The sequence below is a fragment of the Onychomys torridus genome, chromosome 3 (assembly GCF_903995425.1).
Source record: "Onychomys torridus chromosome 3, mOncTor1.1, whole genome shotgun sequence".
NCBI lineage: Eukaryota > Metazoa > Chordata > Mammalia > Rodentia > Cricetidae > Onychomys > Onychomys torridus.
This window is the reverse complement of record NC_050445.1, coordinates 39,655,821-39,779,661: the sequence shown is the minus strand read 5'-3', so window position 1 is coordinate 39,779,661 and position 123,841 is coordinate 39,655,821. Positions and strand designations below refer to the sequence as shown.

At 43.3% G+C, this 123,841-nt stretch overlaps 2 protein-coding genes across 2 annotated transcripts; one reads left to right on the top strand and one right to left on the bottom strand.

The window, feature by feature from the left end:
• The first annotated feature begins 9,522 nt into the window (after positions 1–9,522).
• On the top strand, positions 9,523–65,659 carry Klhdc10 (kelch domain containing 10). The gene is made up of 10 exons (XM_036180950.1): positions 9,523–9,812; positions 32,375–32,461; positions 46,508–46,729; positions 48,478–48,632; positions 53,495–53,643; positions 56,770–56,854; positions 57,573–57,639; positions 58,226–58,273; positions 59,942–60,081; positions 61,076–65,659. The coding sequence occupies exons 1-10, from the start codon at positions 9,638–9,640 to the stop codon at positions 61,283–61,285; spliced, it is 1,338 nt and encodes a 445-aa protein (XP_036036843.1). The 5' UTR covers positions 9,523–9,637; the 3' UTR covers positions 61,286–65,659.
• A 23,926-nt stretch (positions 65,660–89,585) lies between these two features.
• On the bottom strand, positions 89,586–123,435 carry Tmem209 (transmembrane protein 209). Its single transcript, XM_036181182.1, has 15 exons — positions 123,377–123,435; positions 122,421–122,557; positions 122,204–122,262; positions 120,030–120,161; positions 119,313–119,554; positions 116,412–116,613; positions 111,808–111,983; positions 110,809–110,880; positions 101,789–101,885; positions 100,398–100,523; positions 97,414–97,511; positions 95,630–95,744; positions 95,199–95,296; positions 93,207–93,280; positions 89,586–90,248 (listed from the first exon to the last, which is right to left on the bottom strand). The coding sequence occupies exons 1-15, from the start codon at positions 123,377–123,379 to the stop codon at positions 90,194–90,196; spliced, it is 1,686 nt and encodes a 561-aa protein (XP_036037075.1). The 5' UTR covers positions 123,380–123,435; the 3' UTR covers positions 89,586–90,193.
• Positions 123,436–123,841: the final 406 nt, after the last annotated feature.

Below are 123,841 nucleotides of genomic sequence, written 5' to 3'. Positions count from 1 at the left end.
CTGGCCTTGAATTCACAGAGATCTGCCTGCCTCTGCTTCCGGAGTGCTCGGTTTAAAGGGATGCACCACCACTGCCTGCCAAATTTTAAAATTATGATTAAGATTATGCTTGCTCCAAAGAAGGCCCACTGAGGACCTACTTCAGTTTCAGAGTCTCAAGAAAACTAGCTCTTTGATGCCTCTGCCACTTAGGAGGTAGAGGCCGGTGTATTAGAAACTCCAGGTCATGGGTTGGAGAGATGGTTCAGCTGTTAAGAGCACTGGCTACTCTTCCAGAGGATCCGGGTTTAACTCCTGACACCCGAATGGCAGCTCACAACTGTCTGTAACTCCAGTTCTAGGGGATCTGAACCTTCACACCAATGCACATAAAATAAATAAATTAAAACAAAACAAAACAAACAAACAAAAACAACCTCCAGGCCAGTCATATCTACAAAGTGCAGGGCCAGTCTAGGCTACATTTTGAAGGGAACGGGCTTGGAGAGAAGACTGAGCAGGCAGTTAAGAGCATTTGTTGTTCTGGTGGAGGACTTAGATTCCGTTCCCAGGGTCTATATGGTGGTTCATAACCATCCCTTCTCCAGTTCCTGGAGACCCAGGGCTTTCTTTCAATCTCCAAGGGCACATGGTGCACACACATACAGGCAGGCAAAACACTCAGACACATTAAATAAATAAACCTAAAAAAAAAGTTTCTTTCAAAGGGAAGATGGGGAGCTGGAGAGGTGGCTCAGTGGTTAAGAGCACTGTCTGCTTGTCTGCTCTTGTAGAGGACCTAGATTTGGTTCCTGGCACCCATGTTGGGAGGCACACAACCTGTAATTCCAGTACCAGGGAATCTGATGCCCGCTTTTGGCTTCCCTAGGCACCTGCATGACCATGGTGTACATACATATGCTCAGGTACACATATATACATACATACAACATAAACAAATCATTTTTTTTTTCAGAGCTGAGGACTGAACCCAGGGCCTTGTGCTTGCTAGGCAAGCGCTCTACCACTGAGCTAAATCCCCAACCCCAACAAATCATTAAGAACACTTTTTTTTATAGAGCAATAAATAGAGAGGTGGGAATGAATCCTAGTCTTAGTACTGAGGTAGATGAGGTTGCTGGGAAGAAATCTGCGCAAGATCTTCCAAACCCTTCAGCTGGAAGACTGATGTATAAGAACAGTGAGGAGCTGGGCGGTGGTGGTGAATACCTTTAATCCCAGCACTCGGGAGGCAGAGGCAGGTGGATCTCTGTGAGTCCAAGACCAGCCTAGTCTATGGAGCAAGATCCAGGAAAGGCACAAAGCTACACAGAGAAACCCTGTCTTGAAAAACCAACCAACCAACCAACCAACCAACCAACCAAACAAACAAACAAACAAAAACAGTGAGGACAGAGGCCAGTGGGATGAACTCTCTTTTTTTCAGCCCACTTCTGCGGGCTCCTGATCCAGTACTATTCTCAAACACTGGAACCTGAAACCTACGGATCAAGCACTTGGGAAGCAGAAGCAGGCAGATCTCTGCACCTGGTCTGGTTGGAGGCCACTTGGTTTACATAGTTCCAGGCCAGCCAGAACCCCATAATGAGGCCCTGCTTTCAAAAAAGGAGAAGACAAAGGAATTCTTACTCAAGAATTTGGTTATGTGCCCTGTGGGTCAAGAGCCAGAAATTTCAGCAAAACTGAAAATAGCTTTCAGAGATAATGCTTGCTTTCCTCAAACAAGAATATTTTCATTTGTTTGTTTTATTTTCTTTTGTTTTTGAGATAAGGTTTCTCTGTGTAACAGCCATGGCTGTCCTGGAACTCGCTTTGTAGACCAGGCTGGGCTCCAACTCACAGAGATCTACTTAACCTCAGCCTCTCAAGTGCTGGATTTAAAGGTATGTACTGCCACGCCTGGCTACAAGAATGCTTTAATAAGGGTTGGGGATTTAGCTCAGTGGTAGAGCACTTGCCTAGCAAGTGCAAGGCCCTGGGTTCTATCCTCAGCTGAAAAAAAAAAAAAGAATGCTTTAATAAGTCTGGCAGGTGGATCTCTGAGTTCTAGGCCAGCCTGGTCTACAGAGCAAGTTCAAGGACAGCCAGGGCTACATAGATAAACCCTCTATTGAAGACTTGAAAAATAAAAAAGGAAAGAAAGACAGAAAAAAGGAAAAGAATGTAAAGAATGTTTGAGTAAATAAACTACTTATATAGAGCTGGAATACCTGCTGCCTTGATGCATCAAATGTGTGAGCACTCTTCTCTCTTCCCTAAACATAAACAATGCAGCTCATAAACCCACCTTAGAGTGCCATTTATTGGGGCGGTGCTGTGGGAGGATCTCTGTGAGTTCGAGGCCAGTCTGGTGTACAGAGCTAGTTCCAGGACAGCCAGAGCTACACAGAGAAACCTTATCTCAAAAAACCAAAACCAAAAGAAAGAAAAAGAAAAAAAAATGCCATTTACAAAAGGAAATCCTTTAAGAGGAATAAGAAAACTGTATTTTTTACTTAATTTTAAATCTTTAATACTTAGCTTAATCTTTATTTTTTACCCCCTCCCCCATCTCTCTCTTTCCTTTTTTTCTTTCCAGACAAGGTTTCACGAAGTAGCCATGACTGTCCTGGAACTCCCTTTGTAGATCAAGTTGGCCTTGAACTCCTAGAGATCTACCTGCCTCAGCCTCCCAAGTGCTAGGATTAAATGCACCACCACTGCCTAGCTGAATCTTTTTTCAGTAACATATCTATTACTATTTTTCTTTTATGTGTGTGATGTATGTACATGTTATTGTATATATGTGTATGCACTCATGTGCATATGGCGATGTGTGTAGGCCAGAGTTTGATGTCTGCTGCTGTCTTCCTCAGTCACTCTCTACCTTATTTGTTTGAGGCAAGCTCTCTCACTTTACTGATTTGACCTCACCACAACACACACACACACACACACACACACACACACACACACACACACGAGAGAATGCATGCAGGTACATGTTTCTCAGTAAGAGAGGCCAATTCTGACAACTTGAGTTCAATTCCTGGAATGCACATGGCTCATATCTAGAAGTTTTGAGTGTGTATACAAATGTGTGTGAAGGCCAACCTTGGATATCTACCTTGGTTTTTTTGTTTAGCTTGCTTTTTTGAGACAAGGTTTTTCTGTGTAGCTCTGGATGTTCTGGAACTCACTCTGTAGCCCAGGCTGGCCTTGAACTCACAGAGACCCACCTGCCTCTGCCTTCTGAGTGCTGGGATTAAAGGCGTGCGCCACTGCTGACTGACTATGGCTAGTGGTTCAGAGTAGCACTTGCTTGTCTCACAGAAGCCCTGGGTTTGGCTCCGAGCACCCACATGAGGAGGTTTATAGCCCTTGTAACCCTAGTTCTAGGGAAATCTTAGGTCCTCTTCTTACCTCCATGGATACTATGCACATGGTACTGTGGTGGGTATTGTGTTCCCTGAAATATTGTGTGTTTCCCGAAATAAACTTGTCTGGGGTCAGAGAACAGGACGGCCACAATATTAAACATAAGAATAGGCAGTGGTAACACACGCCTTTAATCCTAGCATTCCAGAGACAGAAATACCTGTGGATCCCCGAGTTCAAGGCCACATTAGACACACACCTTTAATCCCAGGGAGTGACAGCAGAAAGTAGAAAGATATATAAGGTGTGAGGACCAGGAACTAAGTTAGTTAAGCATTTGGCTGGTTAAGCTTTTAGGCTTTGGAGCAGCACAGTTCAGCTGAGAGCCATTGGGATGAGGACTCAGAAGCCTGCAGTCTGAGGAAACAAGACCAGTTGAGGAACTGGCGAGGTGAGGAAACTGTGGCTTGTTCTGCTTCTCTGATCTTCCAGTATTTTATTAATAAGAACTTTTTATTTTATTAATTTTATTAATAAGCAGCCACCTGGCTGCTTAGTTATTTATAATTTTGATTTTAAAAACATTTTTTTCCTGGGCGGTGGTGGCGCACGCCTTTAATCCCAGCACTCAGGAGGCAGAGGCAGGCGGATCTCTGTGAGTTCCAGGCCAGCCTGGTCTACCAAGTGAGTTCCAGGCCAGCCTGGTCTACCAAGTGAGTTCCAGGAAAGGCGCAAAGCTACACAGAGAAACCCTGTCTCCAAAAACCAAAAAACCAAAACAAACAAACAAACAGACAAAAAACTAAGCAAACAAGTAAACAAATTCTAGGTCTGTATCTTAGACACAACTCAAGTTACTGGGCTTCTGGAAATCTAGTTTTGCGAAACACGATCCTTTTGTGCTCTAATAGTGATCAAATGCCCAACTGAGCATGAGAGAGGCTTTAAAGGCTCTGAGGGAGGGGGATGTAGCTCAGTAGGGATTGTGCTTGCCTAGCATACACCATCTAAATCGGGCATAAATGGCACTCGGGAAGTAGAGGCAGGAGGATAAGAAGTTCAAGATTGTCTATCCTTTGCTACATAGGACATCCTTTGCTCAAGGTTAGCCTGAGGTACGTAAAATTCTCTCTTAACAAACAAAGGTTTTATAGTTCATCCTATTCTCCACAGTAGAGCTGTCTATTTGACTATCTCCAGGGAAGATTTTTCTAGCTTTTCCTAGTTCTTGGGCAGGGTTTCCCACAAATCCCACTTTTAATCAAACGACTTTTTCTTTTTTTTTCCAGAGTGATTTTCAGTTCACGGCAAATTAAATAGAAAGCACAGAGAGTTCACAGCCATCCTGCCCCTGCTGTGTTGTCTCGCCATCCATCAACACACTGCGCCGCGTGCGGCTCGTTTGTTAAAATCGATGAACCAGTGTTGACATGTCATTATCAGCCAAAGTTCATAGTCTATCTACACTAGTGTAATCTAGAAGTGTTCCTTCAGGAACTATTTTTAAAAACCTTTCTACAAGAGGGAGAAAAATCAAATGTGCTTTTTAAAAACCAGAGCGAGAGTCCGATGAACTCTGAGACCCCATCACCCATCTGTAGTTAACGTCAATTCTTAGCAATCCTAATCTGAATTGTCATCTTTCTCCAGTGTCCTCCAGCCCACACTACTACATTCCTGCCCCACCCCATCTCTCATTGTTCTAAAACACATACTAAGTATTAACACCACAATGTTTTAAGTTTATTTATTTTTATGTGTATAGGTGTTCTGCCTGCATGCTTGTCTGTGTGCCTGGGGAGCCCAGATGAGGGTATTGGTTCCCCTGGAACTGGAATTACAAATGGTTGTGAACCACCATTGTGTTCTGAGAATTAAACCTGAGTCTTCTGAAAGAGCAGCCAGTACTCTTAACCATTGAGCCCGTTTTTTCTAGCTCTATCATAGGGGGTTAGCTATAAATATTTCCACCTTATTTTCTTTCTTAAAGTTTTTCGGTTTTTCGAGACAGGGTTTCTCTGTGTAGCTTTGCGCCTTTCCTGGAACTCACTTGGTAGCCCAGGCTGGCCTCGAACTCACAGAGATCCACCTGCCTCTGCCTCCCGAATGCTGGGATTAAAGGCATGCGCCACCAACACCCAGCCCAACATTTGTTTTTTTTTTTTAATGTATATGTGTCTGTGTTTGCATGTATGACTGTGTACCATGTTCTTGTCTGTTGGCCACAGAGGCCAGAAGAGGTGTTATATCTCCTGGAACTGGAGTTACAGAAGGTTGTGAGCCACCATGTGGGTGCTGTGAATGGAATAAAGTTCCTCTGGAAGAGTAGCCCATGCTCTTAACTGCTAAGCCATCTCTCCAGCTAACCTTGCTCCTTTGGAGATAGTATCTCACTATGTAGCTCTGGCTGGCCTGGAATTATGCAGACCAGACTAGTCTCCAATTCATAGAGATCCATCTGCCTCCACCTCTTCAGTGGCTGGAATTAAAGTTGTGTACCACCATGTCCAGCAACTTTTTAAAGGTTTATTTATCTTTATTTATGTGTACATGTATATGCTTGCATGAAGTTATGTTTACCACTTGTGTACAGTTATGAACTGCCTGATGTTGGTGCTGGGACTCAAGCCCAGGTCCTCTAGAAGAGCAATAAGCACTCTTAACTGCTGAACCAAAAATTTTTTTAATAACCACAAGTCCAGTTGGTGTTCCTTACATGGTATGGGTGTGGGTCCCCACACTGGAGCATGGGCAACTCAAGTAGCCACACCCTTAAAGAAAAATGACCGTTCCCCACCAGCCATCAGATGTCCCCAATTCCTCAGCCAGAAGTAGATCCTCAGGACCACTACCCACTCCTACACACACATTGTGGAATGTGATCAGCTTGATCTTGTGCAGGCAGCCAGAGCCGTCATTTGTTTCAAATGCAGTGAACAGTTTCCCAGCGTTTCTTCCCAGGTCCTACATCCTCTCTGCCTTTACCCACTGAGCAATTTACCTGCGCTCACCGGTTCTCATTGTTTGTTTGTGTTTTCCCTCCCCTTAAGCCTACTGCATAATCATGTTATGTTCTGAAGGCACATATATTGTCATGTGGTATTAGTGCTGGCTGGCATTTATGAGTGGAAGAATCTCTTGTTGCTGTTGTTGTTTTTCCGGAGCTGAGGACCGAACCCAGGGCCTTGGGCTTGCTAGGCAAGCGCTCTACCACTGAGCTAAATCCCCAACCCAGGATCTCTTAATTATTAAAGGTGGCAAAGTGGTGGTATTCTGTCATATCTTGCTTATATAGAATACTCCTATAAAAAGAAAATTCCCTTACAGTAGTATTGGGTTATTCAGTTGGCCCAATTCTTAAAAAAAAACAAAAAAAACCAAAAACCGTGTATGTATATGAGTGTTTTGTATGCATGTATTCTGTGCACCTTATGTGTGCATGGTGCTATGGAGGCCAGAAGAGGGAATTAGATTCTCTGGGACTGAAGTTATAGATTGTTGTAAGCTGCCATGTAGATACCGAAAATCAAATTCAAGTCCTCTGGAGGAGCAATCAGTGCTCTTAACTGCAGAGTTGTCTCTCCAGTGAGGTTGTACAATTCTTTAGAAAAATTAACATGGGGGCTAGAAAGATGGTTTATAGGGGGCTGGAGAAATGGCTCAGAGGTTAAGAGCACTGGTTGTGTTCTTCAGAGGTCTGAGTTCAGTTCCTGGCAACCACATGGGAGCTCACAATCATCTATAATGAGATCTGGTGCCCTCTTCTGGCAGTCAGGGATACATGCAGACAGAATATTGTATACATAATAAATACATAGATCTTAAAAAAGGAAAAATTGGGAGGCAGAGGCAGGCAGAACTCTGTGAGTTCGAGGCCAGCCTGGCTACAGAGTGAGATCCAGGAAAAGCACCAAAGCTACACAGAGAAACCCTGTCTGGAAAAACCACACACGCACGCGCGCGCGCGCGCACACACACACACACACACACATGCACACACACGCTCCCAGCTATTATTGCTCCAGGGCCATGCCTGTCTGTTCCCCACTATGATGATAAGGGGCTGACCCTCCAAGACTGTAAGCAAGCCCCCAATTAAATGCTTCCTTTAAAAAAAAAAGAAAGTAAGTAAAATGAATGCTCCTTAATTTTGTTTTTCATAGTTTAGAACCGCAGAGCTTGTTTTTTGGGGGTGGTTGAGGGAGCTTCATGTATCACAGACTGGCTTTAAACTCATCACACAGCTAAGGAACTTGAATTTATGAGCCTCCTGCTTTGACCAGTGGGATTACAGACAAACACTATCACACTGGAATTCTACTGTTCTGTTTTTTTGTTTTTTGTTTTTCTTTTTAATTTAATTAAACTTTATGTCGTGTTTGGGTGTTTGGCTTCCTGTCTGTTTGTGCATCACTTGCATGCCCAACACCTGAAGGAAATCATAAGAGAGTGTTTAGTCCTGGATTTGGAATTACAGATGGTTGTGAACTGCTATGTGGGTACTAGGAATCAAACCCATGTCCTCTGGAAAACCAGCCAGTGCTCTGCACTCATCCTTCTAGACCCTGTCCTGAGGGTTTTTTTTATTTTTATTTTTTATTTTTCATTTATTTATTTATTTATTTTTTAGGCAGGAGATAACGCAGCTAAGATTGGCCTTGAACTTGGTATATATCTGAGGTTGGACTTGAATGCCTGATCTTCCTGCCACCATCTCCTCAATGCTGGGATTACAAGGGTGCCACCATGCTGTTTTAGACAGTGTGGGGACTGCACCCAGAGCTTGGTATATGCTAGACAAGCACTTTAAGAGACTCAGCTACCTACCTAGCACCACAGGCTTCCTTTTTTCCCCCCACATGTCAAACATTTATAAACTGCTTCATAATGCATAATGGATATAAAATACTTCTTTTCCTACAGAAACTGGGTGTGGGGGATACAATAGCACAAGGCTCGTGGTGACATGAAATTCGCTCACTGGGATCAAAGGACACTTCTCATCCCTGCACTTTCTCCTCCCCCACTCCCAATCCTTAAAAAAAAAAAAAAATCCAACGTGTAAGGTTCTCCTATGTGAAACATCAAGGGGGCCAGCAGTCCATCAGAACAGATCTTAGAACCTTGAAAAGTTTTGTTTTCCCCTGAGAAATTTATATCCTTCTTCCTTATTTGGAAACAGCAGTCTGCATCTGCATTTTCTCATTTTGCACTGCGCCCCACCAAGTTCAAAGCCAAATTTTCTGTTTAATTTTGGAACAACGGGGATTTCTGATACATACATTTGATTTTAAAATCATATCCTCCGTTCTGTTTGTTGTCATTTACTTAATTTTACATGTCTTTCATTGTGTATATTGTAAAAGGATTGAGGTTGGTTTGTGTCTCCCACCCATGCCCCCACCCCCCTAGATAAAACATTTACATGGCCATCGGTCATCTGTAAGAGTATGTTTTGGTGGCACGGCACACACAAGCCGTGTGTTATTTAAAGATCTTCACTGATGTATGTATGTGAGGAGCCTGAAAGGTTTTCTCGTTGGAGTTTTCATTTGTGTTTCTATGATAACTCTTAGGATTGAACGGCTTTCGGTATTTGCTAACTAGGTTTAAAGCTGTTTGCTTGGGACGTGGCTCATACCGGAGAAGGGTCCTGCCAATGCCACTAAGAGACAAAACAAATGATGAAACCCAGGAATAACTCGTTTTTCAGATTTCATCTCTGACTCCGCCCCCCACCCCCCACGAGCCCTTTGTGTGTGCCAACAGTCCGCAGACGGGTTCTCAATCTGCAGAGCTGCAGACAGATGTACTGACAGCAAATACATGCGTTGTGTACATATGATATTTCTCAATTCAGTGCTAATGGGACAGAGTACTGGAGTACCGGGTAGCCGCCCTGACTGGGAGTCTCTGCAGGCGTAGCCTCCCCGCTCGGCTTTCGACTGGCTGGGCTGAGGACCCCCCGCATCCCGGAGAAGCGGGCTTGCTCGGGGAGGTTGATGCGCTCTATGAGCGGCTGCTTTTGCCTTTCCTTCCCCCGCCCTTTTTTAGCTATAGCTATGGTTACCACGTCTCTCCCCGCCTCCCTTCACCTGCCAAGAAAAAGACTGCTCATTGGTTCTCTGTCACCAAGGCGTCCAGCCATTGGTTGCTGGTGAGCCCGGCGCTCCCCCGGCTCCTGTCTCCCGGTCTCTTGAGGAGCCCGGGAAGGAGGCTCGGCTCGCGCGGCCGAGGCAGGGGCTTGCCGGGACCGGGCTGCGGCAATCGTTAGCGGGCCATGTCGGCTGCCCAGGGCTGGGATCGAAACCGCCGGCGGGGAGGAGGAGGAGGCGGAGGCGGAGGCCCGGCCGGCGGGGCCAGCGGGGGTAGCGGGGTCGGCGCGGCCGGCGGGGGTCGGGGCAGCGGCCAGCTCAACCGATTCGTGCAGCTCTCCGGACGGCCGCACCTGCCAGGTGAGTGGTGGGGCCGCTGCCGGCGAGAAGGTGGCGGCCGCCGGGCTCTGGCTGCTCCTCGGACACACAGCCGAGGACAGGGAGGCAGAGCACCGGGAAGGTGGCGTTGAGGTCAGGAGGGGGACCGGAGCACGCCCGAAGAAAAGTCTCGCTGTGTCGGTGATGAGAGTTGTGTTTTCCTCTCGAAGGAGAGGCCACTGTCTCTTTGACATTCCCAAATGTTTTGCTTGCCCGGTTCCTAATCTTTTCCTCTTCCGCACTTTGGTGTTGTGAAAGAAAGGCATGGGTGTTTAGCTGTGGAAAATTATTTGGAAAAAAGTACCAAATTAAGGAAAGGAATGATTTTGTTTAAAAAGAAAAAAAAAAGCCACTTAACTGTGTAAGAGTTAAGTGTTTTGAAACAGAATGAGCATGTGAAAGTGTGTGTGTGTGTGGATGTGAATGTTGGCTGGGGAGTAAATGGGAAAGAAAACCAAAAAGATTAAGGAAAATGGTTGAATCATTAATATTTGGGGATGTCCAGAGACAGAATGGATAATGGTGTCTATATTTTAAAAGAGGAAAATGAAGATCAAGAATATAAAGAAACAAATGATGCTGTGACCCTGGATCAAAACTGAAAATTGGAAAAAATATACCTATTGCTATAATTTCATGTTCTGGTCTTTGAGTTCACATGCCTAAAAAAAAAAAAAAAAAAAAAAAAAAAAAAAAAAAAAAAGCCCAAAGTCAAAATGACATGTGTGTAAACAGTTTTCAAAGAATACATTTATAAATGAATTTTCAGTTTGTTAAAAGAAAGGTACAGAATTAAACATGCACAGAATGCCAGTCATTATATTGGGCAATCTTGTTTTCTTACCGTGAAGAGAACTGTCAGGAATGATGTATTAGACCTTCGCCATGTTTTTTTGTGTATGTGTGACCAGTGTTAAGTTGATTGTATCAGTGATATATTTGTTTAGATCAGTTTTGAGAACCTGATGGTTTCTGAATTGTGTTTATTACTGTGACTTGTGTTCTTTTAGGTAGTGAAAAATCAGTTGATTAATTTGAAGATAACAAAGGGAATTTTACTTATTCAGTGAGACAATTACTAATATTTGTGATATGGTTTTAATGTGTGCCAGAAATTTTCACTAATCCATTTGTATGTGCCTCTAAAATAATATTGAGACATTTGTAAATAGCCAAATATACCATGAATTGGATTTGAAATGACAGTATCAGACTGGGTATCCTGGAATTACTAAATGCGTGGTTTTTAACATGAAAAAAGAAAAAAAGGAGACATCTTTTTTTGTTATCCCCAGTTAACAACAAAACCATAGATTTTTGTGTGTTGCTAGCCTAGAAGATAAATCCCTTGGCAAACACTATTCCCAGGTTGCCCTCTGCCACTGCAATCTTAAGTCTTTGGTCATGGATTAATTATTATACCATGAACTTCATGTGGGCATTCTCAGGGTCCTGTAACATGTTGGTGCAGTTCCTCACTGCTACCACATGAGGGCGGTGGAAGCCATGATTTCAAATAAGGGCCTGAAGTATGGCGCTATTTCTGCATTCCCTTAGCACACGAGGACAAGAACAGCCATTTGTCCAGAGGTGAAGATAAAACGTGCTTAAACTGTGAAAATTGGAGAAGTGGAGTCATCAGTCTTGGTTCTGCTTCCTTTCTTCCAAGCTGGCACTCAATTCCTCCTTCTCCACACACAGGCATTCTCCATTTTTCCCTCATTTTCAAGTTCGGAAAATTTAATATAATTTGAAATTCTTCCATACTAATCTTTTGTTCTCACAGGTATTACATATTAAATCTCTTAACTCTATTTTGAGATCATTTAAAAGGTTTTAAATGGTACGGAGGAATAGGAATGTGGAGGTCTGTTTCATGGCTGACTCTGTAGGCCTATCTCCTCCCTCCCCCCTCCCCCCCATTTGGTGTATTAATTTTCCATCTCTTTTGACCTCTGGTACTAGCTCCCACATACTGGAAGAACCTTTTTTTCTTCCCTTTTACATTTCTACATTGTTCCCAGTCCCTATGAAACAAAGCAGTACAACCTGGTGATCTTCCTAGAATTCTCCCACTGTCTTTCAGGGATAGCATCTTTTGAAAAATAAATAAACGAATAAATAAATAAATAAATAAATAAATAAAGAAAGAAAGAAAGAAAGAAAGAAAGAAAGAAAGAAAGAAAGAAAGACAAGGTCTCTCTATATAGCCCTGGCTGTTCTAGAGCTTCCTGTGTAGCCCAGGGTAGCCTTGGACTCACAGAGCTCCTCCAGCCTCTGCCTCCTAGTTCTGGGATTAAAGGCTTGTGCTACTATGCTGGCTTGGTGGGAGCATCTTTACTCATCTGCTTATGGGAACCTGAAATCAGGGTGACCTCCTTAAGCTCCCCACCAGCTTCGGTTGTAATTAGCTACCTAGTCTTGTTTATTTGCTCCTGCTGTACCCAGTTCTTGTGGTCACTTCCCTGCAGTTTACTGCGGTGGCTTCTGAGCAGCCTTCAGTCTGCTAGTACCTTCTTCCCTTCATATGGAAGTGCAGAGTCTTTCCTCATCTCTGCTTACAGCCCTTTTCTGGCTTTTCTTGTTTTTGTCCAGCGTGCTTCTGTCCATGCTGGCCTTGAACTGGCTATCCTCCTGCTTCAGCTTCTAGAGTAGTGGGATGCAGGCATGTGCACCCAGTCTTTCCTGCTATTTCATTGCTCTCACAGTAAGGTAGAATCTTGACCGTGTCCTAAAAGGCACCATATTGTCTGTTTCCTCCCCTTGGGTAGTCCTCCATTTTGTCATCTGCTCTCGCTTTCTCTCAGTGCAGGGAGCTACCGCGTTTGTTCTGCCCTGCAGGAGCCTCGTTTGCCCCCTTCTCTAATGTAACTTGTTGTGTTGACTCTGAATTGTCTTTTTCCCATAGGAGCCTTCACTTACCTTCCTGACATGGTCCGTTCGCCCGGTACCCTCTCCTAGTATTATTGGTTTCTCCTTAGGCACATGTAGCATTTGTGTGTGAATATTCTTGGGAAAGACATACCATGTCTCTGTGCATACACACACACACACACACACACACACACACACACACACACATATACATATACCACAATGTAATGTCTTAAAATTTTTTAACTAGGAGCTGTAGAGAGAGCTCAGAGGTTAAGATTATTGGCTGCTCTTTCAGAGATGCAGGATTCAATTCCCAGCATCCACATAGTGACTTATAACCAACCATTTATAACTCCAGTTCCAGGGCTTCTGATACCCTCTTTGGCCTCCACAGGCACGCATGTGGTACACAGACATACATGCAGGCAAAACACCTGTACACATAAAATTAAGGTATTTATTTTAAAATAAAAAATAAAAATTAATGCATTGGCATTATGTATAAGATACTAATGTGCAAAGATTTGATTATTGTAGTTCAATCCTCCATAGCCTCACTGGCTCCAGACAAACAGATAATATCGAGTTCTTAAAAGTATCTGCTAGTATATCAGACATAGTCTCAGTACAGTGTTTTGAAATTTTGAATATTGTCTTGCCTTTCTGCTATCTTTTTAAAATATCTTTTCTTTAAAAACAGAATCACTTATTGTATGCATGTGCACTCACTTATGAGCGTGTCACAATGTGCATATGGAAGTCAAAGGACTTTAAGGATTCAGTTTTCTCTGTCTACCTTGTGCGTCCTGGAACTAGAACTCAGGTTATCAGACTTGGCAGTAAGCTCTTTACCTCTAAGCCATCTTGCTGGCCCCTTTCTACTATTTTCCAAGATACAGCAGTGATGATGTATTTACCCCACAGGCCAAGACATTCACAGGTTTTTAGTCCTCAGTAATTAATAATCTTTATATACCTAGGGAAAAAGTAGGAAATGAGGCTGCTATTTTGTAGATTAAGCATTTAGAGATAGAACTCAGAGAGCAAGGAAATTGTGGAACAAAATACAAGTTAGTATTATGTTTTAAGATGTGAGTTTAATTAAGGGAATGTGTTATTAGGGAAAAACAGTTAAATATCGTTGCTAGCATAAAAACAGACAAAGGGAAAGAAATACTGAACAGTTGGTAATGCTGGGTGAAAAATAGTCCTGAAATCTTAATTTAAACGTCTTAAGTAAGGTGGGGCAGTGGTGGCACATACCATTAATCCCAACACTCAGGAGGCAGAGGCAGATGGATCTCTGAGTTCGAGGCCAGCCTGGGCTACAGAGTGAGTTCCAGGAAAGGCACAAAGCTACACAGAGAAACCCTGTCTCAAAAAACCAATAAATAAATAAATTAATTAAATTAAAAAAAAACCCAAAAAACAAAGTCTTAAATAAGAAATGTGACTGGATGGTGGCGCATGCCTTTAATCCCCAGGATTTGGGAGGCAGAGGCAGTCTGATCTCTGAGTTGTAGGCTAGCTCTCTGTGAAAGCAAGTTCCAGGACAGGCAATCCTACACAGAGAAACCCTGTCTCAAACAAACAAATAGAAATGTGTAAAATTTAAATGGTAGAAAGAGCATGTGATAGCCACACATGGTAGTACATGTCTGTGATCCCAGCCACAGGAAGAAGAGGCAGAAAGGCCAGGTCTCCTCCTCACAGAGAGTCATTTGACTTGGAGGCCATTTTGAGCAACATGAAACCTTGTCTCAAAAGCAAAAAAGCAAAACAAAACAACATATGGCAGAAAGCAAGTTTTCTTTCTATCTTTGACCCTGCCTATTGGCTTCTCTCTCTATTAACAAACAATGATACATTTTCTTGGGGTGTGTGCCATTTGCTTGGTCTGGGGGTGTTGTATGTTCAGATATGCTAGATGGGACTTGAAAGTGCAGTCTCCTCCTCCAGTGACACAGTGAATTGCCCTGTGTATGAGGGATTTTATACTTAGGATCTTTGTCTGGCAGGAAAATTTCTAGAAGCACTGTTTAAACCTCGATTAACTGTCAAATTGCCCTCCATACAGGTGGTGTCAGTTCATGGTCTGATGACAGAGTGCTGGTGACTGCTTGGTTCCTTGGTAACCTCCTATCTTTCTAAGTACTAGGGATGGGCCCAGGCTTTGTACGCAATTGGAAAGCATGCTACCCTGAAGCTATTCCCCTAGGCCAGAGATTGAGGTTTGTTTTGTTTTTGATATTGGGTCTCACTCTATAGCACTGGCTGACCTGGCAGGCTATCCTCAAACTCACAGAGATCTTCCTGCCTTCTGAGGGCTGGAATTAAAAACCTTGTACCACCACACCCAACAAGCACCTTTTATTTTATTTTATTTTTGAGACAGGATTTCTCTTGTGTTGTTTTGCAGTCTGTAGACCAGGTAGGTTGGCCTCGAACTCACAGAGATCTGCCTGGCTCTGTCTCCCAGGTACTGGGATTAAAGGCGTGCACTGCCCAGCGCCTCTTGATTTTTGAAAAAGGGTCTTACTATGTAGCCCAGACTGGCCTGGAATGTGTAGAAATTGTCTTGCTTCTGCCTCTCAAGTGCTGGGATTATAGGCATCTACCATTATGCCTGGCTAAACTTTTATTATTATTATTTTCAGCATGTATGGATGTTTTGCTTGCATGTATATCTATGCACTATGTGTGTTCTGGGTGCCCTCAGAGGTCAGAAGAAGGCATCAGATACCCTGGAACTAGTATTACATATGGGTGCTAGAAATTGAACCTGGGTCATCTGGAAGAACAATGGATGCTCTTAACTACTGAGCCATCTCTCTGAAGCCCTAAACAACTTTTTTTTTTTTTTTTTAAAGATTTATTTATTTATTATGTATACAGAAGAGGGCACCAGATCTCATTACAGATGGTTGTGAGCCACCATGTGGTTGCTGGGAATTGAACTCAGGACCTCTGGAAGAGCAGTCAGTGCTCTTAACCTCTGAGCCATCTCTCCAGCCCCTTAAACAACTTCTTAAATTGCCAATTTAATAGGAATATTTTCTTAAGCATCTTTTCAGCAAGTGAAAGAGCCATATTTGTTTCATTTCCTTATAGTCTTTGTTTATAGATTTTATTCAGTTTTCTATTGAAATATTTTATATTATTTATAGGAACTCATGTTCTGAGGAAACTTGTACTTACTATTCATTGACATATGTTGCAGATATTTTCCAAGGTTCTTTAATTTATCTTTGACCTTTTTTATAGATAGATTTTTCCAGCAGGAATTAAACTATGTTTATTAGTTTATTAGTCTTTTTGAGTAAAGCTTTTAAAAGAGTAATTAAAAAATTTTTAATTATGTGATGTATGTATGTGATGTGTGTGTGTGTGTGTGTGTGTGTGTGTGTGTGTGTGTTCTTGCATGAGTGCCAGTACCCTTGGAGTCTAAAGAAGGTCATTGGGTCCCCTGGAGTAGGAATTGCAGGCATTTGTGAGCTGCAGGACATGCATGCTGAGACCCAAACTTAAGTCCTTTGTAAGAGCCTTATTAGCTCTTAGCCAATAAGCCGTCTTTGAGCAACATCAGTATAATATTTCGTGTTTAAGAAAGATCATCCTGTACTAATACTATTTTAGCTAAAATTGAAATGGATAGTGTTGGGTTTTTTGGTTCTTTCATATTATTATTATTATTTTATTTATTTACTTTTTTTGGACTCAGGGTTTCCTCTGTGTACCCCTGGCTGTCCTGGAACTAGTTCTGTAGACCAGGCTGGCCTTGAACTCAGAGATCTGCCTTCCCCTGGCTCTGAGATTAAGGGCGTCCCCATCACAGCCTGGCTATTTGAGGAAGCACTGAGACAGACCTAGGAGTCTGCTTTTCCTCTGGGTGCCTGCCCACTACTGAGTGTCTTCACTAAGTAGTCCCACTTTTTCTTTTCTTTTCATTCATTTATTTATTTATTTATTTATTTATTTATTTATTTATTATTACAGAAGAGGGTGCCAGATCTCATTACAGATGGTTGTGAGCCACCATGTGGTTGCTGGGAATTGAACTCAGGACCTTTTGAAGAGCAGTCAGTGCTCTTAACCCTGAGCCATCTCTCCAGCCCCCCACTTTTTCTTTTGCATTTGAAATCTATCTATGGGGCTGGGGATTTCGATCAGTGGTAGAGTGCTTCCCTAGCAAGCACAAGGCCTTGGGTTCGATCCTCAGCTCCCCCCCCCCCCCAAAAAAAAAAAAGAAAAGAAAAAGAAATCTATCTGTGGAGTGCTTAGTATGGGATTACTGTTTGCGTTATTGATCAGTCCATTCAGTCCATTCTTGATTATACAGTATAATCAATACATTGCCCCTTGTTCTATTCCTGGTTATTTTTTCATAAAATATGGAATTAGCTAATTAGTGCTCCCCCCATTTTATTTTATTTTGTTTTCTTGTTGAGTCAGGGTTTCATGTATACTCAGTTGACTTTAAATTTACTACGAAGCCGAGGCTGGCTTTGAACTGATCTTTCTGTCTACCTCCTGAGTGCTAGAATTACAGATGTGCACTACTATGCCTGGCCTCCTCTCCCCCCTCCTCCATATGAGTGCCTTACTGTGTAGACTAAGGTGATCTTATTGCAAATTCTTAGGCTCAAGTGACCTTTTTGCTCAGCCTTTTGAGTCCTTGATATTGGGGTGGGCTGAAGAGCTGGCTTTTTATTTAAAAGTGTGCATTACTTTTGCAGAGGACTGGTGTTCAGTCCTCAGCACTCACATAGTGGTGCATAACTGCCTATAACTCCAGCTCCAGGGGATCTGGCAGAGGTGTGTGTCCTCACACACACATCACACATAAATCAAGCGAATCCTTAAAAAAGAAATATAAGGCTGGAGAGATGACTCAGCAGTTAAGAGCACCAGCTGCTCCTCCAGGGTCCTGGGTTCAGTTCCTAGCACACACATGTCAGCTCACAACTGTCTATAACTGTAGACCCTTGGGATCTGATGCCCTCTTCTGGTATGCAGATAAAACACTTATATACATAAAGTAAATACATTTTTAAAAAATACTTAAAATAGATAAAAAAGAAATGGCTATTATCTTTTTTCCCCCCACTAACAAGAGTTTTATTAAGATAGGAAAGAGAGAGACAGACGTGAACAGGCCTGCGGAAACACACATGTGAATCAAGACACAGAGAAGCCAGGGAATATGGCGCTGGTTTATACAGGCTGGGCTGTGCCTGTGCACAGACTCATGTGGCTAGCTATTATCTTTTGAGGGTACACCTTCACTTCTTTCTTTTCTTCACCCTCCTCTCCTCTTCTCTCTTCCCCTCCCCTCCCCTCTTCTTTTCTTTTCTTTTTCAAAGACAGAGTTTCTCTGTAACAGTCCTGGCTGTCCTGGATCTCGCTCTGTAGATCAGGCTGGCCTCAAACTCACAGAGATCCACCTGCCTCTCTGTCTCCTAAGTGCTGGGATTAAGGGCGTGCACCACCACTGCCTAGCCTCATTTCTTTCTTTTCTTTTCTTTTTTTTTTTTTTTGAGACAAGGTTTCTTTGCTATCCTGGAACTCACTCTGTAGCCCAGGCTGGCTTTGAACTGAGAGATCTGCCTGCCTGTGCCTCCCAAGTGCTGGGATTAAAGGGATGCTACATTCACTTCTTGATGTTCATATTTTTTACAACACTTCACCACTTTTCATATTTGCTTGTTTTTGTATGTGCGTGAGCACAAGTGTGCCATGTGTATGTATGCGCATGAGTATGCCTTAGCACAGCTGCTGAGGTCAGAAGACAACTTTCAGAGTCAGTACTTTCCTTCTAACATATGTACTTCAGGAGTGGAACTTAGATCATCAGTCTTCAAGTGCCTTTAGTCATCAAGCCATCTTGCTGGTCCTTTTATGTCTTTTTTTTTTTTTTTTAAGTTAGCTATAGCTACAGGAAAATACATGTCTTATTGGAGCCATTGCTTAACCCCTTTATTCCTTTAAAAAAATTTTTATTTATTTATGTATATATATTTTTTAAATGTACAAGTGGTCTGTCTGCATGTATGTCTGCAGGCCAGAAGAGGGCATCAGAACTCAATATAGATGGTCACGAGCCACCTTGTGGTTGCTGGAATTGAACTCAGAACTTCTGGAAGAACAGTCATCTTTCCAGCCCCTATTCCTTATTTTTAAAAGATATACTTATTGCATTTATGTGGTACACATACATACATGAAGACAAAACACCCATATACATAAAATAGATTTTTACTTATCTGAGTCTAGACTATTTTGCTTAACATGATCTCAGTTCTGTTGATTTTCTTGGCAATGACACAATTTTATTCTTTAGGGTTAAATAATATTCCAGTGTGTGTATGTGAGTGAGTGTGTAGGGGCATATGTATCTGGAGGACAATCTTGGTGTCATCCTCAAGAACACTGTCCACCCTCTTTGATTGAGTTTTTTGTTGACCTGGAGCTCAGTGAGGCTACACTGTTTTGCCATTGAGTCCCAAGGTAGTTTTGTCTTTGCCTCCCCAGCTCTAGGATTCCAAGCACACCACACACCTGACACTTTTACATGGATTCTGGATCGAATGCAGGTCCTATGCTTGCCTTGCAAACATTTACCAACTTAGCTGTCTCCTCAGCCCCTCCATTCCTGGTTTGCTTTTTGTTTGTTTTTACTTTTTTTTTTTTGAGACAGGGTCTTGATGTGTAGCTCTGGCTGCTCTGGAAATTGGTATGTAGACCAGGCTGGCCTCAAATTCATAGAGATACATCTGCCTCTGTCCCCTGAATGTTTTAAAGACATGCACTTGAAAGAGTTTTACTGTATAGGCCTGGCTAAGCTGAAATTCTCTGCATAGACCAAACTGGCATAAAGGCATGTACCAGCACATTCAGTCAGGTGTTTTGTCTTCCCTTTACCCACTCCAAGACAGGGTTTCTTGTGTAACCCTAGACCAGGTTAGCCTGGAACTCAGAGATCTGCCTGGGATTAAAGGCATGCACCACCTCCTTTCCCCCAGGCTTGGTCTTCACGATTATGGAGCAAGTGTTTTTTATCCACCCAGTCATCTCTCTGGCTCTGGCTTCACTCATTCAATCAATCATTCATTCATTGTGTGTGTGTAAGTATGTGTGTGAGGTGAGTTCTCTCTTTCCACTACTTGAATTCCAGATGTCAAACTCAACTTGTCAGGTTAGGCAGCAAACAAGCATCTTTACCAGCTGAGCCATCTCACCCCCACGTTTTCATCTTTTCTCATATTAATTACCAAACTGCCTGTTGATAGGTATTTAGGTTGCTTGTAGATTTTCACTGTTAAGCATAATGCTGCTGTGTGTATCTGTGCCCAGATGTCTGGATGTGCCTTTCCCTTAGGTAAATGCCTGCCTGGAGTACGATTGTTGAATTGTGTAGTAACTCAGTGAAATATGTTGAGGAACTGCCAGACAGTTTTCCAAAGCACCTGGACTTCTACATTCCCACCAACGCTGTGCACATCTTCCCGAACACTCGTTGTCTCCTTTTCTGACTCTGTAACAACTATTTTAATACGTGTGAAGGAGAATTTCATGCTCCTGGTTTTTAGACCAGGTCTTCATGTTATTTTGGCTTGTCTTAGACTCCTGGGCTCCAGCAGCCTCACTCAGTAGCTGGGCTATAGGTGTTGTACCTGCGGACCTTCGTGTGGTTTCTGGTCTGTTTTCCTTTGATACCCAACAATGCCAAGCACCTTTTGATGTGCTCAGTGACCATTGTCTCTGTTTCCTCTGTATAGAGCTATGCATCACATGCTTCATCCTGTTTTTAATTGGGTTGTCTTAAGAGTTCTTTATACATTCTAAATTTAAGTCCTTTGTTATTTATCTGATTTAACATTTATTTGTGCATTTCCTCCCATTTTGTGGTTTTCTTTTTCTTAGTTGTGTTATTTGAGGCACAGTGATTTTTTTTTTTTAATTTTGATAAAGTCTAACTAATTACCTTTTCTTTCCCTTTGTTGCAAGGCCCTGAGTTCGATCCTCAGCTCCAAAAAACAAAAAAACAAAAATTAAAAAAAAACAAACAAACTACAATTTTAAAAAGGTATAAAAATACAGAATGCACTCTTATCTGAGTATCATCAGAAGTGATTGTAGCATCCTTCCATAAGTGCTGTGATTCCGGCTCTTGCCTGTCTCTGCACAGCATGCTTTCCATACTCTGTGAAGGTGTTTACATCTTCTGTCTTCTCTTACAGTCACATTTATGAAGGCTTTGTCACCGCACTTGCCCATCACTTTCCCGAAACAGCTCTTGGTAAAATCATGCATGACTTACATGTACCAGATCAAGTGGATGTTTTCAACCTCGATCTGATGTAATCTGTCTTCATAATGAAGCATTATTTCCCTTTGCTTCTGTGTATTTGTTTGCTTGTCTTTGTGTTGGCCCCAGTGTTCTTGGTTAGCTCTGCACCACCACCACCACCACCCCCAAAAAATAGCACCCAAAACCTTTCTCTTTCCTTCTCTGGTCTTGAGATGTAACCCCAATGAACTGGAATTCACTATGTAGAACAGGTTAGCCTCAAACTTGTGCCATTTCTGCCTCTACTCATGAGTGGTAGAATTATAGGTCTATATCACTATGAGCACTTGCTTTTTGTTTGTGGTATTTTTTGTTTGTTCATTTGTTTTATTTTTTGTTGTCATTTTTTGGAGACAGGGCCTCTTTATGTAGCTCTGCCTGTCCTGAAACTCATTATGTAGACCAGGCTGGCTTTGAATTCATGGTATCTGCCTGGCTCTGCCTTGAAAGTGCTGAGGTTGAAAGTATGTGTTACTCTGCCTGCCTTAACTCTCTTGCTTGCTTTTTTTTTTTTTTTTTTTTTTAACCAAACTATTTTTGTTTGTTTGTTTTGAAACAGGATTTCATGCAGACTAGGCTGACCTCAAACTTATTATATAATTGAGAATGGCCTTGATCTGATTTTCTTGCCTTAACTCTGGAGTACTGGGACTATGATGTGGGTTTATATGGTACTAGCCAGACATTGAATCCAAGGACTTCAAGCTGCTAGGTAGGCGCTTTCCCAATTGAACAACAATCCAAGGGCACTAGCCGGGTACTTCCATAATAACATTTACTCATAACCCAATGAGTGAATAGGTAAATTGGGTACTACTTTTTGTCCCCCTTTTTATGGGGAAGAACACTGAGACACAGAGGGTAAGTAGACTTTGTAAGCTGGGAAGGTATAGAGTTAGACTTTGGGCCCAGACAGTGTGGTTCTAAAGTCCTCCATCTTGACCGCTCTCCTGTGCTCTGCAGCTTGTTCCTCCCAGTTCATCCCATCACTAGTACAATTGAGGTTTTTACTGCCTTCCACTGCAGTATAGAAATAGATATAGTTAATCTCAGTCTTCTTTCCTAATCTACTCCATGTATCAAAGCAGGATTAATCTTTCTAAAGCACAACTATATCTGTATTGCTTCCTAGATCATAATTCTTTGTTGGCTTCCTGCCACATTTAGAATCCATCCTGGACTTATGCTGTCTAGGATGTGATCATTGAACGAAAGCCTGGGTAGTGAAATGAGAAGTATGATGACTGATAAGAAAATGAGATGATAAAATATTGGAGTTGAATGATGTCTTTTCTTTGAGTTGTTTCCCTTTTTATCCATAGTAGCTTCTTGCCATATGGTTTCCTCACCATCAACTCCATTAGTTTGAATCAGATGTATAATTGATGAAATGCTAACTATACATATGTTGGTGTTACATGAAACAAATTCCTTTAAAAATGTGCACACAAACCTCATTCATGTAGGACTATGGAGTTTCTACTGTGCACATTGGATTTGATAATTTCAAAAGAAGTAAAATATATTTAGTTTTAAATACAGATACATATTTAAACTATTCAGGAAAATAATTTCTTAAAGCTATATTAAAAAATTTAGGGGGCTGGAGAGATGGCTCAGAGGTTAAGAGCACTGGCTGCTCTTCCAGAGGTCCTGAGTTCAATTCCCAGCACCCACATGGTGGTTCACAACCATCTGTAATGAGATCTGGTATCCTCTTCTGCCCTGCAGAGATATGTGCAGACAGAACACTGTATATGTAATAAATAAATAAATCTTTAAAAAAAAAAATTGGGGGATTTGAGCTGGGTGGTAGTGGCACATGCCTTTAATCCCAGCACTCTGGAGGCAGAGGCAGGCGGATCTCTGTGAGTTCAAGGCCAGCCTGTGCTACCAAGTGAGTTCCAGGAAAGGTGCAAAGCTACCCAGAGAAACCCAGTCTGGGAAAACCAAAAAAAAAAAATTTTTTTTTAGGGATTTGAGACAGCGATGGGTGACACATGCCTTTAATCCCAGCACTCAGGAGGTATAGATAAGTGGATCTCTGTGAGTTCAAGGTTAGCCTGGTCTACATAGAGAGGTCTACATCAGCTAGAGAGGTATATAGTGAGAACTCGTCAGGAAAAAAAAAAAAAAACCAAATAGGGGCCTAAATTATTATTTTAAGTGAAACTTATCTGCTATTATAGAAAAAACACTTGCATGTACATGAAATGCTATGAAGTATTTTCTTTTAACATTCTGCTTCCTGAGAAAAGAATAGGCTTACTTTCCTGAGATGGCCTCCAACTTTGTAGTCTAGGCTGATCTGTAACTTATGATCCTCCTGCCTCAGCATCCTTTGTAACTTGGATTGGGGTTGAGCACACTGTGCTATTCTCAAAAATAGGTATTCCTGAGTGTAGCTCCTCATACAGAAGTAATACTAGATATCATGCCTACTTTGGCCATATTCATAGTTCATCCTTTTTTTTTTTTTTTTTTTTTGAGACAGAATCTCATGTAGTTCATGCTGATTTTGAATTCACTGTGTAGCTGAGAATGACTTTGAATTTCTGATTATCCTTCCTGGTTGTCTTAGTAAGTTTTCTATTGCTGTCAAAGCCTACCCTAGTGATACACCTCTAACAAGGCCATACCTTCTAATCCTTCCCAAACATTCCCACCCACTGGGGACCAAACACTCAAATATGTGTGCTTTGGGGGCCATTCTCATTCAAACCAATACCTGGAGGTTTGCTTTTGTTTTTGTTTTTTCCCTAGGTCTCTTGACAGTCCTGGCTGGCTGTCCTGGAGCTCCCACACAGATCACGCTGGCCTTGAACTCACAGAGATACTCTTGCCTCTGTCTCCCTAGTGCTGGAATTAAGGGTATACACTACCATGCCTGGCCACACCTTGTTTTTGAGACAAAACTCCTTATATAGCTCAAACTGGCCTCTGACTCCTGGTAGTCCCCTTGCCTCACTTCCCTGAGTACTGTGATCATGAAGTCGGCACTCGTAGGCCTGGCTAAAACTACCTTTGGGGAGTGGGTTGGAGTTGATACTGGGATTGAACCTAGGGCCTCATGCATGCTCACCAAGTAGTGTGCTACCACTGAGCTATGTCCCCAGTCATATCCAACACATTTAAATAGTTTTTTTGTTGTTGTTTTTAAGACAAGGTCATACCCTGTAGCCTGGGGTGTCCTGAAACTCACCTCGTAGCACAGTCTCAGCTTCTCAAATCCTGGGGTTTTAGATATTGGGTGCTAGCTATACTTGGTCTCTCCTTATTAAATTTTTTTTTTTTTTTTTTTTTTAGCTGAGGATCGAACCCAGGGCCTTTCACTTGCTAGGCAAACGCTCTACCACTGAGCTAAATCCCCAACCCCCCTTATTAAATATTTTTAAAATTACATTTTAATGACGTGTGTGTGTGTGTGTGTGTGTGTGTGTGTGTGTGTGTATGTATACACTCCACAGTGCATGTATGGAGCTCAGAGGACTCTTCAAGAGCCCTCTCCTTCCACCATGTTGGTCCTAGAGATCAAATTGTCAGCCTTTATCCACTGAGCCATCTCTCCAGTCCATCCTTTTGTTTTTTGAGATAGGACCTCACTATGTGGCCCTGGTTGACCCTCTCTGTAGAGAGGCTTGCCTAAAATTCATTGGGATCTACTTGCTTCTGCCTCCAGGGAGTGCTGGGATTAAAGGCATGCACCACCACCACCTAGCTAAGAAATTATTTTTATTTTATATATATGAGTGTTTATCTGCCTGCATGTCTATGCACCATGTGTATGCAGTGCCACAGAGGCCAGAATGGGGTGATGGACCCCTTGGAGCTAGAGTTACAGGTGGAGCTGGAGTTAGAGCCACTATGTGGGTGCTGGGGATTGAACCCAGGTCCTCTGCAAGAGCAGCCAGTGCTCTAACTGCTGAGCTGCCCTTCCAGCCTGAGTTTAATTTCCAGCCTTACTGAGGGAAGGCTGGCTCTCTGCTTTGCTGTTTCTGGTTTTCTAGTCTAATGTCTTGGTAACTGTTGAAATGGGTGGGTATAAGGATCTTTAAATATTTGTAATTCTTTTGAGAACTGTATGATTTTGAAGTGTCAGAGACTGCCCAGTATGCGTGTTATATGAAGTATTTAAAGTTAGTTCTTCCTATAAAAATATTAAACTGGGCCCAAAGGGTGGAGTTTTTTTTTTTTTTAAATAAAGATTTATGTGTTTTTTATATGTATGTTTTGCTTTTTTATATGTATGTATGTATGTGCACCACTTGGTGCTGGAGGAGGCCGGAAGAGGGCCTCAGATTCCCTAGAACTGGAGATAAAACAGGACCCAGGTCTTCTGGAAGAGCAGCAAGTGATCTTAATCACTGAGCCATGTCTCCAGCCCTGGGTAGAGTTTTTATGTTGAAGTCTTGGCAGACATTCATAAACATTAAGAATATGATGATAGTATTTTAAGCCAGAGTATTCCCAGGAATTTTATGTTTATTAGATTCAGATGTAATATTTCAATCTAAGAGATTTATGAATTATAATACTTTTTGATTAATGTATGTAAATTTTAGCTTATTTCCCAAGGATAGTCTAGCTAAGAATTAGTCATTTATGTAAATGAGTGACTTCAGTGTCACATCTGTCTGTGCCCTTCCTTTCTTCCTCCCAAAGAAAAAAACTCACCTAATGAGCTGACTTTTTTCAGAAAAGGGACACTTGAATAACAAAACCAATGACAAAGACCAGCTCAAATTAGAAGCTGTTCTTCAGAATGCTGTGATTACTTCATGTTTATAGAAGAAAGTTCTGTGGTAGCCTGCCTTGTTTTATGAAAACTAAGAGGAGTGTTGGAGGAATAAGAAAATCAAGAAAACCACTGCAGGATGGCAAGAGAAAGGGTGTCAGTCAGAAAGGACCCCAGCCTGTTGAGAACGAACAGGAGTACCAAGAACGGGAAGGCGGGAACTAGCCATCTCTGCCCACTTACCATTTGTTCTTCTCCTAGTCCCAAAAGCAGAGGTGGTTTATAATGAACACATATGAAGATACAGTGCTTAGTATAAATGTAGAGGATCTGGTTAAACTTGGAAGAGACAGCCTGTCTGATGGCTCAGGGCACAGGGTTGCTTTGCGCACTCCCCTCCTTGAGATCTGTTTGCTGTTGGTATTATGGGAGTGCAGTAGAGGAGAAGTCAGTGGCTCTTTACAGCCTAGCTACAAAGTTTATAGGGCAGCATCAGAGCGCATGTGCAGGCTAGCAACGCGTGTTTGCTTCTTTGTTTTCAACAAGGTCTTGTGTAGCCTAGGTGGGCCTTAAACTCATAATGTATTGGGGACTGTCTTTCAACTCTCATCTCACAGTTATTCTTTTTTTGTTGTTTTTGTTTTTTGAGACAGGGTTTCTCTGGGTAGCCCTGGATATCCTGGATCTCACTCTGTAGACCAGGCTCACCTTGAACTCACAGAGATTCCCCCTGCCTCTGCCTCCCAGTGCTGGGATTAAAGGCGTGCGTCACCACTACCTGGCTGATCAAAGACTCTTTACTGGCTATTATATTTTACAAATACACTGGAGAACCATGCAGTTGTGTCTGCACTGGAAGAAACCCTGGGCCACAAGTCTGCACACCCTCGTGACTGAGCTGTGATGGCGGAACCTTTCATCATTAATGGAGATGTAATTGCCTTGTTTAATAGTAAACATCTATTTAGCCTTGTAGAAACTGCCATGTTCCTATAGAATGGCTATGTAGCACTTATGTTTCTTTTTTTCTGTGTGTGTGTGTGTGTGTGACACAATTTCACTGTGTAGCTGTGGCTGTCCTGGAACTCACTATGTAGACCATGCTGGCCTCAAATGCATAGAGATCCTTCTGCCTCTGCCCCAACTGCTGGGATTGAAGGTTTGCATTACCACACCTGCAGTGTTTAAATGACCTAGTTTCTATGCATGTTCACCGGTATTCAGTGCTATCACTTTTTAAATTGTCTCTGTTCTAATAGATGTATAATACAGTTTCGTTTTGTTTTGTTTTTTTTTTTTTTTTGAGACAGGGTTTCTCTCTTTAGACCTAGCTGTCCTGGATCTCGCTCTGTAGACTGGGCTGGCTTTGAACTCAGAGATTCCCCTGCCTCTGTCTTCCAAGTGCTAGATTAAAGGCATGTGCCACTACCACCACCCAGGGATACATAGTTCATAAAAATACATTTTTTAAAGATTTATTTATTTTTATGTGTATGCTTATTTACCTGGTGTGTTCATGTTGCTATGATGAAACTCTCTGACTAAAAGCAACTTGGGAGGAAAGGGTTTGTTTTACATTTCCACAGTGCAGTCCCTCATTGAATGCAGTCAGTGCAGGAACTCAAACAGAAGGAACCTGGAGGCAGGAGCTGATGGAGAGCTTGCTCAGTCTGCTTTCTCGTTTGATTTTTTTTGTCTTTTTTTGTTTGTTTTGGTTTGGTTTTTTGTTTGTTTGTTTTGAGATAGGGTCCTGGAACTCACTTGGTGGACCAGGCTAGCCTCAAACTCACTGAGATCTGCTGGCCTCTGCCTCCTGAGTGCTGGGATTAGAGGTGCGTCACACCCACACCCCAACAAACCCATACAGTGGACCATGAGCCACATCAATAACTAAGAAAATATAGGCATGTACCATCACACCCACTCTGAGTTCTCACAGGAAATCATTTATTTATGAGTGTTCTTCCGTATGCCAGTACCTGCTACTTTGAATGCTATACTATTGTAGTAAGTTTGGGAGTAGAAAGTGTTAGTCTTAGTGGGCGGTGGTGGTGCACGCCTTTAATCCCAGCACTTGGAAGACAGAAGCAGGTGAATCTCTGTGAGTTCGAGGCCAGGCTGGTCTACAAAGCAAGTTATAGGACAGTCAGGGCTGTTACATAGAGAAACCCTGTCTCAAAAACAGAAAAAAGAAAATGTTAGTCTAGTTTCTTTTTCAGATTGTAGTGGTGTTCTGGGTTCCTTCCATTTCCATATGAAGCTTAAGAGTCATTTGTTCATTTCTGTAAACAACCACAAAAAACAGTGCTTCAAATTTTGCTGACTTCTCTTCAGTATCTTAACTTTTTAAATCCTTCTGGCTTTTTTCATGTTTGAGTCTTGGTTTTATGCTGGTTCATCCTGCTTTGACAGTCATTGCTAGCCTTCCTGTGACCTTCCCTCAGTGTACTGTGCAGATCCCCCATTGATTGTGGTAGGGATGAGAGAGTACTGAGTGATGTATCTGATACCTACCATCCTCTAGTGCATCTGCCTCTTACCTGCCAGAATGCTGCTGTCCACACAAGGCTCTTCTTCTCTGATCCAACTGCTCATTTTGTTCCTATCTGGGAATAAATGCCTCTTCTTAAAAGAGAGAACTAGATGGGAGGGGTTGATCCTTAATTTCACTTCTGTGAATCACCAACCAGCTATGTGCTTAGCTTTAGAGACTATGTCAGCTCTTTCTGCTGTTGCCCTCTGTGGCCTCAGTTCACCTGTTTACACCAGTAAATCCACCACTCATCCACTCCTTGCCTTGGCTCTATGGGACTGAGTTCTTAGTCTGTTCCATCAGCTTTGCCTTTTTTAGTTATTTTTTTCATCTCTCACTGCTTCCTCATAATTTTAGTCTACCAGGGCATTTATTTTTGTTTTCTTCCTATTGTAGATTTTGTTTGTTTCTTTGTTTTGTTTTTCAAGACCCCTGTCTCCATGTAATCCTGGCTGTCCTGGAAATTGCTCTGTAGACCAGGCGGCCTCGAACTCATAGAGATCCGCCTGCCTCTGCCTTCCTAGTGCTGGGATTAAAGGTTCACGCGCGCGCGTGTGCGTGTGCCACCATGTCTAGCTTCTATTGTAGGTTTATAAAAAGATGATATTATTTATGATTTGGGGAGATGAGTTAGCTTGTGTCTTTCTAAGCCTTTGTTTTTAGTCAGTATCTATGGTGAAGTAAATTTTGTAGAAAAAAGAATTTAAGCTAGCAGGTAAAATATTGATTAAATCATTGGGGACATTATGTTTTTCTTTGTGAAGATTCCTTTTAAAATAAGCACTAATGGAGATCCGTAGTTTGTTTAATTTTCACCACAAGCAGCTTAATGTTTGTGTGAAATTTAACAAATAGATGTTTAGGTCAGGAATAAATTTATATGAATTTTTAAAGGTGCGTGTTTCGGGGTTGGGGATTTAGCTCAGTGGTAGAGCGCTTGCCTAGCAAGCACAAGGCCCTGGGTTCGGTCCTCAGCTCTGAAAAAAAAAGACAACAAAAAAAGGTGCATGTTTCTTTAACAATACTAAAGTGCATGTGCACGCTGCTGCTATGTTGTTATGGTTATGCTACTGTGCCTTTCCTTCCCTTCCCTTCTTTATTCTTTATTCCCCCACCCCTGCTTTGGGTGAATATGAGCACATGGGTCCTGAATCAGCACCCACTATGATTGAATAACTTCCATGGAGTCAGCAGTAGCTTCTTCTGAGACAGAAATAATATATTGTTTGCTGTGAGAGAAACATGCCAAAGACGTTTAACAGAAGTTCTAATAAAACAAAATGAGGTGGGGCTTAGGATCAAGCCCAGGGTCTTGTGCAAGCTGGTCAAATGTGCCCTATACTGAGCTACACACTCAGTCCTTCAAAACATCTCTGGTTACAGCTTTGAGTCACTAATTTTTAGTGTTATTTCAATATTCTAAAGTAGTTTTACATTTCACATGGCAGCCAGGTGTGGAGGAGCACACCTTTAATCCAAGTAAGGAAGAGGCAAGTGGATCTCTGTGAGTTCAAGGCCAGCCTGGTCTACATAGTGAGTTCCAGGCCAGCTAAGGCTACACAGTGAGACCCTGTTTCAAAAAACCAAAAAGAATTTTCACGTAACTATGTTATTTTATATAAATAATATGCCATATAATTTTTGGCTAACATAGGAGGAGTAATTATTCCAGCCTCCATCATAACTACACTGTTAACAGTTTGGTGTGTTTCTTTCCAATATTTTTTAAATTATATTTTCAAAAATTAAAGTAATATGGTATTTTTTTTCAAGTCCAAAAGTAATGTGTACTCAATGAGAAAGCATGGAAAATAAAGCAAAAATCATTCATAAAATCTTCCCAAAGATAATCACAATTAAATTTTGTTATATATCTTTTTTATATTTTCCATGAACATATACTTTTTAAAACAAATTATATACTATAATACTACTTTATAAATGGATTATTTGCAATATATTGTGAATGTTTGTTAATGGTAATATTTATATAAACTTTTAAGTGGTATATAGCGTATGAACATATTTAAGTATGTTTAACCAACATACTTAACCATCTCCCTATCGTTGGACATTGAAAGTGTTTCTAATTTTTTTACCATTATAAATATTATCATAGTTAATATCTTTGTCCATACATCTTTCCTAGAAGTGGAATAGCTGGGTCAAAGGGTATGTACACTTTATGCTTTTGATACATGAAAATGTCAAATTTAAGCTAACCACTTGTTATATTCTGTCTTGTATTGCTATTCAATTGTTTTGTGTGTCTGTCTTGTCTTTCCAATTGGAACACAAGTGAGCGTAAGGAAGTTTCTTCTATGTGTTCGTACCCTTTGGCAGTGTGGCTTCCTGTGTTGGGCTCATGAGTCATCAATCTATATCAGATTGATTCAAAGCAGTGGTTTTCCAGGGTTTTGGATGTCATAGTTTGTATATTTAAAAATATGTATGTGTGTATATATATATTTTTTAGAGTAAATTTGGGTTTGCAAATTTTCTATTTTTCTAGGCAAAGACATTTAGAAATAAAACCAAATAAAATTTTCTATCACTATTCTCTTAGGAAATAAAGAAAATTTAACAATAAAAAAGGATAGAACTCTGAAGAGAACATTTTAGCTTTTTGTCCATATTTTTATCATTTTATATTAGGCTGGGAATTTTCACCTTAACTTAGAAGTGAGCTAGAGGCTAACATTTGGGAACCACAGACTTAGAAGATTTCAGAGCATTAAAAACAGAAACCCTGTTGCAGGAGTATAATCCCCATGTCTCTCTCCACAGTATTGTGAAGTTCCTGCTGCTGCACTGAACAGGATTTGTGTTTCTCCATGTCAGTGTTTGAATGAACAAGCTAGAGCTGCTGATGAGCATCTGAGTATATTTCCAATCACTTAAAACAATGCCCATTTTCTTTCTAGGGAATTGGAGCCAGGGTAGGTGTTGTGTAGTGGGAAGAAGGGATGTTTAGGCCAGCTCCTTTCCGTCCATAGGCAGTTCTCCTTGTTTCCTCACCAACATGGCCACTATGATAAGATCTGTGAGTGGTTTATAGCTCTTGTTGTTACACTTGCTTCACTGTAATGTGATTATTTGTTTATACACATCCTTTGCTTACCTGCGCATGAGTTCTTCCAGGTAGGATAAGTCATATCCTTCTTTTGCAGCTCTAGGTCCTAACACAGGGATCCAGGCATAGCAGGTGCCTAATAAAATGAGTGCTGAGCCAGTTCTGGATTGTTGAGGGAATTAATTATGTGATATAATGTATATGGAAGAGCTTCATAAACTTTATGTGCTATGCAAACAATGGTAATTTTTGTTTTTGACAAGAGCTATTCTAATGGGGAGTCTCAAAACGTTGGGAAGGGAGAAAATTGCTCCTTTGAACAGTTCTGTAAGTGCATTACATTTTTCTTCTATTTTGTAAGAAAACGAATTTTAATTGGGGTTAGTATGGAACTAATTTGCTTCCTAGGAAGGCATATGTACTCCTCTTACCTATGCTACACGGAGGTGCCCAGGTAGCAAATGTTTGTTTGACTTGGTTGTCTTCTAATTTCAATTTTAATAAGACCAGTGGCTTTCTTATTATTAAAAGCCAGTGTCCATTGCTTCATAACTGGTACAGAAGGGTACCACCCCTTGAGCAGAGGAGCCTGTGTTGTTTGTGCCTGATGCTTCTGGGTAGAGCTCCTTTTGGCTTCATTGGCTTTAAAAGACTGTTCTTTCTAATCGCTTCTAATTCCTGGTAAATTTTTGCCACAAGATGGCATTGGTGATTATTTGAGTGTACATGTTATTGACACAGCTCAAAAAAGGTGCCCATGATTGTATTGTTTGGGGGGTAAGAATTAAAGACTTTCATCACTGCTTATGTATTACTTCATTTTAACTTCCAAAGTTAAATGATACTTTATATCACTTTCCTTCTGTATTCAAGTATTGTTTTGTTTCCTGTTTTTCTGTCTTTATAATACAGTAACTATGTATTATTTGCCATGTGTTGTATGTGTCTGACTTACTGCTGATAATTGTGGTGACAGGTAAGAAGAAAATACGATGGGACCCAGTTAGGAGACGCTTCATTCAGTCCTGTCCCATCATAAGGATCCCTAACAGGTTCTTGAGAGGTGGGTGATCACTAGCAAGAGGTCTGTGCTTCCTGTGGGTTGAAGGGAATTTTGAATGGATTTTCTAAATTCAAAACTGTTTTCTTTAAGTTGTCTGACAGCCAACATTGAAGTAAAAGAGTATAGGCCTCAGTTTTAAATTTATGTTTTATATTGACCACTGTTGGAAATGTAATGACAAATTTGGGGGAAGTTAGACTCTCTTAATGTATGGTAGCATAGATTACCTCACCAGTACCACTGGCAGTTGATATAACCTTCAAGTTAGGATGGGATTCTAAGGAGGAAATAAAAGATGGTGTGATGGTCTAAACTAAAAAGCCTTTATATTAAATACCATAAATCAAAAGCCATGGAAAGCATTTGTAATGGGTCATTAATATGAATACAAAGAACTCCTAGAAACTAGTCATCTATACCTACTAGAAAAATAAGTAACTGCATAGGAATAGTCAACACATAAAGAAATGCCAGTTGGCGAGCGCAAAATGGCTCAGGGTAAAAGTGCTTGCTGTCAAGCCTGGTGACCTGTGCTGGTCTCTGGAACCACATGGTAGAGACAAAGAAGTGACTCCCATAAGTTACCCTCTGACTTCCACATGTGCTGTGGTACAAGCACATGCATGCACACATAACACGTACAGCTTATAAAATAAATAACACATAAATGTAATAAAATGTTGAAAAATAAATGCCAGTAAATATAACCCTCACTTAGTTCACTACTGTGAAATAAATATAATGATTAAAGTAATATAACATTTTACTTATTAGGTGTGAAGACTAAAATAAAACTACCCATATTGGCAAGGATGGTGCAAAGAAAGCTTAAATACTGGGCTTTTTTGCAGACATTTTGGACCTAAGTGGCAAAATGTATGGAATTTAAAACTGCTGGTGCTTTTGGCTGGGCAGCCCTTCCTTTTGGAAAGGCCACGTTGTTTCTGCTTAAGCACTTTTCTGTCGCTGTAGACTGCTGAGTGAAAAGTGCTCAGAGAGGATTGAGAACCCTAGCTCATTTCTGTCTTAGCTATAGCAAATTATTAGGCAGGCATGCTTGATGTTGCATTTTCGATCTTATTAAATTACCTACAAGTCATTTCGTCTAATTTTAACTGGAGAGATTCAATTAAAAACCTAAGCTTCAATACACCTTTAAGGCAGACAGATCAGTGAGTTCCAAGCCAGTTTGGGCTCCATAGCAAATTTCAGACCAGCCAGGGTTTCACAGAGAGATCCTTTCTCAAAAAACAAACAACAACAAAAAGTTACTTTAGGAGAAATTCTACAGCTGCTATAGATGTTTCTCTATCTAGTGTCTAACCCTGGAATATGAAAAGACTAAAACCAGGCCTGAATGAATCAAGATAAGAAATTCAGTGATAGTGAGCCACCTTTCACGATCCCAAAAGAAAGATAATTAGGCGATAGAGTTTCATGAAAACAAACAAACAAACAAACAAAAAACCCGATTGTGTGAGGCTGTAGAGGTGGCTCAGAGGATAAGAGAGCCCTTGTGCTCTTGCAGAAGACCCCATCAGTTGCTAGCACCTTCCTGGCGGCTCCAAGTTTATACTAGTTCCAGAGATCCCATGCTCTCCTTTGGCTTCTGCCAGCATTAGGTGTGCATGTGGTGCACATACTTGCAGGCAGACACTCAAACACATTTTAAGGAAATCTTTAAAAATTGTGTAAAATCCTATAAAAATATAAAATGACAAAAGAAACAGTTAAAAACAAAAACAACAACAACAACAAACTTGGTTATATCAGCATGGTAGGTTTTTTTGTTTTTGCATAGTCTCTATTTAAAAAAATTTTGATCATGGGAAAAATACTGCACAGGTAAGTTTTATACCATTGGATGTTTGTAAGTCCCAAATTCAAAATGGCTGAGAAAGTTGGTGATAGATAATTCTGAAAAGAGTGAAGAGGGAGCAGGCTTAGCACTGAGGGTATAAAGATCACCACAAACCTCTTTTGAAGCAGTGGCCTTGTGTGTCTTCTCACCTTTGACCAGTTTGAGTGTTGGATGCTGTTGGCCACCTGCATTTTCTCTTCCTTTGGGTCACAACACTGTATGATCCTAGGTGTTTTCTTCTTCCTCTTTGTCCATTTTGTTCCCTTCTCTAGTTTTTTATTTCCACCCTCCAAAGGTGGGAATTTGGTGTTCTGTCATTTCTCCATGACCTCTGATTGTCCCATCAGCTTTCTTAGGTTTAACTCTGTTCATCATTCATTCCTTCATTTGGTATTTCTTCCTATGAAGCACTTAACTGTACTTGCTAGATTGATGATGCAGATCTTAGAAAACCAGGTAAACAGACAATTGCAGAGTAATTGGGATGAAACTATTTGTGATATTGTGTCCTGATAAGGTGGTATGGCATGGGGCACACCAAAGAGGTTTCTCATCAGCAAATGGAGAAGAGGATGACAGAATAATGTCATTTGATGTTTTAGAAAAGTTGCTTAAATCTGAATGGGTAGATCTGCAGACCACAGGTGCAGATATGGTGTTTATGCAGACCCAGGCATAGTGCTTTCAAAGATTTAGAGCAAGTTTAGCATAGTGCAGCCAGAAGCTGGAAAGGGCCAGAGAGGAGGAGCCCCACTAAAGGAGAATTTTCAGGATCAGACTTGGTTTTGTAGCTAGTAAAGAGATAACATTCCAGTTACCAAGGTGAGGAAAGCTGCAGCCTGAAATAAAGGTGGCTGTAAGTAGGAATTGGGGGTGGTTAGATAATTTGAACTATGCTTATGCTAAATTAGATGAGGCTGGGTCACTAATTGAAAAATAGAAGGGAAAACAAGCAGGGGCTTCCTGGGGCTGGAGAGATGATGATGCCTCAGTGCTTAAGAATGCTCACTGGCTGCTCTTGAAGAAGAAACAAACCCTGGCGGCGGTGACACACACCTTTAATCCCAGCACTCGGGAGGCAGAGCCAGGCGGATCTCTGTGAGTTCGAGGCCAGCCTGGGCTACAGAGTTCCAGGAAAGGCGCAAAGCTACACAGAGAAACCCTGTCTCGGGAAAAAAAAGAAAGAAACAAACCCTCTTTTGGCCTCTTTGGACACCAGGCACACACCCAGAACACATGCATACTGAAGGCAAAATACTGGTACACATAGAATAAAAATAAATAAATCTTTTTTTCAAAATGGCTTCCAAATTTCCTGTGTGACTTGTACTGTTCTTCTTTAGGTATGGCATAGATGGTCTTAGGACAAATTTTAGGAATAGGTGATACACTCCCATTAATCTGCAAACCAGTAGTTGTTTATCCCTTCACTAAGAAGTATTTCCAGAAAAACTTCTATTCTTTCTTGATTTTTTTTTTTTTTTTTTTTTTTTTTGAGCTGGGGATCGAACCCAGGGCCTTGTGCTTGCTAGGTGAGCACTCTACCACTGAGCTAAATCCCCAACCCCGATTTTTTTGGTTGTTTTTGAGGCAGAGTTTATCTGTATAGCACTGGCTGTCCTGGAACTAGCTTTGTAGACCAGGCTGACCTCGAACTCACGTTGATATGCCTACCTCTGCTGGGATTAAAAAGACATGGATCACCACCACCCGGCTAAACCTCTGATTCTTTAACACTAAATTTAACAGTTATTTCCTGGGAAACTTGGGAGGCCTGTCCCCTCTCTGTTCTGATGTCACCTGTCACCTTTCATGCACTACCTATATCAGCACTGATCACATGGAATTCTGTTCACGTGTATGTGCCTCCCTGAGCGCAGGCTGTAAGCTCTGCAAGAACAGGACAGTAGGGCAGCTGCTCTGACTACTTCATCTCCGTTTGGTAGCACAGTTTATGTGAGAGGGTGTATTGAGTTAGAGCTAATTATAAAACTGTTGTCAGGAAAGAGCATGGGTATAGATTTTAGTATGTTCTTAGTTGTAGTGGTAAGGTAATGAATTGTTGAGAACATGAACACACTTGTTCAGTGTTCATTAAGTGTTTTCTTAAAAAACAACCTTATTTATACTTCAGAAATAACCTTTCAAAATAGTTTTCAAGCCCTTTTGGAAACCCTTTACCTTGATTGAAAACTGTTTCATATGTCTGTTTTCTGTAACTAGATCCTACATCATCTCAAAAGAGATTTCTGCCAATTAGCAGTGTGCTGTGGTAAAAACAGTTCTGATATATTAAAACACTGGGTTTCCACCATGAAGTAGTAAACTGAAAACATCCACTTAGTGTCCTCAGTTCTCCAATACCATTGAAAAGGAAAAAAAAATTGATAAATGATAATGTTACATCATAAGTGTTTTGAAAACAAAAGAAAAAGGAAGTTTGGAGCCAGATTACCTGCATCTGAATCCAGGCTCTGCCATTTGCCAACTTTATGACTTTGGGCAAGTGCTGGCTTATTTTTTTTTCTTTCTTTGCCTAGTTTTCTTATTTGTAAAGCTAGAATGGTGATAATATTACCTATTTACAGAGAGAATGTTTGAAAAGTTTTTAATTACATTTAGGAACATTTAGATAATGTTAGCTGCTAGTTTTTTGTTTTGTTTTTTGTTTTTGTTTTTGTTTTTTTTCTCCAGAGCTGAAGACTGAACCCATGGCCTTGCGCTTGCTAGGCAAGCACTCTACCACTGAGCTAAATCCCCAACCCCGCTAGTTTTTATTGTTGTAATAATGCCAGGAATTTTGAAGAATTGCAGGGTAATTAAAGACAAGCAGATGATAGGGGATGGAGCCTAATGGTAGAGCACTTACCTATGTGAATTCAGTTCTCAGTGCTACAGAGCTAACTGAAAACTCAGCCTGGTACCACCCGCCTGTATCCTAGCACGTGGAAGGTAGAGGCAGGAGGTTCAGGTTGTCGTCAGTTATATAGTAAGTTCTAGAATAGCCTTGGCTACATAAGGCTGCCTTAAAAAAAATGGTACATCAGCCGGCGGTGGTGGTGCACGCCTTTAATTCCAGCACTCGGGAGGCAGAGCCAGGTGGATCTCTGTGAGTTCGAGGCCAGCCTGGGCTACATAGCAAGATTTAGGCCAGCCTGGGCTACATAGCGAGATTTAGGACAGCCTCTAAAGCTACACAGAGAAACCCTGTCTCAAAAAAACCAAAAAAAAAAGGGGGGGGGGGTACATCGAATGAGAAACACTGAATATAATGTAGTTCAAAAGCAGGGTTTTTTTTTCTGTTTGTTGTTGTTTTTTTGTTTTGTTTTTTGTTTTTGGAGACAAGGTTTCTCTGTGTAGCTTCATGCCTTTCCTGGAACTTGCTTTGGAGACCAGGCTGGCCTTGAACTCACAGAGATCTGCCTCTGCCTCCCGAGTGCTGGGATTAAAGGCATGCAACAGCAGGTATTCTTGATACATGATAGAGACTTTATTTATTTTAGTTAGTTTTTTGTTTTTTGTTTTTGAGACAAGGTCTCACGGTGTAGTCCTAGCTGACCAATATACTATCTTGACCAGGTTGGCTTTGAAGTCACAGAGATCTGCCGATCCTCTGCCTCTTGAGTGCTTGGATTAAAGATGTGCATCCCCATAACTGGCCTCATGGTCTTTTGTTATTGTTGTTGTTGTTTTTAAAGACTCAGCCTCAATATAAATATAAATAAATATTATATATACATATGTGTGTATGTGTATATGTACACACACACACACACACACACACACACACACACACACACACATATATCCTTGCTGGTCTGGAACTCACTCTGTAGACCAGGCTAGCCTTGACTAGTGCTGGAATTAAAGGTGTGCACCACCATGCCTGGTTTGCTTTTTTTTTTTTTAACTAGTATTTTTTATTTTTATTTTATATTTAAGACAGGGTTCTCACTAAGTGGCTCTGGCCACTGAAACTTGCTGGCATCAACTCATAAAGATTGCTAGATTGAAAATTTGTACAGTTATGCCTGGTCTTGAGGAAACACTCCAGAACATCAGGAAGCTCTTATCACAGGTGTACTCTCACAGAGTGATGCTGAGTTGTTTACTCAGCAGGACTCAAGACTGACCCCAAGTTTCTTTTTTTGTTTTTCTTTTTGGTTTTTCGAGACAGGGTTTCTCTGTGTAGCTTTGCGCCTTTCCTGGAACTCACTTGGTAGCCCAAGCTGGCCTCGAACTCACAGAGATCCGCCTTGCTCTGCCTCCCAAGTGCTGGGATTACAGGCGTGCACCACCACCGCCCGGTGGACCCCAAGTTTCTAACATGCATCACAGACTGCTAAAGATGATTGCATTCAGTGTTCTCGGGAAATTTTTTTGTAGATAAATTCTGTTTGGTGTGTGTGGCGGGGAGCAGTCAAAATAAATAAGAGATCTGAAATTTTATGCTATCCACTCATTTTGGGAAAATTAGTTGTAGAGGTACTTCTGATAATGTGAAAAATCCAAAACGAGGAAGATTTGAATATATGAAGTTGTATGTGGAGACTCTAGTAAACTTAGCTGTGAAGCTAAGTCTAATTGCAGAGATTTCTAATAGTATACAGGAATTGTGTACTATGTGTGTTTACATATGAATTACACTCTAACATTGAGTAAGCTGGAAGTAGTGCTAAAGGTCTCACAGTTTTTGGTTTTAAAGTAGACAAGTCTTATTGGGGGACTAGGAAGACGGCTTAGTGAATAAAGTGCTTGCTGTGGGCTCCTGAGGACCAGTCTGCAGTCCTCAAATTCTAGGAAATGCCAGGGGGCATAGTACCTGCCTATAGTTCCAGCCCTGGGGAGGCTGAGACAGGGTTCCCAGGAGCAAGCTGGCTAGCTAGACTAGCTGTATCAGAGCTAAATTGAGAGACCTTAGCTGGCGGCAGCGGCAGCGGTGCACGCCTTTAATCCCAGCACTCGGGAGGCAGAGCCAGGTGATCTCTGTGAGTTCGAGGCCAGCCTGGTCTACAGAGTAAATTTCAGGACCGGCTCCAAAGCTACAGAGAGAAACAGACCTTTCCTCTGTCAACAGCATGAGGAGTGATGAAGACTCCAGGTCAGCCTTGGGCCTCCATGCACATGCCTGTGCTCACATAGACATGTACACATACCAGATGCATACACACCACACACATATACACAAGCAAAAAGAACTCTTATTAAAATATAAAGTTTTAATATTGAAATATGTTGGTGAAAAGTGAGCATCTTTATTGCAAGCTTATACAGTGAATTTATATAAATCAGTTTTTTAAAAAGACATTTCAGTTGGGTGATGGTAGCACATGCCTTAATTCTAGCACCCGGGAGGCAGAGGCAGGTAGATCTCTGTGAGTGTGAGGCCATTCTGGTCTACATAATGAGTTTCAGGACAGCAAGGACAGGGAAACCCTGTCACAAAAAAACAAACAAAAGACATCTCACTAGAAGAATATATAAAAGTCTGGAATAGGCATTTACTGAAAGGAAAATTCCAAATGGCCAATTAACATAAAAAATGCTCAACTTGGTTGGGCATGGTTGTCCATGCCTTTAATCTCAGCACTCTGGGAAGCAGAGGCAGGAGGATCTCTCTGTGAGTTCAAGGCCAGCTTATCTACATAGTGAGTTCCAGGACTGCAAGAGCTATATAGAGAAACCCTGTCTTTAGAAACAAAAAACAAAAGAAAAGTGCTCAACTTCCTAAGCAGTGAGAGAAATGTGTGTTCTAGCATGAGGTGGGTTTGTAGACTAAAAGGAATTATCTAAATGACAGTCATGACTGCCGAGAATTGGTATGCATGTGGGGATTCATACGCTGCTGGTGACTGTGAAAACTGTTCGAACCCTTTTGAAAATGTGGCCTTATCTAATAAAGATTTCCTTTAAGACTCAGAAACTCCATTCTGTATTTATAGCCAACAGCAGTATGGTCCCCTGTGCAGCAGAAAACATGTATGGAAATGTTAATATCAACATTATGAGCCACAGATTAAAATTATCTAAGTGTCTATTCACAGAACTAGACTGAATAAGCAATTTGTACTGTATACTCATACAAAGTAATGCTGCTTAACAATGGGAATGAGCAGACTGTACACCATCTTCAACAGTATAACACAAAGGAAGCCACAGAACAATTGGAAATAAGGACCTAAAAGAATGTACTGTAGCATTTTGTTATATACTTTCAATATTATCTAGGGATGCATACCTAGGTATGATAGTATATAATAAAAGCATATAATAAAGCTATAAAGAGAGTGCTAGTTTTATGATTAACAGAAAAATTAACGGGGTTGGAGAGATGACTTAGAGGTTAAAAGCATTTGCTGCTCTCAGGTGTTGATTCCCAGCACCCATGTGGCAGTTCACAACCATCTATACCTCCAATTCCTTCTGACCTCCAAGGGCACCAGGTATGGACATAACATCTATGCACACATACACATCAAATAAATCTAAAAGGAAAATTAGTTCTAGAAGTGAAGGTGTGAGTTGGAGGGTCCTGTGGTCAAGTAGAGAAAGCTGCCAGGCAGTGGAGGCGTACGCCTGTAATCCCAGCACTGGTGAGGCAGAGGCAGGTGGATCTCTGAGTTCAAGGCCAGCCTGGTCAACAGAGCTAGTCCAGGACAGGCTCCAAAGCTACAGAGAAACCCTGTCTCAAAAAATCAAAAAAAGAAAAGAAAAGAATGCTTCTGGGAGTTGGCAGTATTTACATTTACAGGTTCAAAGAAAAAGTATGACTCCCCCCCCCCCCCCATATAAAAATGTAACAAAAATTCATTTTGTTAAAATTACTCACACTTCGCACTGTGGCCTTATATGTATACTTTCTGTATGTAACATTTAGTGCAAATTTTATTTTAAAAGCATACCCTTTTCTGATAGGGAACAACCTTTTTTGAGACGGTTTCTTTGTATAACAGCTCTGGCTGTCTTGTAACACTCAGTAGACCAGGCTGACCTTGAACTCACAGAGATCTGCCTGCTTCTACCTCCTGAGTGCTGGGATTACCACCACTGCTCTGCTAGGGACAAAATTCTTAACATCTAGAGATTATTTTATTGGCAGACCATTAATAAGAAACCAAGAGGAAATGTCATATTTAGTGGTAAAATCTGACTGGCATCTTCATTGAATTCAATTTAAAAAGACTGTTCAGTATCATCTCTGCTATTGTCTATTCAATTTCAGCTAAAAACTTGAGTAGGATAAACAAAAACAAAAATTATTTGCTGGGGGACTGGAGAGATGGCTCAGCACTTGATAAAGACCCTATTTGGGTTCCCAGCACCACATGACAGCTCCCAACTGTCTGTAACTCTAGTTCCAGAGGATCCGATTCCCTTTTCTGACCTCCTTAGGCACTAGGCATGCACATTGTATGTATGCTTACATTCAGGCACTCGTACACATAGAAAATCTTAAAAAAAAAAAAAAAAATGTTTTGCTGGGCTGCACTCTTGTGAGGCAGAGGGAGAAGGTCAATAGTTCCAGACTTTTCTGGATGTGGTGGTGCATGCCTTTAATCCTTGCACTGAAGAGGCATAGACAGATAGGTTTCTATGAGTTCAAGGCCAGCTTGGTCTACATAGGGAATTTCAGGCCAGCCAATGCCATATAGTGAGATCCTCTCTCAACAAACAAAGTTCAAGGCTGGCCTAGACTATATACCCAGACCCTGTCTCAATAAAAGAAGTAAGAAAGACAACAGTGTTGGGAAGGGTGTGTAGCTCAGTTGGTAGCATACTTGCCTGTCATGAATGAAGTCCTGAGTTTCATCCCCACCACTGCAAACATTAGGCACGGTGACCCATACCTGCAGTTCCAGTATTCTGGAAGTAGAGGTAGAAGGATCAGGAGCTCAAATCATCCTTGGTTATGGAGAGAACTTGAGGTAATCCTGGGCTACCTAAGGCCCTTGTCTCAAAGAAAGAACAAAATACACACGTTCATACACATATTTAGGAGTATAAATTGGTCCAGTTCAGCTATTGGAGAAACAGTATGGCTCTACAATAGTTTTATCTGTAAACATTTCAAACGTGTGTTCCTTTGACCCAAAAGCTCTGTTTCCAGATATAGTCATACATTTTTATATGACTATGTAAAAGAAACTTTATGCCAATATTATTTGTAATAATGAGAGCATTGGGAATGACCTAATCATCTGTTGTATAATCTCAGACAGCTAGTTGGTTTCTGTTAAAATTCAAACCCATTTCCCTAGTCACTATCTTCCTGTTTATCCTGAGTTAGAGTAAACGCTTGACCCAGGAGAGCCAGGTCCATGGTCTCGCAGCTACATGTCTCTATTGATTGTTAGAACACCTCAGCATGTAGGTTTGTTTTCAATTTTTCACTTCTACATTTGCCTTTTTATTAAAAGTTTTTACATTTTATGTGTATTTTATGTGTGCGTACATGAGAGAGAGAGAGAGTGTGTGTGTGTGTTCAGAGGACAGCTTTCAGGAGTTAGTTCTCTCCTGCCATGTACATTCCAGGAGCTGGATGCTGGTCTTCAGGCCTAGGAGCCTTACTGCTGAGCTCACTGTGAACCCCTGTTCCCATGTTTTCTAGTGAGAATTCTGGACCAGGTAAACCCAAACCTGGGGTGATTTTATTAGCTAGAAACTTGAGAAGATTCAGGGACTTTAGACTAAAACCCAATCTCATTTTGTCAAGATCAAGGAGCCTGTGCTGTATGCCATAGGATGAAAACTCATGCTTGGTTCCTGTGGCATTGCCTTGATAAATTGCTGTGATTTATTAAAAAATGCAATGGGTTCTGATATGTGAGTGAAATCTGTGGAAGGAGTGAGTACTCAGTGCAGCTGCAAAGGTTCCTTGGCAGGATGGTTAGCATTTGTCAAGCACTGTTCAGTTGCTCTTGACCCAGTCATTTCATTTGAACAGACCCCGAGAGCAACAGAAGTGAGCTGTAGATTAGCCCTGCACTGTCTGATAGACATGTGAGCTGTAAACTTATTACAAGGCATGGTGTTAATATTTTTTTTTCCAGACAGGGTTTCTCTGTGTAGCTTTGCGCCTTTCCTGGAACTCACTCTGTAGAGCAGGCTGGCCTCGAAACTCACAGAGATCCGCCTGGCTCTGCCTCCCGAGTGCTAGGATTACAGGTGTGCGCCACCACCGCTTGGTGTTAATATTTTTATTTAATCCATGTCATCTTAACACATCATGAACATAGAACTGGTAATTTGACATTCTTTTAGGGATGCTAAATCTTTGAACACAAATCCCAATTTTGCCCAGCCACATTTCCAGTATGGCCAGGAGCAACTGTGCCATGCAGGGCAGAGCTAGACTGTAAGCCCCACAGATGGTGTCACTGGCCCACACCTGTCACCATAACAGTTCACAGCTGTTGCCCAGTAATATTTGGGCTGAGAGTGAATGAATGGATACATTTTATGTCAAATCATCTTTTCATTTTGCCTCAGTATTTGATCCACATGAATTCTGTTCATCACAAGGATAGTTTGTGGTAACCTTGGAACATGTTCTCTGCTGTGTGTCCACTGAGAGGAAGTCCTAGAATGTTACTGTATTCTTTTCACATTTGCCCAAATGTGAAAACCTCAAAGTTATCTAATGGCTCCTGGAAATGAAAAAATATAACATTCTAGAGATTCTTAGTTCCTGTCTATTGAGCGTAGCAACTGTTTTAAGTTTGTCTTGCTAATTCCTAGATGTCTTTATAACTCTCAAAGATCATTCTACAGTTTAACACCTGTCCCTAGATCACACTCTCCCCACTCTTCCCCTCTCCCTTTGCTGTTGGGGATTGAAGCCAGGGCCTCACACATTCTAAGCACCTGCTCTGCTGTTGAGCTCCATGCCATGTATATTGGGAAAACCAAGTCAGAGTACACAGAGATGGACATTGTTTGATCCTGTCACTGGTTACTTTGGCTGAAAGTTAAACTAAGGGAAACTTTAGGATATATTGTATTTTTCCAGCAGTGCCAGGTGTTGTGGGTGATGCAGCCCAAGTGTACATGCTGTTTGCCTTTGAGGAATGTTTACTGTTTGCATTAGAAAGACAAACAGATTAGCCGGGTGGTGGAGGTGGGGTGGTGGTGGTGGTGGCACACGCCTTTAATCCCAGCACTCAGGAGGCAGAGGCAGGTGGACCTCTGTGAATTCGAGGCCAGCCTGGTCTACAGAGTGAGTTCCAGGAAAGGCGCAAAGCTACACAGGGAAACCCTGTCTGGAAAACCAAAAACAAAGAAGAAGGACAGATGAAATGAGTAGAGAAAAGTCAGTTCTAACTAGTTCATTCTCAATGTTGTGCAGTGTTTTCTGTGAGCCTTTAAGTTAGAGGAAGTGAATGCACATACATTTCTCTTCCCTCCAATAGCTCACTATAGCGACACACATAAGCCAGTGAACATGTAAAAACAACAGATCTGGGGACAGGGATACTATCCCCAGCACAGATGAGATTCAGTGAAGGCCAGTGGCTTGCCCAAGGTACTGGTTGAAAGAACCTGGATTCAACCTAGATGTCATGGGATCCCGTGCTCAGTCTTGCACATACACTCTCTGTGTTTCCAGTGTGCCAGAAGGAAACAATTTTTCACTTACATTAAATCACAGCTCATTTGTAAATTTGCCAGCTAGTTGTAGTTGTCTGGTATTACACTCATATTTAGTTTACAAAGTTACACTGCTTCCATCTGATGACTGTTCGGGTCTGCCCTAACGTTTGAGCAGGAGGCTGCTGAACCAGAAGAGCCCTAAAAGGGCTGCCCAGAGTAGACTTGGGAGCATTTCTACACTGGAGACTTGAAGGGCAGGTGGGTTAGGCCAAGGTCAAAGGAAGGACTCTTAAGCCTGCTCAGCAGTGAGGCTGACTTGGCCCTAGTGAGTAAATAGAGGGAGTAGTTTAGCATCAGAGGTCTCTGAGATGTTTGACCTAGGCCATTAAAGGAACCATCAGTGATTTGTACACAGAATTGACATGGACCAGAGGAACTAAGAGATTCATTGTTTTCTTTTTTGGTTGCTCTAGTTCTATGCATAGTTTTTCAAGTCATGTTCTAAAGTGTACCCTAGAAAGTGGGATTTTTGCTTAAAAGGACATGAAAGGCCTTATTAGGTTGGTAATAGGTACTTATTAGTAAAACATTTATTGAGTGTCTAGCAGTGTCCTAAGTATTAATGAACATTATACTAGTATCAGCACATGAAAATAGAGATGTTTTTAGGGTTATAGCAAATATAGTATCATCTTAGTCCATATTGTATTTTATCTTGTTTTTCTCTATTCAAGGGTTTATGTAGACTGGTATAAGAAGTTGTAAGAATAATAGAAATATAAATAATGGGCTTTTTTCACCTTTAAAATGATCTCAAAATAATTTGAATGAAGTAATATACATGTGTATAATTTAATCACTTACTTAGTGTATGCTGGGGTTAAGCCAAGGGCCTGGAGTGTGCTAGGCGAGGACTCTGTTCACTTGACTGTGTCACTAGTCTTCTTTCCCTTTTTAATTTTGAGACAGGCCATCCTTGAATTGCCTAGGTCTTGAACTTATGCTCTGAGCCCAGGCAGCCTTTGAAATTGTGGTTCTCCTGACTCAGCCCCCTGAGTAGCTTAGATTACAGGCTTGTGCCACAAGGCCTGGCTCGTTAATGTAACTGGAACTTTAGAAAGATTCTGTGTCTGTAGCTTAGTGGTGGAGTGCTTGCCAACCATGCACAAGGCAGGTTTCATTTCTGTATCATAAAGAAAAATATCTTCCCATTCTAGAACTTGCCTCCTTCCTGTTTGCCAAGCTTTGCTTTTGTCTGTGGCCCTGGGTCCTATCCAGGGTCTTTACTAGGCCTCTCTTCCTTTTCTTGAATTCCACATTGTCAGCCATTTCCTTGAGTTTACCATGCTGTGTCACCTCTCCTGGAAAAACTCTCTCCTAGTCTTTGAAATTTAGAAATCATGAAATAAAAATGGAGACTAGCTTCTTAAAATCTGAAGTAGTCTGTGTGAGTGTATAAAATAACCTAAGTAAATGACATTTGTTGTGCTAGGAATCCTTGCTGACTCCCTTTAAGATTCAAATGGTTGTTACTAATTATGTTTGTGCTCTTTATCTGTGGGCCACTTTTGGATAACCGTCCTCTTCTTCCTTAGGCCACAGACCTCCCCCAGCCCGTAGTGGACATCGCTGTGTGGCAGATAATACCAATCTCTATGTGTTTGGAGGGTATAACCCAGACTATGATGAATCAGGAGGGCCAGATAATGAAGACTATCCTCTCTTCAGGGAGCTTTGGAGGTATCATTTTGCAACAGGCACCTGGCACCAGATGGGGACAGATGGCTACATGCCCCGGGAATTGGCATCTATGTCACGTAAGTACCAGGAGTTCTGAAAAATTTGACTTTGTGAACCAACTGAAATATCAGGTTCAGTGTTCCTTGTTCCTTGTTAATAGTTTATACTCTTGTAACATGATTAAATGTTGTCACTATGATGATAACATAGTGTGGTGACTTGGAATCCCTGAGTTCCTGGGTTTGAATCTAACTGTATAATATTGGATTGCCAGTTCAGTTTAAAGTATTTTATATATATATACATACATATATATAAATGTAATCAAAATGAAAAACTGGAGTTGTAACTATGGTAATTAATAGCTATTAAGGGAAGGACTTCACTTCCTTACAGCATCACTGTAAGTTTCTACAGTGATTGCCATTGTATAAATGAAGAACTCAAGGTTCCATAGAGGAACCTTGACAATATTCCCTGACAATAATAGCTAGGAGTGCATGCTCTGAAGCCAGACTGCCTGGGATTGAATCCCAGCTCTTTTTAGGAAACCCTCAGCAAGTTATTTAAATTGTTTTTACCAGGTATGGTGGTGCATGCCTGTAATCCTAGCACTTGAGAGACTGAGAAAGACCTTTGCAATGAGTTCAAGGCTAGCCAGGGCTACATAGCAAGACCTTATTTCCTGAAAACAAACAGAGAAATTAAAACACAAACATTTGCTCTGTTTCAGTTTATCATCTCTAAAAATGGAGATTGGGCTCATTGCTTAGTGGTAGAGTGTACCAAGCCCTGGATGCAAACTTAGCACAGAAAGGGAGGCAGAGGAGAGAGAGGAAAATAATAATGAAAGAGAGAAGAAAATAACATTTACAGTTCCTACCTCATAGAGTTGTTGTGGAAATTAAGTTAGGGAGGTTAACTAGTTTTCCTGAAGTCACACTAGAATTAAATCCAACTCTTGACACAGCACTACAGTATAGACTGTTGACCTCTTTGGGGCCGACTGTTGACCACTGCAGGGTCAGACTGTTGACCCTAACTGCTATGGGGCAGACTGTTGACCTCTAACCACCATGGGGTAGACCACTACGGGGTAGACTGTTGACCACTAACCGCTATGGCTAACCACTATGGGGGCAGACTGTTGACTGCTAACTGCTATGGGGGCAGACTGTTGACTGCTATGGTACTGTTAACCACTATGGTGTATGAGTTAACAAATTGTGGGCTAGGTTGGGGAGCTACTGAAATGAGAGAGGCAGATGAAGAAGGGAAGAAAGAAAAAGAGAGGATTGTGTAAATTGTGGCAAACAGAAAAGATAAAGATAGAATACCAAACTTGTCTGCAGGATATTGATGTTTCTTTTGATCTGGTAGAGTATTAAACTGGCAGAAACCATAGTTTAAAATATAACGATCATTCCTCCGACTGAGGTTCCTTTGATTCTCCCATCTGAGTCCTACAGGTTGTTTTCCAAGGCAAAGATGATAAATCGTTTTCCTCTGGCTTGCTGTGTTTTTGAGCTGTCTTGAACAGCAATGGTATTATGTAGTTTGTGGACTTGACATTGCTATGCACAGTTTTATTTAATGAATTCTATAAGTGCATTTGGCTGTGTATCATACATGTAACAGTGAACCATGTGAGATAATTGATATAGTACAAATTAAGCCATTTTCTGAAGAATCCTATAGTTCAATGAGTGGTCTTAATAATATCATTAAAGTAGACATGTTTGAGCTTTTCACATGGTCTGGGTTCATGGTCAGCATACTGCAGGAAGCAATTGCATAAGTGGAATGTATGCTTCTTCCTCCCCAGTTGTGCTGCATGGAAACAACCTGCTAGTGTTTGGAGGTACAGGCATCCCATTTGGTGAGAGCAACGGCAATGACGTCCATGTCTGTAACGTGAAGTACAAGAGATGGGCTTTACTCAGCTGTCGGGGGAAGAGACCCAGTCGTATATATGGACAGGTACTAATCTGTGGCTAATGAATGGTGAATGTGCTTATTTCATATTTTTCTAGTCTAGCAGTGTCAGAATACAGTGCTACCATTATTTTAATAGAGATTCAAAGTAAATTCATATATCTTACCACTCTCCTCTCTTGTTTTCACCATTCTTTGTTGGGGGAGAGGGGGAATTTTTTGTGTGCAGGCTAGGGGACAGCCTCAAGTATTGTTCTTAGGAGCTGTGTCCACCTTTTGTGTCTCCTTTGAGACAGTCTCTCTCTGAGATCTGGGGCTTGCTGATGAGGCCTCCCCAGTATTGCTTTTATAAGTGGCTATGACCACTCCTGTTTTGTTTTGTCTGTTGTTTTACATGGGTGTAGGAATTGAACTCTGGTCCTTGTGCTTGCACACCAGCATTTTACCCACCAAGACATCTTCCCAGTGCCACTTTTTGCTTCTGATCCAGTTTTAAGGTTAAGAGCTAGATCTACGTAGAAATTACTTTGCACAACCCCTAGTTCGTGGTCTGAGTCTGCTCTGATGACGGGCATCTAGGAAGAACTTTATTTCCTAAGAAGTGTAGCTCATCAAGAGACTCTACAAGCCGGGCGGTGGTGGCGCATGCCTTTAATTCCAGCACTTGGGAGGCAGAGAAACCCTGTCTCAAAAGACCGAGAGAGAGAGAGAGAGAGAGAGAGAGAGAGAGAGAGAGAGAGAGAGACAGACAGAGACTCTACACAAAGCTGAACTAAAGCATGTAGAGACTGTTCGTAGGTCAGTTTAACCTTTGGTCTTGGTTTTTTTGTTTGTTTGGTTTGGTTTGGTTTGGTTTGGTTTTTCAAGACAGGGTTTCTCTGTGTAGTAGCCCTGGCTGTCCTAGAATTCACTCTATAGACCATACTGGCCTTGAACTCAGAGATCACCTGCCTCTGCCTCCTGAGTGCTGGGACAAAAGGTGTGTGCTACTACCACTTGGCTTAATCTTTGGTTTGTAAAGTTATATCTGAAAGATTGTGGGCTACGCACCCTAGCCAGACTTTTGAGACCAGTGGTTGAACTTGGAATAACCACCATTTGGCATCGGGCTCAGCTGTCTTGCACACAGGAGTGATTAAACACTTCTGAGTTCTAACTATGAAAAGGTTCTTTCTAGACAACTCTCTCTCACTGCAGAGGCTACTCAGGCTCTAAGAATTAGCTGTGGCAGTGACTGAAGCGGAGTCTGATGGAAGTGTCAGCTCTGAGCTCCACATTTCTAGGTCAGTGCTAGCTTCGTTCCCATCTGTTGCTGCTGCTTGGGAGTGTGAGAGGCGGCTTTCAGGGGAAATGCTCCTGTCCACTGGCCCTACATTTCTGACTCTTAAGACAGTCACTGAACAGATACCTTTCTGGGTAGAACTAGCAAAGCTTTACTTTGTAAAGTCAAACAAAGGTAAAACAGCCCCCAGGTTCTAGAAAAAGATTTAGCCGGGTTGGGGATTTAGCTCAATGGTAGAGCGCTTGCCTAGCAAGCACAAGGCCCTGGGTTCGATCCTCAGCTAAAAAGAAAAAAAAAAAAAAAAAAGATTTAGTCATTCATTCATGAACAAGGTTTCACATGTTGCACAGACTGGCCTCAACCTCATGAATAGTTGGGATTATAGGCGAATGTCAGATACCTGGCTTTAGGGTCTGATTTTTTTGTTTTGTTTTTGTTTTTGTTTTTTGAGACAGGGTTTCTCTGTGTAGCTTTGCACCTTTCCTGGAACTCGCTTTGGAGACCAGGCTGGCCTCGAACTCACAGAGATCCACCTGGCTCTGCCTCCCGAGTGCTGGGATTAAAGGCGTGCGCCACTACCACCCGGCCTGATTTATTTTCAACCTTTCAGAATTTTTGTTTGTTATTACTAGTATGTGTGCATGTACACAGGCAACACAGCTCAAAGGTACAGGTCAGAGAACAACTTTTGTGGTTGGTTGTCTCCCTTGTTGTGGGTTCTGGGGATGAACTCAAAGTTAGGCTCACATGGCTGGCGCTTTTACCCACTGGCTCATCTTGTCAGCCCTTTAGCTTGTAATTTTTGAGATTCTTAGTAGGGTTTTTGGTTTTGGGGTTTTTTGTTTTGTTTTGTTTCTGAGGTCTCACTGTTGGTTAAATTGGGGCAGCAAGTGGCTGGCCACCACCCGTGGTGGCCATGCTGGCAGAGGAGCGTGCCCATGGAAGAATCACGAGCCATGGTTACCTTTCTAGAGCTTTATTGGGAGAGAAAGGGAGAGAGGGGGAGAGAGAGACAGAGAGACAGAGAGACCGCGCAGAGAGAAGAGAGCAGAAAGAGAAAAAGGGAGAAGGGTTTAGAGCTTTAGCAGAAAGCTTGGAGATAAAGTAACTCTTATTTGCCCGTTAGCTGGCAGAAGTTCCTGCGACTCTGTTATGTAGCCAGATTTACCAGTACCCGCCCCTATCCGCCAATGTAGGTGGTAAATGTATCTGTCCCTTTGTCCCATGGCTATAGCTGAGAGAAAAATAAAAAATTAAAATAACAAACTGGGATCAGATTCCAATCTCGGGCGACCCAAAAGAATGGATAGAGATCTAAGAATCAGCTCAAGTTCGCCATCCTCTTCATCAAGGTATGGGAAGGGCTGCAGCTGCGATGCCGTTGGTTCACCTGGTAGACCCCAGATGACATTTTTCTCCTCATCAGGAGCAAAAATGTGCCTCCCGTTGCCAGCACAGCCCAAGGACAACCCCCGGGGTGTCCGTCGAAAAGGATATAGCTCAGACTACAGCTGTGAGAACAGCACTCACTGAAGAATCATGGCGGTAGTTGTATAGAGGTCCAGTGGAAGTGAGGGATGCACCTGGCAGCAGTCAGCAGGTCCTCGGTTGGTGTTTATACACGTCACGACACCAAATGTTGGTTAAATTGGCGCTGCTGGTGGCTGGCCACTGCCCGTGGCAGCCATGCCAGCAGAGGAGCATGCCCGTGGAAGAATCATGAGCCATGGTTACCTTTCTATAGCTTTACTGGGAGAGAAAGGGAGAGAGGGGGAGAGGAGGAGGGGGGGAGAGAGGGGGGTGAAGGGAGAGAGACAGAGAGCTCTCTTCCTTCCTGCGAGGAGGGAAGAGAGCAGAAAGAGAAAAAGGAACGCACAGAGGGCCCACCCGCTTTTTAAGCTGGGACACTGTCGCAGGCTGATGACATAATTAAGGACAGAACCCTTACACTTACTTCATAGCTCAGGTTGGCCAGGAACTCACTATGGAGCCTTTAACCTAGCCTCACACTCTTTCCTGATCTTATTGCCTCAGCCTCATGAGTACTAGAATTATAAGCAAGCCCCATCATAGCTGAGTCAAAGTCTGATACTTTATTTTATTTTTAGATTTTTGTTTGTGTGTATGTATGTTTTGCCAGCATGTGTGTGTGTGCTGTGTCTATGCTTAGTGCTCATGAAGGTCAGAAGAAGGTGTTGGGTCTCCTGGAACTGGAATTATGGGATGGTTATGAACTACCACGTAGGTACTGGGAACTGAACTCAAGTGCTCTTAACTCCTGAGCCATTGATCAGCTCTGATATTTTATTTTTATATTATGTGATGTGAGTGCACAGATGCCTAGGGAGCTGAAGGTACAGGTGGTTGTGAGCTACTCAACATGAGTGCAGGGAAATGATTCCAGTTCTCTGGGAGAGAAGAGAGCTGCTGAGCCATGTCTCTACACCAAGATTCTCATTCCCTCCCTCCCTCTCTCTCTCTCTCTCTCTCTCTCTCTCTCTCTCTCTCTCTCTCGTCATTTGCCTCAGCAGAATGCCAAATGCCATTTATTGAAGGAGGGAGGAGGCCTTAAATACAGGCTTACAGCACAATGGGAGAACCCCGGAGGGCAGAAGTTTGCTACTGATGTTTTAACAATGTTGTATCTAAGCTGTTAACACCCTATATGCAGGATACACAAACAAGGAACTTCCCTTAAGCATTTAGGAGGGTGGAAACCAGCAGGGAATTAGCATAGGGAGGACATCAACGTCAAGGTCAGCAAGCAAGGCAACAGCTACCCAAAACGGGGGCCAGGGACCTACAGGTCCCCACCTTTTACTAAAAAATGAGCTTCTGACTTAGGTTGCGTGGGACGTCAGCAGGTCACCTTACCCATCATGGAGACACCTGCCCAGGCCACACAGGTGCTCTGTCTTAGGTTGGTGAGCGCCGCCCCCCCAGGCATTACCGTCTCTGAATATTCATTATCATACAGGCTCAACCATGTGTGAGCTGTAGAGTTAACTGCTGCCAAAGATCTCAAATTGGTGCTGAGCTTGCAATCTGTGTGTTCGACACAGAAAAGACCAATAGAAGTCCTAACCTACCCATAGCCAGTAGGCTAGAGGCAACTGAGCCATTCCCTTCCTTAACGAGCCTTATTGCAAATTGGAGTCCTTGTAAGATGGTAAGATTCTCATATTTTAAAGGGTTAAAAAAAGAGAAACCGGCAGTGTTGGCACATGCCTTTAATCTCAGCACTCGGGAGGCAGAGGCAGGGATCAGACTCCGCTTTTCATAAGACTGGGTTCTTTTAGAGGAGAATGGTATTTAGAAGTTAATATTTGGCAGGGTGGTGGTGGCGCATGCCTTTAATCCCAGCGCTTGGGAGGCAGAGGCAGGCGGATCTCTGTGAGTTTGAGGTCAGCCTGGTCTACAGAGTGAGTTCCAAAACAGCCAGGGCTCCACAGAAACGCGCGCGCGCGCGCACACACACACACACACACAAAACCAGAATAAAACAAGACAAAACAAAACAAAAAGAAGAGAATTTGATAGAACATGATTTGGGGGCATTGCTAAGTTTATGTTCTGTAATAAAGTGTTAAGGATTAAGGAGTCATTCTTATTCACCTTTCTACAGGCCATGGCCCTCATCAATGGTTCCCTTTATGTCTTTGGGGGAACAACTGGCTACATCTACAGCACAGACCTGCACAAGTTAGATCTCAACACCATGGTGTGGACACAACTCAAACCAAACAACCTGTCCTGTGACCTGCCTGAGGAGCGGTAAGGTGCTGGGGCTGAGCACTGCGGTCTTTCTTGCTGACATTTGAGCTCTTCCAGAACCTTGGCACCAGGAAGAGAAAACTCCCTTGATAAAGTAGTTAACTGGCATGTGGGTCCAGATCAGTGCTAAAGAAAGGGCTGTTGGTGAAAATACAGTGTTTTCCTCTAAGTGTAAAATTTTTAAAATATTATTTCTTTGTATGTTTTAGCTTTTAGTAGCAAGAAGCTTGTAGTTTTGAAAGGAACCAATGGTAGCAGTTGCCAATAAAAGTCATAATGAAGGTCAGTGAGTGTTGACTGGAAGGAGGGACAGACAGGAAGATAGATGATGGATGGAGAGTACCTGGGATAATGTTCATCTCACTGTCTCTAAAACATCCCAACATCCTATTGCTTTCTGGTTTTTGTTTTTTGTAGGCCAGGCTGGCCTCGAACTCACAGAGATCCCCCTGCCTCTGCCTCCCGAGTGCTGGGATTGCAGGCGTGCGCCACCACCGCCCAGCCTCTCCTGTTACCTTCTGCTAATGGCCTTAGATCTTTCACCTTTCTTTCCATAGGAATAGTTACCTCTTAGAGTTAAACTTAATGGCAAACTTAGTGTTATTTTCCTGAGTTTAAAAACAAAGTAAATATTTTTTAATTTCCTCTCTTCAGATTAATTGGGTGTCTTTTGTTGCCTTTAAGCAAAATGTCTGTGTTTGCTGTACTCCATTGTCCTTGCAGTAGGATGTTGATGGGCTGGCTATTGAGTTCCTGGGAGGAAATGGGAGGTGGCTGTTAATACAGTTATTTGGATATAATTTATGCTGAGAGCACTAGGGGCTTTCAGGGAAAAAAGACTTCACATAGTAGCCTTCTTTAAGTTATTTTATGGACAAACACATTGTTCCCACTAGAAGACTTAAGGCAGGAAGATTAAGAATTCCAATTCTGCCGGGCAGTGGTGGCACTCTGAGTTCAAGGCCAGCCTGGACTACAGAGGTAGTCCAGGACAGGCTCCAAAGCTACAGAGAAACCCTGTCTTGAAAAACCAAAAAAAAAAAAGAATTCCAATTCTAAGGGGCTGAAAGAATGGCTCAGTGGTTAAGATGGCTGCTCTTCCAAAGGCCTTGAGTTCAATTCCCAGCACCTGTATGGTGGCTCACAACTAGTCCCATGGGATTCTGCAGTTGTTTGTTTGTTTGTTTGTTTGTTTGGTATGTGGAGCTGAGGATCAAACCCAGGCCCTTGCGCTTGCTAGGCAAGCGCTCTACCACCGAGCTAAATCCCCAACCCTTTAGTTGTTTTTTAAAACTCTTACTCTTTTGGCACTTTTGGGGGGGCCTATCACCCAGCACCCAAATTCTTTTTTTTTTTTTTCCCTTTTGGTTTTTCGAGACAAGGCTTCTCTGTGTAGCTTTGTGCCTTTCCTGGAACTTACTCTGTAGACCAGGCTGACCTCGAACTCACAGAGATCCACCTGCCTCTGCCTCCCAAGTGCTGGGATTAAAGGCATGCGCCAGCACCGCCTGGCCTATGTTTCTTGATTATCCTAAATAATTTATAAATACTAGCTTTCAAAAACTAGAAGTTTGCCTTACATTTTTAAATGAACTGCATAAGTACAATACCTTAAACAAGAGTAGAAACATACATACAGTGTGACGAAAATAACTTCAAATTTGTATCAATATACTATATTCCCCTAAATGATAACAAACATTGGCAACCCACCAAATAACCAACAGCCACTTACACCATTTCTTGGGAATGTGGGCATTGTCTTCTCTAGACTGCTTCCTGTGTCTGTGGGTGAAGACATCTTTAGGGGTCCCTGAGAAAATTGAGATAATGATCAAGTCCTGGGAAGACCATCAGTAACCTTTGTTGATAGATATTACCTGTCAAGGTTCAGGAGGTCTCCCTTGATCAAACCTGATCCATATTAACCTGGAGTGAATCAACATCCTCTTGTTTCCTGTGGAAACAAAAGCAAAACCTCTTCTCCAAAGCATTTTTAACTTAATTTTACAAATATATTTTTACTTTTGTTTTAAAGTTAAGGCATTTCTCAAATATCTAGGCTGTGTATGTCATCAGTCCCTCTGTCAGTCCCATGTCTCTCAGCAGCTGTTCTTCGCTTGTCAGCAATCAAAAATTTAAAATCAACACAATAACACCCAACATCCAGACTCCCTCTGTGTTTCCCTTCTCTCCATGGCTTATTCTTTTTTATATTACTTCTCTCTTTAAAGACTTTATTTTTAAACTATTCATTTTTTTCTATGACTGTACCCTTTTTCTTTTCTTAAGCCTACACACATTGTCAAACACACTATAGTCTGTTTAGAGTTTTTCCCATCTGTATCTCTTGTACTGTGTGTCTTTTATCCTGTAAGGCCAGTGAAAGAATGGACGTTCCAAAGAGAGAGAAAGCAGGCAAAGAGAGATCAAGCTTCCTTCTTCCAGGTCTTTTATATAGACTGCCAACAGAAGGTGTGGCCCGGATTAAAGGTGGATCTTCCCACTTCAAATGCTTTAATTAACAAAAAAAAATCCCTTGCGGAGAGGTGGTGGCACACGCCTTTAATCCCAGTACTGGGGAGGCAGACGCAGGCAGATCTCTGAGTTCGAGGCCAGCCTAGTCTATGAAGAGAGTTCCAAGACAAGCTCCAAAGCTACACAGAGAAATCCTGTCTCAAAAACAAACAAACAAAAAACAAAAAACAAAAAAAAAAAAGAAAGAAAATACAAATCAGCAAATTGAAGAAACGAAAAATAAAACTAAACTTAGAGGTAGCTGAGGTTGCCATCTAAGATGGGAACACCCTTGCATTCCTGTGTGTTTGTACACTGAAAGTTTTAAAACTGGCTGCAGGCTATTTAACATGGAGCTCATTTCCTTTCCAGTTAATGGTATGAACAGAACTTTGGAATGGATTAGCTGTCCTTTCTTTCATATTGATTGTGTGCATATTCATTTTATGCATGTTCTATAGTTCATTTGACTAGTTCACTACTAGTTAACACTTGGGTCATTTCTAACAATTTATCGTCATAAATAATGGCAGTATTTAGCTAATAAAACTTCACAGCTAAACCTTAGGGAGGTCATTTTCACCCAGTTATATTTTTCGATATTTTCAGGTACAGACATGAAATTGCTCATGATGGGCAGAGGATTTACATCTTGGGAGGAGGGACTTCCTGGACAGCCTATTCCTTAAACAAGGTACTTTTTTTTCTTTAAAGAAGTGGGAGACAATAGACAGAGGACTATATCTTTCTAATTAAGATGATTCTGTTAGTATTTCAATTGTTGAGCAGCTTCCTCAACACTTGTTTTTTGATCAGAGTTCTCTATGACAGAAGGTTGAACTCAGTGCTCCCGATGCGCTTTGCAGCTGATAGTCACATTCATCACATGCTGAAAAGTCTGTGTGAACATTGTGGTGGATGAGGACAGTAACTACAGAATGTATAGTAATTAGAGTTGAGTCAGTCTTCACAGAATGTCACATCCCTCTGTTGGTGCAGTGCATTAAGAAGGACAGACAGGCTTAGGGCTGTACATCCCTGACTCCAGAGAGCCCAGTTCCTTAGGCCTTTTAGTCCTCTATCCCCATGGTATTTAGAACATAGCAGTTCGAAATCCCAGAGGAGATCTAGGTCAGGTGACAGAGCCCCTGGCCTGTCTTGGACCTTTAAGGAGTTTGCTGACTTGTCCCGTTCTCTTACCAATGCTGCTTTTCCCTGTCACAAGAATGTCTCACGCTCACTGTGGAGATGTCAAAGGGGCAGGGTAGCATACTTCTCTCCTCATTCTAGCCTTTTCTTTTCACTTTGTCTAAAACTGCTCCAAAAATGTTCACTGTCAAAATCTGCTTTTACAGAAACTAAGATTACAGCTATTTACTTGTACATATATGCTTTTTTTTTTTCCTTCTAAGATCCATGCATACAACCTTGAAACAAATGTATGGGAGGAGATCGCAACAAAACCTCATGAAAAAATAGGTAAATTAAAAGTATTGATTCATGTCTTTAGCAAATGTATTTTATACTTGTTCTTGGTGGGGGTAAGGGTAATTTTCTTAAGTGATATGGTACATAAAATGACGTTAGTAGTTACTTTATTCTTCAACTCAGTTGTTATTCTCTCTCAGCTACTGAGCAGAGAGATTTTAATAGAGATCCCTGAGTTATGTGGTCCAAGTGAAAGAACACATGAGAAATAAGAAATGGGCCTTAAGGACTAGAGAGGTGCTTAGTGGTCAAGAGCTCGTGCTGCTCTTTCGGAGGACCTGAGTCCAGTTCCCAACATCAGGAATGTACCACCTCCTGTAACTCTAGCTTGAGGTGCTGTGAGTTCCCCGGGGGGGGGGTGGGGTGGGGTGTCTTTGAGGCATACACATGTGTTATACACACATACTCACACAAGAATGAAAAAGAGAAAAGACGGTGGGAACTTCAAATCTGCCCATCTGAGGCGCTGTCACCCACCCTTCTTCCTCTGTTTCCCCGACACTCCATCCGGAAGGACTGGGATAACTAGCTGTTGTTTTCTTGAATAATGCAGTTCCTGTATTTATGTGTTTGACAGGCTTTCCTGCAGCCCGAAGATGTCACAGCTGTGTTCAAATAAAAAATGGTATGGAGTCCGACTAAAATTTTGATTCATTTCTGTAATCTTACCTGCTGAGAATGACTGATTTCCTGATTAGCTCCTCTAAGGGGTGCATAATTTTGTAATTTAAACTTAAAGGGAACACTAGGCAATTTTCAGAATGTAAACTAGTTTTGTGTCTGGGCTCTCTCTGTTAAAAGAACTCTGAAGTTAATGGTAAATAAGCTTTTATTGGATCTTCCAGCATGATTTATGGTTCTAGCCCTGTGAGTACTTGCACAGATAGACCTCAGTGCACATTGTACTAAAATTGTAATAACTTCTCCAGAATACTATAGCATAAAGTTTATTCTGTTCTCTATCTGATGTCAGAACTCTGAGTTCATCCCTTGGTTCTCCTGTAGCAAAGGCCTTGTATGATTTCAGAAAGTAGCAGCACTTGAAGCCTGCTAACAACTCTTCTTTGGCTAATATTTCTGGCTTTTGATTTACAGGACATTTTATAGTTTGACATACCTCCTTGAGCACCCCTTACTCCCCTCCCCCCCACCTCTGGGAAGGGGTATATGCAGGAACTTGATAGCCTGTATCCTTTTAGCATCCCACTTCAGATTTAAGTAGTATTTATCTGCCATTTTATGTATACACAGGGACTTTTTAAAAATTATGCTTCTGTTTTTTGGATAAGATTTATAGGTTGTGACACTGTTCTGCTTTGCCTCTGAGAATGGAGCTATTCTTTAAAGTTTTTCTTGAGTCCCAGCCAAAAAAAAGTTCCTGGTATATTTTATAGTTTAATTAAGTATTGGCTTAAAGTTGGCCCAGACTTGAATTAGCCATTTATTCATTTGCTTCCTGGGAGCCATGCATCATTCAGTTGGAACCTCTGGGCCTTTAAAAGGTCACATGGTCTTTGCTAGGAGTTGATCAATAGTTAAAACTAACCCCCCCAGAGCTATACAGATCAAATGAGCTTTGGCTATATTTATTTACTTACTATTTATTTATTTGTTTGCTTGTTTATAGTGGTTTTTCTGAGACAGGGTTTCTCTGTGTAACAGCCCTGGCTGTCCTGGAACTCGCTCTGTAGACCAGGCTGTCCTGGAACTCACAGAGATCCACCTGCCTCTGCCTCCCCAGTGCTGGGATTAAAGGCGTGTGCCACTGCATCCAGCTCACTTTGTGTGTGTGTGTGTGTGTGTGTGTGTGTGTGTGTGTGTGTGTGTGTGTAAGGACCTATTTTGTGGTCCAGATTGCATATGATATTTTGTGGTCCATTCAAAAGAAGAGCTGGAAAACCTGGTTTGTAGCTGTGTTTGATTCGTGTTTTCTTGTCTAGTGGGAGTTTAAGCTTCTCGTGGAAATGGAGAAGCGGTGGCTAGCCTGCTCCTTCCAGGGCGTCTCTCTTGGGCTGCATAGCCAACCTCCTTCAGAGCATGAGCTTCCCCAGACCCAGTTTCTTTATTTCCAGCTTCTGTTCATTCACTTTCAGTGCCTGGAACCTAGAAATGTTTAAATTTGAGAACCTGACATGAAGCCTCCCTAGAGGCTGGCATCCTTAGTCCCAGTGAAACGTCCTAGTTCTGTTGAGGAATGGCCCACCTGTCAGCTAACCATATGTTCTCCCAGAAGACATGCTGTAGCTGTAGCTCATTGCCTTTGTGTGCTATTGGCTTTCTCCTTTCTTGGCAGATGTTTTCATTTGTGGGGGCTATAATGGAGAAGTGATCCTGGGAGACATCTGGAAGCTGAATCTGCAGACTTTTCAGTGGGTGAAGCTCCCTGCTACCATGCCAGAGCCTGTTTACTTTCACTGTGCAGCTGTTACCCCCGTGAGTTTGTTTTTATATCCTTCTTACATAGTGGATGGTAAGGAGTGCTAGCAAGGTGGAAAGATGCTGATATTGACCAACTGTGGGCTAAGACAAGGAGAGGAAAACACTACTATATCCAAGTGTAGGAGAGCACTACAAATGTCAAGGAAATTCAGTGTGTAGTTATTTTAGGTCCTGACAGTCAATTCTAAGGTGTTTCTTAAGAGGGCAGAATAATGTTATCCTTTAGTACCATATTATTAAAGATACTGTTTTTCATCTTTGTATCACCAACATTTGATATTTTGGATACTCAATATACTCTAAACTTAATTGTTAATAAAAAGTTGTTTGTAGTTTAAGTTAAAACACACACACACACACACACACACACACACACACACACACACACACACAAAACCAGGCAGTAGTGTTGGCACATGCCTTTAATCCCAGCACTCAGGAGGCAGAGGCAGGCAGATAGACCTCCGAGTTCAAGGTTAGCCTGGTCTACAGAACAGGTTCCAGGACAGCCAGGGCTACACAGAGAAACCCTATCTCAAAAAAGGAACAAAACCAAAACACAATATAAGCAAATTAAAAAAGAAAACAAAACTATAGAACTGGACCTGGTAATTCTACCATGCAGGAAGCAGATCAGTTGAGCTTAAGAATTTGATTCCAGCTAAGCAATGTATGAAACAAAACAAAAATCCCACCAAAATCCTATTTTTTTCTTTACTAACCCACTCATTATATAAGCACTCTCGGTTTCTGCATAGGCTCAGATGAGTTGAGAAATTCTGTGTCTGTGGAGCTGGGTGTTGAACCCGGGCTTGGTGGTTATACAAGTGTTGCACCTGATTGCAAGTCCAGCCTGAGGGATTGTTTTGTTTCATCTCACCTTGATCCCATCTACGCTGCTCCCTTTCCTTTGCTGAAAAGTCTCTGCCTTGGTAGCTATTGCTCTTCCATTTGAATTTGTCTTCTTTTAACTGCCATTTGTTCATAGGCTGGTTGCATGTACATTCACGGAGGAGTGGTGAACATCCACGAAAACAAACGGACTGGGTCATTGTTTAAGATCTGGCTGGTGGTACCTAGCTTGCTGGAACTGGCATGGGAGAAGCTGCTCGCGGCCTTCCCCAACCTAGCAAACCTCTCCCGAACACAGCTTCTGCACCTTGGACTAACACAGGACCTCATCGAACGCTTGAAATGAGGATTCTGGACTGTTCATTGATACTGGAAATGTTAATTTAAAGAGACTCCTTTATTTATGGGCAGTGTAGAGTGTGCTACAAAGAGAATCGGTTACCCTGATCAAGGCCTTATTCAGAAAATACATCAGATGCCTTTTTCGTGAATGGGTTTAAGTTTATGGACATCTCACTCTCTCCTGTGCTATTTTCTTTGCTTCCCTCCCTCCTGCCCCAGTCTGCACCCCATATATGCTTTCCCTCTTTCCTGATGGAGCTGAGGGAGTGTCTGAAAGTACTTTAATGATGTTAGGAATCACGAGAGATAAATTGTTTTTGTTGTTGTTGTTGTTTTTCTATTTGTTATTTTAAAGAAATTCTAAACATATTGACCATGTCAGCTAATACCACCTATAAAGCATTGTCATCAACAAACACCAAATTTAAAAAGCCAGCAACAAGTGGTCTGGGAGATAGATCAGGAAGACTGACCTGGGTAATCTTGCAGGCTGTTCTTAAATTTGGATGTTGAGTTAGTGTTTCTGAGCTGTGTCTGAGTGGCTGGGCTCAGATAGCAGTGGTTGACTTGGTGCAAAGATACCTAACCTTGACAAAGGAGAGAGTTCAGCAACGTTTGATTAGTGAGCCCCTCAACCTGTTGATGCCCCGTGGTTAGCATTGGCCTGCTGAGACTTAGCGTTGTGTGTCAGCGTCACATTGTTGGTGTCTTTCAAATTAAATGTATGGCGTCAAGTTCTTTCTAGGCATTGTGAACTTCCCCTGCGCTTATTAATGGCTTTAACTATGTCTTTAACCTCTCCATGGGGAACTGTAGATTCTAAGTGCGTGGTGTAAATGTCAAAGGACAGTAGAGTAGAGCATAGCACCTGCACCCTTCAGACTTTTAGCTTAGCTTCTGCTTGGGGCGATGGCCTTTGACTATCAGAGCAGCCGTTTCCTTTTTAATCTCTGGACCACGTTCTTGCATTTTCTCAAGCAGTTGGTTCCAGATTCCCTCCTGAGCTTCTTACCCCCTTTGCTGTCTGCTTCTGTGTACACGGTGCTGTAATTGCCTAGTAATTAGATAAAATGTCCTAGGGAAGAGGCACAGCTTATCCTCCTCAAGAAGAAGCAAGTGTCAGGAGGAAGGAGTGAGACAGGATCATTCGCCTTTTTTGTGAGAGGTTTTAGTTCTGGTCTGTTTTGTTTGGAAGAAAAGTGACCTAAGTTTTCACTGTTTTGTCTTCAGACTGCTAGAAGAGTTGAGGGAGTTGCTTGTGTAAGCCTGTGGGTATCCATAGGTGTGGTCAGAGTACTGGAGGCCTGCAGGAGGGCGAGCCAGACCCTCCTGCAGGCCCGTTATGGAGGAGACATGTGCAGGAGATTTGGAACACTATTTTTCCTTTAAGTGCCTCTTTTTCACCTAGCTTTAACATTGTTCTTTTTCTTTTTGCCCAGAAGAGATCTCTTCAGTTTGTGTGGATTTAAAGTCCCCTTTGAGTTACAGTTGAAAAGTTCCTGCCCAGTATGCAGTCCTCGGGAGGTCTTTTGACCTCTCCTCACAGCAGGCCCTTCTGCTCCATCTGTGTGGGCTCAGTGGAGCCTTTGCTCGCACCCAGGGAAGCACTTAACTGTGAGTTTGGGTCATTCCTGAGGAGTGAGGAGATGGAGCTGCTCTTCTGGGGTCCCATCCCCCAAATCTCGCCATTTCCTGTTGGTGTGGCTTTGACTTCTTACCATCAGAGGAGCCCTCTCCAGAGTAAGTCAGCCTGAGCCACTTTGTGAGTTCAAAACTTTGTGACTCCAGGCCAGGTCTACATCCCAAACTAATAAGCCATGTTTTCCAGGGTGACAGATGGATTTTTGTCATTGGTTTATATAGGGACCAAAGACTGTTCAGCCTCTGTGCTTTGACTGCCATGGTCCTTGGAATACAAGAAGGCCTCTGGTTTCTGTTACACCAAAAAGTTGTAAAGAGAGGACTGAGTCAAGCCACACTTGCTGGCATCCTTTTTAAGCCTTTTGAAGGCACTCTTCTTTGAGGTAGATGTTGGAGGCCTGGAATCAATGACCATATGTGTCTTTGAAGTCCACGTTTGGTCTGAGAGTCTTTGAATAGAACACTAGTGACATGGTGCAGGAGCAGCTGCGAAATCTCCTGTGCACGTGCTCTGGGTGCCAATGACTGCAGGTGAGGACTAGGAAGGTGACTGGTTCCCTGGGGTCGCCAGCACTTGGACCCCTGGAGCGGGAAAGGTGATGGCGCCTGCTGCTCCTCTGCCTCTTTAAGGTAGGCCCTGCCATCTTCCTGTGCCCTGGAAATGGAAGTGCAATATGTAGACACGTGTGCTCTGGACGGATTATGTAGAAGCAATGACTGCAGAGCAGCTTCACTGCCGTTCGTACTGTCTTGTCAAAGTATGCCAAGGATTTTCAGTGTGATCGTAAGCCAACGTTTGGTAAAGCTGGATTTTTTTTTTCAAGTCCATGTTTTCCTATTCTAGTTCATAAAAAATTGCTGTTCCTTAGTGTGTTAGAGTTGAGATTTTTTTTCCCCATTCCTGTTTGTACTATCTTCTATTTGCACGTCTTGCCCAGGAATGAGGAAGTCCAGTTGAAAGTGTTGTCCAAGTGGAGAATAAAAACCTAATATTAATACAGTTCTCCTACATGTACACTAATTTATCTGGGAATGTAATACCTTATTAAATGATGCTTCCATCACTATAAGGTATTTTCCACTTCACAGAAAAACTGCAAACCAGTATATAATAGACTGAAGCTCTACCTGCTTTTCAGGGCAAACCAAACCCTTTTCTCTGGCAGGGATCTTCTTTCAGGGCCTACTGACTTGATCGAAAAGCTTGCTTTATAGCATTCGTGTCCAGCACAGAGCTAGATTTAAAAACTATATATATAAAGTGAAAATATTAACATTTCTAGATTAAAAGTAAGAGACAGTGACCTTTGGTTCTCCACCGTAGCACAATGAAAACACAGACAGTTGAAATCCACAGATAATCAGTGTTTCAACTTTTCTGTTAAATGATTTCTTTACTTACCTTCCCTTTCTAGTCCTCTCCCACAAACATCTCCTTTCAAGGGATTAGTGGTTAGTGAAGAAGAGAAGCTCAGAGAGGGCCTGGAGGCCGCCAGCAGGCCAATGCGGAGGTGTTGGCCGCTGCTGAGAAGCTGCAGGGTCGCTGAGCTGAGGTGGTGCCCTGAGCACCTCTGCTGCTGCTGCTGCTGAGTTCTCTGCTGCCCCTGGCCAGAGAACTCTTAGTTCCTGCGGGGAGAAAAGGCCACGGTGTCTCGCAGAAACGGGAAACCCCATTATCTGAACACATTTCTTTGGCTTTTGACAAAGCTTGCTCTTCTGATTCTTCCTTTGGAGTCACCTTCTCTAGTCTGATAGGCTGGTGTGCGGGAAGGACGCACTGTCCTCGTGGACTGTGTTGGTTTGGTCACCTCTAAAACCAGGTTGGTGTTCTGTGGTCTTAGTGACACTTACACTCTGATGGAGCACAAAAAGCCACTTTCCTTTTGTTCTTCCTTGTGTTCTGGTGTTGGGCTTCAGGGTGAATGAGGGTTTATTGTTATAGCCATGCATTTCAGTGACTGGTTAGCATAGGTGTAAATTCCATTGGTCCCCAGGTACCTTAGAACTCTGGAAGCATAGGCAGGGCCTGAAGTGGGCTCGGTGGGGTTCTGGAACCTCCATGCGCAGTCTCCCTTCTGAGTCTGTGAGATTTGGAAGAAAACAAATCTCCCCCTGTCTAGTGTCCTCAACAGAAGTTCTGAGTTGTGCTTCAAAGGTAGTGCCATCTTCTTGGTGTTCTTCCCGGGTTGTTAATTTTTTTAACTTTTGAGAAGTTTTCTGAAGGCCCCGCTTAGTCTGCACAGGGTGAGTCAGAGGCAGTTTTCAGAGACAAGGCCACTTTCACTAGCTAGTAGTAATTGCTGTTGTACTGGTTCCACGTCGGGAATAGAAGGAGGCAGCAGAGAGCACACTGACTGGAGGAGTCTGTAGGGAGAGTGCAGGCATCTCCCTGAAGAGACTGGAGGACAGGCTAGAAAGGAAGGAAGGCCTCTCTTTGGAGCTGCTCTGAGGCTGGGCCAGGCTTGGCTCATCCGTCCTGCAGGTTGCGCGGCTGTACACAGTGCTTGCCTTACTTTAAAGCTATTGCCACAGTCCTGTTAAATAGTGTGGATGTCCTTTTGCAGTCTGGTGTGCATGCCATGTGATCAGGACAGCTTTTCCACCTCCCCCGGTTTCCTACAAGCAAGTAAATCTACCCTGAAATGTCCAGTCTGTACTTACGTACCTTGTCAGTGTTCGCTGTTGGTTTTCTAAAACAATCTGATCAATAAATCTCTAAACATACTTGGTCCAAGTCGCCATGATTGTCTGCAGTAATTTGTGCACATCTGTGAGTTCCCCTTTTGACCTGTATCGCAGACCTACCCCTCACTATTCACTCTCAGTTCCCACCAGGGTCAGCTTTGCTCTGTCATACCTGTGCGCCCTCCCTACCACCCCACCCTGTGATGTCTTCTGTCTGCTCACTTTCCAGAACACTTTCCTGGACACACAGTAACTCTCAGGAGAACTTTGCAAGGGACAGCCGTGGGGCAGGCTCCCTCACCGCGCCATTCCATATACCACGCACCACTGCTGAGCAGGTTTGTGGTGTGGAGGCTTCCCCGAAGGTTGGAGGAGATACAGGAGGTCTTGACGGGAGTGTGAACCTATGAACAGTCATAGGACTTCACAATCCAAAGAATAGGCCGGAGCTGAGGCAGAGCCCTGTTCTGGGGTCCTCTGGGGATGAGACCACAATTCTTACCCTGCTTTACCCTCTGACCTTTCTCTAGCAACACGTCTCAACTTCGTTAAATCCAGAGTAGACAAGGACACTCCATCCACATTGGGTTACTTCAGGGCCTGCCTCCTAGCAGTGGACACACTCATTCTATTCCCACTGGCTTTCTCTAAGGACAGATTTCTTGGCTGTTACAATGTAAATCTACAAAGAGGAGAAAGGGTTTGTGCTCATTCATACACCATACAGACAGTATAGTCATACATACACCATGCATACATACATACATGCATACATACATACACCATACAGACAGTCCTATGCGGGTCAGCCTTCCTTCCTCCGACTTATTCTCCTCCTAAAATGTGCTCCCCTAGATCTACCAAGAATAAGAAGTGGGTCCCTTTAACTCCATACTTTCGATCTGCCAGAGCTTTGAAACAGACTCCTGATTTAAAAAAAGAAAAAGAGGCATGGTAGTACACATTCCAGCACTCCAGCAAGCTGATCTCTATGAGTTTGAGGCCAGTCTGGTCTACATAGTGAGTTCCAGGACAGCTAGGATGACATAAAGATCCTGTCTCAAACAACACAAAACAAAAAGACCAGTCCCCCAGAGCTGGAGTTCCAGGCGGTTGTGAGCCACCTGGCATGGGTATTGGGAACCGAACTCCTCAAGACTGCCAAGCCACCCTTCAGTCCCTGAAAGAGATTTTTGTTTGCATTTGACTGGGTTTCTAAGCAAGGCTTCTAGCCCCATTTTTGGCTAGGGGGAGGGGCTGCAGTATCTCAGTTGGTCTGCATGATTTTGTTTTTCTGGTTACATTTATAAAGTCCTAGTTTGTCAGAAACAGTGGCAGAGCCCCTGGTGCTGCCTCAGTCCCTTGCGGCTCATCTGTGGCACTGCGGTCTCCATACTGCCCTCATTGTGTGTGACCCATAGAGCCCTCCGCAGTGAAGGACGTGGTCTGTCTGCACTGTCCACTGGGGTGACAGCTACGAGCCACGCGTGGCTCCTGAGCACTCCAGCACTGCCTACTGGGGCAGAGAAACTGAATTTCAAACTTGACTTACAGGCATTTAGATCTAAGTAGTCACACATGGCTCCAACCACAGATTGGCAGTTTTAGAAAGAGATGAGGGGTTGAGATGGGGCTCTCTGCCCCTGCCTCTGTCAGTAACATGCTTCATCTATGGAACTCACTTTTTCTCAGGCCTTGCTTTACTCATCAGTCAGAGGAAATGGAGTAAGTGATTCCCAAGGTCCCTTATAGGTAAGACACCCTGTGAATAGGATGCTGGCCAAAGGCTGTACAACTTTACAACTGGCCTAAGGTGGCCACTACTCCTTGATCTGATATTCCAGTTGTCGGTCCCCTTGTGTTTGGGGTCAACTCTGTAGCCTAGGTGAGTGCCACATTTGTGGCTGGCTCACTTGTGTGCTACAGGTTTGGCTGTATATGGGGTAGGAAGTCCAGAGCCAGCTGCAAAGCTAACCTGACCTTTAAGCACTGGTTTCTGAAGCATGCAGGGCTGGCCAGATGACTCAGCAGGGAAGAGCTCTGTAGCACAGGTGGCCACCTAAGTTTGAACTATGAAGCACACATAAAGGTAGACGGAGAGACGCCCCTCTGAGTGCTATCTTCTAGTCATCAAAAAATGATACATATTTATTAAATGAGGTCTAAACCCCCAAATTCAGTTCTGGTGGATATTCTAACTTCAGTTCTGATTCAGCTGGTTTAAGAGGTTTGGGGACCCTGTTGTACAGCTGTGCCCTGTCTCTCTTGTTCTATTATAACTGTCCGGCAAAGAACTGTAGAGCCAAGGCCAGAAGGAATGAACATTGCTTGTCTTTGCCTGGTTACCCTGACGTTAGGCTGACAGTCTGATACAGGCTTGTCTCTTCCCTCTCTTGAGAACCACTGAAATAATAGTAAAATGCATTATTGTCATTTCCCCTAAAGTGGGGTTAATATTATCTCTGAGACCACTGTGAGGCTTAAATGCCTGTGTAAAGTGCTTAGCCTGGTGCCTAATGATAATATTGTGTAGTTGTTAGTCACTGCTGCACTCTGGAGTGGGGTGGGGGTAGGGGTGTCTCAAACCAAGACCGTCATTTAGGTGACATTTTAATTAGAGATGAAAAGAATAGTACCTAAAACAAATAACAATAAATAAGCCATCACAGCCTAAACTGCTTAGCACTGTGGCCCTGAGACTAGAGAACCCTGAGGCTGGGGGTACCACAAGGTTATAGGGACATGCCTAGCCCAGGGCATGTGACCCCTGGGCTGGGTCCTCATCATCACCCTCTCCTTCAAACAAACATCTTGTTTTACTGGATATTGTGAATGGATCTTTTCTTGGCTAAGTCTGTAGTTTGAGTGACTCCAAGGGTGTGGCTGGTAAGTCCTCACTCGTTCAGATACAGCCTGGTGTTTAGAACCTTTTAATTTTAAGAACCAGACTAGGGAAAAAAACAAAACAAAACAAAAACCAAAAAACAATCTGGTGTGTAAGTGTGTGTGGTTTTAGTGTCTTTCCCAAAGCTTATTCCTCACTACCAATCTCAAGCAAGAACATTACTGTACCACATTTTTTTCTCCTTAGCCAGATGAAAGCAAGTGGAGGGCCTTACATGGTGAAGAGGAGATCCAGCAGATTTACCATCCTAGGCTCTGACACCCTAGCCTCAGATACAGAAGTGAGACTTCTCAGCTCACGAAGCTGCCAGGCAGGAAGGCCTGCTCAGCACAGCTCTAGGGTTAGTGAGAAGGACAGAGACACTTGGGCCACTTACTGTTTTGGTACCCTACATCAAGCCAGGATCTTTACAGCAATTGCATGTGTGAAATAAAGCAGGCATCAGGGTATGTCACCTTAGAAGGGACAGGCAAATCACTTTATCTTGCTTGAATCTTTTTTTTTTTTTTTAAGCTGAGGATAGGCAAGTGCTCTACCATTGAGTTAAATCCCCAACCCTTGCTTGAATCTTCTAAGCAAAGCTGCAGGAGTCTAGAGCTGAGAAGGCTCTGGTGTTTACTGCAAATATCCAAAATTTCTCACATCCCCTTGTAAGAGAGCAAATCTATTTATGGCCAGGTGGCTGAGGCTCTTATTTACTACAAGAATTCCATCCTCCAACAAGCAAACTCAGATTCAGGATTAAGGTGTCAGCAACTGTGCCTTGCCCACCCTGTGCTGCCCGACACTCAGACAGAACCCTTAGGAACAGTGAACACGGGGCTGCGCACAGCTGCCAGCACATCACGGGCCCAAGACTTCAAGGGCGACTTCCTTTCCCTCCTTGGTGGCAGAGCCATATTTGGCTGTCAGTCCAGCATTTCTCTGCACACTTTCTGCATAGCTAATTGGTGTGGAAAGGGCGTGCAGTGAGTACGCACTTTTCATTCCAGCATTGGAGAGGTCCAGGCAGGTGGATCTCTGAGTTTGAGGCCAGCCTGGTCTACATAGTGAGTTCTAGGCCAGCCAGGGCTTATTCAAACCAAACCAAACCAGAAACCAACCAACCAAAAACTTCATATTGGAACATAAGCTTGGGCTTAGCCACATTTCACAGCATAGGCCAAGGTCAACCAAAGTGGTTGCCAAAGGGAGTTACCGGCTCTCCTAAAGCCAGACCTTTCCTGCCCCCAGGGCAGAAGAGCTTAAAGGAAGGGACCCTTCCCCAGATGGGCGTGGCTCCGCAGAGCCGCAGTGCAGCAGGCTGAAGCCTGGGGCAGGGCCAGGTAGCCGTGCTAGAGGCGGACACCATGTCCCCCAGGTGGCACCGCCAGTCGCCTGTCCCGGCAAAGCTCCCAGTGTCCACACTGCGGGGGAGCCAGGTCAGGGTTTTCCGAAGGGAAGATGGCCTCGCGTTTCACGGAGAAGCCGCCCAGGGTGGTTTCTCTGCCGCCCCCTGGCGGGCAGCGAGGCGGGCAGTTCAGGGCCAGGTCGTGGCCACCAGGGCTTGCAGCGACCCGTGCCCACGCTAACTGTGCATCTAGTGTCCACGCCACCAGCTGGGATGCCACGGGGGCACGGCCTTGTATTCAGGCAGATTGCACCGGAGGCAGGGGTTCTATCCAGCAAACGAGTCAGAGGAGAGTAACCAGGTACCTCAGTACCTGTCCTCAGAGTAGGTTGGTAGGAATCTCAGAGGAGCGTCGTCGAGAGCTAGTTTTCCAGGGCCAGCACCCACCTTCTGGTGCCTTCTGGAAGGGGAAGAAGCCTGCGACAGAAGCCAGCAAAATGCAGGAAGTGAGGGAGAGGCGAGGCCGTGCTCGGGGAGCTCCGATAGATAATCGGGGTTCTCGCTCTAAGGCAGTTAGTGGGGAATTTTAAGTTCGAGGCCCGCCAAGGACCCTGCTTGGTGCACAGGGTGAGGCCTCTTCGGCCAGGGCACTCAGAGTACGCAGAGCAAGGGCTGGGTTTCAGCTCCCATCTCTTTATCATGGGGTAGACACTTGCAATGACAACCTGAGGACCATGGCAGCCACGCCGGGCCAGCACCTCCAGGGACACAGGGAGGTCCCCGTGGAACTCGGACGGGTACCATGGGTCCAGGGCCTTCTCCACTAAAGCTCTGCGGACGAGGCTCCCCTCCCCCACAGCTCTCGTGTAGCACTCACTGCTGTACTGCAGAGGGGCCCAGGCTGCAGGGGAGAGCCACTCCAAACCGGAACGATCTGGTTTAAGGCAAGCTGATTCTCCCTCCCGCTCCCAACCCCCCTCCCCGCTCCCACTCCCTCCCTCCCTCCCTCCCCTCCCACTCTCCCTTCTTCAGCGACAGGCTGCTTTCTGCCGCAGTCCCCTGACCAAGGTAAACAGGAGGGAGGAAAGAAAAAGCCCTGTTTCCATGGCAACCTGCAGGGGCGGTCGATATGGCTCTCTCTCGGAAGACTTTAGGGGAGAAAAGAGGCCCCACTGGAAAAGCAACAGGGAAGAAGGATCCTAGCTGTGTGCATAATGGGGTCGTTCTGGAAGGTGATGTGGGCCTGGAGCAGGGCCGGTCAGGAGCCTGACACCCTCCCTCAGTGAAGTGGCAGGTGGGGAAGGGACCTGGAGACCCAGTTGCACCCCAGGGGCTGGATTCACACCAGAAATGCCACCATCAACTCAGGAAGTATCAAACAGGTACCAGGAGCTGTCAGGGCCTGCCTAGACCCTCATACCTCACTGGCCAATTCCAGAAAACCTTCCGTGGCAGCTCAGCCACAGGGTGAGACCCAGACCCGAAGACTGGTTCTGTCTGAAAGAGGCCCCACCCAGTTCCTTCTCCCGAGAGGAAGGCTCCAGCATGGTTTCTTCTCCAGACTGGCCCAGCTCCTCAGTGTGGCATCACTGAGGACCGAACATCTCCAGCATGGGATTAATGGGAGTGGGTGTCACCCCCTCCTGAAGGACAAGGACTGTCCTGTCACTCTCCAGAGGACGATTGAAGTCCTCACTGCCCAAATAATTACCACACATTGAAACGTCTCCGAGGAGCAAGCTGAGAGGATCAGAAGCCCCCAGGCTTCAGGGTGCCTGGTCAGCTTCCTCAGAATACGCCTTCCATGGGGGTGAGCAGAGGGGAGCAGCTTTTCTTGTCTGAGTGGCTGGGCTAGGAAAAAGGCGGAAACAGGAGTTGTGGGCTGGGCATCTCTCACCCCAGAGAGGCAGTAGTGGAGATGCCCGTGGAGTCCATGTGAGGGGCTGTCGTTTCCTCAGGCCACACAGGAATCCTGGCAGTGGGGCTTCCAAGCCTTGGAAAGTCCAGCCCTGGGCCTCTTCACTGACCATGAGCCCCCGAGGAAGCATGTGATCCGCCAAGATGGCACCTTTCAGACTAGAACAAGGCAACAGACCAACATGTTTTCCTTGCCTAACACTCAGAAAGACCCCATCTCAGCTCTTCTCTTGGCTTGCGGATTCCAGAGCTACCTGAACTTAGTGCCTCCCACTGTGGCCCTTCAGTCCGGCTCCAGCGGCCTCCCCGCTGCTCCTTGTTAGGGCCTGGCCCTGCTCACTACATCTGTAGTCTCGTGGCTCTGCCCTCCATCTCCTGTTCTCTGTTCAAATCTCATCTCAGTGAGGCAGAGCCAAAGCTAGGGTGCTGCTGGGAGACTCCAGGCCTTTGTCCTGACCCCTTGATCCCCAGTTCTATAGCCTTCCTTCCTCTGGGCTGTCCGCTTCCCATCTCCCTTCCTGTTTGTATTGCTTACTGCCTAACTACTGGTTCCACTGTCTCGAGGACTGACATGCTCTGCCTTGTGCTTCCGCTTTCTGTGTCCTCACAGCCTGGAAGACAGTAGACAGTCAATAAACGCTTTGAGATGGCTGCATGGTGGGGGCCCAGGTTCGGAAGGTGGTGTCTTCCATCTCTTGGGCAGCCTGCAGTCTCTCGAGGCCTCCAGCGAGCTGCAGAGCCGTGTGACACACACCCAGTACGGTTCACAGACGGATTCCAGGTGTCACTGCTAAATAGGAAAGAGGCAAAGGCTTTCACAGTAAAAGGGAACACGGACTGTTCCTTTATAGGCTGGGTCACCACATCCAGGCTGTAGGGGTCCTGGGCAACATCTGAAGCACGATTAGACTGCTTCCAGTCTACGTGAGGTCCAGGGTCCGGCCCATTGGCTATAGAGAGGAGACATCTACCCAAGCACATACTCCCTGCCTCTGGGGGCCCCTGGGGGCCTCCTGTGCAGGGTCAGGGCAGTCATTCTGTCCTCTCAGCTTTGAGCTCAGGTAGTGCACCGCCAAGTGCGACCCGGCCAGCCCTGAGCACTGGGAGATGATGGGTGGGGTCAAGAGGAGAAGGCCTCCACCCGGAAGAGCAACATTCTCTCAGACAGGGAGCCTTGGCAGTTGTGGCAGGGGCTCTGTATACCCCTCTGCTTCTTGAGGCTACTAACAGCCTTGGCCGCATGTGACCACGGTGGCAAGTTCCAGCAATTTCCTCAGCCCCCCCCCCCCCCCAACACACACACACTTGCAGTGTGAGTCACCTTCAATTTCCTGCCTGCCTCTTCCCCGATCGACCTGATAAATCCAGGTCGGCTTTTATTGCCTTTGGCAAAACACCGCCATTAAGATTTACAGAGCCGAAAGCCATACAATGTAATCTTCAGAGTAATTTACACAGTGCGTTTCAAAAGATGAAAAGTTAGCATTTCAGAGGTAATTTCATAAAAAGGATTATCAGATTAATCACTGTGTCAATTTAATAGTGGTGTCTAAAATAATTAATTAGCTTGCTTGAAGTCAGCAATGCAAAAATCCCTCCAGAAGGGATACAAATGGCCATGTCCGATGCAAGTATGTTGGGGCAATAGATCTGCAGAGAATTCTTGCTCAAATTACCTCAGAAGAGTGTCTGGTATGGGCGCGCTGGCTTAGAGATAAGAAAATGAAGTGTGGTCCAGTGGCACATGCTTATCATCCAGAACTTGGGAGGTGGAAACAGGAGAAATAGAGGTTACAAGGCAGCTTGGACTTCACGGTGAGTTCAAGGCTAACCTGGGCTACACAGTGAGACGGTTTCCAACAAACACACACACACAAACTGAAAGCAGGTAGAATGAATTCCAAGCCTTCGGATATGACTGCTGGATGCTTGTCCTCACCCACAGAGCAACAGCTGATCTGCCATGTGTTCAATTGCCTTGTGACACCTGGAAAATGTGTCCAAGCAAGCCACATCTGACTGCTGACAGGTCGCGGTGATGGAAGACCCAGGTGTGAATTGCAGCCCGCTCGTGAAATTACCTGTGAGTGTTCCAAGATGGAATGGAGTCTGCAGCAGCTGGGCTAGTCATACACATTGTCCTTATGGTGCCCTCACCAACACAGCTGTGACACATCTGCACGTGTCATGGCAATGCTATATATGTTCTTAGTATTATTATAGGCCGAATAGTGCCATCCCCATCTTCCCTGACACCCACCACCAAAACAAAAGAAGATTCAAGTCCTAACCTGGAACACCACTGAATGTGACCAGCCCTGGGCACCAGGCACCTTGACCTCTAGCTGACCTCAAGAGGAGTCCTTCAGGGAAAATGCTCTCCTCTCCTATCTCTTTTCACACCTCAGATAGGCCTACCCAGCCAGAGTAGCTTGCAGTGAGCTCTCCCTGGGGGAAACGACAGCCAGTTCCTTCAGAAAGGGCGCACTCAGCCAACAGCAGGGTACACTTACCCAGCCTGAGGAGCCTGAGGAGGCAGCCAGGTGGGGGCAGTCAGTCAAGGAGCTCAAAGCCGCAGAGAACCCTTTGGTGGGGAGGCTGAGTTCAGACTTCCTCCACAGCCTCCTGAGGAGGAGGAGTTCAAGCCATTACCTCACAGGATTTCTGAGAGCAGAGCTGAGCGTGCTGAGTCCTCCCTGCTCCCATTTCTTCGCTTTTTCCTAAGGACGTGTGTGTGTGTGTGTGTGTGTGTGTGTGTGTGTGTGTGTGTGTGTGTGTTTGTGTGTGTTTATATATACATGTCTATCTACCGAGTAGGGCAGGGCCTCACCCATCATCCCACATGTGGGAGCTGCCTGTCCCCAGCAGAGCTGCTCTCCCAGGTCTAGGCACTTGGACTCCCTTTCCATGACTCTTAGAAAAGATCTCTATGTACCACCAAAGCTCTCCCCGTGCCCCACAGGGTGGTACCCGCTGGGCAGGTTGCCCCTTCTCCATTTCCCTTCACGGGCTGAGGTTTGGAGTCTTCCTCTGGAGAGCAAGGTGGATCCTGGGAAGAGTTAGTGCTGAGTCATATGGGATAAGAAGACAAGCTTCCTGTCTCCCAGTGTGCTTCCTGCTTCTGGACTTCCACACGTGTGTGTGTGGGGGGGGGGGGTGCTGCTGAGGGGCCTTCTTGAAGAGGCAATGCTGGACTTTTGGACCCAGGACAGGACAAGAGGGGAGCTGGACCAGGGGTAGAACGCAGGAGGCAGTCATTGTTATTGCTCCTCCTTGTTTCTGAGACAGAATTTTGCCTAAGGCAGCCTTGACCGCCTGATCTTCCTCCCAGCCTCCCCGGTACTGGGATGACAGACATGTACTACCATGCCTGGCATCCAGTGATATTTTACATATAATTTGTTTTAGGGTTTAATTTTTAATTTTTATGCCCATGGGAAGTAATTTTTGGTAACTTTCAATCCCAAAGTGGGTTGTGGTTCACTCTTCCCTTGGCAGGCCTAGGTGATGCCATCCATTTCCTGTCTACTCTGGCAAGGCTATGGAGGAAATAGCTGGTGACTTCCTCTTGGTGTTGTTACTGAATTCTTCAGAAGTTTACTGATTAAAGTCTGTACATTTCAAGAGGCCAACTGCAGCCAAACAGTATGTCCCCTTCCTTTCTGTGGAACTGATACGGAATGTATGGCCTCTTGCATGCTAGGCAAATACTGTAACACTGAGCCACACCCCTAGTCCCAGGATGGCTCTTCTGGATGTCATTCATTCATTAGTTAATTGTGTTGGGGATAAACTCCAGGGCCAGGCCTATGCTGAACAAATACTCTTCTACTGAGCTCCAGCACCAAGCCAGACTTCCTTTTAGTGAGGTCAGGATTGGGAGAGGACTAGATGATGAGGCTGTCTGCTTGGTGCTAAGATTTGTGGCTGAGATGGCTTGTCCAGCCACGAGTTACTTTGGTCCTCCTACAGAGCACAGAGAGTGTTCTTGGTCCCTAGACAGAAGATTCTGGTGATAGTTTCTGTAAGACTGTGTAGCTCAAGGGTAAGAGGAGGTTAAGAGCCATGAAGACAGACACTTGGTACTGGGCAAACCATCTTGGAGGATTCCTCCCTGATGTAGGGAGCTGTCAGCCTACTTCTTATTAAAACCTGAAAGGTGAGCCAGGCAGTGGTGGTGCACGCCTTTAATCCCAGCACTCGGGAGGCAGAGGCAGGTGGATCTCTGTGAGTTTGAGGCCAGCCTGGGCTACAGAGATAGTCCAGGACAGGCTCCAAAATGACACAGAGACACCCTGTCTCAAAAAAAAAAAACAAAAAACAAAAAAAAAACCCCTGAAAGTCCCTCCCATCCCCCCAAAGTTGCCCAGGGCCTATTTGGCTTTGAAGATTTGTGGTTCCTTCCAAACTCCTGCTGCATAGGACTACAGATGACATGCAGCACCAAGGTCTTTTCTTACAGAATGTGGTACCTTCACTTCTGTTGGGCTGGAAGAAGCGGGGGTCGGGGAGGGCTGCTACTGAGCCTAAGTAAGATGTTTGGGTTCACTAGTGCCGTATGGACGTCTTGAAGATGTCTGGATGGGTGTTCTACCCACCGCAGCCAGCTGCAGCTGACCAGCTACACTCTCTTCTGCTCTGGTCTGTCAGGAGGTACCTAGTGCCAACTTCTTGGTTATTGAGCAAAGGCATTTGGTGCCAGGCTGGTCACCCCCTTTCATGGGTGATGCCAAGCTGTCAGCTGCAGGAGTGTGGGCCACGGACGAGAGACCCCACCCTAACTCCATCAATGCCCGCTAGGCTCTAGGAGTTTCTCCAGGGCCTCTGTGATGTTACCATTTTCTTTCAGCCAGTGGTTTAGCACAGGCCGCACATACAGAACCCCACATTAGGGGCGGGGGATGTGGCTCAGTGGGTACAGTGTGTACTTAGCCTGCATGAGGTCCTGGTTTTGACCCCTGGCACCAGAACAAACACACAACTAAAGAATCACACGGGACACTGGGGAGCAAAGGAAAGAAAAGCAGCAGCCAAACGTCTGCTCTTGTGGATACTGTTAAGGTGGTTGGAAAGAGATCTGCCCACAAACCAGCCAAGAATAAAGAAACACAGTGAAGGATTTATGCACAAGACCACAGGCTTCGAAGGGCACACAACAGTGGGGCTAGTCTGAAGGAACAGTAAAGATTCAAGAGGGTTAGCATGTGAGGATGACAGTGACCGAGGAGATGCTGCCGAGGAGGTGGGCCCCACCCCTGCAAAATGTATTCCAGCAAACAGAAACCCCACAGGCGGGTGCTGGGATCTCGGAACTCCGCTGGCTGTGGCCAGGTAGCTTAGGCCTGAGCGTGCTGAGGAATTACCTGGGGATCTTGTGATAAATGTTGCAGGGGAGGTCCTCACACTAGAGCTGCTCCATTAACCTCTCTGGGTGAGCACAAACCGGCAGGACCATAAGGTCTACAGCCGACGCTGCTGTAAGTGGAGTTGCCATGTGCCCTTGAGAATGGTAACCAGAGCTCCCAACCCATCTAAGGCACCAGCCACAGGGGCAGCACCCTCAACATCAGATGCCACACTAAACCCCCATCGTGACACATGTACCACAACTCCTAAACCCACCCACCTCCACAAACCACATGTAACATACCACACCCTTTACATACTACACATATACCACATACCCCACAAACCACACACACCTCATACCACCCTTTACAGACTCCTTATATTACTTTCCCAGGCACCCACCCACAGCCACACACACACTATCCACCCAAAGCCCCCCCCCCAATATGGAAACACATTTACCACATACAGCCCCACACCACACATGCGAATTCACTACACCCACACACCCCAAATGCACCAGGACCCATTTAGCCTTGGCCTGGGCTGAATCTGATAGGGATTCAGAATCTGGGACTTGAGATAGCCATGTTTGCCATCCATTCAGTGAGTTATTGAGCAGGCAAGGGGGCGTGTTTGGGCTCCCCGCATGTCATGGCCATTAGAGGCAGAGTGCGTCATTGCCTCGCTTGGGCCCTGGCTGTGCAGAAGAGCAGAGACCCCGGCTCTTTGGTCACCAACAGGGCTGTTGCCGGCCCCCCTACCTCGGTGCTGAGATTTATTGATCTCATTTTCAGATGGAGAAAATGGCTACAGGGAACCAAAGCGGTGAGCCAGAGGTGAAGCAGTCGAAGCCCCGGGCAGCTTACATGTTCAGTAAATCCGCTGACTGGATCACAGGCCAGGATGGACACGGAAATGTGGGTGGCCATGTTCCTCCTCCAACGCTGGTTAGGCAGCAGGGCAGAGGCCTGAGCACTGCAGTGGTTTTTCCCTTTGCTGGGGCCAGCCAGGATGGAGGTCCTCCCACCCCCATTTCCTGAGTTCCTGACTCCTCCACTCCCCACACAGCTGCTCTGGTAGGAGAGGAGTCTGGCCCCTTGGAGCTGCGTGTGTAGCCCCAAAGGTTACATCTAGACTGTGAGACCCAAAGGGCAGCCCAGGGATTAGGAAGATGGCTCAGTCAGCAAGGTGCATACAAGAACCTCAGTTGATTCCCAGGACCCACATAAAAACAAACAACCGGGTGTGGTGGACGTGCTTGTGACAGAGACAGACAGGCAGATCCCTGAGGTTCACTGGCCCACCAACCGAGCCTACATGCAGAGTTCCAGGGCAGTGAGAGGCCCTGTCTCCCTCTCACAACGATAGAAAAGCCTCTATACTGTCTCCCTGTCCACCCCACTTCTCTCAGGGCTCCCCGGAGCTCTGCAGAATGTCTACTCAGGTTCCTCGTGGGGGAGGGAGACCCAAGTGCCAGCCCTGTCACCGGTCGAGGGGTCACCGAGAGCCTCCTGGGCCATCTCACTCTGACTCCTGAGACCACTGGTTGCTTAATTACGTTTCTTCTGTCTGTAACTCCCCACATCATGAAAAACTAGTGGCCATCAGTCGGGGACGGCCACATTGCTGTGGTCACAGCCTCCTTCTAGGCACCCTGGCCAGAGCCTCTCCAGAACGGTTGAATGCCTCAGTGCCGGTCAGGAAGGAGCACCTTTCCACTTCAAGGTTAGGGGCTGCCCAGTGTCTGTCTTGCTCCAAGCTCCATAGGGTGGTCGTTCGATCTGGCTTCGTCCTCCTCAGGGGCCCCCAGCAAAGGTAGTGCTGGGGGGGAGCCAGGCCCTGTCAACTTCTGCTTTTCTCACAGCTCCAAGGTCTTCGGAAAGCAGAAGTCTCAACGTGTGGGGTGAAAAGTGGGAAGCAGCAGGGCAGGAGTGTGGAGGGCACCAGGGAGAAGTAGAGCTCGCTAAGTTGGAAGCCATGGGAGCAAGCTGTACCCAGAGGCAGAAATAGGCAGTTCTGGACCCAAGCCAGGAGCAGGTGGCCATGAGAAGCCAGGCTCCTAGCCCATCCTCAAGAGGCCCTGCAGGAGCTCTGGCCCCCTGCCCTCTGCCAGCTGTGCAGCCTGGCATGGAGTTGTACCCAGGAGGGCCTGCTGTGCATGCAGCTGCCCAAGGGACTGGATGCATGATTCTCCCACTTGCTAATCATTCCCGTCCTCTGCCTGGCTTCTCGCACAGCCTGCCTGCCCCTGGAGAAAGCGTGCCCATCTGACACCTCCCCCGTGTCCTCAGTGCTCCTGAAACATTGGTCTGCCCTTGTGGCTGCAACCCCCATGCCCAGCCTGCGCAACCCCCATGCCCAGCCTGTCATCTGACGCTCTTGTCTTTCCCAGGGTATAGTCTGCCCTGTTTCATCCAGTTCCTTTAGGGTGAGTCTTGTACCCAGCAAGCAGGCTGTGTTAAACCAAGAAACCTTCAAGTGGCATTTCCAGCCATCTCAGTATACAGGACAGGATGCCTAGCCTGTAAACATCTTTGGGAGTGACTCTCAGAGTGTAGTGGAGAGCACCTACCTTCTCGGGGCACTGAGTCCTTCTCGGGGCACTGAGTCCTTCCCATGACTCCTCTCAAGGGAGACAAGGAAGGATAGCCCCTTGTCTCTGACAAGAAGCTAAAACAATCTAACCCAAGCTGGCAATGGGAGGCTCTGGGAGTATCCGATAAGGTCTGTGATGGGGTACCATGGCTCCAGCCAGGTGGGAGGGAAGAGAAGGAAGCCACCTTGGCTGGTTCCTGGCAGATAGGCCTCGGATGCCAGTGCCCAGCTCCATACCCTCTGGGCTTCTGCAGAATGAGACAGTTAATCAGCTTGATCTTCAAACACTTCTAAGCTTTCAGAACCATGACAAGGAGAAAATTCTCATCAAAAAGCTGAAATGAGAAAAGCCAATACTACTTGTGTGTGTTCCTTCATAAATATGAACAGAGCCTGGCTTAGGACACAGAATTTGGCTTCACAGGCCTGCAACTTGGGCAGGCTTATGGGACCCTGCCCTTCGGAAGAGCTGGTATTGGTTTAATGCTCCACTGTAACGTCTTGAAACTCAACAAGGAGCCCCCCCCCTTTTTTTTGGAGCCCACTTTTAGAACTTTGCTCCAAGACCTGTAAATTACACAGCTGATGTGGCCCAGAATACTTAGACTATTGGTCAATAGGAAACATTATGGACATATGTGCAATGGTTTCACTTTAAAACTGAACTCTGGATGACAGAATCGTTGGTCATTTCCTCATTTCCAGTGCCTGAAGAAAGAAGAGAGTGAGCTTGTTAACAAAGTGTTTGGTGAGAATGGCATCTTTTAGATGGGGTGACCAATCCTACATCATTCAGCAGTCACCAAACCTGGAAATCAGGCACTGTCAAATCTCTGTGTACACATTCAGACATATCCCTTAGTGACAGACTGCTATGCCATCTTATATCCATCCTTCCATAATGCTAGGGCTAGTAGCTGGCTATGGCATAACCATGAGAAACTGAAACATTTCCCAGACTCCCTTGCAGCTAGATGTGTCCATATGATGAAGTACTGGTCAACAGGATGTTTGTGGAGGTAATTGCACGATCTAGACTTTAAGAAACAGCTGATGTGTTCTTTTCTTGTTTTGTTTTGAAACAAGGTTTCTCTGTGTAGCTCTGGCTGTCCTAGAACTAGCTCTGTATACCAGGCCAGGCTGGCCTCAAACTCAACAGTTTCACTGACCTCAAACTCAAGATATTCACCTACTTCTGTCTCCTAAGTGCTGGGATTAAAGGCATGTGCCATCATCACCCAGTGTGCTCCTTTTCTTTGGGGTTGTAGTTTATTCTTATATATCTGATTACCAAGTATGTGCAGGTCCCATGGAAGCCAGAAGACAGCATTGGATCTCCTGGAATTGGAGGTACAGAAGGTTGTAAGCTATCATGTGGGTGCTGGGAACTAAATCTAGACCCTCTACAAGAACAAGTGCTTGTTCATCTTCCTGAATGTTATAGAGGGGATCAGTAGGATGTAGCTGCTGTTAGGTCTGATTCCTCCAACAGAAGGGGAAGGCCAGCACGCCAGTGTATGGGGGAGGAACATGAGGAAGCAGGTGAGGGCACACTGAGTGCTAGGGTTGCTATTGCAGGATGGCAAGGGATGGTATTGTATTCGGTACATTTTGTTGCTGACAAGAGAGGAGAGAGAGGTTTGTTCTGGCTTACAGTTTGATATGATATGATCTCTCATGGGAGGAAGGAATGGCTGTGGGAATGAGGCCACTGCTTGCTCCCATTTCAGCAGACCAGGAAACAGAAATGGGGCAGAGAGCATGGAAGAGCTATAAACCTCAGCCTACACTAAGTCCTGTCTCCTCAAGTTTTCTGTAGCCTTCCAAAACAGTGCTATCATCTGGATACCAACTGGTTACATACATAGGGTGCTGCCCTTTATGTCCAAACCTTAGCAGTTATGGAGACATTTGGACAGGTCTTACTATAGACAGGAAAGCGTACCTCTGGCTGCCACTCCAGCTCCAAGGTACCTGACACTCCCTTCTGGCCTTTGTGGATACCTGCATTCACATATGCACATACCCACCCACAGAAATGTGCACATGTACATTATTTTATTTAATTGATTTTTTTTGTCTCTTTATAGCTCATAAAATATTACAGAAAAGTTTGTGTTTCAATAAAAGGACTATCATTTTAGCAACTCTGCCACTAAGGAGTTTTTGTGAATAAATTTTAAGAGTGAATATTGTCTTCAAATTCCTTTTTCTTTTTACAAAAACAGAGCTATTAAAAATTATGGACAAATTTTAATTAAAAACTGTTAAAGCATTCTCTATTTAATTTTTACTTTATAATAGATTACAAGAAGATGCTTATGAAACAAATATAACATTTGTTTTAGTACATGTTTTTAAAAGATAGACTAATATGTATATAAACAACTATATAATAAAGAGTTTCCAAATATATCCCAGTACTCAGGAGGCAGAGGCAGGTAGATCTCTGAGTTCAAAGCCAGCCTGGCCTACAGAGTGAGATCTAGGACAGCCAGGACTACACAGAGAAGCCCTGTCTCGAGCAACAAAACAAAACAAAACCCTAAAATTCTGTTAAATAAAATAAAGTAATATGCCTTTGAAAAGCACTTTAAAAATGAACACCGGCAGTCTACAATATTCCCACCTGGACAAGTGAGTTTAAACTTATATTCTCTCCTATTAATTGTGTCTTAGAGTTTCCATTGCTGGGAAGAGGCACCATGACCACAGCAACTCTTTTTTGTTTGTTTGCTTGTTTTGTTTTTTCTTTTTTGAGACAGGGTTTCTCTGTGTAGCTTTGCACCTTTCCTGGAACTCGCTCTGTAGACCAGGCTGGCCTCGAACTCACAGAGATCCTCCTGCCTCTGCCTCCCGAGTGCTGGGATTAAAGGTGTGCACCACCACCGCCCAGCAACGGCAACTCTTATAAAGGAAAACATTTCATGGAGGGGCTTATAGTTCAGAGGTTCAGTCCATTATCATCATGATGGGGAACATGGCAGCGTGCAGGCAGACACGGTGCTGGAGAAGGAGCTGAGAGTCCTACATCTCGATGGCAACAGGAAATGGTTTGAGGGTCACACTGAGCAAGGCTTGAGCAAGAGACCTCAAAGCCCGCCCCCATAGTGGCACACTTCCTCCAACAAGGCCACACCCACACCAACAAGACCACACCTTCTAAGAGTGCCACTCCCTATGAGCATAAGGGGGCCAATTACATTCAAACTACTGTACCATGCATAGTTTTACATAATTAGTGACTTCTATCCTGCACTTCAGCTTCCTACAGTCTTTTCAAAGTTGTAGGAGTACTAACCGGTCATTCTATACTTATTAGCACATCACAGCATCTCTAGTAGCTTACTGACTCTTACTGAGTTTTTGTTAAAGGTTACACTACTTGAGGCTAAGAAAGTATCTTCAGTCTTGTTTATATCCTTAGCACTTAGCACACATTACTTTTAATATTTATTGGGTGGATGAATAGTGAATAAATGCATACCATGGCTGGGACTGGAGGCACAGGTCTAAAAACCCAGCTACTTGAGAGGGTGAGGCAGAATAATGAGTTCAAGGTCAGGCTGTGTCAATTTAGCAAGGCTCTCAAATGTTAAATGGGTGTGGCAGGGCACTGCTACTGTGGCTTGGTGATAGGCTCTTGTCTAGCATGTGCAAGCCCGAGTTGGATTCCCAGTACTACGAAAATAATTCAAGAGTAAATAACACAATAAACCCACACAACGAATACTTTTAGATGCAACTATTTCTTTCTGTTGATTATATTCTTAGAACAAATTTCCCTGCTATCAGTGAATCATGTTTGGCATTGCATATTACAGCAGATTGTATTTTCCAAAGATGGCCACACAGATGTCCATGTGCAAATGTCTTTGGTGAGTAAAATCTATCATCTAGGTTATCTACATGTAATGTGGGACATTCCTCGACCAGGTGGCAGAGGGCTGTGCCTCTCCCCCATGAAGCGCTTTGTACCTGCCTTGGCAGAAACAGCAGAAGAAATGCTGGAACTTCCCTGGGCCTTCAGAGCTCCTATCTCCTTTGTCTTCTCCTTTTCTCAAGGCAGCTATCTTTGGATTTCAGCCACCACACTATGAGGAAGAACAGGTGGTATATGGAGGCTGGGTGTGGGCATTCTGCTAATGTCCTTCCTATGACAGCCCTCGGAGTCAGCTGGTACTGACTACCAGACCCCAAGAGCAGTCTTAATGATGATGTGGATACTGTGGAGCAGAGAGGACCTGTCCCCCCTGCATCCCTGATGCTGGGAGAAGTACCGAACAGTCAAGTGTTCGGCTGGAACACACGCGCAGGTCCACTTCTGTACTAGCTGCACGGCCTCCAGCTATAGAGGAGCATGGCAAATCCCTCTCAAGCTCACCTTCTCAGGGACACGTATCTCTCCAGATCTCACTTTATACCTCCACCCTTTGAGGAGGAATCATTTATTTTTGCTCCCAGTTCTTGGCAGAGTCTCTCTAGCTGGCACCAGGTAGGTGTGTGTGTGTGTGTGTGTGTGTCTGTGTGTGTGTGTGTGTGTGTGTGTGTGTGTGTGTGTGTGTATTTGTTGAAAGTATCACCAGAGTGTGCATTTGTAAGATTATGGCCAGGTCACACTGGACTTAGTTTCTCCATCAAAGAAAGCATCTCAGAAAGCTGGCCTCTGGCATCCACATGTGCACCACAGTGTGTGCATGTGTGCACACACACACCACAGATAAATCAGTTAAAAAATGTCAGTGGGGGAGGAGGGGTCTACAGATGTCTCTTTCATGACCTTCCTAGGTCAGATCCTCTAGTCTCATTCAGAGCACATGATCATGGTACCCTGGGACTGGATGAGAGCATCCTCATCTTCACTGCATCTTCGCCAACCTGGCACTGACTGAGATGGCATGAGATGCTGAGACTACGGACACAGAGCTCCAGATGGCCTCCTCTTCACAGCCAGCTGCAGACCTTTTACTACTGAGTCCATTTTCCTATCATCCAGTGAAGTGGTGGTGGGGTCATAGGGATGCAGAGTAGAGCCCTCCAGCCTGTCCCACAGATCTGGATGCAGCCATTGCTAGCTCCTCACTTCTCTTCTCTGCTGCCCTGCCCACTGTGGGGTCCTCTGGTCTTCAGCACAGAAGGTGTATTCATAGCACAAGAAATTCCGTGAGCTCTGTTTATATAGGTCAGTTATTAACTCAGCAAATATGTACCGAGCACCTCACACGTATTTGCTCTAAGACTTCCAAGGAACTCAGTCTTGGGGAGGCTTGTTTTCCTCCACTTGTTCAGGGAGTGCCCGCCAGGAGGGTCATGAGATACCTGTAGACCCGTACACTGACAATCTTTAAAAATTACACTTATTCGTGTGCATGTGTGTGGGTTCATACACTATTATGCACATGTGGCGGTCACAGGACAACTTGCAGGAGTCAGTTCTCTCCTTCTACCATGTTGGGCCCGGGGACCGAACTCAGTTTGTCAGGCTTGGTGGCAACACCTTTACCCACTGAGCCATCTCACTGTCCCCTCTCTGACTTTAAAAAGTTCCGGCAGTGGGTGAGTGGGGAAGGGAAACAGATGTGTGAGGAAGCAGCAATGTCCTCAGACCCAGCAAGCTGTTCAAGTGAATAAGAGCTGTTCTGGTTACACCGAAACATCTGGTGCCAGCGCCCAGCGAAGGCCCATGTTAGGATGTGGCTTTCCTCCTGGTTTGATCCAAGCCACACAGCAGCGTAGATACTGACCACTCCTTAAGGTCTTTCCCTCCAGGAACTCGTAAGACGGCATCCAAAGAAGGGTTCATTGAAGAAGCTGTGCAGAGGGCTGACCTGAATGCAGACCGTTATGTGCTGAGCTGATGTAAAGAACGGTCATGAGGGAAGGCACACAAGGCCTTCTCAGACCACCAGGTTTGGGGCCCACGGCTTCAGTGCAAGACTTCTACCGGTCTCTCTACAGGTAGCATGGGGTGGTCTGGGTGATACCCTCCTGTAAGATGCACACGGCCTTTCTTTGCAGCTGGAGGGCCATAAATTAGTGCCAAGGCCATCAGAGCTGTTTTTGAACCATTTATTTGAGAAAGACTTGTGCCTGGTTGCTGCCCCCACCGGAGCAGACTGCCCCCTTCTAACTTTGCCCTGTGGGACACAGCTTATGAAAGCAGTCTGATTCAGTTTAGAAGTGGAACAGGGGAAGGGAAGGGCTGTTTCTGTAGTGCACCACCAAAAGCTCAGCCTGCACGGCCAGGGCTGGGTGTGGAAGGAGGGCAGCTGAGGCGGGATGGAAACTGCCAGGGCCAGAAGATGGATATCCAGTGACTGAAAACAAGGAAGTTGTTGTCCGACGCCAGGAGAGCTGGTGTTAGGCCGACTTTGGTCCTCTCAAACTCTCCAGGCCCGTTCTTTCCTGAAAGCACGGTCAGCATCTTTATCTTCACGGTCAGAAATGCCACGTGAAGCCAGAGGTATGGTGACATACACCTGTCTGTAACCCCAGCGGATCTCTGAGTTCCAGGCCAGCCTGGTGTACTAAATGAGATCCAGGACAGCCAGGACTACACAGAGAAACCCTGTCTTGAAAAACAAAAAAATAAACAAAAACCATTGCTTTGCTCCAACAGTATTAGTTTATTCTGGCAAGTGGCTCTTTTAAGCCAGATTTGGAATACTTACTTCGGTTTTGGAGTCAGGACTTAACTTATTTATTGAGAGAAGGTCTTTCTATGTAGAACAAGCTGGTTTCAATATAACTCACCATGTGGGCTGGGAGGAAGTATCTTTGGGGTCAATGCTATCCCTGGTGGTGCACTTGGGCCAGCTCCATCTTGCAGGGACCTTTTCTTCCTGACTCTGTGGGATCCATCACAGGCCCTCACTCATTCAGGGTAGAAAAAAATGGAATTACTGCTATCTGCTGAGATGCCACTCAGGCCTGATATGTAACCATCCGACAGCCTTGGTGGGAAGCTCACTCAGTGACCGGGACAGTGTCACTGGGGTCCTGGTTGTGCTTTCCTACCCTTGGTGGTCAGACAAGATATCCTTCCCAGAAGCCTGCTAATGCTCAAAGACTTTGACATAGTCCAGAGTAGGCTAGCCAGCCTCTGCTGGGTCCTCTCTGCCCCATCTTATCTGGGACGAAGTGCTACTGTGGCTACATCCCAGGTTGCTGAGGAAGACCTGCAGAGCACATGGAATTGGTCCTGGGGTATCACTAAACAATTTACTTTCTCGGCAGTGCTGTGTGGCAGCTTCAGGTCTGGGAATACTTCCGCACTAGGAAAGGCAGTGTGCCTGACTGGCCCACCGTTTGTTCCCTGAGGGTACCTCGAGTCAAACAGGTATCCCCCAAGAGCAGTACCCCAGCTCAAACTAGTCACCCACAGTCCTTGAGTGGCGACAAGCCGCTCAGCCATTTCCAAATCTGTTAGTAGGCATGCTGACTGCCAAAGGACATGGGTCTCATTTTTTGGAGGAAAATGCCGGCTGGCTGGCATGGTTAGGACCAGGTCCAAACAGCACGTTTAATAATAGTGAGTTTCATGAAGGGGGGGGCTGTGTAACAGGAGCATTCCCAAACAGTGTAGGGGATGGTAGAAACAGCAAACAGAATGACACAGAAGCAAGCAGGAAGCAGCCTACACTGGCTAGAGCAAAGATGTGGGTACAGAAGGCCCAGCTGGGGCCAGATTGTGGAGGGCTTTAAATGTCAGGCTGAGGGATTCATCAAGGGAATGAAACGATCAAACAGGTGTTTCAGGAAGATAAATCGGAAGAGAATGTGCAGGATGAATTGGAAAATCTGGAGGCATGGCGGCAATTAGAAAGCTATGAGATTAATGAGGCCGTTACAGCAGTCCTGTGTGAGTTAATCAGGTGTAAATGAAAGAAGCGGTGGCAGAAATGGACAGGGCCGGCTGCAGGCCCCGCTGCAAGAGAATGGAAGAGGTCTGCTGCCTGACCTGACTGGGATGCAGGGAGCTCAAGGAGTCAAAGCTGACACCGAGCTTAAGCATGGACAACTGGTAGTGCAATGGGCAGAGGAAGCAAGGTTAAGAGACCTCACTGGTTTTAGTAGATATGAATGGAGCTCCAGATGCAGAGCCCACAGGATACCCAGATGCAGATGTCTGGCAGGCTCCTGAATGTGTACTAACGGAGCTCAGGAGAGATGTAGTCCATGTCAATGAATCTGGGAATCAGGCTGAGAAGCAGTGAGTGAGTCAGCACAGAGACTCCACAGTGGAAGAAACAATGGCTGCCCTCTGGAGAAGTGCCCCGAAGGAGGTTTTCTACTGCAAAGCCAAGCTGAGAAAGGGCTACTCTGCTGACACCTCACCGACATTCAAATACCAGCTGGAAGAATATATTAGTTTGAAAAACCAAGTAATGTAGCACTTTTGTCTCAGTGGGAACTAGATTATAAATGCCTTTAGTATGCCCTAAAACAAATTTGGCTTAAGTAAAGGCTGGTATTGATAAAGAAAAAGATGACTGTCACAGTGAGTGTCATCCAGCTTCATGGATTTGAGTCAAGCAATGAAAAGGCACACATGACAGGCGTCCTAGGGTGACATTTGATTTGCAGCATTAGTAGACACTGACTCACATTAATACAAGAAATCGCTATGTTGGAGGCTCAGTGGTACAATGCTAGATGTACTCTGGGTTCAATTCCTAGTATTAAAAACAAAAACCCAAAACAGAACAAAAAATGATGCTGTATTTGCAGCACGTTTTCTGTATAAGAAATTCAAACTATTTCATCAGTGCAGATTATTATTATTTTATTATTGTTTTACCTTTATGCAAGATTATTACTATGTGGCCTAATTTGGTCTTAAAATAATGATCCTCCCACCTCATCCTCATGAGCAGCTGAGGTTCATGGCCTATCTATCTCACCATGTCTTTACCAGCTGTTTAAATAAAGGGTATTATGAAGTACAGCTCAATCAAACACTTGGAAAGGGGTTGCTATAAGAACTCTACAACAACCCACACTAAGTAGGCAGACAACTTCTCTTTTTACACAGTCAAAGATTTTTACATAGATTTACTACAGTGTATTTTTTGATGGTTACAATAACATACAAGGTTGGTGGTGTTTTATGCACTATTAAAATTCTCTGGAGCTTTTAGTCTAGTCTACTGAGTTGTATCCTTTATAGTACAGCTGATTCCATGGTACCTTCAATATCTCTCAAAATCACAGATTTAAATTGTAATATGTCCTTATGTTTAGTGAGTTAAGTGATATTTTCTTTCATGGGGTGTTAACATTTATGGAGTGCAGCTAGGTGACAGCTCCTTTCTCTCTGTCTGTCTCTCTCTCTCTCTCTAAGTTTGAAGACATTTTTAGATATAAGGGAGAAGGCTGCAGAGGGAAGAGTCCAGGCTGAACATGGCCAGCAGACTACACCAGACCACTAGAGAAGAGGGGAGGGAGGGCAAGAGAGGAGACGCCGATGGAGAGGCAGCCTTGGGCCAAGAGGCCAAGAGCAATGGCATCACCTTTTAAGCTCAGGTCAACCCTCAGACTTTAGAAAAAAAATCCAAACTACACAAAATGGGATGCACCCGTCACCTGTTTAAACACAGGTGATGGAAGCCATCTTTAAAGACGCGTGTGACCACTAATTACTTCATCTATATAGGCAGAAAAGGTGGAGAGGCAATCCTCTAGAGTCCACCTAAAAACCAGAAATGGGAAGGCCATTGCTGGGATCTTCAAGAAGGGGGTCTTAGAATGGACCAGGTTCAGGCCCCAGCACACAGACGCACACACACACAGATGCCTGCATACGTGCGTGCCCTTCTTGCTCCAGCGGACAAGAAAGAAGTACTAATCGAAGTAGTAACAGTTTTCTTGACATCCTTAGACATTTAACTAAAACCCAAAAGTTTAATTTTATCAGCTAAATTTAATGCAAGTGTGACCTTTCAAGATGCCAATATTACCAAATCTCTTTTAATATTAAAAAAACCAATGGGGGCTGGGGAGATGGCTCAGCAGGATTAATTACTACATCACTGAGAAATTAATTTCATTTCAGCTTTAGGCTGACTTGTAGAACACCGGGGAAATCTAGAGACACAACAAAGAAAACTAGCAAGGTTCACTGTGAGTACTTACACTCCTACACAGGAAGTACAGTTGGTGATGCTGACGGCTCAAGTGTTGGGTCTCACTGGGGTTACAATGGAGAGGCGTCCTGGCTCTCACTGAGTGAGTCAAGGGGACTGCACTAGTTCACACCCCGGGGCTGCAGTTTTAGAGTCATCCAATGGAATCAGCGTTTCGTGGGGTAGAAGACACAGGCGTTGCTATGTCAGAAGAAGCTTCCTAATAGCTCGTTCTTGTTACATCTAACAAGTCTGCAAACACACATCCTATTTCAGAAGAGGCGCTTCCTTGGAGATGCTCAGTTTCAACTTCTTCCAGGCCAATTAAAGCCAAAATCCAAATGTTTGGGATTAAATGATGAACTACTCTCCAAAAATCCACAAAATATTCACACCAGAGAGCCCAAGATTAACTCTCCTACAAAGAAAGAACAAACAGTTTTAGCAGAATTGCTCCCCTGAATACCAAGGTCTGAGTCTAATGAAGTCAACAACAGCAGGGACATCTCTCTAACTGGTGACAGCGGAAGGGACTCAGCGGAGCCATCATAGCCCAGCAGGTGAGGGCAAGTAACGGTGATGCCCCCAGTAACTGTGTTTGAAAGCTAGGTTTGGAGAAAAGAGGTTACAGGGTGCTGAAAAGTAATTTTTTAGCCGGGTGGTGGTGGCGGCAGCGGCGGCGCATGCCTTTAATCCCAGCACTTGGGAGGCAGAGGCAGGCGGATCTCTGTGAGTTCGAGACCAGCCTGGGCTACAGAGGCTGTTCTAGGACAGCCAGGGCTACACAGAGAAACCCTGTCTCAAATAGTAACAATAAAAAGATACCATGACTAAGGCAGCTTACAAAAGAAAGCATTTCAGAGGATTAAGAGTCCATGGTCATCGTGGCAGGGAGCATGGCTGCAGGCAGCCTCAAAGCCAACCCTCAGTGACACACCTCCTTCAACAAGGCCGCATCTCCTAATCCTTCCCAAATAGTTCTACCAACTGGCAACCAAGTATTCAAACATATGAGCCATGGGGACTATTCTGCAAGTCTGCATATGTGCATTAATCATAATCTTAACCTATGCCATACAACAGAAAGACAAATATATGCCAGAGTAGAGTAACTGTATTGAGTATAAGGGGAGAAAAGGGCTACAAAATACAAACCACCCACCAGGCGGTGGTGGCACAAGGCTTTAATCCCAGCACCGGGAGGCAGAGACAGGTGGATCTCTGTGAGTTCTAGGCCAGTCTGGTCTACAGAGAGAGATCCAGGATAGGCGCCAAAACTACACAGAGAAACCCTGTCTCAAACAAACAAAACTCCAGCCTTTCATAAACACTAAGTAAAATTAACAATTTTTCTTTTGTATTTAAACTTTAATTTTTTTCTGTGTCTGAGTGTTGTGTCTGCATGTGTGTATGTGTACAGTATGCATACCTAGTGCCTGTGGAGGCCAGAATAGGGTGTCAGAGCCCCTAGAACTAGAGTTAAACAATTGTGAGCCACCATGGAAGTGCTGGGAATTTAACCAGGGACCTCTGTAAGGGCACCCAGAGCTCTTAACCACTGAACCATCCCCAGTTTCAACAATGATTTCTGTATATTAACAATAACACTTGTTGCAAATTTCATATTCCAGTCTATATATGCATACATATATTTATAAGGAAACCTTACTAGAAATTTTAGAAAAAAATATATACTTAGTGATACTGACAAAAGCCTAAGACATGTCATAAAATTAAAAGTCAGCTCAAACAGCGTAAGTTTGGGTGTAACTCATTTTTTTTTGTCTTTTTTTTTTTTTTTTTTTTGTCTTGTAATTCATTTTTAAACAAGTGGAAGATACAAGCTTATTTTCAACATTTTCAAATTAGTCTGGATATTGAAACCCTGACACTGGGTACCTTGTTAGAGAGGAATGGAGAGGCTGAGCTGAAAGTTATTTCATTTTCTGGTGTGCATTGTTATGTCATTTAAGTATTTCTATATTGAGCATGCATTATTTTTGCAATTGAAAAATAATGAAAAACCTTCTTGGTTTAGATGCTTTACACAATGATTTTTCTATTGAATCTTTCTTATATTAAAATATATGATGCAAGAAGTGAATAAAGGGCTGGTGAGATGGCTCAGTGGGTAAAGGTAGCTGCTGCCAAGCCTGATGACCTGAACTCAATCCCTGGGACTCATGTGAGGGTGACCTGACTCCTGCAAGTTGCCCTCTGACCTCCACACATGTACCTTGGGGTCTATGCTCTCCTCCCACCAAACAAACAGAGAAACGTTAAAAAGCAGAAGGGGATAAATGTTTGTTTAGAGTTTCTGCTCACGTCTGATTTAATCTTTTACATGTCATAAATACATTTGGGACAGAGCTTTGCTTGCAATAAGGCAGTGCATTCCATAAGAGGTAAGCATGATGCCATGTGCACACTGCCTCCACATTCCTAGCAGGTTCCTACACAACCACTACACAGCAGTGCTGAGGATGTGAACAGCACGGAACTCATGCAAGCAGATAACTGCTTCTTTTAAAAGTCTGATACTCATTTACCTTCTAGGGTGTCTCAGCTCAGACAAGTCATGCTCTCAGCAGTATTTAGTGGCACACGTGCCCATGGCTGTGGTGCTGGCAGCACATTCTGGAACATATCTAATTTCTAAATTATGAACAGCACATTTAAACACAACCTTTTTCACAGAGGCATGCCCACCAGAGTGGAACCAGCCACAGATGTCCTCTGAACCAAGCATTTCCCTTGACATTTCATTAATTTTAGGTCCTTGTTATGACAGCTGGACCCCAGAAGCTAAGTTTTTAGACTCCCAAATCATATATTACCAGATTTCCTCAGCCTTGGGAGTGGTCCACTTATTTCAAACAGTATTTGAAATACTAAAGCACTGAGTCATCAACATGACAGTACAGTAATTTTGAATTTGTAAATAATGTGAGCTCATTACTGAATTCATAAACAACTTCAACAGACCATTTTTCATCCCAATTAGCAATATTTTGGAGTGGGCACAGAGTAGGTCCTCTGGAAGTATACAGATTTTTGCAGAATGCTTTGTGTCTAAAATGGAATAGCTTGGAAAGCAGATTCCAAGTTTCTGCTTTTATATCTTCAAGTGGCAAGAGTCTGATTTTTTATCTGTTTCAAAGATGTTCCCAAGGGGACACAACAATAAAGCCAACCGGATGGTGTCCTCCTGACTTTACCAACAGGAAACGGAAGTTCAGAAGCCTTAGCGGACTAGACACTGATGGAGAATTCTGTCCACAAATTTTCTGGTGTATGTGCTACCTCCTTCAGAATCTTAACACAGAAAGAAACTCTAACTAAATTAAGTACTTAACTTTAAATCATAAATACCTACCCAAGCATTCCTGACTCTTTGGTCTTTATGATGTACAGGAACATCAACAATGTATGAAACATGTTATTTCTGCCCTAGAATCAAGACAAAAACAGTAAGATTTAAACTAAAAAGATTCAGTCATGTAGGCAAATGCAGATCTTACAGTTTATATCTACCGGTTCAGAATTTTCCATAATTCAGTTTTATTCATTCACTACACAACACTACTGTGGTGAGACAGAAAGGATCCAGAACACAGAGCTGACTATGGAGTAGGAAAGGCCTGGCAGTGCAGGCAGAATGACAGATAGGTGATAGGGAGGGTCATGGGGAGCAGGATGCCAGAGGAACACAGAGAAGCCTCCAACCTTGACTGCAGAGGCAGAAAATGGCTTCTGAAATGCAAAATTGTAAAACAAACTTGAAATATGAACAGAAAGTTGACAGACTGGATGGGGTGGGTGGGTGTCTCACACATGCAGAACAATGCGGTGAAGCATGGAAGGAAGAAAGCATTTCTGATGTTGACACACACGACACATAAAACATGTTCCATCCTCCAAGTGAACACAGTAACAAGAGAGGTAGGATTCACATAGCTCTAAGTCATACTTCAGAATACACTACAGTATGCTTTTAGCACATAAAGAACTAAATGATTTTCCTGCTAAGGAACAGCTAGGCAATGTTTTGCTGGCTCTGAAATCCAACTTTTTTTTTTTTTTCCGAGACATGTTTTCTCTGTGTATCCCTGGCTGTCCTGGATCTCACTCTGTAGAACAGGCTAGCCTTGAACTCACAGGGATCAGCCTGCCTCTAACTCCCAAGTGCTGGGATTAAAGGCATGCGCCACCACTGCCCAGCTGAAATCCAACTATTATATGTAAGTGTTGGGCTACAAAATCGCTCTGTTGCTAGATCAAATTCTCCTTGACTTTGGGTGTTTGCTCAGGAATCTGAGGACACATGGATTTACAAAAACAAGGGGTTGGCATGGGCAGTGACAGCAATCTCAAAGGCTCACAATACGTATGCACTTACAACAAGAAAATTAATAAACCAGGAAGACGTGAAGTTACTATGTCTGCTAGGGTCTGCTGGAGAACTCACTGTGTGATTACTACCAACAGCTGGGTATGGAGGAGCCTGCCTGAAACTCTAGTCATCGGGAAACTGAAGCAGGCAGGGCTGAGCATCAGAAGCCAGCCTGGGCTACATATTGAGATCCTTCCCCCTATCCAAACTACAAATCAACAAAAAAGAAATTGCAGTCAATGTAAAATTTCGCAGTAAAAATGCTGATTAAAAAAAAAAAAAATTAGAAAGGTCTGAGGTCAACTTGGTCTACAAAGTGAGTTCCAGGACAGACAGGACTGTTACACAGAGAAACAGCCTTGAAAAAGCACATAACAAACAAACAAAAAACACCCAGCCTCCCCAAACACAAAACAACACCAGAAAGAGTTGAGAAAATGGTGTGCATCTCTAATCCCAGCACCCAGGAGGCAAAAGCAGGAGGATCTCTGTGAATTTGAGGCCAGCCTGGGTTATAGAGTGCATTCTAGGACAATCAGAGCTAGTGAGACACTGTTTCATACAAAACACAAAACAGAAGAGAAAGCCCCAAATGAAGCATTCAGAAGCTAACCTGACAAAATGCCGATAGCGGCAGCTTCTTAATGAGTGGTTTTCCTTACACTCCCAAATTAAAAACTGGTGTACTCACAGTACACAGAACACAGAACCAACCATGTGTTGTCTCACACACATAGGCACAGCACTTGAGAAGCTGGTGTTAAGATTACTCAAAACTTTAGGCCAGCATGGGTTACAAAGTGAGACCCTGCCTCAAAAATAAACAGGTTCAATTTTTAAAATGTTATTAAAATGCCATTGTGACAGTCCCTCCTAGCAGCAAGTTCTTTAGGGTTAGGGACGCAGTTCCATGGTAGGATGCCTGCCCAGTATACAGGAGTCCTGAGTTCAATCCCTAGAAATGAAAAGAAATACCTTGGGAAGATTGTAAACATGGCGCTGATAGATTAGCTCATAATGTGGAGGGTTGACTGCACTCTGGTAAATACAAAACACATTTTCATTCGTGACATCTGTAAAGAAAATATGGCATGTTAAAAAACTAAACCATGGCCAGCAGCGGTGCTGCACGCCTTTAATCCCAGCACTCAGGAGGCAGAAGCAGGCAGATCACTGTGAGTTCGAGGCCAGCCTGGTCCACAAGGCGAGATCCAGGACAGCCAGGACTACACAGAGAAAGCCTGTCTCAAAAAACCAAAACCAAAAAACAATAACCCCAAACAACAATAACAAAACAACCCCTCCCCCGCAAAACCCAAACCAACCAATCAAAACAAAAACCCCAACATAAAACATAAAGGAATTTCAGGTGAAAACCTCACCGAGTTCTTTTTTGGAGGTCGTACCTGGTTTATTTGGTGTCTGAACGAAGTGTTGAGAAGTGAATGTTTTCCCATCGGGGTACTTAGGGTGTGGAGGTAGTCTAGAGTCAAGGTAGGTGCAAAACACATGCATGATGATCTGAGGAAAAACAGTGTGCAAGGTTAGAGTGGCAATCTAGCCCAGATCCATGGCTTTGAAAACACCTGTCCAGATAAAAATAACTTTTTCTTTGCTTTTTCGAGACAGGGTTTCTCTGTGTAGCTCTGGCTGTCCTAGACTCAATCTGTAGACCAGGCTGGCCTCAAACTCACAGAGATCCGACTGTCTCTGCCTCCCAAGTGCTAGGATTAAAGGAGTGTGCCACTGCTGCCCGGCTAAAAATTACTTTTTATAAAGAAAATAAATTTACTTAAATCACAAAAGAATTTAGTGTGTTGATAAGTAAGACTAAGCTTATAGTTTACACAATCCACTCCAGGGCTGGTACATAGCCCAGTGGGTAGAGCACCTACCCTGGCTGAGATCTTTAGCACCCCTCTAGAAAATTTCACACAAAATTGAAAAAATATATTTGCCATCATATCAACTTAATCTTTTAATGGGAAGTTTTCCCTTCCAAATTTTAAAAGGAAAGGATTAAAAGCTCCAACGTGGGGGGTGGGTGTGGCATATGGAGGGGAGCAATTTAAACACCAAACTTACTTCATCTTCTTCTTTTTTTGGCGGGGTGGGGGTGGGGGGGTGGGGTGGGGGGTGGGGGTGGGGGGGGTAAGGGGGGTGGGTTTCAAGACAGGGTTTCTCTGTATAGCTTTGCACCTTTCCTGGAACTCGCTTTGGAGACCAGGCTGGCCTTGAACTCTGCCTCCCAAGTGCTGGGATTAAGGGCGTTCACCGCAGCTGCCACCACCACCACCACCACCACCAGCCCATTTTTGTTTTTTTTCTAGCAATTCAAGAAAAGCAGAACATTCCTCCTCCCTCTTTGAATTTCTCCCTCACCCTTGTATGCATGCAAGAATGTATGTATGTGTGTGTGTGTGTGTGTGTGTGTGTGTGTGTGTGTGTATTTCAAGACTGTACCCGAGTCTCAAACACACTAGGCAAATGTTCTGTTACAGATCTATACACTTAACCCTTTTTTATTTTGATACAAGGTCTCATTAAGTTATTCAGGTTGGCCTTGATCTCACTCTGTAGCAGCTTAAGCAGGCCTGGAAGAGAACTTGCCATCTTTCTGCTTCAGCTTTTTAAGTAGTAGGGATAATAGGCCTACACTTGACCTGACTCCTTATTTTAAGTAGAGAATTTGTAATCATGCAGTTGCCAGCAAACCAAGGAAATCTGCATACATTCAATTCTCAATTTGAATATCAACATCAAAAATTAATTTTCATGTAAATAGTTAATTAAAAAAAACCCACAATTTTGAAAAATATAAACTTTAAAGCCCTTTGATTTGCTAAATAATGATGGTAGCAATCTTTCTAATAATCCCACATAAGAAAGAATGTGTCATAATATCCTTTGCTACATAACACAGAAAAACAAATTCTTTCCCATCATCACTTTATCAATAGTTAATGATGATACATCATAATGATAAGTGCTTAAATGTCACAAAAGTAAAAAAAGAGCAGAACACGTCAACTGCACACATGTTCCTCAGCCATCTTTAGAGACTTGAACTTTACAGTGGCTGGGCAAGAGGCTGAAAGTACTCTCGGCCATGACTATCCTTAGTTCCTGAATCCTGTCTAAGACTGTAGGGAAATAACCCATGTAAACAGGACAATAAAGAAAGCCGTACAGCAGCGTCGGTGGGCAGGTCTGTATCCCACTTGCGTCCTTTGAAGTCTCCACCTCTGTTCCACCGGAACGAACTCATGCAGCCTCCCTGAGAAAGCTCTGTGCAAAAAAAGTCAAAATTTCAATGCTGAGATATATATCTATATATAAAAGAAAAAGAGAAAAAGAAAAAACAAGCCAAAAAGAGAAAGAAAGCTAGAAGATTACAGTAATAGAGTACACTGTTATAAAAACTTACCAGAATATCCCCCCAAAAGGAACATAAGATATAAAAGTTAACATCGTTACAAAGAATCAGTAATTCTGAAATATGAAGTAAGACTGGTATTCTGGATTCTTCAGTCACTGCACAGTTAGAATGTCTTATATGGGCTACTAACAGAATTTTTTAATGTGTGGAGAACTGCACTGTGGGTATGTAAAGCCATGTTCTTAGCAAAACATGCTGAAAAGTGCTGTGGGATATCTTTCTGTACGCTGTGAACATGTTGCTCTGATTGGTTGATAAAGCCGTTTAGCCTATGACAAGTCAGGTTTCAGGTAGGCAGGAAATTGAAGAGAGAGACAGGAAGAAGAAAGGCAGGGGGTGAGAGCCAGCACCACCAGAAGGAAGATGTGAAATTACCAGTAAGCCACAGCCATACGGCAACTTACAGATTAACAGAAATGGGTCAAGTTATAAGAGCTAGCTAGCAAGAAGCCTGCTATAGGCCATGCAATTGGTAATTAATATTAAGCCTCTGAATGAGTATTTTATAAGCGGCTGTAGGACCTTGGGGCTGGGCGAGACAGGAAAAACAGTCCAGCGACAGAAAAGTAACAACGTCTACAATGTAATCTCAAAAAATTGTGTGAATGTATACACATGGGGGGAATCGAATACGGGTAAACACCTCTGTTCACTCTTAGTGGCATGACTTTCATATAGCCTGGAGGTGGTGGTGCACACCCTTAATCCCAGCACTCAGGAGTCAGAGGCAGGTGGAGCTCTGTGAGTTCAAGGCTAATCTAGTCTACAGAGTGAGTTCCAGAATAGCCACGACTATTATACAGAGAAACTATGTCTCGAACAAAACCAAAAACCAAACAAAAAACCAAAAAACAAACAAAATAAGGCATTCAATTTTGATGATACCTCATATACATATTTTCAATTTATATGTATAAATACTATCAACAAAGCCAACACTATCAAAATATCTGAATCTGAATGTATAGGAAATATAGAGAACAAAGGTTCTATAAACTAAACCATGGATATATTCATAAAACCCAACTCTATAAGACAACAATCTATGGCTTTTGCCGGACAGTGGTGGCGCAGGCTGTAATCCCAGCACTCGGGAGGCAGAGGCAGATGGATCTCTGTGAGTTCGAGGCCAGCCTGGTCTACAAAGTGGGTTCCAGGACAGGCTCCAAAGCTACAGAGAAACCCTGTCTCACAAAACCAAAACAAACAAACAAAAACAAACAAACAAAAACTATGTCTTTCAACAAATACCTTGTAAAGATTAAAAAAAAAAAAAGGGATGGGCAGGAAAACTTAAAAAGAAACAGATTAATTTATCATAATACATGATAATATTTGGACCCTGCTTCAAACAAACAGTATTTAAAACAGGATAATCTATTTCATGAGATGGTAGGGTATTTAAACACACACTAGATGTTTCATAAAATAAGGGAAATATTACAAATGTGAGGTATGATAGCTAATATGTGCTAACAGTCTGGTAGCATTGTATAATGCTTTATGTTTTAGAGATACATTAAGAAAACATTATGGGGCCTACAGAGATGGTTTAGTGATTAAGAGCACCGGCTGCTCTTCCAGAGGACCTGGGTTCAATTCCCAGCACCCACATGGCAGCTCACAACTGTCTGTAGCTTCAATTCCAGGGGATCCAATACCCTTATAACATTCATGTAGGCAAAACACCATTGCACATGAAATAAAAATAAATGATTAAGAAAGAAAACATTACGTTTGGCCGGACAACTGAAGACCATCCACTGAAGAGCTTTACAAATGGGCCGGCTCTGGCTGACAGCAAACCTGGTACTTCCTCAGTCAAACGGAAGGAGGAAGTAATACAGGGCAGGTGGCCTGAGCAGAGTTGTCTCAACTGGCTGATGTTTAGAAGAAGGTTGTGTGAGGGTTTTTGTTTGTTTGTTTGTTTGTTTGAGGTGCTGGGCACTGAGTAGGCAATCAGATACGTTCTCTATCATGGAGTTCCATGTAGTGTTCCATGCACACTTAAAATTCCCCGTATGTGCTGGGTTTCTAGAAAATCATGAAAAAATACTTATTCCTAAGTCTGAATCGAAGCATGAGTTAAGACAAAGGACTCTAACACTTTCCAGTTAAAATGTCTGAAAAATTTGAATGCTGAAATACTATTTTTAAAACTTGCTTTAACAAAGGAACATTTTATAGTCTGTCCAAATGAAAAGTAATTCTAACTTTATAAATTGTTCTCTAAGTAGAGAGGTATAATGAAGAGAGTATACAGGCAGGCTTGGGAGGTTATCTTCCTGACTTCAGGTCAGTTTCCTCAGATCCCATCTCCCCCAAGCCTAAGCACATAACAGAAACCATGAATTAAATGGAAATTACAAAAATTACAAGAATCAGATTAGCATACCAATATTACAAAGAAAATCACAGTGGCACCCAGTTCTTGGTAGTGTTAGGAGCAGAAAATGAGTCCAGTCTGTTGAACTCATATTTACGTTTCTTACACAGAATAAACATAATTAAAATATTCAGGGATAGTCTTCTGGCAGTTCTTGGTGTGCTAAATAGGTGACTGGAAGGTGTTCAAGTATAAGCCTTAATTAGCCTGTACTTAATACATACTTATAAAGTACAAGACCATAATTACAGTCTTATTTTTCCAAAGTATGTTTTACCTTGTTATCTTTCATTTAAAAAATCCTAATATTGCAAAGGAGCTTTCATTTTTCCTCTTCAAATCAAGTTACCTTTGATTCTTTCAAACAAGTACTCCTGATTTGGTGTTAGGTCTAAATACTGCACAATTGCATTCAGAGTTGGAATGAGAGGGGCTTTGACCAGGGCAGCTTGCTTCAAGCTGGTAACACTCGCCTCTGTTAAAACACAAAGAACACAAATTACTCATCACAGACTTGCAGTGAACTTCAAAGTTCCCCTCGCCTGTTTTCAGATAGCTGGCTCCTAATGCCTTCAAGGTCTCACACAAGGAGGCGATGTCTTCTTCATACTCTAGCTCACATTTCACCCTCTTCTCAGCACCAAGATGAGTAACTACTCCTATGCTGTGTTTCTGTCCCAGCACACTGATTATTTTCTTCTGCCATTCTTGTCTGTCTCATCTATCAGAAAGAGCTCAACAAAGACAGGAGCTTCAGTCATTGTTTTATAGTGCTACGCCGTCCCAATGCCTAAAACAGTACCCGGCACATTGTAGTTACTCAGGATGTGTTGAAAGAATAAAGGATAGCAAGAATTAATCCTTCTAAAAAGATTTACTTTATCCGTGTACCACATACACAGTTGGTGCCATCTAAGGCTGAAGAGGATGTCAGATCCTCAGGAAGTGGAGTTACAGTTGGTTGTGAGCTGCCATGTAGGTGCTAGGAATTGAGCCTGATCCTCTGGAAGTGCTCTTAAGCACAATACCATCTTTCTGGCCCCTTATTTTTCCATGGATTTTAACCTTGCCTATGTCTGAGTGTCTGGGTGTGATGAGCACAGGAGTGCAGGTCCCATGGAGACCAGAGTTGTCAGGTGTCTTGGAGCTGGATTTACAGGTGTTTGGTGAACACTGGAAACTGAACTCTGTCAGAGTACTATGTGCTCTTAATACTGAGTCATCTTTCCAGGCCAGAATGGGTAAGTAAAATGTAAAAGATGCATTTTGATTATTAGTTGTGCATAAAAAGAAATAAAGTACATGGGTGAAACTTAAAAAATATTATTTCAGGTGAAAGGCAGCATCAGTCACAAAGGAGCACATACTGACTGGCCTCACTAACATGAATCACCCCAACAGGCCTGTCGCAGAGACAGGAACAGGCTAGTGCTTGCACACGGCTGAGGGGGTGTGTGGAAAGAAGGGTGACTGCTGAAGGGTGCTGGGCGATGAGACAGTATAAACTTAGCTGGGGTGATGGATGGTTCAAGCCAAACCCATGGACTCTCTACTTTCAACAGGCAAATGGGAAAGAAGGTAAGCATACCTCAAATAAAGCTGCTACTTCTAAAAACAATTACAAACATTTTCTTCTTCACCTGAAGACAACCGTAGACGTTCAGCAGCCATTACAAGAAGCTGTTTTCCACTTAAATGATTTCCTGGAGTAAAGCCCAGATGGAGTTCTGCTTCACATACCTCCTATTTGTAGCTCGGGACAGCCCATCCGTCTCATCTGAGTGCTGACAGACTCAGTCTCTTGCACAAGTGGCACTAATATTGTCTCACTGATCCACTAAGAAGGAATGAAGAACAGCTTCTGTAGTCACCATTCCCAAGTGTTCCCAAATCATTACTTTTCCTTTCTCAGGCACCTTTTTCTCTTCCACTTGACTAACAGAGTCATCAAACACGGCGATGCTGAGAGTGCAGACATGCTACCACGCACAAATCAATTTACATTCTTAAGTCATATATACTTTTCATTTCAGAAAATGTTAAACTTTCAACTAGGTATCAATTTTTTTTTCTAAATTTCTGTTTTTAAGATGGACATAGTGCCTTATGCCTATAATCTGAGTACTTGGGAGGTGAGGCAGGAAGATTGTCAGAAGTTTGAGACCAGCTGGCATATATATATCAAGTACCACATCAGCCAGAGCTACATTATAAGACCTGTCTCCAAAACAAAATACTTTCTGATTGTTATTCTTGGCTGAAAGGAAACATGACCGTCAGTCTACATTTCTAGAGGTAATTAATCACATATTACAATACCACTTATACTAGTTTATAATCAGTAAAACAGTTTTCAAACTAGGGTAACTGATTAACTCATTATAGGCTTGCCCATGCCTAGCTGCGGACAAACAGATTTATTATATTTAAAAGCAGTTTATAACTATTACAGTATTTAAAGGTCATACTGTAAAGATTGGGGATTTCAGATTCCCCTTTCCATAGCCAGTGTCAGACTGACGTGGAGGTGTGAAAGGCTGCACAAAGGGACTCTGTCTGGTATGTTCGTGTGTCACTGTATTTGCAGTGACTTGTTCCTAAGCTTTTGTTTAACTGTGAAAGGAAGAAAATACTCCAGATGAGATACAAATTCACAATGCCTTCTAAGAAGTTTGAATCAGAAAACCTTGGAAACTGAAAGCCCCTTTCTCTCTTTTATATTATATTATTTTTAGTTGTGTGTGCATGTGAGTAGAGGGGCTTACTTGAGTAGAGGCACTGGAAGCCCCTCAGCTGCAGTTCCAGGAGATAGTAAGCTGCCTGCATGGGTTCCTGGGGACAGACCCAGGTCCTCTGCAAGAGTACCCATGCTCACAGCTGCTACCCCACCTCTCCAGATCTCTCAGCTCTGGAAAGCCTGTCAAGTCTTCTCATTTTAAATGCTAGCATTTTAGTCTTGTTTGTAATAGAAGTATAACAATGTACAGTTCCAAGGACATCCTGTCACTTACTCATTCTTAACATTATATGCAAACAACTTGCTATCTACTCTTTGGTGCTAGCAAAACTGCCTAGTTAAAAGAGATACAGGCTCATCCCCAGAAATTCTGACTGAGAATGATGGTACTGGACTGAAAATACTGCATTTATTTATTTGTTTGTTTGTTTATTTTCTTGTATTTTTGTTTTCTTGAAACAATGGCCCGTGATGTAGCCCAAGCTAGTCTTAAAGTCTCCCACTCTTGTTTCGGCCTCCTTAGAATGTATTATATGCATGTGCCAGCATACCTGGCTGGTTATCTCTCCCTCTTGATACCTTACTTAAAGCGTAATAACAAAACAAAATTCTTCCAAGCCATGGAGGGGGAGTCAGTCTGTCACAGAACCTGGGAATCACAGACACTATGAGAATGAGAGAAGAAAGCCTGAGAAGCCAACATTGCTGTGTGCGGAAGAGTCGGTGTAAACAGTGGGTCGGAGGAGTCTTGTCTAGGGAGATAAGGAAACTGCACAAATACTCTCAGTAGCATCCAGCACATGAGTGTCTTCTGAGGGTCACCTTCTTGTCTCCTCACAATTCTAGGTATGTAATGTACTGACAAAAAATCTTTTTGGGAAATAAAACTGAAAATTTGGGAAAGGGAAGAAGTTAAAAACATGTTGTTCCTTTATTTTCTCTAACTATACTGATTAAACACGGAAAGGAATATACAATCCCAAGAAAGCAGATACTGTGAAGTGACCCTCTCTACCCCTATGTGCACACCTTGAACAGTCAATTCTAACAGAAGTGACTGTCCTTTCTACCCCCATATGTGCACCATCACTTTTTGTTTTCCGAGACAGGGTTTCTTTGTGTAGTTTTGGTGCCTGTCCTGGAGCTCGCTCTGCAGACCAGGACTCACATAGACCTCCCTGGCTCTGCCTCCCCAGTGATACAACTTAAATTTCCTGCTTTCGGTTTTTTTTCTGTTTGTTTGTTTGTTTTTTTTAAATTGTGTGTGTGTGTGTGTGTGTGTGTGTGTGTGTGTGTGTGAGAGAGAGAGAGAGAGAGAGAGAGAGAGAGAGAGAGAGAGAGAGAGATCAGAATCATAAGCCTACCCTACACAGACTGGGAACAGGTAAGCCCCCATCTCCGGACTGGCAGATCAGGTCTCTAGCCCCTAGGCCCTACCCATTGGAGTCCCAGGGACCAGACAGCTACCTTTCCCTGCTCCCCACCAAAAAAAAAAGAAACAACCAACCCCTACGAACCTAACAACCACTGGAGCCATAAACACATCCTGCACCAATTGGGAACAACTGCTGGCTGACACAGAACCCACTAACACTGATTAGACTAAGCTACTCCCAGAGAAACAGAGCCCAACAGCACCGATTTGTCCACAAACTCCTAGTGGACCAAGACTATCAATTAGAACAAGAGAGGCACCTTCAGATACAGACACTGCCTGCACCGAGCAGAGGAAGAGATGAGTAGACGCCAGCGGAAAAACACAGGCAACAACATGAAGACCTATATGACATCAGAACCTAGTGATTCTACACCTACAAGACCCGAACACACCAAGACAGAAGAAACCGAAGAAATCAACCCTAAAAATGACTTTAAGAAGATTAGAGGCCCTTAAAGAGGAAATGAAAAACTCCCTTAAAGAGGAAAGTAAAAAAATTCCCTTAAAGAAATGGAAGAAAAAACAAACAAAAAATTGGAAGAAATCGAAGACAGCTAAGAAAAAGTAATTAAACAGATGAAGGAAACAGTTCATGATTTGAAAATTGAAATCGAGACAATAAAGAAAACACAAACTGAGGGAATGCTGGAAATAGAAATCCTGACTAAATGAACAGGAACTACAGAAACAAGCATAACCAACCGAATGCAAAAGATGGAACAGAGAATCTCAGACACTGAAGACACAATAGAGAAAATAGATTCGTCAGTCAAAGAAAACACTGAAGACAAAAAAGTCGTAACATGCCAGGCGGTGGTGGCGCACGCCTGTAATCCCAGCACTGGGGAGGCAGAGGCAGGTGGATCTCTGTGAGTTAGAGGCCAGCCTGGTCTACAGAGCTAGTCCAGGACAGCCTCCAAAAGCTACAGAGAAACCCTGTCTTGAAAAGGCAAAAAAAAAAAAAAAAAAAGTAACACAAAACATCCAAGAAATTTGGGACACCATGAAAAGACCAAACCTAAGAATAATAGGAATAGAAGAAGGAAAATACCAACTCAAAGGCACAGAAAATATATTCAACGAAATCATAGAAGAAAACTTTCCCAACCTAAAGAAAGAAATACCTATGAAGATACAAGAAGCCTACAGAACACCAAATAGGCTGGATTTAAAAAAAAATCCTCTTGCTACATAATAATCAAAACACTAAACATACAGAACAAAGAAAAAATATCAAGAGCCACATAGGAAAAAGACCAAGTGACAGAAAAGGCAGTCCCATCAGAATAACACCAGACTTCTCAATAAAGACTATGAGGGGCTAGAGAGATGGCTCAGCAGTTAAGAGCGCCGACTGCTCTTCCAAAGATCCTGAGTTCAATTCCCAGCACCCACATAGTGGCTCACAACCATCTGTAATGAGATCTGTCACCTTCTTCTGTGTACATAATAAATAAGTAAATAAAAGTAAATAAATCTTTAAAAAAAAAAAAAACAAAAAACATGAAAGCTAGAAGGTCCTGGACAAATGTTATGCAGACACTAAGAGACCACGGATGCCAACCCAGACTATTATACCCAGCAAAACTCTCAATCAACATAGACGGAATAAACAAAATATTCCATGATAAAACCAGATTTAAACAATACCTATCCACAAATCCAGCTCTACAGAAAGTACTAGAAAGAAAAATCCAACCTAAAGAAGCTAAACACACCCATGAAAACTCAGGCAATAGATAATCCCACACGAACAAACACCAAAGAAGGAAAACGAAACACTACCACAAACAATCACTGGTCATTAATGTCCATCAATATCAATGGTCTAAACTCACCTATTAAAAGACACAGGCAGGGTTGGGGATTTAGCTCAGTGGTAGAGTGCTTGCCTAGCAAGCGCAAGGCCCTGGGTTCAATCCTCAGCTCAAGAAAAAAAAAAAAAAAAAGACACAGGCTAACAGAATGGATAAGAAAAACAGGATCCATCCTTCTGCTGCATACAAGAAACTCACCTTAACTTCAAAGACAGACACTACCTCAGAGAAAATGGCTGGGAAAAGGCTTTCCAATCAAATGGATTTAAGAAGCAAGCTGGTGTAGCTACCCTAATATCTAATAAAATAGACTTCAAACTAAAATCAATCGAAAGAGATCAGGATGGACATTACATATTTATCACAGGAAAAATCCAAGATGAAGTCTCGATTCTGAACATTTATGCCCCAAATACAAAGGTACCCACATTTATAAAAGAAACATTACTAAAGCTTAAATGGCACATCAAACCCCACACATTAGTAGTGGGAGATTTCAACACACCATTCTCACCAAAAGACAGATCTACCAGACTGAAACTTAACAAAGAAATAAAGGTCCTAACAGATGTTATGACTCAAATGGATTTAACAGATATCTACAGAACATTCCATCCTCAGCACCCCATAGAACCTTCTCAAAAATTGACCACATGCTTGGTCACAAAGCAAATCTCAACAGATACAAAAACACCAGAATAACCTCCTGTATCTTATTGGACCACCATGCCTTAAAGTTAGATTTCAACAACAAAAATCATAGAAATCCTACAATCTCATGGAAACTGAATAATGCCCACCTGAAATACCAATGGGTAAAGTAAGAAATAAAGAAAGAAATTAACGATTTCCTAGAATTCAATGAAAATGAAAGTACGACATACCCAAACTTATGGGACACTATGAAAGCAGTGCTAAGAGGGAAATTCATAGCACTAAATGCCCACATAAAGAAGCTGGAGAAATCTCACACTAGTGACTTGACAGCATACCTGAAAGCCCTTGAACAGGAAGAAGCAAAGTCACCCAGGAGAAACAGATGCCAGGAAATAATCAAATTGAGGGCTGAAATCAATGAAATAGAAACCAAGAGAACAATACAAAGAATCAATGAAACAAAGAGTTGGTTCTTTGGGGAAAAAAAAAAAAAAAAAATCAACAAGACAGACAAACTCCTAGCCAAATTAACCAAAAAGCAAAGAGAGAGCACCCAAATTAACCAAATCAGAAATGAAAAGAGAGACATAACAACAGACACTGAGGAAATCCAGAGAATCATCAGGTCATACTTCAAAAACCTCTACTCCATAAAACTGGAAAATCTTGAAGAAATGGACAATTTTCTAGCTAGATACCACACACCAAAGTTAAATCAAAACTAGATAAATTATTTAAATAGTCCAATAACCCCTAAAGAAATAGAAACAGTCATTAAAAGTCTCCCAACCAAAAAAAGCCCAGGACCAGATTGTTTCAGTGCAGAATTCTACCAGACCTTCAAAGAAGAACTAATTCCAATACTCTTTAAATTGTTCCACACAACAGAAACAGAATGAACATTACAAAACTCTTTTTATAAGGCTACACAATTACCCTGATACACAAACTACACAAAGATGCAACAAAGAAAGAGAATTACAGACCAAACTCCCTCATGAACATTGATGCAAAAATACTCAACAAAAATATTGGCAAACTGAATCCAAGAACACATTAAAAAAATTATCCACCATGACAAAGTAGGTTTCATCCCAGGGATACAAGGATGGTTCAACATACGAAAATCTGTCAATGTAATACACCATATAAACAAACTGAAAGAAAAAAAACAACATGATCATCTCATTAGATGCTGAAAAACCTTTGACAAAATCAAACACCCCTTCATGATAAAGGTCTTGGAGAGATCAGGAATACAGGAAACATACCTAAACATAATAAAGGCAATCTACAGCAAGCCAACAGCCACCATCAAATTAAATGGAGAGAAACTCAAAGCAATTCCACTAAAATCATGAACAAGACAAGGCTCTCCACCCTCTCTATATGTATTCAATACAGTACTTGAAGTTCTAGCTAGAACAATAAGACAACAAAAGGAGATCAAGGGGGCTACGAATTGGAAAGGAAGAAGTCAAACTTTCACTATTTGCAGATGATATGATAGTATACATAAATGACCCCCAAAATTCTACCAGGGAACTCCTACAGCTGATAAACTCCTTCAGTAAAGTGGCAGGAACAAGATCAACTAAAAAAAAATCAGCTGGGCGGTGGTAGCACATGCCTGTAATCCCAACACTCGGGAGGCAGAAGCAGGTGGATCTTTGTGAGTTCAAGGCCAGCCTGATCTACTGAGCTAGATCCAGGAAAGGTGCAAAGCTACACAGAGAAACCCTGTCTTGAAAAACCAAAAAATAAACAAACAAATAAAAATCAGTGGCCCTCCTATACACAAATGATGAAAGGGATGAGAAAGAAATCAGAGAAACATCACCCTTTACAATAGCCACAAATAATATAAAATACCTTGGGATAACACTAACTAAACAAGTGAAGGACCTATTTGATAAGAACTTTAAGTAACTAAAGAAAGAAATTGAAGAAGATATCAGAAAATGGAAAGATCTCCCATGTTCATGGATAGGCAGGATTACCATAGTAAAAATGGCGATCTTACCAAAAGCAATCTACAGATTCAATGCAATCCCCACCAAATTACCAACACAATTCTTCACAGCCTTTGAAAGAAAAATACTCAACTTCATATGGAAAAACAAAAGACCCAGGATAGCTAAAAGAATCCTGTATAATAAAGCAACCTCTGGAGGCATCACCATCCCTGACCTCAAGCTCTACTATAAAGTGATAATAATAAAAACAGCTTGGTACTGGCATAAAAACCGACATGCAGACCAATGGAATCCAATTAAAGACCCTGACATTAATCCATACACATATAAACACCTGATTTTTGACAAAGAAGCCAAAACTATACAATGGAAAAAAGAATGCATCTTCAACAAATGGTGCTGGTATAACTAACTGGATGTCAATATGTAAAAGATTACAAATAGATCCTTATCTGTCACCATGCACAAAACTCAAGTCCAAGTGGATCAAAGACCTCAACATAAATCTAGTTATACTAAACTTGATAGAAGAGAAAGTAGAAAGTACTCTTGAATGCATTGGCACTGGAGATCACTTCCTAAATATAACACCAGCAGCACAGACACTTGGAACCTCTTGAAACTGAGAAGCTTTTGTAGGGCAAAAGACAAAGTCATTGATACAAAAAGACAGCCTACAGAATGGGAAAAGACCTTCACCAACCCCACATCTGACAGAGGATTGATCTCTAAAGTATATAAAGAACTCAAGAAACTAGACATCAAAATACTGAACCATCCAATTAAAAAATGGGCTAAAGAGCTACACAGAGAATTCTCAAAAGAAGAATCTCAAATGGCTGAAAGACATTTAAAGAAATGCTCAACATCCTTAATCAGAGAAATGCAAATCAAAATGACTCTGAGATACCACCTTACACCTGTCAGAATGGCTATGATCAAAAGCACTAGTGACAGTCTATATTGGAGAGGATTCAGAGCAAAGGGAACACTCCTCCACTGTTGGTGGGAATGCAAACTTGTACAACCACTGTGAAAATCAGTATGGCAGTTTCTCAGAAAATTGGGAATCAATCTACTTCAAGACCCAGCCATACCACTCTTTGGCATATACCCAAGGAATGTTCAATCATACCCCAAAGACACATGCTCAACTATGTTCATAGCAGCACTATTCATAAAAGACAGAACCTGGAAACAACCTAGATGCCCATCAACTGAAGAATGGATTAAGAAAATGTGGTACATATACACAATGGAGTACTACTCAGCAGAGAAAAACAATGACAGCATGAAATTTGCAGGCAAATGAATGGAACTAGAAAATATCATCCTGAGTGAGGTAACCCAGACCCAGAAGGACAAACATGGTATGTACTCACTCATAAGTGGATACTAGAAACAAAGCAAAGAACAATCAGACTGCAACCCACAGAACCAGGGAGGCCATATAGCAGGGGGGTCCCTAGGATGACTGTGGCTTATAGTAAGTTTTGGTTTTACTTCATCACTGGGAAGCCTCAATGAAACATTTCACTATTAGGATAAGAATTTGTACCATATCAAGCTGATAATAGAAAAATAAATAAATAAATGAAAAAGAAAAAAGTCTGAATGGAAAAAAAAAAAAAAAGAAGTAGCTGATCAACGTATAAAGGACTCCACAGTTTGCCTGTGTACTTTTCTTTGGTTACAGCTGGTGTTTTGTTTAGGGTGGTATTTTATCTTATTTCCTTGATTTTGTTGTTGTATTGGTTTTGTTTGTTTTTTGAGAAAGAACTTAAAGTTATATGGGTAAGGAGGGGGAGAGAAGCAGAAAGAACTTGGGGAGGGGAAGAATATGATCAGAATTTATTTAAAGTTAAAAGTTGTTTTAAGTAATAAAAATTTTTAAAAAAGACTTATTTAATTTTATGTGTGTGTTCATATGCATGTATATATATATATATATGTGTCTACCAGAATGTATATATGTCTGGTGCCCATGGAGGTCAAAAGAGGGCATCAGATCTCCAGGAACTAGAGTTATAGTTGGTTGTGAGTCACCATGTGGGTGCTGGGAATTGAACCTGCATCCTCTGGAAGAGCAGCCAATGCTCTTAACCACTGAACCATCACTCCAGCCCACAACTTACATTTCTAAACTTGGCTGTCCATGAATCCATGTGGTCCAGAAGCTGTCTATTCATAGTCACTCTCGCCCAGACCTGTTTAAAAGGAAAAAAAAAAGGCCCTTCAGATACACTAATATTTATTTAATTAGCATTTAGTAATTTTCTTATTATAAACTCATGGTTGTTGTTCATGAACAAATATGTCTTCAAAAGTTCCTTATTCTGGAAAGCGATGATTGGAGGCAGAGCCAGGCAGATCTCTGTGAGTTCGAGGCCTATAGAGCAAGATCTAGGAGAGGCACCAAAACAACACAGAGAAACCCTGTCTTGAAAAAAAGCAGAAAATTCCTTATTCTGGTAGGTTAGAGTGTCTGTGTGTTTTGCTTTCAAGCATGAAATAAAAATATAAAACTCCGTATCTGATATTAAATGGATGAAGAACAGACTGGCAAATGCACATATTTTAGAAGCAATAGTGTGGGACACTGAGAATTTTTTAATGATTTATTTTTATTTTATGTGCATTGGTGTTTTGCCTCATGTATGTCTGTGTTGAGGATGTTAGATCTCTGGAACTGGAGTTTTGGACAGTTGTGAGCTGCCATGTGGGGACTGGGAACTAAACCAGGGGCCTCTGGAAGAGCAGCCAGTGCTCTTAACTGCTGAGCATCTCTCCAGCCCCGAGAATTTCTTTTTATTTTTATTTGGTGCAGTGCTAAGGAAGAACCATAGTGCCTTGTGCATGCTACACAAGTTGGTACTCTACAACTGAGTTAATACCTACTGTTGAGAACCTTTTTTCTAAGGACTGTAGAAGGGTATTTTAGGCAGAACAGTTTAGTCAACTATGTATCATAAACTGTAAAAATTTCAATGACAAAAGCTATTCCATAAATGAATGTAATTTATATTTCTAACTAGTAAAAGTGAATATCACAGGAAAAAAGTTTTCTAGAGATAAACTATTTTCTAGCAATTTGAAAATCATAATATATGAAATCATTTTTATTTTCCCTTTACCTCTTCTGCAGCTTGCTTAGAACTGAGATCAGCTTCATCTTTGTTAGCACACGGGGCCTGAGACCTACAGGCAAGCTGATACTGAAACTTCTTTAAGGTTTGTGCATAATCCCCCACAGAACGACTGTAATTCCAGAAGGTAGGGCTGGTGGAAGGTGAGGTGGGATCTGGGCTCCCTGCAATGAAAAATTGGAGAGTTTTAGTTCTTACAGTTATTGTTTATATAGCAATAACTCAGAAACACTGGGTAGCTAGGAACTAGGCAACTTCTGACAATACTCAAAGAGTCAGAAGACAGGCACTCCCCCCCGCCCAGTACTCCAGGAGTCAGAAGACAAGCACTCCCCCCCCCCAGTACTCCAGGAGTCAGAAGACAGGCACTCCCCCCTAGTACTCAAGGAGTCAGAAGACAAGCACTCCCCCCCCAGTACTCAAGGAGTCAGAAGACAAGCACTCCCCCCCCCCCCAGTACTCCAGGAGTCAGAAGACAGGCACTCCCCCCTAGTACTCAAGGAGTCAGAAGATAAGCACTCCCCCCCAGTACTCCAGGAGTCAGAAGACAAGCACTCCCCCCCAGTACTCCAGGAGTCAGAAGACAAGCACTCCCCCCCAGTACTCCAGGAGTCAGAAGATAAACCCAGAAGTGTCTCCCCTGGTCCCCAACATTGTCTTCTCTTTGGAGCTCACTGGTTAGAAATTAAAAAGAACATAAGAATATTACTAAGCACTATCAACTTAAGAGGCCTAAGAATTATGAATGGTTGGAAGTGTCTTGTTTCTTTCTGCTGTAAAATTAAGCTTGTTGTTCTCTAAGAAGGTTAATAATCAGGAAGACCAAATGTTTGGAAGCTCCTCTGAATGGAGTTAACAGCCGCACTGTTAAAAAGCCTTTCTGAACTCCAGGCTATACAAACTGTGTTTCCCATGGTACCCTGCAGTAATTCCTGTGTTGATTAAAACTATCTGTGAGATTTAAGAACTGCCATCTAGGAGTCCCTTGCCATCAGGGTCTCGTCTTGGAGCCCTTACTGCACTGAAGGATTAGTCAGTCTGCACTCCCCAAGAAAAGGAAACGAAGTTCTTCTCCAGCAGGGATGACTTCTCTACCACCAGCACGTGCACAGTGAACAAACGTCCTCAGTAACAAGTGCACTTATGAAGGGCTCACTCTTTCCGCCTCTGAGACCAGGTTTCCACCCAGCCCGCCCAGAATACACAAAACTGCTAAAACTGAAAAGTAAACAACAAAAACCATCCAAATTACTAGCAAATGAGACCCCAAGCAGAAAAATCAATTGCAAAAGTGGAGAAATTTAGTCTCCAGGAATTTCAGATAACTGAACTGTTGGATCAACTTTGAAAAAGTGGGTTTAACATCACTGAGATAACCAGGTGGCGGCAGCGGTGGTGCACACACCTTCAATCCCAGCACTGGGGAGGCAGAGGCAGGTGGATCTCTGTGAGTTCGAGGCCAGCCTGGTCTGCAGAGTGAGCTCCAGGACAGGCACCAAAACTACATGGAGAAACCCTGTCTTGGGAAAAAAACAAACATAACAACAACAATAACAACAACAATAACAACAACAACAACAACAATAACAACAACAACAACAACAACATCAAGCACATTTGAGAGAAGGTAAACTTTGAGTCCAAAGTGACTAAAAACAACCTCGCTGAGAGATAAGCAAGGTTGTTCTTTATAGAATGCCCCATCCCTCGATGTGGAAGGAAAAGTCTCCATTTGCAATCACCTTCGCATTAGTCCATTTCAGCAAGCTCTGGGGTGGATCACTGCAGGAAGGGTGGCTGGAAGCAAGAGATCAAAGGAAAACTATACGAAGGAACCTGCTTACTACCATGGTGACCAAGTGATGCAATTCTCCATCAGCAGAGACAAGTGTATCACGCATCTCCTAATCTAATACAGAGACAAGCCACTAAGCTGTGTTCCTACCAAAAACATTTGAAGTTAGCGCTTACAAAACAATTTTCACAACAGCCTGATGTCTTTAAAAATATGTCATAAAGATACACATACTCACACCTAGGGTAAAGAAGACAAAAGAGATGCAACTAAATGGAGCAGCCTGCATCAGTCAAAGACAAGAGCAAAAAAGTAAGTTCTTTTTGGGGGGAAAGGTCATCACTGGGTCAACTGTATTAATGTGTCTGACTTAGAGAGGTATCAAAAGAAATGAATTTTGAAATTATAGGGGAAATGTCCTGTTCTTAAGAGACACGTGGAATACTAAGGGATAAAATGTCACAGTCTACAATTTGTTTTAAATGACTCAGCAAAACCTCTCAGGCATGTATGAGGAAGGGAGGCTATGAATGTGTGAATGTGTGCCTAGCTTCTCACTCCTGGAAAATTGAGTCGGGAATATGGAATTGAATTATCTATATAGACTATTTGTTAGTTGTATGTTGTAAGAACCAAAAATATGATACCTAAATAACAATAGCATGCTCAGTACTCAGACATTAACTTTTTTTTTTTTTTTTTTTTTGTAATTTGAGGTTTCTCTGTGTAGCCCTGCCTGTCCTGGAACTCACTCTGTAGACCAGGCTGGCCTCAAACTCAGAGATCCGCCTGCTTCTGCCTCCCAAGTGCTGGGATTAAAGGCATGCGCCACCACTGCCCTGCCAGATATTAACTTCTAAATACCATTCTCCTCTAAAAGAACCCAGTCTTATTCCAGGGCCAGCCAGGAGAGTCCAGGGGGTAGAGAAGATAGGCAAAGACAGAAAAGACAGATGGGTAACACAATGTTTAAAGAAAGACATCAAGAATACACAATCTTTTCTTTTTCTTTTCCTTCCTTTTTTCTTTTTGAGACAGGATCTCACTAAGAGACCAGACTAGCCTGTAACTCACAGAGATCCACCTGCCTCTACCACTGAAGAGGTGAAATAAAAGGAGTGCCATCACACCCAGCCAAAAATACATCTTAAAGAAGAAAAAAAAGTCATTATGGGCTATTGATGTCAGCCAGTACTAGGAAAGCCGAGGCAAGTAGATCCCTGGGGCAGCTGGCAAGCCAGCTTAACTTATTAACTGCCAAGTTTCAGGCCAATGATAGATCCCATGTCAAAAACCAAAGTGAACAGTACCCAAGGAAGGGGCACCAAGATTGATTATATGTACACACACGAATCCCCATACACAAATGCAGGGGGGGGGGGGCGGGAATATATGTGGGATGATACAATTAGAAAGTCCCGTACGAGCAGGCCTAGCACTCAGGAGACTGAGTCAGAACACTGTAAGTTTGAAGATTGCCTAGATGACATAATGAATTCCAAGCCAGCCTGCATGACTGTCTCAAAAGCACAAAGACATAAAAATCCCCATGAGAACATAGCAATAATTTTAAAAAGAATTTTAAACCAATGTTAAAAGCAGCATTAAAATTTGTAACAGACTATTTATATAACCTGCTAGCAAGGAGGTTTGCAAAAATTTTGTATTAATTTATGCCGACTATTTAAATTACCTAAAGCCTAAGAACACAGCAGAATGGTTAAAAGTATAGACATACACAAAGACATTCCAGGCAAAGAGCTAGAGAGAATTTGGAGTGCACATTCTTTTCAATGTGTCAGAACCATTATACAAAAGTGACCAGAGAGCCTCCAAGCAAGTCTAAGATTAAAAAGCCTTCCCTACCCAGAAAAAGAAGAGAAACCTCAACATTAATAGATATAGATCAGAATCTAACCGCAGCACAATTAACTTAGGAAGAAATAAAGATAACTAGGTCTTGTCTGGCTTGACAGTGAAAAGCAACAGCAATAACACTTACAAACATCGACAACAATACTTCTAAATGGGAGAGAAAAAAAAGAACAAAGAAATGAAAAATATCTGAAATCATAAAAGATATGTATCAATTGTTCTTTGTGCTACTCTATAATTTTCAGAATACTTCAAATAGCTCAAAATTTCAAAAAAGAAGAAAGTAACAAGATAATATTGATTTGTTTCTTTGACATTTGTGGCACTTGCAGGCAGAATTAAATTAAAAACCCCTAGAGAGATTTCAAGCGACACAAAGAGCCATGCTCCAATAACTTGGCTTCTTCACCATGGCCACGCTTTTGCACCTAATGTGCTTTCTATGGAAGTTCCTGGGGGGAAATCATTACTCAGTTCAATAACCTAATTTGGTTTCAAATAATTGACTTTGTAATAATCAAATCCACCTCAAACAGATTAAGACTTGCTAACACTGTTTCCCTAGGTAAACTATAGGCTTTAAGGGATTATTAAGAGACAAATTTTTAAAATGCTACTAAAAACAAACAACAACACCAACGAAGACCCAGCAGCACTTTCAGGAGCCACAGTCTTCCGCCCCACCCTTTTGCCTCTGCCCTGCACTTAAGCTTTGCTACACCCTGCTTAAAACACACACAGCCAAATCTAGGGAAATGGTGGCTTGTGTGGAGGGCTTTTAAACTGACCACAGAGAAAGAGTCACGATTGCTCAGGTCAACTATGTTTTACCTCCTAAGTTTAACAGCTACTCTACTGTTAGATAAGGCTTATGTAAAGTGACAACAGATACGATGTGTACAGATGTGAACGAAACAGTTACCCAGCTTAACCCTGTGCTGCTTCTCCCCCTCACTCCTAAGGAAAGAGTCCAAAGTCCGCAGGTCTGTCATGTAGTCTTCTTTGTCCGTAGGTGAGTTATAGACCGTGGGTGAAGCGCGGTATCGAGCTCTCGCCCCGCTGCTCTCCACTGGGCCCACAGTGGTAGGGTGTGGAGAAGGAGGAGACAGACTAAAGCTTGCCAACTGCATAAAAGGAAACCATGGGGTTTACTTTCAATTGAAATGCAAACATTCATTTTTTATTTTTAAAAGTAATACATGCAAGCTATCTCTGAAATGCTGGCACACAGGAGGCGGCGGCAAGAGGGCTGAGTTCAAGACCAGCCTCTGCTACATGGGCAATTTGAGGCCAGCCAGACTGCACGAGGCTCTATCTAAACAACAACAGTTTAAAAAAAACACAACACAACCCAACAGAGGCCAGGAAGACCGATTAGCAGGTAAAGGTGCTTGCCACCCAAAGATACAAGCCTGACAACCCGAGTTTGAGTCACACTAATAAAATAAAAATTATCCTGAGTAATGTTCCAGTCTTGAAATGTATTTAGGAAAAACTGTGGCTGCATATAACCCCATTATACGGGAGATGAAGGCATCAGGTTCAAGGTTCATTGCCCTCAGCTACACTGAGTCTGATGCTAGCTTGCGCTACATGAAACTGCCCATATCTCAAAAAGAAAAAAAAAAAAAGAAAATGCTGTACTACAGTCTGCAGTCCCAACGATGGATGGCTGAGACAGGAGGAGCCTAAGTTCAAGGCCTGACTGGGAAACACATGGACATTACATAAAATACATTTTTAAAAATTATTTTTCATTCTGTTCTATGCATTGACATTTCTTTGGGTTTTTGGCTGTTATGAACATCACTATACATAAATCCTTACTTGAATTTTTGATAGCTTTAACACTTAATTTCGATTACATTTACTTGTGGAGGGGTTGGGTGTGTCTGCATGCAATGCTAGTGTGTGCCATAGGTGGTGTGCCCGCGACAGGACAGCCTTTTGGAGTTGCTTTTCTCCTCCTATCATACGAGGCCTGGATCAGACTCACGTCCCCAGGCTGGGGGCAGCCTCCTCCACCTGCTGGGCCCGCTTGACAGTCCTTGTGCTTCGTTAGGGCCCGCTCCTCAAACTGAGATGAGCTGCCAAAGCAGACGGCCCTTTCTGACACTCACTCGAATCCGTGAGAGTGTAAGTCATGCTCCTGTCGGGAGGATGGGGTCTGCTTTGGTGTCCATTTATCAGTACTACTACTTTCATGTGTTTTGTGTACAAGGATTTCTCTCTTCATCAGACTTGCAAAACAAGAACGTTACTCGCTCAGCCATCTCCCTGGCTTAGAAACTTTCTAGGCCAGCCTGGGATACAGACCGAGTTCCAGGACAGCCAGGGCTACACAGAGAAACCCTGCCTCAAACAACAACAACAATAAAACAAAAAAGCCATACTCAGGAGGGCAAAGAATATAATCATCAAAATATATTCTACAAATTTTTTAAACAAAAAGAAAAAAAAAACATTATTTTCTTAAAAAAAAAAAAAAATCTGGAGCTAGAGTGGATTAAGAGCAATGGCTGTTCTTCCAGAGAACCCAAGTTCAATTCCCAGCACCCACACGGCAGCTCACAACTGTCTGTGACTCCAGTTCCAGGGGATCCAACCTGTTCACAAAGACAAATGTGCACATAAAATAAAAATAAACAAATGAATAAATAATCCATACTGGCCTTTAGGTTATGAATTATAACCACACATTTCTCATAGCATTTAATGTCTAAATAATTTAAAAATTCTACTACCAGCCAGGCGGCAGTGGCGCATGCCTTTAATCCCAGCACTTGGGAGGCAGAGCCAGGCAGATCTCTGTGAGTTCGAGGCCAGCCTGGTCTACAGAGAGAGAGCCAGGAAAGGCGCAAAACTACACAGAGAAACCCTGTCTCGAAAAAACAGAAAAAAAAAAAAAGAAGAAGAAGAAAAACTTCTACTACCTAACACTGGATAACTAGTAGCCTGGCATTTCACTTTACAACAGTGTTACGTAACAGGCTGAGACAGGCTGCTGCTTTCTTCTAGGCCATCTTTTTCTAACCAGTAGCTCGAGATGCTAGCCCAACACAATAGAGCTTCTGGTAGACTGCTTTCTCTTTTGATGCCTTTCTTGCAGCCTTATGCCTTACAGAATTTAAATTTCAACCTACAACTTTTGCTAGTAATACTCTAGAAAATTAGACCAGCACTGACATCACTAAGGAATTTAAAGATTTCTACCTGAGACACAGCAAGCGTCCATACTCCAGAACCTAACCACATGAGGATCCCTGGCTTTAGTTAAGAGGATCAGACATGATACAAAGTGTTAAAATTCCAGAAGAGAAAGTGAAGCTTTCACACAAAAAAGCTTTAAAAGGGAAAACATGCATAAAAGAAACCAGTTTCAAATTATTTCAAGACTTGAAACTAGCTGGGGACTGTCATGGTTTGTTTGTTGTTGTTGTTGTTTTGAGACAGGGTTTCTCTGTAGCTTTGGAGCCTGTCCTGGACTAGCTCTATAGACCAGGCTGGCCTCGAACTCACAGAGACCCACCTGCCTCTGCCTCCCGAGTGCTGGGATTACAGGTGTGCGCCACCACTGCTCGGCGCGACTGTCATGTTCTGTCATCTTCAAAAGCGCTAATGGTAGGATGTTGTTTAAAGAACTTCTGACTGAGTGACAGGACACTTGGTTTCTGTTCTTGGCTCTCACTGGGCTATTCAGACAACACTGCTCCTCAGTTTCCTCACCAACCAAATGCAGAGTTTGATTCATTCAACACTGGGTGATTTGAGTACAACTGCCAATACTAAAATAGCATTATTGGCCAAACAGACGCATCATTACCTTATTGTAGCCACTGAGTGGAGAGTAGGTCACAGCAGAGCTATAGGAACCACTGCCGCCGGAGGACAGGCCTTGCAGTTGAGGGCTGTACCCGGCCATGCAGCTGGCCGCAAATTTGGGACTGGGACTGGGGGAACGGGATGGGCTATAACTCAATACACTCTGACCCTGGATTGAAGGGGAAGGTGGCGAGGGCGGGACTTGGGTGGCTGCCAGATCCCGGGGAGGTGTAGTCTGCACGGCTAGAAGGAAGAGAACATAAATCACACACACACTAGATGCTTAAATGAAAACACAAAGTTAAAAATTAGGGCTTGCTATGTAATTCAGGCTAGCCTTGACCTTAAGCTTTTCCCGCCTCAGTCTCTTGAGCATAAATACAATTCTGAAAACAGAGTTAAGGGCTGGGTGTGCTGGAGCACGCTTTTAATCCCAACAGTTGAGAGGCAGAGGCAGGCGAATCTCTGAATTTGAGGCCAAGCCAGCTTAGACAGCCAGGGCTACATACAGACATGAAAAGAAAGTAACAGAAGCGGCTGGCTAGTAAATTACACGAAGCATTATTACAGAAACACAACTCATCAGTTGTTCACCATTTCCACAATGCTCAAGACAGCAGAACCTAGTTCCATGAAGTTGTTTGATATTCCTTCTAGCTCAGAGTCTATGAAAGGGAAGCTAAGAGGGACCACTGCCCTCTCCCCACCCCTCACTCACCGGCCGTTTTCAGCCCCAACAGCGCTTGCTGTCCGGGGCTAGCCGCCAGACTTGTCGGTGCTACAGTATATTTGAAGTATCTCCAAAAATCAAATAAGGCATTAAGACTGAAGAGAGACGCCAGAGCAAGTTCTGGAAGAAAACAACAACTCTTATTAAGTGTATTCTTTTTCTTTACTTGTGGGGTGGGCGTGGGTGGGGCATGTGGAGGTCAGAGGGCAACTTGTGGTTCTTTTCTTTCGCCATATTGGTTCTGGAGACTCAAGCTCAGGTTGTAAGGCCTGATGAAAGTGGCTTTACCCAGTGAATCACCTCTACAGCGCCAATGTATTTGTTTGTGTGTTTATTTTTTGGTTTGTCAAGACAGGGTTTCTCTGTGTAGCTCAGGCTGTCTTGGATCTCACTCTGTAGACCAGGCTGGCCTGGAACTCAAAGATCCACCTGCCTCTGTTTCCCAAGTGCTGAGATTAAAGATGTGCGCCGCCGCCACCTCCCGGCCCAAATCTATTATTTTAAAAAGCAGAAAGTTTGCAGGGCAGTGGTGGCACACGCCTGTAATCCCAGCACTCGGGAGGCAGAGGCAGGCGGATCTCTGTGAGTTGGAGGCCAGCCTGGTCTACAGAGCTAGTCCAGGACAGGCTCCAAAGCTACAGAGAAACCCTGTCTCGAAAAACCAAAAAAAGAAAAAAAACAAAACAACAACAAAAAAAACCTGAAAGTTCCTGGTTCCGTTTGTAGCAACTTAACATCCAAAATTAAAAAGTCAGTTTCTTTTTCCTCACAACAGATTCCACTTAATTGAAGTCTACTGGGTGCGGAGCATTTGCTAGTGAGTTTTAAACTAATTACTGATTCTTATAAACCTGTACAGCAGGTATTTTGACATTCATTTTAATAGTCTAGTGAATTTTAGGAGTCCCAGCTTGTTAGAGAGCCATGACTCTGCTGTAGCATGATGATCCTGAATCTCCTTTCCCATCTGCCACACCCACTCTGATAGATTAAAAAAATTAAAGTTAATTTGTATATGAGTGTTTTGCCTGTCTGTATGTATGAGCATCATGTGCTTGCCTGGTATAGGCAGAGGCCCAAAGAGGGTGCTGGATCCCCCTGAACTGGAGTTGTGAGTCACCATGTGGGTACCAGGAACAAAACCTGGTCCTCTGCAAAAGCAATATGTGCTCTTAACCTCCCCGTCATCTCTCTATTCCTCCATGATAGAGTTCTTTCTTGTTTGTTTTTCTGAGACAGGGTTTCATTGTGTAGCTCTGGCTATCCAGGAACTGACTCTGTAGACCAGGCTGGCCTTTGACTTACACAGAGATCCACCTGCCTCTTCCTCCCAAGTGCTGGGATTAAAGGTGTGTTAGATTTCAATTTGCATAGATGACAGACTTATTTTAACATCTCTAGGACTCTTTATGGTCTGGCCTTGAAGGTGAAGAGGGTTATTTCAGGAACGGCACCGGTAAATCTTATCACCCACATGCTTTATTTTTCTTCTTAGGATTCTTAACTACCTAATTTTGTATTATTTATTAGCTTGGTTTATTTGTTAGAGACGAGGTCTCACTCATGTACCAGGTTGGCCTCCAACTTCTGATTATTCTTCCATTTCACAAGTACTGGGATTAGATGTTCACTGCCATTCCTGGCGGCTGCTGCTGCTTCTTCTTCTTCTTCTTCTTCTTCTTCTTCTTCTTCTTCTTCTTCTTCCTCCTCCTCCTCCTCCTTCTCCTTCTTCTTCCTTCTCCTTCTTCTTTTTTTGAGACAGGTTTCTGCTATTTATCTCAGGCTGTCCTCAAACTTGAATAATCCTCCTGACTCAGCCTCCTACTAGAATGTTCTTCCCATAAAAGTGTTTTCCTGCTAGGCAATGTGGTGCACGCCTTTAATCCCAGCACTGGGGAGGCAGAGGCAGGTGGATCTTTGTGAGTTTGAAGCCAGCCTGGTCTATAGAGTGAGTTCCAGGACAGGCACAAAGCTGCATAGAGAAACCCTGTCTTGTAAAACAAAACAAAAAAAAAGTGTTTTCCTAGTCTCTTTTTTGTGGTTTTCATCGTTTTGGGAAACAGAGTAGGTTTGTCTGAATGAAAGAGTGAATCTAAGCCGAATTAAACTTATAAACAAGTTTTCATTTCTAGTAAATCTAAATTCCAGTGAAAATTACTTACCAATATACCAGAGGGGCCAGTACGTCACATTATAATATGTACTAATTAACTTTCCAGTCCTGAAAAGATTAGAAATGCTTTTCAGTTATTTAAATATATATATATATCCCCAACTCCATCCCAAACAAACCAAACACTGAAAACCAAAAGAAATATGAAAAGCCATAGAAGCAGGCAACAATGGTTTGAAGTTTCACTCTTGGGCCGATTAACTTACATTTCAGTATATATCATTCCAGCCATGGAGACATTTAGGAGGCCCCAGGCTAAAACCACTTTCCTAGTTTCTGCTTCTTTCCTCATCTTGATGGTTCTGTCAATAAGAGAAGCACTGGGGCTCACTTCTCCTTGCATCTATTCAAAGGCAAAACAAAACAGCCTGGAATTAATCAGAAGAAATCCAAAGTATCTGTTGTAAAGTAACAACCCCACCGACTTTTCCTCTTCCTTGACATTCCTTCCCACCCCCACTTTAGTATTAGTACATAAAAAGGGAATCCTAAAATACCTTTGGTACTACAGAGAAATCAACAGAGAACTGGCTGGTTATTTCAGAGACGCTAATGGTTGCAATAAATGATAATGTCTTGTTTCATAATGTAATGTAATGGTTTGCTATTAAGTCCGCAAAGAATTCACGGTTTGTCTGTGACTCGAGTATGTTACTAGGTCTCGATGAAGAGACACAAGATACAAACTTTTGCCCTTACTGTGACAGACTCTAACCCTGACCTTGGAGTGATACGGACCCGGGATCTCCTTTTGGTTTTAAAGCTTTACTGATGAGGTGGACGGGTATTATCATGTGAAGGGTCAAGAGAGAGTAGGGACGCGTGCATTCAGTTTTGGTTCACTGGAACTGTATCTCCTTTTGTCTTGCTAGGCTCAGCTCCGCAATCACTGACATTGGCAGCTCCTGGGAGTCGGACTACTGCTATCCTTCCCGCCATCCAGCCCCGCGCCAAAACTCCGGTCGGAGAGCTTCCCTCCCTGGCTACCTCTGCACAAACTTTAGTCAACCTTCTGTGCCTCTCTTCCCTTCCACTAAAGTGGCAGGACTTCTGGCCACATCCTCCCCTGGCTGAACCCCCAGGCACAACTTTAGGCGTGGAACTCTGGGGGACCGCGTGGACTCCACGTCCAGGAAGCACAAAGACAACCCCCAAAACGCACCATCTTCTTCAGCCGGAAGCCGCGAACTCGCGCCACTCCCTACTGCACATGCGCGAAGCCAAGCCTAAGGCGGCGGCGGGCTAAGAAGACTACAGTTACCGGAAGGACTGAGCGATCTCTTCTCGCGAGAAGGAGGGGGTTGGGCAGAGAGACCAGGGCAGCGATCGTTGCCAGGGCAACGCCCTCGGATTTGTGGCTCCTACTCAGCTACAGGGAGGAAACTGAGCTGCAAAATTCAGACCAGGTTCTGAGCCCTTAGTAAAAAATAATGACTGTAACAAGCTGAATTTGGAATATTATCAATTGTAGACTTATTTAGGACCCTTATGGGCTCACATTTGTAAACAGGTTTTATTTAGCCGGATGGCTAATTGTAAGATACAAGCATGCCTGATGTGTCCAGACACAATCAGCAATGTCAAAGAAGTTTTCCTGCTTTGAAATGTTTTTTACCCCAGTTGGACT

Excerpts from the sequence above, each read along its gene's own strand:
- Klhdc10 (XM_036180950.1), top strand. The coding sequence starts at position 9,638 with ATGTCGGCTGCCCAGGGCTGGGATCGAAACCGCCGGCGGGGAGGAGGA. Across the intron at positions 56,855-57,572 it reads CAGCCTATTCCTTAAACAAG|ATCCATGCATACAACCTTGA; the intron begins GTACTTTTTTTT and ends TTTCCTTCTAAG. Across the intron at positions 60,082-61,075 it reads ACTGTGCAGCTGTTACCCCC|GCTGGTTGCATGTACATTCA; the intron begins GTGAGTTTGTTT and ends ATTTGTTCATAG.
- Tmem209 (XM_036181182.1), bottom strand. Across the intron at positions 97,512-100,397 it reads CTTGTTTGAAAGAATCAAAG|AGCTTTCTCAGGGAGGCTGC; the intron begins GTAACTTGATTT and ends TTTTTTGCACAG. Across the intron at positions 90,249-93,206 it reads AAAGAGTCAGGAATGCTTGG|GAGAGTTAATCTTGGGCTCT; the intron begins GTAGGTATTTAT and ends CTTTCTTTGTAG.